The sequence below is a fragment of the Mixophyes fleayi genome, chromosome 12 (genome assembly GCF_038048845.1).
Source record: "Mixophyes fleayi isolate aMixFle1 chromosome 12, aMixFle1.hap1, whole genome shotgun sequence".
NCBI classification, from domain to species: domain Eukaryota; kingdom Metazoa; phylum Chordata; class Amphibia; order Anura; family Limnodynastidae; genus Mixophyes; species Mixophyes fleayi.
The window spans coordinates 35,012,052-35,156,230 of record NC_134413.1 but is presented as its reverse complement, the minus strand read 5'-3'; the positions used below and the strand labels follow the sequence as shown (position 1 = coordinate 35,156,230).

The window sequence follows — 144,179 nt, the reverse complement described above, 5'->3', positions numbered from 1 at the left end:
CTTGATTCCTGTTGTCACGGATGATGAGGAGCCTATGCAACTTGGAGCGTATCGTCTCTCCTCTGAGGAAAGAGACGGGAGGCGATCACAAGGCCTATGTCTTTATTGTGGCACTAAGGGCTACTTCTCCCCTTCCTGCCCAAATAAGCTGGGAAAAGAGCATGCCTAGGGAACGAGGGGAAGGTTCACCTAGGTCTGCAAATCCTCAAAAAATGCTATGTTAATTCCTGCACAACTCACGTCTAGTGCCGGTTCGGTGAACCTGTCGGCCTTCATTGACAGTGGAGCTGCAGGCAACTTCCTTGACTTCGAGTTTGCCCGCTCTGCTGGAATTCCGGGGGTTAAACAAATCTGCCATCACGGTATGTGGCTTAGATGGCACTCCATTGCCAGGCGGCAAGATTACCTGGGAGACCCCGCTACTACAATTGAACATTGGAGCTCTCCACTCGGAATCCATAGTCTTCCTCCTTATCGAATGTCCGTCAGTTCCTTTGATTCTGGGCCATCCCTGGCTATCCCGCCATAACCCTGTTATGGATTGGGTAAAAGGAGAAATTGTCCAGTGGAGCTCTCCTTGTACACATTCTTGCTTGACACTACCTTTGCGTGTGATTCAGCCTATTCCGGAGCAGCTTCCTTCACAGTATCACGAGTTCTGGGATGTTTTCTCCAAAAAGGCTGCTGACACTCTACCACCGCACCGGGATTTCGACTGTGCCATCGAGCTCATTCCGGGTTCTAAATTACCCAAGGGACGCTTGTACTCTCTCTCCGGGCCAGAGACTAAATCCATGCAGGAATACATTAACGAAAACCTGGAGAAAGGCTTCATCAGGCCATCTAAGTCCCCAGTAGGAGCAGGGTGCTTCTTTGTATCCAAGAAGGACGGTGGACTCAGACCCTGTATCGACTACCGAGGGCTGAATCTCATTACGGTTAAGAACACCTATCCCCTTCCTCTCATCTCCGTACTTTTTGACCAACTAAGAGGGGCAACTATCTTCACAAAAATTGATCTTCGTGGTGCCTATAACCTCATACGTATTAGAGCAGGTGATGAGTGGAAGACGGCTATCAACGCACTCTCAGGCTACTACGTATATCTGGTCATGCCGTTTGGCCTTAGTAATGCCCCTGCAGTATTCCAGGATTTGATTAATGAGGTGTTACGTGAGTTTCTCAGAAGGTTTCTCCATGGACCCAACCAAGGTCCAAGCAATCCTGGATTGGGTACAACCGAATAACCTCAAGGCGGTCCAGAGATTCCTGGGATTCACCAATTATTACAGGAGATTTATTGGCGGCTTTGCTGATATCATGGCTCCTATCGTCACCTTGACCCGCAAGGGAAGTGATCCAGCTGTTTGGTCACCACAGGCAATAACTGCATTTTATACCCTGAAGAAAGCCTTTGTGTCTGCTCAGGTCCTTTCCTTAGACACCCGGATCCTAAGCTACCATTTATTCTTGAAGTAGATGCCTCTGACGTCAGTGCTGGGGCCATCTTGTCACAAAAAGATCCACATACCCACCGCTTACTTCCATGTGCCTATTTTTCCCTTCAGTTCTCTTCAGCGGAAACCAAATATGACGTGGGAAACCGAGAACTGTTGGCAATTAAATGGGCCTTTGAGGAATGGCGACATTGGTTGGAAGGCGCTGCACACCAGATCTCCTTTATCACGGATCATAAGAATCTGCAGTATATACAGTCAGCCAAACGACTGAACCCCCGACAGGCTCGTTGGTCACTGTTCTTCACTCGGTTTAACTTTATAATCACCTACCGTCCTGGTTCTAAGAATGTCCAAGCAGACACCCTGTCCAGAAGTTTCCTGGCACATCATGCTCCGGTTACTAGCCCAGAGCCTATTGTTCCCATGTCCGTGATCCATGCTGGGTTGACCCAAGACCTAAGCTGTACCCTACAAAGGTTTCAGAAATTGGCTCCTGATAATACTCCAGTAGGATGCTTGTTTGTCCCAGTTCATCTAAGGAAGGCAGTCCTTGCGGAAGAACACGAAGAACACAATAATCAGACTGCTGGGCATCCTGGAGTCTTAAAAACCTTAGAAATTCTTTCCCGTACTGTATGGTGGCCATCTGTGTCTGCTGACGTCAAGAATCACGTCCTGTCTTGTGAGGTTTGTGCTAGAAACAAAATTCCCAGGACTCGTCCGGTAGGTCAGTTGGTTCCTTTGGCCATTCCTGCAAAACCATGGACGCACTTGTCCATGGACTTTATAGTGGATCTGCCATTCTCTACAGGACACAATACCATTTGGGTCGTGGTAGACCGGTTTAGTAAAATGTCTCATTTCATTCCGTTAACCAGACTCCCTACTGCTCAAGATTTGGCCGTCTTATTTATTCAACACATTTTCCGGCTCCATGGACTTCCTACTGACATCGTCTCTGATCGGGGGTCTCAGTTCATAGCTTTATTCTGTAAATCCTTCTGTACCCTTCTCGGAATCAAGGTCAGTTTTTCATCCGCATATCACCCTAAATCAAATGGGCAAATTGAGAAAGTTAACCAGTCCTTGGAGAAGTTTTTACATTGCTACACATCAGAGTTCCATGACAACTGGTCCTCCTTGTTACCCTGGGCGGAATTTGCCTATAATAATTCCTGTCACTCATCTACCAAAGCCTCTCAGTTTTTTTGCAATTATGGTTTTCACCCCAGGTCTAACTCTTTATACTCACTCAAGTCCGTTGGTATCCAGGAGATCCGCTCCACTGCCAGGGATCTCAGAGTTATCTGGAAGAAGGTCCAGTCATCATTAAGACAATCCTCATTTGTGGCAAAAAAAAATTCGGACCGCCATCGTACCATCTGCTCCCTCAAGGTGGGCCAGAAAGTTTGGTTGTCTACAAAAAATATCAGACTTAGACAGCCTTGCAAGAAGTTTGGCCCTAAGTTCACCGGGCCGTTTTCTATCGTCAAGCAGGTTAATTCTGAGGCAACGGGCGGACGCCCTGCAGTGTAGCGCCGCGTCCCGGCAACAGGGGACAGCCGGGCGCGTGCGTAGAGGGACCTAATAGCCTGCTGCAGTGGCGGATCCGGACCAGGGGCTTGCTGCCGACAGCTGCACACTGTGCAGGTCCGTTCAGCAGTGCAAGTGTGCTGTCCCGCTGCTCTGATTGTGTTTTAAACACAATCAGAGCGGCGGGACAGCACACTTTCACTGCTGAACGGACCTGCACATACTGTGCAGCCGCCGGCAGTCTTAGAACACAGAAAGGGGGCGGGGCCTAAATCTCGCCCCCCCTAAAATCGCCCCCGGGGTAGGACAAATGTCTGGGTCCGCCCCTGGCCTGCTGGCTATTAGGCTGTAATTATTTTATTAGTCAGCTCCTGGGAGTAAGTTGCAGAGCTAGGCTCTGATTGGCTCACCTGTACATTTAAGGCAGTGAGGTCTGCAGCCTCACTGCCGGTTATAGCTTCTGCTCTCCAGTCTGCTGACCTGCTTGTTCCCGTTCCTGTCTACTGAACTTCTGCTGATCTCCCGTGTATGACCCTTGGCTTGGAATTGGACTTCGCTTGTGTATCCTGTGACCCTGACCTCTGGCCTGTTTACCGTTTCTGCTATCTGCTTTTGACCCCTGACCCCGGCTTGTTAACTGGAATTGCTACCTGCTGCCGGCCCTTGACTGGGTTCTCCCCAGCCGGTACACACTTCACGACCCTCTGTCAGTCTGCAGCCCAGTCTGTCCCCACCACCAGGGGCTCCAGTGAACACCTGATTGGCAGATTAGATTCCGGGTTGTGTTGTGCCGGCTGGAGGGGTTCCTAACAGTATCAGGGAGCTTTTTCCATTCATTTCCATTGGATTTCCAGCATGTAGAAACTTCATTGAAATGAATGGCTGTAGAAAAAAATGGGAGATGCTCTGCTAATAAATAAATATATTTTTTTTATAAAAAGAGCGTAAAGTGGAAAAAAGTCATAGTATAGCTCTCTTAGAAATAGTAACTATGACTGCTAATATTGGTTTACGTCCTCATTTTTTAAAACATAAAACAATTAGGGACACTAGGCTTGTGTATTTGTAATAACATATTTATTACTTTGATTTGCAATATACTTATATGCATATTATTTGCTTCTTCCTGAACGTACATATGATCTTTTATTTAAATCTACAGGTATACAAATCCAGTATATTTTCACTCAGGAACAGCTCTGTGGCAAGAGAAAGGATTGCCTTCAAGTTTTCATTGTCCACACCAAAGATGCACTTACCTAGCTACAATGGTACAGTATTGCACTCTGTCTTAGGTTGCACATTTCTTAAACACGTAAAGATGCAAGTATGCAGAAACATTTTTCTGTGTATATTTCTATTACATCAGTATGTGCAACTTTAAATGAAGGCCATTATCTTTACTCCCCCCCCCCCCCTAAATCCCAGTGGTATGTTCCTTTTAACTGTGCTACAAAGCACTGTGAGATAATACCAGGTAAGACTGAATGCTATACAAGGTTGTTGTAGAAACAGACATGTTATTTTTGTAACATTCATTAAATAAAACTACTCTGTTGTAAAGGAAACAAGCAAACACACAATTGTAATTATATAAGTGAGTTCATTATTGATAGAGTAATGTGTTCTAAAGCAAAGGTTAAAAATCTAGGCTTTTTACGCTGACTGACCAAAGATAATGGGAGTTAATTCAGCAACAGTTGTGGTATAATCTCCAACTGTAAAAAGTGTTTTACAGAGGAAGATAAAGACCATAAGCACTTATTGACTGCTTACTTTCAAATTGGTAGTGTCATACAGAGTCATATATGCTTGAATTGACAGGTGGGGCTTGTGTGCATACTCAGCTCCAAGTGATGTTACTTCCAACCTTCATTACCTACAGTATTGTGGATCCCTGTTTGCAGTTATCTCCATTGTAAATAAGGTAATTTTTCACGACAACAGCAATGCATCATCCTCAAACAGCACATCATCTATGCGTTAAGTGGGTATGCCCTTTATATGGATCATTTACCATTCATCTGCAGGAGATAACAGTTTACTTTGCTTTTCCGCTCGCTTTCTCTGTAAATGGTGCATCAATAATAGACAGGGTGTGGGTGGAAATTGTGAACGTCCCTCCCAATGTTACAGTACAAGACAGATAGTGCTGCAAGCCAGGGGGCATCTAAAAAGAGGAGGGCTCTTGGAAGATTAGAGATAATCCAACACTGCAGGATGAAGGGAATAACTATGAAGATGAGGGACAAGTCATACTACAAAGCCAAGGGGACATCTATAGAGGTGAGGGTGCAAATGGTAGCTTAGTTCTGAGGTAATGAGTGATGCTACTCGGCGCAAGGGCAGATAAAGTGTAGAGTATTATACTAGATGTGGGCACTAAAAACACATAACATACTATGCAAATCTGCCTCTTTTTGTCTGTCACAGCAACGTGTCCATTGCATGCCTGCATCTAAATGAATGCACAATGCCATAACTTGCATCCAATCAGTTAAGCACTTTTGTTGAGAGTTACGGCGCTCCATTTACTTCTCTATTTAATTCCAGATCTGACATTACTCATCCAATTATACAGTTTTTTGGGATTATTTGGGTGCACATTGTCTGTAAATTTACAGCTTGACGTTGTTCAGTTAATGACCTGGTCTGATTTCTGCCTATGCTGATATACAACTTTGTGGCAAATGGATTTATTTCTTGTTTTAGTTCTATATTCTTCACTGTGCTTAACCCAGCAGTTCTAATTGGATTCTGATTTTGTGTTGCTAAATACCCTGGATTTACTTTTGCCAATTTTATTTAACTCCATTACTTGGCTACCATTGGAAATTTTAAATTTTTGTACTCAACTCCTGGGGGCACTCGTGTACCTGAGAGCCCCTCTCAAGTGTATTCTTATAGTTGAAAGATTCCTTACTCAATACTTAACTTTGATGCAATACAATTAGTCTTATTATAGGGAGCATGTTTCCTATGCAAAATGACCCATAGGTGAAGGTAAATGTGTAGACTGGGCCCCTGGTTCTCTTCCGATCTAAACAATAGTTGGACAGTACAGTGTGTACTCCTACCAAGCAAAACAGGTGTACTATTATAGTTGTGAGATTGTTCATTCAGTACATTACTTTTTGTGAGCCTATACAAGAACCCTTTTTATTGGTCATGATTAATTGGCCACTGAGTAGCTCTATGAGCAAGCAGTATGGTAGTTCCAAATCTTTGAATGAATGCAACTAAGTAACTGACAACGAAGTGCATCTCTGTAAGGATGGAAACATGGGTTATAAGGACCGAATAGTCGGAGGTAAATATTTTTACAGTTAAGTAGCATAGACAACTATGTGGCACAGATGTCATTTTGGAGAATTGTGATTGTTTAGGCAATTGTGAGACAATGAACACAGAGGGTTGTTGCTCTGCTAGCATATGAAACAGATTAAAGGGAGGGGTAGATGTATTTTGAATAAAATTGAGAATACATGTTATTAATTACATCTATTTATTGTTTCATACAACAGGAAACTAGCCTTAGACTCTATATTTTAATTGTTTTATTATCTTAGAACATTTAAGTTCAGTTTGTATCCCTGCAACCTTCTCAATAAGTCTTACTCAAATAATATTAATAGACACTGAAACTGAAATCATTACCTTTTGTATTTTTTAAGTTGTAAAAAAATTTCTAATTTGCATTGTTAATTACGTTGCTTGCATATATACATGTATAATCTGCATGTGTGTATGATTTGTTTTTAAATCTGATGTCAATCTCCCATTGCTGGCAATCAAGATAGCTATTTCTAATTCACCATCTTTAATTCTTTTTTCACGATAACAGTTATGACCTGTTTTTGCTGCAGATTAAAAATAAGGCAAGTAACAGGGAACAACCTTGACATGTTTCACCTCAGTAAATCTATCTGGGAATTAGATTATGTGTTTATTTTACTAAGCTATGTGCAAAAAATAGCTCAATAATGATCACTGATGCATAAGTGGTATTCATTTAAAGGATAGCTTAAATTCAGTAAAATATGAAATTACTGATACTATTGACAGATATTTGATTTAAGATATATTGTTTTGAATTACCATATTTAAACCGGCTATAGGTCACACCTGTGCAAGCAATATAACACCCAACAAGACTAGTAGCTAAAATACCATTTTGTTTTATTAAATCAGGGCCATGAGTTTGTATTTTTATTTTTAGACTGGCAGTTGTCATGTATCATCAGAAGGAAGAAAATGTTTTATTTTTTTCGCTCCTCATACTCTTATATTTACTGATATGCCAGAGAACTAACATTGGTCCATAATCATTATATTCACTCAGTTTTATATGTTAATGAAATCAACACCAAGAAATTCTGGGAATTAATTGCTGTGTTGTATTCCTGTTTGTGATTTACAAAGCAGACTGTAGATAACTGAACATATTTATTATAAATTACAAGCGAAGCTTGGTGCATTTCATCCACTTTTTTCATGCAAAAGATGCAAACTGCAAAAAATACTGATTGGAATAGACTTTGAGCCTCATTTGGAGTTATGAATCCACCTATTACCTTAGCAAAACCTTGTTGCTCTGCAGGGGGGGGGGCACATGTAAAATGGGCATATAGATTTGGGAAGGGGGCGCTCCTTAGCTCAACTCTAAATCACAGTATTAAAATAAAGCTGCTCAGTATTTTTGCGCTACACAAGCAGTAATTTCCCTGCGTGGAAAATAGAATTGAATTTGCTCCCTTTACATGACAACAGGGGTTGTCCAGCTGGAAATGTGCAGCCTTTAGCTGCATTTGCTTCTAATGTTAGATGAGGCCATTTGTTTTTATCCGTTCTGCAAAAAATAAAATTGAATGATTCATTATAGCATATTAATAACATTAATATACCTGTTTTTTTTATTTCAGAATCTGCATGGCTGGTCATTGACGTCTACATCTTTAGGATCCCTGAAAAGCAGGAATATGGAACCAAACTCCACCTCTTTGAACCACTCTAATGGGACAAACCCCCTTAAAGGTCACAGCTTGTGGGAGGTTATCACTATTGCCACAGTTAGTGCAGTAGTTAGTCTGATAACAATAGTGGGGAATATCCTAGTTATGGTTTCTTTTAAGGTAAACAGTCAGCTGAAGACTGTAAACAACTATTACCTTTTGAGCCTGGCCTGCGCTGACCTCATCATTGGCATATTCTCAATGAATCTCTACACCTCCTACATTCTGATTGGACACTGGTCCCTGGGCAGCTTGGCATGTGACCTTTGGCTAGCTTTGGACTATGTGGCTAGTAATGCCTCAGTGATGAACCTGCTGGTTATTAGTTTTGACAGGTACTTTTCTATAACAAGACCATTAACCTACAGGGCAAAGCGCACGCCAAAGAGGGCTGGGATCATGATTGGACTGGCTTGGTTCATCTCCTTTATTTTGTGGGCTCCAGCCATCCTTTGCTGGCAGTATTTTGTGGGGGAACGCACAGTGCCCGCAGAGGAATGTCAGATACAGTTTCTTTATGAACCAATAATCACCTTTGGAACGGCCATTGCTGCCTTTTACATCCCTGTATCTGTGATGACCATTTTATACTGCCGTATCTATAAGGAGACAGAAAAGCGCACCAAAGATCTGGCTGAATTACAGGGTTCTGACTCTGTGGCCGATTTTGAAATGATGAGGCCACAGGGGGCTCTGCTGAAATCCTGCTTCAGCTGCAAGCAGCAGACACTGACCAAAAGAGAGCGATGCCAGGCCTCTTGGTCATCGTCCAGTCGCAGTACCTCTGCCACTGTCAAGATATCCCACAGCCCCAACATTTGTAACGAGTGGGTTAAAGAGGACCAGCTGACCACCTGCAGTAGCTACCCGTCCTCAGATGATGAAGACAAGCAAGCTAAAGAAGCAGTCTTCCAGGGTGCCTACAAAAACCAAACAGCAGCTCAAAAAGAAGAAGAAACCAAGCACATTCTCACAAAAGAGCAGCCGGTGCTAAATGATTATGATAGCGAAAGATTGTTTTTAACCCCAGGAAAAGGTTACACACAAAAGAGTCAAAAGTGTGTCTCTTACAAATTTAGGATCGTTGTGAATGATGATGGCTCTCAGGAGGTCAATAACGGGTGCAGAAAAGTAAAAATCACTCCCTGCTCATCTATGTCCAAAGGACACTCTTTGCGAAGCATGGACCCCAACTTCACTAATCATATCACCAAACGCAAGAGGATGGTTCTTATTAAGGAGCGCAAAGCAGCACAGACGCTAAGTGCTATTCTCCTAGCTTTTATCATCACGTGGACTCCTTATAACATCATGGTTCTGGTTTCCACCTTCTGCTCCGAATGCATCCCATCCACGCTCTGGCACCTGGGCTATTGGTTGTGTTATGTCAACAGCACCGTGAATCCCATCTGCTATGCTTTGTGCAACAAAACGTTTCGTAAGACATTCAAAATGTTGCTGCTATGTCGCTGGAAAAAAAAAAGTGTGGAGGAGAAACTGTACTGGTATGGACAGCATCCGCCAAGCCACAACAAGCTGCCCTGAAAGTGGTACAAACAATGAAGATAATATGACAAGAGGTAGGGGTCTATGGTGCAGTCAAGATCGTGGTGGACATGGGGTTTATAATACAGCTCATTTTCTAACGCTTAGTGGAGCTACACATTTTCCCCTGTATAAATACTGTTTGGACTGTTGACCATATAGCTGTTTTTGGCCAATGCTGTGGGTACGTTCGTGGTGAACAGTGAAAATTATACACCCGAACCCAAAAAATCACTGTACAGCAAAAGAATCAATCTCTTCGCTGCAAGCCAAAAGGTCTTTTATGCCGTTGTGATAAGAGCCTGGCTTTGAGAGCAGCTGCATGCTGGCAGCTTTAAGAAAACACAAAGATATGGAACATGTGCACCAGAAACAGAACTGAGCTTTTCTAGCGCAAAGCTCCAGCCTTTTATAGAGTTAAGAAGCCTATCAATTGTTATCATGTTACTGTGCAAACAGTGGGAATGGGAATCAGTCATTGTGAGTGCTACACATGATATGCTGCTTTTGTAAGATGATTCCTTAATATTTGATGTTGTGTAGTCTACGGCAGTGCTAGATAAGTAACTGAGAATTCGTCTCTTAAAAAATAATTTAAGATGAGTGGCAAAGTATCAAATGTTCTAAAATGTTCTTAAATTGTACTAGCAAAACAAAAAAAAAATTATAAGAAACATGAACTGAAAATATTACTGTTTTCTCGTATGGTGAGAAGTGACAAAATTGTACGGTCCAGTAATGCCCATGTAAATTTGTTTTACTGTTCTCTGTTTATGTTTACATGTATGCCACTCTTCCTTTCCTTCTAGTTTTTTGGGGTCACAATGAGGTAAAGGATAAATGTGACTGACCTAGGAAGTAAATATGAATGAAGAAATTGATATAGTAGACAAAAAAATATTAAATATTGATATGCCCGTTATTGGAAATTAGCAAAAGGTTCACTAATGCTTTCAGATGTTTTGTATGAGAAATGTCAAACATTAACAATGTCTTACAATTAGTGGTGCCACACACGTTAATGATTTATAGCTTTGTGCAGTAGGGTGGCTACAATGCACTGTGTTAAAGTTCAGTTTTGTGGTCCTCAAGCTGTCGGTGAAGAGTAGACTTGGATCCAAAAGTGTCAACAGCAGCTGGTGAGCTACATACTGCTGTGTTCTGCCATCACTGCTGTATCAACTTCTACTGCGTGGGGACATTAACCCTGATTAACAAAATGCAATCAGATGGACCATCACCAAAAGTCATCTCATACATCTTATTACTATATCACTTGGCACTTAATTTTCATTTATATAGTGTTTCCGCTTTGTTGCATTTATGTATATCAGTACATTTATAGTTTTAACACACATGTAATCAATAGGTGAACGGAACAAACACACAATGTTGTCATTAATTCATCTGTCACTTTCCCACTTAGCGGTGTAAGTCTTATGACAAAGAAATTAATGATCAAAGGGTTCAGCTTGGTCATGGCAGTTCCGTAAATATTTTCTCTGCTTTAACCGTTAGTCATCACCAGGCCTGGCTTACCTAAAGAGCAACAAAGGCCAAGGACCTGAAACTGGAAGAGAACACAGAGACAAGTTAAAGAATTGGAAATTGCTCTAATTATGAAGGTCTTTTATACTGCGTTCCACACCACTGATATACATATATATTTGCTGGTGCTGAGGATGTTCTGCAGTGAATTATGAGCTGTGGTTTGCAATATAATTATCTTTTAGACTCTGATATAATTCAACCAATGTAATGGATGCAATACAAAGGTAAGGAGCACTTGAGAGTCATTAAGACTGACGGCTTTAAATTAAATGTTTGGAGCTCAAAAACATGCTAAGACTTGTTTCTACTCTGCTCAGCTGTCATCATATCGAACTCACTCTAATATCAATATCACACGATCTCAGATGAACTTTGGTTTTCATTCAAGAAGGTTTTTTATAAATACATAATAATAAATGTGTTTTATGTTTACACTTTGGTGTGTGGATTCTGTTTGTCAATACATACCATTCTCACAGCAGTTCTTGTGCCAGTGTCTTCATTTCTGGTCGTGTTCCAAATGTCCACAGCATCAATATGTGAACCCACAGACGGTCTACTATGCTGACTGCTTCACACTCATCTGTATGTTGTTCCATATAACCATTTCTAGCAAACCAACTAGAGCACCTCTTATTGTAACTTTACTCTGTGCATAGCTGGCTTAAAGAATTGCCCCCTCCGTTCAGATATTCCTACTTAGCACTTCCCATAAAGCAATGTGCTAACTGTACCCATGTTGAATCAGGAGGGTAAATCATAGCACTTCACCCATTGGCAGGTAACAAGTTTATTTTCAATCTATCTTTCATGCTACTGTTTAGAAGATAGTAAAAAAAAACACAATCCTATGGTGCACTATAGGTCTAAATCATATAATACAGGTTTAAAATTGAAAGTAAGAAAGTAAACCACCTTTTACATGGACAAAGCCTGCTTAGGAACCGAATAGTAATTAAATCAAAGGTTGGATAAAAAACGCACCTGTATAGGGGCTCTGTGAATCTCAATAAAAAAAGAACAGAAAACAGAGCTGTAGTTGACCCACTTCAATAATACCAACACAGTAAAATCTGAATAAAATTATTTTATTAATATAAACACATAATAAAAAAATTGTATAAAAAAGTAATATTAAATAGTGATAAGCAGTATGCTGTAGTTTTCATATAATCCAACAGATAATGATGCCACACATGAACTGACCAAACTCTAATAATAATGATTGTTTCTCTGCTAAAATCTTTTACTAGCACTTTTATAAAGACCATATAACAATGGGCAACAGTCAATGAAACCTTTATGCCTATACATGGAGATTTAAGTCCAGCACCATCTCCTCAGATCTTCTGTGAATAGATGTTAATCTTACAAAATGATAAATAATAAATTTGCAGTGTCTGGACATATAACTCTATAGCCAGAGACCAGATAGATATTATTTGTGTCCCAGCGTAGAAAAAAAGTCTGTGATTAAATGTTCAGCAGCTATAATCAGCAATATATATATGCAGCTCTTACCCAATGTTGTTATCATATGCAAAATGGAACTCACTCATGGGACTGATGTAAAGACCTTCCTTGTGCAGATGAATAGTAAGTTAGGGCTGTCCTCCAGGGGTCCAGTCTGACTGCATTCGGCGGCGGTATAGAATCCCAGAAGCTTGACAGCAACTGTTCTTTAATAAGCACGTTCTATGGTCTGTTCCAGAGAACTCCAGTATTGCAGGGGAAGATTATCCTGCTTGGATAAAGGGCTTTCAGCGTCCTTTTGTGATGGTAATTGATAAATTCTGGATCTCTGGATCTTAACTTTGAGTAAGTCAGAGCAAGAGTGACTGATTTTCCGACACGTTTACTTACCAATAAGGTAACTGCTTAAGAGGAATATATTCAGTCTTAGTTCAGCAAACAATATGGTCACAGAGGTGTGGTCACTGTTTAGAGGAGAGTGCACAGAGAATTCCAACTGTAGTCACTTTAGTAAGTAAAATGGTAAATATAAAAGACCATCATTTTTTAAATTCTAGTAATAATAACTTGTAACATACACTGGCACCAATTCAAATTATAGTCCATGATTACCTGTCTGTAGATGGGTTTCCGGGCATTTAAACCATTTATCCTGTTCTAAAGCCGGTACCGACACCCTTCATTGTTTCTTTAATATAAAGGTACAATGCAATTTCCAGACTTTATTTTACATTTCATGTATGTTCTACACAGTATGTCACGTAATAAATGAGACTTGGGCAACCTGTGGGCTCCAGCTGTTGGGGTGAGCTCTGGCTGACAGTGAATTATTAGACTTGTAGTTCCACAACAGCAGATGAGGCACAGATTGCTGCCACAAACACTATCCCCCCAGCAGTAAGGTTCACCCTTCATTGATGTTATCTCACAAATGATGTATCGTATCACCGATTTTTTGCCCAGGTATCCTGCCACACCATTGTGTGCTCATAGCGCTTCTACCCAAGAGCCACACTCACTTACCTGTCACATTCTCCTCCTGAACCTTGTCTCTCTCTGTATCTCAAGGGGGAAGTGCAATCATTTGATCATATATAAAATAACAAACTGAACAAGGGGAACAGGTAGAATAAAGAGACAGCACCTCTTGCTAAGATGTATAATGGTTGGCTTTAAAATGTTACACGAGACATATTGCTGTTGTCAACTGCAGAATACGAGCATATCAGTTATGTTAGCCACACTGTCTTTATAACTTGTTTGTTTTATGTAACACATATAGACAAATGGAGCCACAAAATGGTTCACTCAAGCTATTATAGGGAGGCTTTGTGAAGCTACTCTAAGAGAATGAACCTTACATTTCATAGAAAAATCCAAGCTATTTGACTGTACCTGATCCTCCCCAAACCTACTCAATCAGATATCAAACAAATGTATTAATATATATATATATATATATATATATATATATATATATATATATATATATATATATATATATATATATATATATATATATACACATTCATATACATATACACACATACAGGGGCGGACTGGCCATCTGGCACTTCTGGCATTTGCCAGAAGGGCCGATGGTCAGTTGGGCCGGTCCGTTCCCCTGCGCAGCGATCATGTGAGCATTTGTATACTCACATGATCACGTCCAGGGCAGTCAGAGTCGTACAGCCTGTCACTGACAGGCTTCCTGGTGGCTGGCTCCTCCCCAGGAACCAGCCACCAGAGGAAATGTGTCGCGCGCAGCGCTACATGTCCTGGCCGGGTCCTGCAGCTGTCAGAGGAGCGGACAGCAGAAAAAGGCAGACGACAGCGGAAACGAGTAGAGACATGCAGGTGAGTACAATAAAGGGGGGGAGGAGGATTGTACATAGAAAATGGGGAGAAGTGAAAGGATGCCACGGTGGGGGAAATAAGAGACAAGACAGTATGCCACTGGGGGGGGGGGATAATAAGAAACAGTATGTCACTGGGGGGGGAGGGAATAAGAGACATGACAGTATGTCACTCGGGGAGGGGGGGGGGAATAATAAGAAACAGTATGTCACTGGGGGGGGAAATGAGACACAAGACAGTATGCCACTTTGGGGGGGGGGGTAATAAGAAACAGTATGCCACTGGGGGGGGGGAATAAGAGACATGACAGTATGCCACTGGGGGGGGGGATAAGAGACATGACAGTATGCCACTCGGGGAAGGGGGGAATAATAAGAAACAGTATGCCACTGGGGGGGGAAATAAGAGACAAATATCATTTGGGCGTACTATTGTACGAACTGGGGCACTATTGTGGCATAATATGTTTTGGGGGCTATTAATTGAAAGTGGGGCTGTTTGGGAAAAAAATAACGTCTATTTTTAAATGTGAATAGGAATTATTTAATGACAGTGATGGTTGTGGGAAATAGGTATATTTCTTAAACGTAAATGCGATTTAATTTATTGTTGGGGTTGTTTGGAGGGAGGTATATAGGTTTATTGAACGTGAATGCTAGTATTTTAATGTTTAGTCTGGAGGGAGGCCTAATTATAAAACATGGGTTGCATTGATTAAACACCGGGGGGTAAATGTGTCATACCCCGGTTTTCTCAACTCGCGGGAGATCGGCATCTTCGCAGCTTAAATTTAAAGCGGCGCTGTCTTGTAAAGGGAAACCTCCCTTTACAAGGCAGCGCCGCTTTAAATTTAAGCTGCGAAGACTACGATCTCCCGCGAGTTGAGAAAACCGGGGTATGATACATTTACCCCCAGGGCTGCTTGGAGGTTTCTAAATTACATGTACCCATTTTTTTTTTCAAAATAGGGCCTCCAGCATTCGAGGATCCAGACAAGCAGCTACTAAAGACACCAGCAGCCACAGGTGGTGAAAGTGACAAGAACACTGGTGGGGAATTCCCAAATTTTGGTGACTGTCTCGTTTAGTGAGATTTGGTCCGACTACAAGGACAGTTGGGAGGTAAGTCCCACTTCACACTGTACTGCTTGTGAAGGCAAAGCTGCGTGCAACTAACAGTATTGCACACAGTATTGCCTGTGTATTTGTCTAACATTTTGTCTAATATGATAACCATGTTACATAATAGGGACCCCCTGTCTTAAATACCCCGTGCCCACCGAGCGTTAATCCAGCTCTGGTTAGGAGGAATGAGCGGATAGCTGCTCCCAGTCCCTGGACAGGACACAGCCTGCAGAGCAAGCCGAGGAGCTCTAAGTCTCACAAGATGTGGTAATCTCGTGAGACTAAGAGCTTCCCTGCTCACTCTATGCTGATGGATGTCAGCAGCACCAGAAGCATAGATAAGTACAGTGGGCTGGGGGTGTCATAATGTGTCTGGGGAGATGGCGTGATGTGGATGGGAGGGTGTGATAAATGTAATGTTTTATTATAATGTATGTATCAATGCCCCATGTTGGCCACACCCACACCACAATGTGGCCACGCCCTTTTCGGCGCCGCCGCTGTGCGGCGGCACACAATTTCTTTCCTACTGGGCCTCAGGTGGGCCTGTGTAATTTAAATGCCAGGGCTGATTCTTAGTCCCAGTCCGGCCCTGCACACATATATACACACAAGTTAACCCATGCATGATACTCATGCATTCTAGTCATATCAAGCTACTTAAGGTGTTAAAAAGGTTCTTGTCATGCATTTGGGCCATAGCCCAGGCCTCCTCAGGGGAAGAGCGTTACTTCCCGACGTAAGCGCCCTTTTTTAACGTGGTTTTGTCCACATGTCACCACCTCATCATTCTTCCCCATCACCTCATCCTTCATCTTCATCGCCACATCCTTCATCAAGCTACTTAAGGTGTTAAAAAACTCCCCACTGTCACCCCCGGCAACCACCAACCACTCCCAACTGTCACTTCTCCTTCAAGAAATATATAGGTCAGTGTATAACTTTGCCCAGCAGGTGGCGCTGCAGCTCGGTTTTTTTTTTTTACACACACGCCACTAGGCATTTATATAGTAGATATAAGCACACCTCCTATCCAATAGGCCATAAAACAAAATGTGACTGACCCTTCACAAATGGGACAGTTGAGAGGTACTGTATGATTAAGACTGCTTCAAATTAGTTGAACTTATTTGGGATGATTAGGTTTATCTGTATACCCATGTTTACAAGCCCTGATGGCATACCGTGTATCTACTTCCATTTTCTCAATACAAATTTGTAGGGTGAAGATATATATATATCTAATATATAAATGTCTAGTGGCGTGTGTTAGTCTGTCTGTGTGTGTGTGTGTGTGTGTGGAAAAAATAAAACCAAGCTGCAGCGCCACCTGCTGGGCGGAGTTATACACTGACCTACTAAATTCTTAGTGTGTGTGGAAAAAAAAAATCAGAAAGGGCTGAAATTTGGTATACTAAGATGTTTTTAATTTGTTAATTTAATTTGTTAATTGTTAAAAGTGTTTATAAAGATTTAAAAAATATATATATATATATATTTCTTGAAGGAGAAGTGACAGTTGGGAGTGGTTGGTGGTTGCCGGGGGTGACAGTGGGGAGTGGTTGGTGGTTGAGGCCTGGGCTATGGCCCAAATGCATGACAAGAACCTTTTTAACACCTTAAGTAGCTTGATTTGACTAGAATGCATGAGTATCATGCACGGGTTAACTTGTGTATATATATATATATATATATATATATATATATATACACACACATATACACTATATATATATATAGCTGAAATTAAAGATGATGACTTTCTCCTGTCAATCACAAAAGTTCCTGACAATGTAAGCATTAGGCACAATGTTCATGTAAGTACAGAAGCAAGAAATGGTAAAAGACGTAGTGTATACTGACAAGCTCCCCCATTGCTTCCACTCTATGGGTGGTGTTAGATGGGCACTTTGTATGCTATCGCTTTTCCAACTAGAAAAACACTATTGTTCACACACAGTGCTCACATTTCTGGATTACTCTCCTCCTGTCACATGGTAATGATTGTTCTCAGGAAATGTTGCAGGCACCATCTTCAGAGCTTAGTCATTCCCATAAGACAGGTGAGGAGTACAGCCCATTCACATCAATGATTCAGCAGGAATGATTTGAGCTGCAAAGAGTGCTCAATGTTCAAATCGCACATCTGACACCGCCCTATGAGGGGTGTCACAGTAAGACTTTTCACGCAGCAGAAAATCAGCTGAGGACCGCTGTTTCAATGCTAACATATATTTCTGTGAAGCACTTTTTTGCCTGAGCTGCTTTTTAGCTGCCACTAAGCACTGCTTGCAGCTTTAACAGCTGTCAGAGCAGGAAACCTACACACATATTTAGTATTTATTATATTTAGTATACTTACAATTGGGAGAAATAGCTGATTACTTTTGTAGGCTTGCACTAATTATGTGACAGTAACCATGGTCAAAACTCTAGAATTTTTTTGTTTTGTTTTAATCCAGCCTTATGAACAAAAATCCAATTTCAAAAAGTCAGTTCACTCAATTTGCACAATCAATGGTTCTACAGATGTATTTTAGGTTATGAGTGGTAATAACACTGTATTTATTTATCGTTTATATATATTGTGCCAATCATATTACACAGCGCTATACAGAGAATAATGAAATGATTTGCGTTCGTCCCTGCTCCATTGGAGCTTAGAATCACACAAACACAGGGAGAACATACAAACTCCACACAGATAGGGTGCTGCTTGGAATCAAACTAATGACCTCATCGCTGTGAAGCAACAATGTGTGTGTAGAATTTCCTGATAAAAATAAAATTATAATATTAACATCACAGTAGCCCAGAGTTAAGCAACCTGTAGCACTACAGCTTTGGGGTCTTGTACTTGTGTCTTGTACAGCATGGACTAACAGGGATTGCTGGGACTAGTTCCAGCACAACAGCTTCTATTCAAAGTATTTGTATTTAAAAGTTTTTCTTGTTTTAAATATTGAAAACCATATACTTTCTTCATCAATAAAAAGGCAAAACATGTAATATATGAGATCTCAATGGCTCACGTAGACCAACAAATCAGCAATCCCATCAGAACTTCTCCTCCTTTCCCCACCTCACTTTCCCTCCTATTCCTCACTTCCTACCCACTCCTATTCCTGCTTTTCTCACTTCCTACCCACTCCTATTCCTGCTTTCCTCACTTCCCAACCACTTTTATACCTGCTTTCCTCACCTCCCACCCACTCCTATGTCTACTTTCTTCGCCTCCCACCCACTCCTATGCTTGTTGCCTCACCTCACATTCTCTCCTAAACCTACTTTCCTCACCTCCCACCCACTCCTATGCCTGTTTCCTCACCTCCCACCCACTCCTATGCCTGTTTCCTCACCTCCCACCCACTCCTATGCATGTTTCTTCACCTCCCACCCACTCCTATGCATGTTTCTTCACCTCCCACCCACTCCTATGCATGTTTCTTCACCTCCCACCCACTCCTATGCCTGTTTCCTCACCTCCCACCCACTGCTATGCCTGTTTCCTCACCTCCCACCCACTCCTATGCCTGTTTCCTCACCTCCCACCCACTCCTATGCCTGTTTCCTTACCTCCCACTCACTCCTATGCCTGCTTTCCTCACCTCCCACCCACTCCTATGCCTGTTTCCTCACCTCGCACCCACTCCTATGCCTGTTTCCTCACCTTGCACTCACTCCTATGCCTACTTTCCTCACCTCCCATCCACTCCTATGCCTGTTTCCTCACCTCCCACCCACTCCTATGCCTGCTTTTCTCACCTCCCACCCACTCCTATGCCTGTTTCCTCACCTCCCACCCACTCCTATGCCTGTTTCCTCACCTCCCACCCACTCCTATGCCTGTTTCCTCACCTCGCACCCACTCCTATGCTTGTTTCCTCACCTCCCACCCACTCCTATGCCTACTTTCCTCCCCTTCCACCCACTTCTATGCCTGTTTCCTCACCTCCCACCCACTCCTATGCATGTTTCTTCACCTCCCACCCACTCCTATGCATGTTTCTTCACCTCCCACCCACTCCTATGCCTGTTTCCTCACCTCCCACCCACTGCTATGCCTGTTTCCTCACCTCCCACCCACTCCTATGCCTGTTTCCTCACCTCCCACCCACTCCTATGCCTGTTTCCTTACCTCCCACTCACTCCTATGCCTGCTTTCCTCACCTCCCACCCACTCCTATGCCTGTTTCCTCACCTCGCACCCACTCCTATGCCTGTTTCCTCACCTTGCACTCACTCCTATGCCTACTTTCCTCACCTCCCATCCACTCCTATGCCTGTTTCCTCACCTCCCACCCACTCCTATGCCTGCTTTTCTCACCTCCCACCCACTCCTATGCCTGTTTCCTCACCTCCCACCCACTCCTATGCCTGTTTCCTCACCTCCCACCCACTCCTATGCCTGTTTCCTCACCTCGCACCCACTCCTATGCTTGTTTCCTCACCTCCCACCCACTCCTATGCCTACTTTCCTCCCCTTCCACCCACTTCTATGCCTGTTTCCTCACCTCCCACCCACTCCTATGCCGGCTTTCCTAAACTCAGATCCTCTTTTATGCACTTTTCTCTCACCCCACTATTTTGTGATACCCTCTTCCCTCACACCACACCTATCCCTTGTCATTTTCCTTCACCCACCTCTCCCATACCCTCCTCTCTCACCCCTCTGAAATGAATTCTGGCATCCTCTCCTCCTCTCCAATGTCCTTTCATTTACCACACTCCCCTCCAGTGCCCCTTTTCCATCACTAAAGTCTTTTCACTGCAATTGCTTTCACAAAAAGGCATGGAAAATTAATAGGTCAATGATGCATTTTTCATGTGTAGAACAAAGCTCATTTAAATTAAACCAAACTAAATGTGACTAAACCCAGGCATCTCCAACATGAAAATACAACAGATGTTCACACTCCAGTATAACTCTCAAAAACATACAAACACATAATAAAGCTCGATACCTGAGGCATAAATGTTATAATGATAATTAGATGAATACTTCCATGAAAGAGGCTGTGTAATCTCAGTTTCTGCTGACTTGTCATAATGATGCCTTAAATACTGAGAGGAAAGCATATTGTGCAGTAGTGGAGATGCTCTGCTAAGTGTATATTTGTGTATTTCATTTTACCATACAAAAGAAGTAAAATATATAAACAACTGCTTAAAGATGACAAAATAAATACATTAGATACATCAGTAAAAATGTAACCATACATTAAATCAACAAGGAAACAAAAATTGTATATTTGTCAATGTGTGATATTAAAGTAGGTAATGAAGGTAATAAAAACTCATCTGCAAGTATGTTGCTGCTATCAGTGCAGTTTATTGTCTCATATTGTGACAATATGTAATACAGGTCACACAAACCGTTAGATATATAGGAAAAAATTGAAAAGAAAAGGGCAAGCTGTAAAGAGCACACCAGTGTACAAATAGTAAAAATATTAATCTTTATAAAAAGCTGGCAAACCTATGTAACAGTAAAATGGTAATATGGAAAAACTGGAGTTATAAAGACCTGGTGGTGCTAGGATAAGTGACAAGGAACCTGCTGGGTATTATAGTTTTTAAATGGGGTGGATGGGAAGGTAAGGAACTGTCACTATTTGCTCCATTATACAGGAATGGAGCCCAGACTATAAATACTGTGCCAGACTTTTGTCAGGATACACCATGCCCCACGAATGGATGACACTTCAGAATTGCTACGGCCTGTATTGGTGAGAGAAGGTTGGCTTCGGAGTGCTGTTTTAGGTCCCATATTATTTATAACACTCATGATCACATTGTTATGATTAGACAATCACAACAAAACATTTCTCTTATCATGTTTTCTTTGCTCTTGGTCTATACAGCACCAGTGGCAGAACCACACATACTGTAGGCGGAGGGGCTGCTACGGGGACGAGAGTTTTAGCAATGCCGAGATACACCCCAAGGCCCCCACTCCTACCTTGAGGCCCCCACTTTGCTCTCCAACGAGAGCAAAGCTTCACTGCGCATGTGCAGATGTTTTTGAGAGCAGAGTGAGGGCCTGGGGAGCTAGACCAGCATTGCTGGATCCTTATCAAAATGTTCCTATAGGGCCCAGCAATGCACTCTGCCTATGGGGCACAGCGTTGCACAGCCCCCCTATAAAACAAAGAGACATCCACTTTGGGAGAGATCTTCATGGCAGCTACCTCTCAGCAAAGAATCAGGCTGACAATATAAAAATAATACAAATTAGTGTACACATTAATCTCAGTCATATGTATGAATAGATGCCTCTTACACTGAGCTTTCAAATCTCTGTATACAAATGCAATTTATCTTTGCAACAGGATGCTGTAAAATGTTGTGCGAAGCTGCCCTCATTCTAGACTGGCATTATGGTACTTTGCTACCTTAGCACACATCCCTAACATGTGAGTAAGAATAATGAAGAAGCAAGGACTAGTAGCGACACCATATTAGTGCCCATGGGTTTGGAATGGGATGTTCAACAAGCACAAAGAGTAGTATGTAGTGTGTGTATAATTTATCAGTATATAAATCCTACTGTATTACTGAGGACATGCTGCCCTCTGCTGGTCTATTTAGTAAACTATAAATGGTGGATGAGTGCATGCTAAACACTAAACATGGCAATTAAGTGCAAAACATAAATGGTGTAGTACAGAGGACCTTATTTACGAAACACACTGGGCATGTAGTGCAAAATGCCTTGTTTTGGTCTGATGTCAGCCAGCACATTGCAATATATATATATATATATATATATATATATATATATATATATATATTGCAATTTAGTGGAAATTGCTGTGTTCTCCTCCGACAGTGAAGAACACCCCTAAAAAGTTGCTTGCTCCACAATTTTTAACCTCTCCCCTCAGTCTGTGCAAATTTCTGCTCCTCAAGAAACATTGCCCACTTGCTCCACAAACCAATGAGTATTCTCAGAAATGAAGGTGCATTGTGGGACCATATCCGGTTTTTGCACTGTGCAGTTTGCTCTGACACAAGCACAGCATGCTGCATTAAGTGTAATGTCCCTCCCCATGCACATGACCTAGGTATTCTGAATTTACATTTATATGCACACCTTTACCATTCAAGGAAAATGAGCTGCAAATCTGTGACCCTTTGTGTCTGCCTTTATATTTCTAGCCTCTTTACCTAAGACATAAAGTGTATTAGTCGATTGTCAGTGTTTAGTGTGGACTGATACACCTCTGACACTACAATATCCTGCACATGCTCAGTTTACTACAGGGTGGACTACACACACAAGGGTCATATACAGGGCCTGAGTAAGGGTTCAGGCTGCCCTAGGTTAATAGTCTCTTAGTGCCCTCTTCCTTTCATGCCAGGCTAATATGTGGTAGGTAATAATGAACTTGTTCGTAATGTAAAATCTCCCCCCTCCTCTCCAAGGTTTATGTTTCTGTGTTTTCAAAACTCAGCTCCACTTGGCTTTTTATAAGGGTCACAGCAATCTTTGTCACTCATTTAATTTTCATTAAAATCTGAACTGTAATTAATGTCACTAAACATCCATCACTCATTATGGCGCTTGACGCTGAAAAAGCATTTGACCGAATTTCTTGGCCCTTCATGTCTAGGATCTTGAGGTCAATGGGCTTCTCTGGTAAATTTCTAGACGGTCTACTAGCTCTATACCAATCACCCAGGGCAACGTTGGTGGCCAATGGGGTCTTATCCTCCCCCTTTTCTATCTCCAATGGGACTAGGAAAGGTTGCCCCCTCTCACCTTTAATCTTTGCCCTTCTAATTGAACCCCTAGCTGCAAAGATTCGATCTAATAAGGCTATTCATGGAATTAAAACAGGGAAATCTGAACACAAAATATCATTGTATGCTGACGATGTTCTCCTGACTCTCTCGGACCCTGCAGTCTCTCTACCCCCCCTCCTTGCAGATATCAACACTTACAGGATACAAAATAAATCCCCAAAAAACAGAAATTCTTGATTTCTTTCTAACAGATAAAACTAGATCTTCCCTCTCTCAGCAATTTCCCTTCAAATGGCATCAAAAAAAGATTAAATATTTAGGCATTCACGTCACTAAGCAATATAACCAACTTTTTCAAGCTAATTACCCAAAATTACTCTCCCAGATTAAATCTGATCTTGAAGCTTGGAACCAACATTTTATTTCATGGATAGGGCGTATCAATTCAATCAAAATGAACATCTTGCCTAGATTACTATATCTTTATCAAGCCTTACCAATACGCATTCCCCCATATATTTTCAAATTTTTACAACACTACACATCGCAATTTATATGGGGCAAAAAACGCCAGAGTCCGCCTTCTTGTCCTGCAGAGGTCGGCGTGGGGAGGTGGCTTAGTGGTACCCAATTTTAGGCAGTATTATTTAGCAGCGCAACTTGCCCAATGTGTGTTATGGAACTCTCCCAGTTCCTCCAGGGTCTGGGTCTCGATCGAAGCAGAAAGCTTGGGTATCTCTTCCGCATCCTTTCTCCTGTGGCTCCCCTGCACCAGTCGTCCACGATTCATTTCTCATCACCCAATTGTAGCCCACTCGTTATCTCTTTGGGATCGAGCTAATGTGAAATTTAACCTTGCTCCTACTCCCAGTCTGATCATTCCACTCTTTGATAACCCCAAATTTCCACCAGGGTGTATAACTTCATCTTTTGAACACTGGAAATGAAAAGACATACGCTACCTCAACGATATCACCAAAGACACCTCATTTCCCTCATTTGATGAGTTAAAAACAAAACTTAATACTCCAAACACATATTTTTTCCAATACCTGCAATTAAGAAATTTTCACTCTACCAATAAATTAACTCTAGGTCGTAGACCGTTGACCTTTTTCAAAGCGCTTTTGCTCCAGCGATCTTCTACCAAAGGTTTCATTTCTTTACTATACTGGGAACTCAAAGTCCCTGATTCGGACGACCGAGATTCTCATGAGAGGGCTTGGGAGAGAGACCTGGGGGCAATACTAGACGATGAAGACTGGGAGGAAATTAGAACTAACACAGCCTCCAGTTCAGTGTTAAATTGTTAGAAAATGCTTATAAACTACTTTATCGTTGGTATTTGGTTCCAACCAAACTACAAAAAATCTTCCCAGATTCATCTAGCACATGTTGGAGAGGTTGTGGAGCAGAAGGGTCCTTTCTCCATATCTGGTGGCAGTGTGCCAAACTTGCCCCCTTTTGGATGGAACTTAGGGACTTTGCCTCACAGCTACTGCAGCTTGACATCCCGTTTTCTCCCAGGTTTTTCCTTCTCCCTCTCGGGATCCCATCGGCCACCAAGCATCAAATGAAAATGTTTCGCCATGTAGTCTCTGCTGCCCTATGCCAGATTGCTACGGACTGGAAGCAGCCCAATGCTCCAACTCTACAGACGATTATCGGCAAGATTTGGTATGTTTATCAAATGGAATACATGACATGCATAATCCGTAATACCTCTAAATCATTCATTAAGGTTTAAGCGCCGTGGACCTCATACTTCCAAATCCAAACCCCTTTTGTCATATGATTCTACAGCATCACTCCATCTGGATCCTTTCTTCCCTTCCCTATTCCATCCCTCCCATCTCTTCATTTTCTTTTTCTTTTTCCATATTCTACTACACTCTTTCCTCTCTCTTATTCTTAGGCGGCCGCCACGCCGCCCCCCCTCCTTACTCTCCTCAGTCTTACTTCTCTTTCTAAAATTATTGCTTCCCTTAAAAAATTGGGTCAACATCCTTACTAATACTCTTCTCTAATAAGACGCTGTATGTTTTATTGCATATGTATTCTTCAGATGTTTGTAATACAGTGCTGTACAGAATGTTACTTTTGGTTGACCCTTGCAAAAATAAAATTTGCAAATACTACAGAATACAACTTTGATAGAATTTGCAGAGGAATTTAATAGAGATGAGCGGGCTCGGATTCCGCTAATCCGAGCCCACCCGAACAGTGCGGATCCGAACGGGATCCGAGCACTGTTCGGATATTTCCGGCGGGCAAAAAAATGAAAACGAGGCTCTGTCGTCCAAGTCTCGCGTCGAATCTCGCGAGGGGTGGGAGGGCCCAGAACAATTCCATCTTGTACCTCTTTTTTTGGCATTATGTGCTCAAGCTACCTCGGTGCAACCTTTTGGCCTAAAAACAATATTGTGAGGTGTTCAGAATAGACTGGAAATTAGTGGAAATGATTTTTATTGAATGTTATTGAGGTTAATAATAGCGTAGGAGTGAAAAAAAAAAACCACAAAACTGGTTTTTAGCACTTTTTATGGTTTTTTCAAAATAAATCCGAATCCAAAACCTTAAATCCGAACCAAAACCTTTCGTCAGGTGTTTTGCAAAACAAATCCGAACCCAAAACATCAAGCAAATACGAATCCAAAACACAAAACACGAGACACCAAAAGTGGCCGGTGCACATCCCTAGAATTTAACACAAATCAAATTTTGCAGTGGAACAAGACTATTTGAGTTGTGAATTTCCAGCGATAGATTGGAGTTACGCTTTTGCATCGCCATTTTACACTATAGTTGCATTTGGCAGAATTTATTGTCTATGTATACAGAGGGAACATTGACTGTCAAGTTATTCTGATTTATGGTTGGTTTGAGAACTGGTCTGAGAACACTTAAACCCAAATTTCACCAGTGAAACCTGTAGATTTTTACAGCCAATTGTGGAATGATTCATAAAGAAAATAAGAGCGTTAAAAATATATAAAATGACGTCTAGGCATATAATGAATATAAAATAAAAATATAAACTATATCTATTAATGAATAGTTCCTAATGCAAAGTATGAAATCAATACTAAACACATATAACATTTATAATATATCTGTGTATTTCATAAGCACATAAAATAACAATGCTGATGTAATAAACTTAAAGGAAAAGAAATTGCCAGTGGTGACCAGTAAAGATCTTGGGCCAGATTCATTAAGGAAAGTAAGGCAAACAAAATGAGTAAAGTTTCTCCTGGACAAACCATGTTAGAATCCAAGGGGTGCAAATGAATTTATTATTTTGCACAAAAGAAAAATTCTTGCTGTGTTTCATGTAGCACACAAATACTTGATTAGCATTATTTTTACACTGAATTTAAAGTTGATCTAGGACATAACCTACCCCAACTATAAATTGTCTTCACATTTTAAATTTACCTTCACCTTGAATGCAACATGGTTTGCCAAGGTGCAAAGTTACTTCTTTTTTTGCTTTCCTTTCCTTACTGAATCAGACCCCTTATATCAATTCATATGTGAAGAGCAACATTAATAAAGGTTCATTAGGGGGACATAAAGGTAGAGTCAGGAGGAACTATACCCGTTTGATGTCAAAAGTGTCAGAGAAAAATTCGGAACTTCAGTATTGAAATGGGTATTATCAAATTCTCCACCAGAATACATGTCCCACAATAAAGCTTGCCTTCAATTAAATGCAGATGGACATAATACTGCAGATATATCTATTTAAACTCAGAAACTCTAAAAAATTATTTGCTCTTCATCATCTGAATGGTTAAATAAACAAATCTCATGTGTAAGATTACTGTGGAAAGTCTGCTCTATATTCCAATTACTATATTTTTCAATCAATAAAAGCCACACGTCAAAGTATATTGGCGGATACATACATTGTAATTAGTGAAGTCCGCTCTGCATTCACTTTGTTGGATGTGACAATCAATGAAAGCCGCACATCACAGTAAGTTAGCAGTTAGATTGTAGTGAATATTACAATACTTTAATTAGCTGTGCTTTCCATTAATAGTGTATGGAAAGGATCCACTTACATGGTTGCCTCGGCAATCTTCTGTGTGCAGCCTTCAGCTTTTCCACAATGCAATGAGGTTTCTTCAGATATGTCAGATCATTAGGAGATTTAACTATCTAAAGACAAATTAGCAATTGTTTCAAATGAAACCATTCCATTTGTTAATTAGTAAACCAGGTGGTCAAAGTGGGGGTGTAATATGGCGGTATGCCATGCCGCTACTCAGGGCCGCCATCAGAAAACGTGGGGCCCAGTACAAATGCAGCAGGCAGGGCCCCCCGATGACCCCCCCCCCCCAATGAACCAGGGCCATCTTTCTGACTGCACACGATGAGCAGGTGCCCGGGGGCCCATGGCAATGAAAAAGAAATCACTGAACTTAACCAGTTAAGTTCAGGTAAGTTAAGGGGGCTCCTAATAAATAAATATATATATATATATATATATATATATATATATATATACACACACACACCAAATATTGGCATTGTCCCTACTAGAATCACAACATTTCACAGACTCTCCTGCTCTCTCCTACCTGTTCTTCTCACTTTCCCCACCTGTAGCTGCAGGTTTCTTTAGTTGCTGCTTGTCTGTATCCTGGAATGTTGGGGGCCCTATTTTGAAGAAAAAAATGGGTACATTTAGAAAATTACAGCCAGCGCCGACGTTAAATCAATAGCACCCACGATTAATAATTAGGCCTTCCTCCAACCCCAACATTAAAATAACAGTATTCACATTTAATAAATAAACCTATTTCCCTCCCTACAAACAGCCCCAGCAATAAATTAATAGTATTTACATTTCAGAAATATACCTATCACTGACATTAAATAATTCATAGTCACATTTAATAAAGAGACCTCATTCTTCCCCACATTCAGTAGCCCCCAAACCACCCCATCTTAAAGTAATAGTTTGCACTAAAAAATTGCCCAACCATTACCTCACAAACAAACTTGCACCCATTAATTAGCCACCACCTATCTCATACTACATTGCCACAAGCTCCCTGTACCATCACACACACATTACTGTGCCCCTTTATCAGCATGTTGTGCCCCCTTATAATCACACTGCATCCTCCATGCTGCTTTTCCCCCTTCACCTGGCCCCCCATTATCACACTGTGCCATCCTGCCCCCTCTCTCCATCACTGTGCCTTCCTGCCCCCCCTCTCTATCACTCGGTGACTGTCCCCTTTTACCTCATACTGTGCCTCTCTCTCCCCCTTTTCCCCATACTATGCCTCTCTCCCCCCTTTTTCCTCATACTGTGCCTCTCTCCCCCCTTTTTCCTCATACTGTGCCTCTCTCCCCCCTTTTTCTTCATACTGTCTGTGCCTCTCCCCCCTTTATCCTCAAACTGTCTGTGCCTTTCCCATTTTTCTTCATACTGTCTGTGCCTCTCCCCCCCTTTTTCCTCATACTGTCTGTGCCTCTCCTCCCTACTTTTTCCTCATGGTGTGATTTTCTCTCTTTATTTACTTACCTTTGTATTAGCTTTTTTCCTCTCTTCTCTTTTCTTCTGTCTTCTTGCTTCTTTCTTGTTCCTCCCTGCACAGTTCCTCACTAAGTGTCAGGCGTGACTTGATGACATCACGCCTGACATTCAGTGTATATAGTGCAGAGAGGAAGAAGGAGGGACGCCGGCGCTGCGACCACGTGAGTATCTGTGGGGTTTTTTCCCCCCGCTACCCTGCTCCCCCACCAATGAATTACCGAGACCCGAGCACCAGCGCCCGCCCCCCCCGCGCAAAAAAAAAAAAAAAAAAAGAAAAGAAAAAAGTTGAAAAAATAAAAAAAAGCTACAAAGAAATGTGATCAGTGAGGGCCCGGGCCGGGCAGGGGGCCCTGCTGTCGGGCCCCCTGGTGAGCCCGGGCCCGGTACAAGAGTACCCCCTGTACACCCCTGAGGGCGGCCCTGCTGCTACTTCTCCTACTGCTAAAAAATCACATTACACTCACTTACATTTTCCATACTGCCATGTCTAAATTTCAACCGCTGATTAAAACTATATGTAATAACTATTTATTTCTATACGGGAGCCATAGTACATACATACATACAGATAGACGAACAGCCAAATGTCATAACATTTTACAGTGAATCTTAGAATTAGCAATAAAAAGACAGTCACATCAATGTCCATTAATTAAACAGTAAATATACAAGACCATTTTCCTAGTGATACTACAGAGTGTGACTGGCACTTAAGAAAAAGGGAAAAGATGCCCACAAGAAATTATATATAGCTAATTATATATATATATATATATATATATATATATATATATATATATATACATATACATATACATACATATACATGCACACACACATACACACCGATCAGCCACATTAATACCACTGACAATTGAAGTGAATAACTGATTATTTTGTTTCAATGGAACCTAAGGGGTGGGATATATTAGGCAAGTGAACAGTTAGTTGGAAGCAGGAAAAATGGGCAAGCGTAAGGATCTGAGCGACTTTGACCACAACCAAATTGTGATGGCTAAACAACTGGGTCAGAGCATCTCCAAAACGTCAGGTCTTGTGGGTGTTCCTGGTATGCAGGCTCATTGTTGCACTGCGGAGCGAAGGCTAGCCCATTTGGGCCAATCCCACAGATAAGTTACTGTAGCACAAATTGCTGAAAAAGTTAATGCTGGTTATGATAGAAAGGTGTCCAAACACACAGTGCATTGCAGTTTGCTGCATATGGGGCTGCATACCCTCAGACCGGTCAGAGTGCCCAGGTTGACCCCTGTCCACCGCCAAAAAAGCAATAATGGACACGTAAGTGCCAGAACTGGTCCATGGAGCAATAGAAGAAGGTGACCTGGTCTGATAAATTAAGTATTCTTTACATCATATGCAAAGCCAGGTGCGTGTGCGTTGTTTATCTGGGGAAGAGATGGCACCAGGATGCACTATGGAAAGAAGGCAAGCCAGAGAAGTCAGTGTGATGCTCTAGGCAATGTTCTGCTGGGAAAACTTGGGTCTTGGCATTCATGTGGATGTTACTTTGATACGTACCACCTACCTAAACATTATTGCAGACCAAGTACACCCCTTCATGGCAATGGTATTCTCTGATGGCAGTGGCCTCTTTCATCTGGACCTCCAAATTCTCCAGATCTCAATCCGATGGAGCATTTGTGGGATGTGCTGGAAAAGCAAGTCCAAGCCATGAGGGCCCCACCTCACAACTTACAGGACTTAATGGATCTGCTGCTAACGTCCGAGGGGGACCTACACAATATGAGGCAGGTTGTTTTAATGTTGTGACTGATCAGTATATATATACATATATATATACACAAGTTAACCCGTGCATGATACTCATGCATTCTAGTCAAATCAAGCTACTTAAGGTGTTAAAAAGGTTCTTGTCATGCATTTGGGCCTAGCCCAGGCCTCCTCAGGGGAAGAGCGTTACTTACCGATACAAGCGCCCTTTTTTAACATGGTTTTGTCCACATGTCACCACCTCATAATTTTTCTCCATCACCTCATCCTTCATCTTCATCGCCACATCCTTCATCAAGCTACTTAAGGTGTTAAAAACTCCCCACTGTCACCCCCGGCAACCACCAACCACTCCCAACTGTCACTTCTCCTTCAAGAAATATATAGGTCAGTGTATAACTCTGCCCAGCAGGTGGCGCTGCAGCTTGGTTTTTTTTTTTCCCACACACCAATAGGCATTTATATAGTAGATAGAGCAAGGCTGGAGACAGGGTTACACATTTGTACAGTGCACCTAGCTTAAAGATACACAGGTGTAGGACATATGTGTGATTAAATAATAGTATAGAGTGTGATTTAACTTTCATATTTTGAAGTATTATAGAGGTATATTTCTCCACAGCTAACAGCAGCTGACAGGGTGTATCTGCAGTGAGACTAATCAGACAAAGAGAACTCCTCTATAAAGACCAGGTGGGAGTGTTAACAGCCCATCAAGGGAGGGATGTAAAGTATTTAAGCCTGAGTTGTTCATTACGCAGTGCGACTGATACTGATCAAGTTGGTCGTTGACTAGGGATTTGTTTTCTGTTAAACTTAGTGTCAGAGTCATAAGAAAATGGTGTGGAATATTGTATTGTGAATTACTTTGCCATTCTGGCAATAAAAGTTCAAAGTAAAAGCAAGAAATTTTGTGTGTGTCATCAGAAGAGTAATCGTGTCAGAAGTGGGAAGTTTAGGAAGACAAGTTTCCACCTAACATGGAGAAAGTTTTGAGACCCCTCATGAATGTGGCCACTACACAGCAAAAGCAGCAGACTCAGGTGCTATGTTTTGCAGAGGAAATATATAAATATATTATATATATGAGAAAAGGAAAGGAAGAAAATATAACCTGAAAACAGAATTGAAACGGTTGTTGGTGATGTACATTCTAACTGCCTGTTGTAGATGGTGCTCTAAACACTCTCCATGGGTATCAATTGTATACGACCACCCAAACAAAACATAAATCAAATCATGGAATTGTATACATACAAAAAAGAACTGTAACCATGAATTCAGTTTCTGGTTTCATATTACATCATCTAATATGTTTAGGTAACCATTTGTTCCAGAAATTATTTTAAAGTTATTTACATTCTGGTCTGTCTCTTCCATCATATTGGTGGCAGCCTCCCAGTTGTAATTTTTGCAACTGGAAAATATATGAGATTATTGGTAGACTAGCGGAAATTGACAATTATGCCAGTTTTAAAAGAGGAATGAAGAGCTGGATATATATAATTATATATAAATGGAGCCTGTTGGCATGCAGTCAGTCATTGGTGCTTACATCATGCTCTATTCATTAGCCACACCTTTTATGTAAAACATTCTGCAACTTTGTCAGTTGTGGCGTAGAAGGATAGTGCCACTACCTCGCGCAATTCATATCCACCTCAGATACACTTTCATCAGTTGATTTCTTTCATTTCTGCTGTTTATTCGTTTTTGCTGATTAAATAAATGTTTTTAAAATATGTGTTTGTGCAGGTAAAATCCATATATATTATTTCAAAGTTTCATTGCTAAATATGGGATTTATGCTCCTATGTAGACCTAAGACTGGTAAGGAATTAATTGAAAAAAAATCATATGTCCACTCTCGGGACATCAAAAATAAGGATATAATGATAGAAAGATATAATATAAAATGCCTGTGTACATTGACAATAAAGTTTCTCATTGAAAAACATTAGGCAGCATTTTTTTTTTACAGAACATGTAATCCCTACGATAAATAGCTACAAGTGGTGTCTGCCTATCTCTGCTTATATCACATGTCAGTCAGAGGGAGTCCTTTTTTTTTAAACAAAATGATTACAATTGTCAAAGAGTGTGTTTTGTTGTTTGATTTAGAAATTAAAAAATTAAGAGGCAAGAAAAAAACCTGTTTACCTTCGCCCATAGGGTACCTGTACATATCTCCCTACATTATTCATTATCCTTTTAAAACTTGAGACATATTCCTCTGACTTCCCAGCCATGACCTGAGGGCCCAGTTATTCTTGCCAATCAGTCTGACCACACCGCCAATCTGCCCACCCATGCATAATCTGGCCAGGCCACACCTCTTTTTGCTTGTGCTAAACCAATAGTGGAACATTTGGAGGGCAATCTGCTAGAGAGAGAGAGAGACAGAAAATTAGGGCTGTCCACAAAAACTGTGAAAGTTGGGGGTAAGGCACTGACTGCTGCATTGCTACAATAAACAACACAAGTATTTTATGGTACAATAAGCTCTTGCCAGCTATTGGCTGGCTTCTGTATTCACAACACCGGCAGAGCCACAGGTTAGCAAGTTCTGTTTTACATATAGTTATATGTTAAGATCAATCTGACTGAACTGACCCTTTTGCTAACAAATAGGTGTTATTAACCATACTTGCCAACTCTCCCGGAATGTCCGGGAGACTCCCGGATTCCAGGTGGGTATCCCGGACTCCCGGGAGAGTATGGCAGCCTCCCGCATCTGCCCATTTCCTAGTGAAGTGAGCAGAATTAGATCTAAAATACCACGATTCTCAGGGAATCACGGCATTTGCCCCCGCTGCAAAATTACGTGTTTGCATCATTACGTCATGTGGGCGGGGCCAAAATTATGTAATTTTCTGAGCCCCGCCCCCCTGCACGCCCACCTCCCCCTGTCAGCTCCCAGACGCCACATATAAGAAGTTGGCAAGTATGTTGTTAGCCATAACTAAAATAAAAATACAGTGCTTGGCAGCACTTGACCTTGCTTGTGTGAATACAAATGTATCTACTGTACTACAAAAGAATTATATATAAATTCCACGTAGTAATACAAGTGTACACTTATGTGAGAGCAACAAGAGTTCTTATTATACCAAAGGGGTCCCCTGCTATGTTACCAATTTGGGGGAGGAAGGACTTTACAGAGAAGCAATAAGGAGACTGGAGTTCCTAAAATGTCTATGTAAGTAGTGGGCATAGATGAGAGTGTGCCTTTTAACAATGTTTTAGGGGAATAGCTTATTGTAGATCACCTGGTTGGATCATGACAAAGAATGGACTGCCTACTGACAGAATACGCTGCAGCCCATCGGAGTATGATACTAGGCATCTGTACAACGAAACATAACAAAACAAAGGTGCCCCATTTGTTGCAAACATGAAAGTTAAGTCATTCATTTGATTATGTTTATTGCAATATACAACAGACACATCATGGGACAACAACTCAATGTACATATTAGAAGATGGAGGATACCAAAGACTATGAATCAAAAGGATAAATATTTGATATCATGGATAAAAAAAAAGTTTTCTTTACACGCATGCACTAAACGAGCAGTCAGTTCCGCCATCGTTCTGACCTGTCCCGATACTTCATAGCTCTTTCTCCTATTGAATCACAGTGCTGGTGAGCATTAGATAGTATACAGGAACCCTCTCTATCTGAAAGATAAACTGAGCAATACTCATTTTGTGCCAGCACTGTAATGTCGCTCTTCATATAAAAATAAAAGTCCAGTGTTAGAAAAGTTTCACAGCTCATCCTGTTTTTAAAAATGAATTGGCCAAGACATTACACAGCAAAATATATATATAATAAAAGGGTTTCAGATTATGCAGAGTTGCTATTGCTGGTGCAGAACAAAATGACAGATGCAACATGTAACAGATAAGTGCACTAGGACATCAGCTCGGAATTAGTTCCAATCCAATCTCAAAACTTTACTGGAAAATACAAGATCTGGAAAGAGGAAGCTTTGTATGTTCTGATCATTTATGGAAAACATGAGAGGATTTTATGATGAGATTGGAAAAAAAATCTATACTCTTATTCTGATAAACAGGCAAAAAATGCATTTAAATAGTAAAATAAAGCACAAACACCAAATAAATTAACCATATAAAGGTCATATGCATTTAAACCTCACGTAATAATAACTGTATAAATTCTGTCTTTGGTGCTGGTGCCCTAAATAAAAAGTCAGAAAGTTTATTTTCCTGCAATGTGTAATCAGCCACACAAGGCATGTGGACAGCATACATTTACACAAATGGACTAAAACTGAATTGACAAAAAATAAAGTAAAATTTCAGATATCACTTTTGCAATATTAGTTTCATGCCTTCAAAATCAAACAAGTGCCCAATGGACATGCAAGTCTAGTTATGCATTCACTAAAAGAACAATATATGAGAGATTATATGTAATGTTGGCAGAGAGACATTTTAGGTGCATGTAATCCATTCTAAAGTAGAGATAGGCAACTTGTGGCTATGGGTCTGATTCATTAAGGCAATAAATTTCAGACTTAAGTCTCCTGGGCAAACCATGTTAAAATACAAGGGGTGAAAATCATCTTTCTATTTTGCACATAAGTTAAATAATGTCTATTTTTTAATGTAGCACACAAATATCAACTTTAAATTTCAGTGTACAAATAAACTATCAAGTATTTGTGTGCTACATAAAAAAACCAGCCAGTATTCAATAGAAAACTAATTTGCACCCCTTGGCATTTTAACATGGTTTTGTCCAGGAGACTTAAGTAAGAAATTTCTTGCCTAAGTTTCTTAATGAATCAGGCCCAATATGTCTATTTTACACACTGCCCACCAATACAGGTAATTAGTGGTTCTTAAACAAGTCCTCAGGGATACTCTAGAAGTAGGTTTTAAATTGTACCTATGCCTATTCATTTATATTTTCCAATGAAATAATCCATCAAAAACTACCTATATTCCATGATTGCTGTGTGCTAACATAAGCTTTTACCTTCATTGTGGCCATATCTCACATTCAATACAGGATGCCTTTTGAAAATGGAGCAAATTCTGCTTAAAAGTGTCATGTGTCCACTCTTCACCTCCAGCTTAATGTTAGTGATGAGACAGACAGCAGGTAATTTTGCTGTGTTAAAAGAAACATGAACTCAGTAATTAAGGATTTGGGAGAAGAATTGAACAGGTAGTTACAATAGCTGTTTTCTGTTTTTAAAGTGTACCTGTTGCAGAAAGTGAAAGCAGTCATTTTGTAGGCCTGAAGGTATATCCAGCCTATCAATTCACCAAGAACTACAATGCTGAGGTATGAGGCACAACTTACTTCAGTGATGTCACAAATTCCTAGTCTAGTACACTTACAGACTAAATTCTCATGAATATTAACTCAGCCCTCAAAATATCTGCCTCCGCTGTAAGTGATGATAGGTACACCTTAAGACTTCAATTTATATGGGTATGATCGGTCCACTTAAAGTACTTGTTAATTATAAAAATTACTGTATTTAATTAGCTAAATTGTGGACATTAGGGATTAGCTTGAGATATATATGCTATTTGCACTGATATATTTAAAACTGACCGTAGGAGCAAAGCAGTAAACAAACACAGTGACAGCACCATAGAAGGACATTGATCTTCTGTAATCTCTCACAGAATGTCACAGTTGCACAGAGAACACACAAGAGGAAATCTCCACTGCATGCACGCTGTCCATGTTAATAAGGAACACTTTGATTGTGCATCTCCTTCCTGTTGTGTACACTATTTGGCATATGTAACAAGACTGGAGCTCAGATCCATAGGATCTTTTTGGGATGGGGAATTAGGCTGTGCTAGGAATCTACTTTAGGAAAAATACAAACTTTATTGTTCCTGCTTATTTTGCGCTCAGGTTTACATTTGGGCTGCTTGGTCTGGATAAGCTCCTCAGGTGTATTCCCAAGAGGAGGTAAAAGGCGTTTCTTGCTGTTACGTTTATCAGACAACCACTGTGGGGGCAATTCAAAGGGCCCAAATCCAAATTGCATGGAGTACTTGTCATTGAGCATTTCGGCTTCACCAGGCATCACAGGGGCCACTTGTGCAGCAGATTCAGCACTCTGAGAAATTAACTTTTGAACCAAAGTGTTTTCTACGTCTAGGCTTGTACTGGGCATGGTTTCCTTCAGTTTGTAGCTTCGGGAAGCTTCTGACTTAATCTCGTTCTCCTCCTCATCCTCAACAGACTTGAAAATCTGTTGTTGTCCAATGTGGAACATCTCCAGAAGCTGGCTTCCTGAGCGAACACTGGGCTCCAAATTCACCTCTGCCACTGATCCCAGGTTGACCACGTTCCTCCGGCTATACCGGCGGTGGAGTTGCACTATGGTGCCCACCACACACTTGCGCACAGACTTGTTGACAGTCAAGAAAAGTAAGGGATTAGTGACGAGGGAAACCTTAGGCAACCAAATGGCCGTGAGCATTAGGAAGTCTGAGATATGAGACACATTAAGCACAGTGCGATAAACAACCATTGTTACATAGGGAACACTGCAGAGAATAAATATCAGGACCATGGACAGCAGCATGGCATGCAGCTCAGCCTCCTTTTGGGAAACATATGGGATAGATATAGAGTTCTGTGGTGTCCTCAAAGCTGCTATGATCACTTTTTTTTTCTGGCTGGCACTCAGTGCTCTGCGGATGAGTAACATGAATAGGAAAACCATAGCAACCGGCACGAAAACTGTGGTGATATTGTACACCAAGACATACACCAAGTGACCCATGGAGTAACCCCAAGACTGGGAGCAAGTGGACATGGCGTAAATGTCAGTCACATTAGTCACAGCGAAAACAGGAACACTGGCAACAACTGCGTGAGTCCAGATGTAGATCAGTAAGTCTCTGGCTTTTGAATCTGATATCTTCCTCTCAAGAGGGTACAAAACAGAATAATACCTGCAATGACAAAACGCAGGCTTTTGTTAAAAAAATAGGAGATAATGTTGCATGTTAAATAAATATTACTGGAATAATGATCACATATATGCAGTTTTCCTATACTTTGTAAGTATATAATGTCCTGTGCAAATGTGTACTGTTCTGTTACTGAAAGTAGCACGTTTTTATAAATAGGGCTATGCTGGTATATAATCAAAGGGGCATTACTGGTAAAACAGAGAAAGTCCAAGATACACAAATGTTCAGCAAGGTCTCTGTTCTGAAGCAGTATATGTATGAGGATTTCATCAGTGACAGACATTGCAAATTGTGTTGCAATGGAGCACATCGTTAGCCAATGGTCTATGTATAAGTGGCGCTATGGAAATTTAGAAGTGGTGATAAGAAAAATGTAATGGGAATGTAAATGAATGGACCAATGAAAAGTAGAAGAAGTGGCGGTATGTCATACCACCGTATACACACCCACTGTCACCACTTTCACGGTGTTTGCTTAGTCCATCAATATCTCCATTTACACTAATTAAAACTCAACATTATAGTGTATGTTAGTTCATCAGAATGGAATGCAGACCTGTCATTTAGGACAAAACACACCTCGATCCGACAATCACTAGTAGATGTGTAACATGTATGTAATATGTCCTGGATATGTTTATGCAGCTTGTCAGACTAAAGAGCAAAAATGTAGTGTTCTTTTTCCTGTGTGCTGAAACCTATGTTATACAGTCTGTGATATCTTATGTGACAGCCTGTCACATCATTTCCGCCAAGGACCCACATTAGAAGTTATCTGGATCATTAAACATCTCACAACTTCAGTTGGTTGTTTTCTACAAACTTATGGTGATTCCACTTGGACCCTAAGCACCATATTTATACAACAAAAACTTCCATGGATAAAAATAAGTGACTCAAAAAATAGGGAGTCACAGATTTCCCCCATCACCAGTTTTTCCCTCTCAAGTGAGTGTTTTAGAAAAGTGATATAAAATGAGATCATTATGTGAAAAAATTTGTTCCCTTTAGACAGGGCCGGATTATGAACGGGGCATCTGTGGTGGTCGCATCGGGCCTCCACAAATTTTCCCCACTGCTGACCGCTGCCCCATTTGGTGGGGAGGGCAATGTATTAAAAGAGTCGATCCCCATGAAAAAGTCACCCAAAAAATCTAAAAACCTCTGCCCTTGGTCAGAGGCTTGTTACATTTGGATCTGACTTCTATATGAAGACTAAAAATCTATTCTCAATTTGAAAATTACATGTGAAATCTGTGGTGATGAATATGTTTAAGAAAGCCGTGCCAGTGCTGCCCCCAATTCCCTGTTAGAAGATAAAATGTGATGGAACATTTCTACTGCATGTATGTAGTACTTGGAGGGAATGCAAACTTGCAAACTTACACTGTTTAAGTGTGAAGAGCAGAGCGAGTGGCTGACTGCGTTGCTGCAGTCAGATCATCAGTCAACACCCACATCAGCAAACACCCACTGTGATCAGCTGGTAGGTCTCGGGGGGGGGGGGTTTCTCTGATATGACAATGGTGGATGATGTGGACAGAAGGGAGCAAAGTCCTCATGCTAATGGTGGGGAACAACTGTTGTAAAGTGCTAGGTATGCTGATCCCCACCCCCTTTATAACCATCTGGCTAGAGTGGCCTCCCGTAGCTTCCCCAAGCAGCCAAATCAATAAGAAGCAGTTCAAGCTACTGCTCTGAGGACAAACACACAAGAGTTGTCAGCCAGTGGGCAGAGGCTGAGAAGACCCAAGAGAGCGAGCAATGTGACAGCAGGAGACAAGGGCGCTGAAGAGGAGAGAAATCACAGGGTGGACAGTGGTGGAGAATGAGAGAAACAGCACAGTAGAGCAAACAGTAGAGCAAACACAAGTGGCTGAAAGAGCAAATAGAACACTGGAACATGGAAGTGAGAGACAACAGGATAGAAAATAATTTATAATGGGAAATGAGAAAAGTTAATAGAAATAAGGCAGTACAGAATAATAAAAAGGGGAAAGAAATTACTAGCAAGACAGAGAAACTCCATAACAAGAGAATAGTACTGGGAGAGATAGAAATTTGTCAGCAAGTGCTAGAATATCTACTATTTTATTCAAATGATTAGATAATTAGTGATAACCTGTCAGTAAATTATAAATTGTCTGTCATTTCAGTCAGAAAGTTAGATGGTTCGTGAGAGCCTGTCAGTAATGATAAATTATCTGTCACATTAGTCAGAATCTAGTATAGAGAAGAAAGAGTTTATCTGTAGGTAGTGCACACAGGGTCTTACGAGGTTTCTATTTCCTTAGATTGCCAGTCATCTTGTAATTTATAAACAATTTATTTCATTATCATTAAAAATTGGATGTATTCATAAGAAAACAGTGAAATATAAGTGCTAGTGTGAAAGTGAGTATATAAATTGTGAGAATAACAAAAGCTGATTGCACTGAAAAAGTGATTTTATAGTCACATCAGTTCTTATTTTATAGTGAGACTTTTTTCTTTTTTAAATAATCTGATGATGCCCTCACTCAGTCTCATTCTGAGTGGGGCTCCGGTTTGATGAAAGGGGGCTGTGTGGCATTATGTTAAAGAGGGCAGGCCCGTCATTATTGTACTTCCTGGTGGCTGACTCCCCTCCCAGGGCCAATGAGCCGTCTTTGTTTCTAGCCCCGACCCCTCCCCTCTGTCTCTCATCTTCCACCTCTTTACTCCTATCACAGTCATCCCCTCTCCTCCTACTTCCCCTCCTGCGGCCTTTCTGCTTCACCCCTCCACTCTACATGTGGCTACATCCATCTGTTTTGGTAGATAGGTAAATGGAGTGATTATTATGTGGGTGTGTATTTTATTACAATATGTATGGTGGGTATTATTTTTAAGGGCGGAGTGTTCATTTTTAATATTAAAGGAATGATTATGAAGGTAGAGTATTACTGTTAAGTGGGGTTTGGTGGAGCTAATACTAGTAAAACCTTCTGGACATTTAATGCAATATAAAAAATATCTCTATCCCTCTCAGTATCTGTGCTCATCAAAGGACCAGGTTATCTCTCTTTGGTAAAGGGCATGTGGGAAGGTCTGTGGGGCATGTGGGGAGATGTGATGGCATGTGCATAGGTCGTGGGGCACGTAGGAAGGTAGGAAGGTCTGTGGTCATATGGGGGATCTGCGGGGCATGTAAAGGACATTTTGGGAGGTCCACATTAAACATCTGCATCCACCGGACCAAGGTGGGTGGGGTGATTAAGGAGAAGGGAAGGGGGGCGCCCTGCCTGGTTCATGGTTATAATGAGCCCCACAATTTCTGATGCCAGCCATTCACATCATTGTCTATGATGATTAGTAAAGTTTCACTATATGTTAACAATACAATTTCTTCAGTTTTCTGACAATGCAAATATGAGAGATGTTAGATAACTGCTACAACAGGCATTAGAGGACCATAGTCATCAGCTGTCCCCAGCTTCCAAGGACAGTTACAGATTTTAAAGAGATGTCCCTCAAAGTATTTGTTAATGTTCCTGTTTTTACTTATAATTTATCAATTAACGGTTATTTTAATGAAAAATCATTATGTTCAACGGTCATGGCGGGTCAGGATCTGTAGAGTTTATTATCTGCCTAGAAAGCTCCCTTTGTTATGTACATAGATCCTGGAAACTATGGAAGACAGAATATAAATAAATGTAAGGGCTGTTTAAATACAAGAGCACTGTGCTAGCCACCAGGTGGTGCTGTAGTGACAAATGTATTCAGATCCTGGCTCATAGTCACAGAAAATATTTAGGAAAGGGCTTGTTTAATCACCAGAATCCTTAATAAACCTTATTCCCACTATGATGCAATTAAATACAAGACATGCAGATTTAGAGTTAGGGTTAATTGTCCTTTGTGTGTCTTCGCTATTAAAAGGGAGGTGAATGAATATGGTGTGCTGTATGTATCTGTACATTTGTTTGAACACACACTATGCTTGTTTTAAATAGTTTTTTTTGTTTTTTTCGTCTGCTTAATTAATGAGGATGATAGTAAATGCTAGCTAGTGTTGTGCAATGTTTAGATAGAATTTTTTTTAACAAAAAGTTGGCCATATTGGCTTTATTGCCAGAGATATAATTAAATAGATTATAATTAGGCATGTTACTGAATTATTGCCGACATCAATCTGTGTGTGTTCCTCCATTTTCCCAGTGCATTAACGCTGGTAGAGACCCAATTGCTTGGCCCGTGTGCCAAATATTTGGATCTCTTCCAATTTGGCAATGTAATAAAGTGGACATAATACAGTCTCTTTGTGCTGGGCTGAGCGGCAGGACCAACGTTTTTGACTAGCTTAAAGATCATTTACAAACATGCAAAAATTTTACCAAAACTGCATATGTTGTGTTTTTAATGCCATACACCTACTTTTGCACAAATTATATGGGAAGTACATGGATCTGCATGTCAAGATTGTGGTGTCTGCAGGGGTTGCAAAACCTTGCATCTTCTGATGTGAGGAGCTGGCTGGATTTGGACAATCAATGATAAAAGCAGGTTAATAGCACTGAGGGTCCCAAAAATTAACTTTTGTTTGGTCATACAAAATCTAAATTAAACTCAAGGGGTGGAGAGGGCGCTCCTAGGGGGCTGGTCCTTGGTTAGCTGGGGGATGTAGAGCTCCCTCTTCGTCAGAGAATTATTTCTTCTTACACGTGCCAGGATTTATCAGCAATCAGGAGTTGTCCTATATGGATGGCTTTTGTGCCACCAGGAACATTTGATGCAGGTAAGTATTTATATACATCCAAATATATCCATGTAATAATATTTAAACACACATTCTGACTGTTACAATGTCCCCTTTATCTCATGATTAGTTTATGGCATAAATGTAATAAAGAAAAAACGAGAAATTAATGAAAGGTGTCGTACTAAAGTGAAAGTATAGCAAGACTGTGAAGTGACTCTTTTACACTTCCCACCATATGCATTCATGTACGCCCGCAATCCTGCAAAAGCAGTAACATCCCTATTTTATGCATTAACAAATAGGTTAATTTATTAGTAACCTAGCGTCTCTCCTATGCTGGCCACACGAGCTGCAATACTGCAGGTGCTATCAGGCAGTTGGTCAATAGGCCAAATATGTGGCAAAACTGGACAATGTCATGGTCCCAAAAATGAGCTTTCGTTTGGTGATACAAAATCTAAATTAAATTCAAGGGGTGGAGAGGGCGTTCCTAGGGGGCCATGCCTTGGTTGACTCCAGGGCCAAGAGTAACACAACATGGGTAACTAGCTTAAAATGGAATGATTGAAAATGTTGTAGTTAATATGTATAGTGTGACGTGATAACGTTTTCTCACTACAGTGAGATGCACTTCAACTTCTCTAAAAAAAAAAATAACAGCAGTTTATAGTGGCATCACAAGGCAGGATATAGTATCATAGCACAGCACATACTGCAAATTACAGTTTCAATTTCAAACTTTATTGTATTTTATAACTTAAATATGTAATCACTCAATATGCAATCGTAATACATGAAGTAAATAATAGCAAAGAAGTGTCAATTTGAATACAATGCAAGATTTCTATATTGTGGTACAGCTTATAACATGGTAACCTGTGGAACACAGCACACTACATTTTCATAAAATATGTATGAGACAGCAATAACAAATTGATGATACAGAAGATTTGGCAAATTCTGGGCATCTATATTTACCTATCCAAAGCAATGGCTGCAAAGCTGAGAATGGTCACAGAGCAGAAGACTTTGTGCAAGAATTTGATGGTCTTACAGAAGAGTAGAGTGTAAATCCACCAACAACAGTGTGGGCTGGCACTGAGCACAATGTCAAAAGGCACACACACCAAACTGGCACAGATGCCAGAGCAAGCGAGGTTCTTCATTAATCTGTTGGTCACAGATTTGAGGACAGTTGTTCTGCAGGTTGACCAAAGGACAATGATGTTCCCTGAAACCAGAAAATAAGTGACATAAATAAAAAAGGACTACATGAAAAAGAGAGGCCTACATAGAATTATTTCACATTTGAAGAATGAACAGGTTTTAATGTTTTCTTGGAATATCTGCTGTTGATCCATACTTCTTAATCGGCTAACCTCCCAAGGCTACCCTGCATGATTACCATCCCTCTACAGTTTCACACACAACTTACATGTGTTCTCTTTCTATGCTCAAACAAACCTCTGACCACCAGACCAGCATTGCTGTGTGACTGGACCACTAAGCCTCACAAAGCACTTTTTACCCTTAATCTGGATGGACCAATATGTAATATATGGCACAAAGCATTATGTATCAAACTTCTATTGTCCTATATAGTGTAAGCTTGTGAGCAAGGCCCTCTTACCTCTCTGTCTGTTAATACCCAGTCTCGTTTTATAGCTATGTTTGTTCCCAACTGTAAAGTGCTGCGGAATATGATGGCACTATGTAAAGCAATGTTAATAATGTCTTTTGGAGATACAGTTTCTCTGTTGTACCCAAATCACCTTGTTCCTTTTCATTCCAAATTATGTACCTCTTCTGGATCTGAAGTATAGGCCTATAAGGATAAATACCTATATTGACTTATAAATTTGGTGTCAAACACACATTATTTTAATACCACTCACCCTGTATATTATTCAGTGTTTTAGTACTTGTGGTGTTGTAACACTGTATGGTATCTTGTATGTTATGATAATTTGCATCAAAAAGTGGAAGGGCCAGAAGAGAATTTTTCATCACTGTTTCCTACGTGGCTTCTCTCCTGGCAGTGGATATAGGGAGTGAGAGACAGATCCTGGCCCATTTGTGCCTCATTCTGTAGTGACACTAACACAAGGAGAGTGGTAATTGGATGAGCAGCAGTCAACCAGTGCTGCTATTGAGGTGTTATAGGCTCAGAACTATGTCTGCCGAACAAGGCAACAGCCTGGGGCTCTTCTTTGTGTGGGGTAACAAAGTGACAGATATCTGACCCACTGTACTCCACAGCAGAGGCTCCACTCACCCTCCTAGATACATGCAGGGTGGATAGGAAATTCTGCTTGTCATTTTGATAATGCTATATCAGGTGCTTAGTAGAACACACATGATCACATAATATGTGCACCTGAACACTGACACAACCAGATTTCCTGTCTTTTGGGAAAAGTGGAAACAATACAGGAAATCAGGGAAAAAAAAACAGGAAAAACTATGTAAGTGGAAACATTGGTCACAACACGAATCACGTGACAACATAACCTCCCATACCCAGTCAGCTGTCTGCCTGGGATGTAATAACTGACAAGGGAGCAAGTTAAAATGGAAAATTGGACCATTATTATTCTTTCCAATAATAACACATCCTATTGCTAATAATTGACCGATCGGTGCACCCAAGCATACATACCTGTATTTCTCACCCACCACAATACTTATCGCTATCTCCAAACAGGCTTTTCAGATATAAGCAATGGTTGAAGTGGTCTAGAGTATGGTGGTATGCTATATTACCCCTTCTACTACTGGTCCGGCTGCAAAAATTAATTCGATTTATATTTTTTACACAGTCACTTCTCAATTTACATATCGCCACTTCTAAATTATCACTTCAACCCCTGTATATAAGCACACCTTACATCTTTCCAGAGGCTGGACAATCCCGGTTAGAAAAATCTATCCTACAGATCATTTGGGAGACATGCTCTTAACAAAGCTGCACATACCAGTTAAATGGAGTAGTTAAAGCATTTTCTTGTAATTCAAATGTCAGTCAAACTGCATATTAAACTTAAGCACATTTGACAGGAGGTTGTTAATTTGCAGTTTTACTGTTTTGCTTGCATTCAGGACAGGACATGGGGTGCCAATTTCAGAAGTTTTTGTGTGGTACTAGTGTGCAAACGATAATACAATGCACAGACTTGACACCTGCATTTATGATACCTTACAGTGATCAGTAGAGACATTTTCTAGACAAACTAACTGCATTAAAATTTGCATTGTTAAACATTCAACCAGTTACTGGTGTACAGATACATATAGTGTGTTAATTTCATGCATATCTGTGTTGCTTTCCAAGATCTTTGTCCTGTAAGTCCTTTGCCTATGTTTTGCCCACTTGGTATAATTAAATGTTCACAGTAATAATTTTTAAGCTACACTTGAAAATGTAAGAGCCCTCCTGTAATTGAGATAAAGAGACATTCACCTCTTACATTAACATCTGTTGTACTGAACAGTGTTTGTTTATAAAGATTCTTTCAATGTTGGTTGTATTGTTTGCACAAGGTATTCACACCGGCCTTCAGAAAGCCGTTCAAAGCCAGTGATTTGGGAAAGTTTGCATAGGTGTGTTTATAGATGCTTACAATACATGACCCTAGAAAGGGAAGCTGTCTGCCACTCTGTTCCCCCAAATCCACATCACAATGGCACCTATAATAAGTTGCACAACAACATGCAGTGGAGAGAATAAGGCCACAGCTTTTATTTGCTTTCCATCATAATGTTAAGGGGAGAGCCGTATCAGGCAACCAAGTGTCCCAAAAGGACCACAAAACTGTACCTGGCAATCAAGCACCAAGGGTCACGTATGCAGTGCCCATCCAATCAGTCACCTGACCTTCTGTTCTGGTGACCTTTAAACCAGGGAGTAATAACCCAATCCCTAGGATGTGAATATTTCAGAACTGCTGCCCAGCAGGTCCTGGATATCCCCCAAATATGACCACACAGTCCCATCTTTCTTGAAGGACAAACAATAAGCAATAACAATAAGCAACCTAAACTTAACTGCAATACGGTTCCATACCATTACAGTTCACATACCATTGTATAATCCAACCCCATGGGTGGGTTGCGTGGGGTTTACCTCGCCATGTACCAGGGAAAGAGGGAGAGGTGAGTGCGCCTTCTGATTTTATATGTCCTCGTTGTATCAGACATGATGCCGCTCCCCCCCTTCTTCCTCTTCTCCATCTCATTAAGCCACCTATACTGGCCTTGCAAAAGTCCCCAAGTATTCTGCCTGCTCAACCTATAGGGTACTCGTGACAGGAGACTGGCTGACTCCTTTGCGTGCTCTCATATATTCACTCTCACATCTCTATATGTTTTGCACTAGTGCTCCTAGATACATGGCCCTGGGAGCCGTAAGGTGCACACCTATGCTCACTTATCTCTAATCGTATTATATCTATTTGGTTACCATTACCATTTTAGAACTGCTCCCAAAATACCAAATAACCCAAAAGTAGACATCATCTAGAGCACTAGTTTTTGTTCCATCCTCATAATTGCACTAAACCATATCAATAAGTAGGTGACTTTAGTTTACTAGATTGTATCCACTATTCCAAGCCTGTACTGCATTCCTCATCCCCACCCCCAACACCTTTCTTTCCTTGATCCCTGGATTGTTTATTTATTTTTCTTACACACAAGCATAAACTTATTTACAGTGTGTATTATTATACCCCATTATGTGTATTTTACTTGAAAGGCATTTACTATACCAACTTTAACTGCCTTAAGTACATACCTAGGAATATAATGGACAGCAGTATCTGTCAAAATTTAATACGCAAAATCCCCCGAAACGCTGTATAAGCTGTCAGAGGTATCAAGGGAGTCCAGGTCCAGTTGGGGCTCCAGAGAGATTCCTGGTCCAGTCCAGATAAACAGAAATAATTCGGGTTCAGCTAAGTCCAGGGAAAGTCCACAATTGTTTCAGCTGTTTGTAGAGTCTCATGTTCCCTTTCCATTGACCCAGGTTGCTAAAGATGCTTTTAATACTAGTGCACTACCATCTATAAAGGAGATTCACTGGAGAACCATCTATCCTTTTGATCATTGTTTAAAATAGCAATCCAATGAAAAAAATCAGGTGTATTTTTTAAAAACATAAATCACTGAGGCAGGCTGAACATTTTTCTTGTTTTGTTTTTCTTCAGGCACCCACAGTAACATGACAAATGATGTAGTCAGTACAGAGGCTTTCCAATGCGCTTCTGAGCTCTACATGCATCATGACATCTCTCTTTTACCCCCTCTGCCATCACATGACATGCTGAGAGCTGTGAGCATGTGTCTGTCCATCAGTCATTTTTGTTTGCCAACCAGAGCGCTTTAAAAAGGAAATAAAGATCTTAGAAGGATAGCTAAGACAAATGACAGATGTATATTTTAAAAATATGTAATTCTTCAATATGGGACTGCTGTTTTAAAGAGCCCTCCAGGTTTCCAGTAACTGCACTATATATGGGCCTTCGTTCCAGAGTACTATGGCATATTTGAGCAAGAGCCTTTAACTGCCTCACATTGTTGGGACTAACCCCTCCCTTCATTTTCAAGCTATATATATATATATATATATATATATATATATATATATATATATATATATATATATATACTTATTGTCACGATACGCCCCTGGCTGCAGTTCAGCACCTCCTCCCTAGAGACTGCGGTGCCCTCATCTGTTTCTGCCTGCAAGGAGTTAAGTTCTCATCATTGAATCTGGATCATGATCAGCTGTGTCTGGCCTTTATAAAACTGCCTTTCTCTGAAAAATGGGTCAGTTGATCAATTGTCACTGCTGCTGGTCTTCCTGTGATCTGGTCCTGACTTGCTCCCTGGTATTTGACTCCTGCTTGTTCGTATGTTTCGCACCTCCTCTGTTGTGACCCAGACCTCGGCTTCCTTGCTCCTGCTTACGCCCTTTGACTTCTGAAAGTATTCTGCATCTTCAAAGTGCATCTCTTTCTGCAAATACCCTGCATTACCAAGTGATCATCTATCTGCAACTATCCTGCTCCAGTAGCTAAACCTGGTAATCTAGTTGATAAGGATATTCCATTTTGTAATATAATATATCAGATTGTGACATACTTGAATCAGATAAGTGACTATGCACATAGCTCTCCTCTCCCACTGTAATTAGAAAAACAGGTATTGGCCTTTGAGGCAGGCTACATGCTGTGAGCACTACCTGTGGCAGGTTAACTCCATTCAGAAAAAAGGTTTTCATATTATGTAACATGAGGCAGAAAAGGTCCTTTTTCTTCACTGCTTTCACCCTGGTAAGACACACGGCCCAACTGCTGGAAACTGTAAGTTGAACGCAATGGAGGTTTGTGTATATGTGAAGTGGCCTGGAAGACAATTTATAGTAGAAGCTGGCTAGTATGACAAATGGATTATAATGGAGTTTGAATGGATTGAATAGAAGGTGGATAATTCTGGATATATATAGTTTTGTGTTGGGTTGCAGATGGTTAGTATGTGAAAATGGATTATAGTGTATTTGAATGGAAGTAGAATGGAAAAAATGTAACTGCACGTCTTGTAATAGTGTTGCAATGCTGTGAGTTATTAAGACAATGTGAGATTTGATAATGGAGATTGTGAAGGAATGTGTAATATGTGACTGTGTAATATGTTACATAGTTATGTGTTACATTGATAGGAATGTGTATGGTAAAGTTTGTAATTCTTGCTTGTTAGTTTCTGTTTATGTTGTTTTAATGGAAATTGAAGATTTATATGTGACTGACTATAGTTAGGCAGTGTGGCTGGATGTAGAGGGAAGATGGCTGAAAGTGTGCTGCTCCTGTAGTGCTGTACAGTTGTGTGACAGTGATATTCATTGATTTATGAGACACAGTGAATAGGATTATGGTGTTTGAATGGAATATAGAAAAAGTTTATATCCTTTGTGTTTGGTCTAAAATGTAAGTCATGGAGTTCCTAAGATATTTACAATGGATTGTGGGATGATTGAAGTTAGATTTTAATGGGAAACTTTAAAATAATTCAGTTTATTGCTGTAGAAATTTAGGAAGTTAATTTGGCAGCACGGCGATATACAATGTGTTTAGAGCAGGCTGAATTTCAGACAATAGGGAACATGAAAGTTGATCTAATCCATCCATGCCTGCAAGATGACTGCCATTATAAAGTAATGTTATCATCGTAATTAGACAAAATAGCTCTTGTCTGAGGTAAATAATGCCTTTGTTGTGATGCTAGAAGTTTCCATGTGAATGGAATGTGGATAGTGCGCAATGGCTGAATAAATGGTAGAAGTTTATATGCCAGATAGTTAGAAGTTTATAGTGTGAGATGTTGTGAAATTGATGAAAGAGTGAAATATGTTTTGAATGCTTAAAATGGAGTCTCTTCACCCCCCTCCCCACACACACAGAATAGGTGACGCTAACTCTCACACACCCTTACACCACATAATAGCTGATCCATACACACACAGACTTATTATATTTATAAAACTGGCAATAAATGTAATGTATTGTGTGAACATCTATGCTAAACTACCCATGATAATAGAGCATACAAAACCTGTTGAGTTTGTATAATATACTCTATATACTGTTTTATAATAGATGCATTTTACAATTAGAATATTAATTAAGAATGCAAAACATTTTAAATGAAGCTACATGTGCACTAGTGTGCAGTCTTTCTTGAAGCTATAAGCAAACATTTATTATATAATTTGGTCATGTGGATTTGAGGGAAAATAAGAACTACCTTTGCAAGTAGTTGATTGACGGTAAAACTCATAAATAATGTTATTAAATGGGTTTCAACACATTTGCCAGACTACCATGCATGGGCTAGAGAAATGGAATCAAGATGGAGAGGAAGAAACCCTGAAGACAGAACACGTCTTTGCTGGAGGTACAGCATTTGAGAAAGAGGTGAGATTACACCAACTGTGAAATTTATGATCCCTCTCCTCACACTGGACAATTGGAGGCAATTCATTGAGTTAGCCATCTATACAAGGGCTACATTTGTAAACTTGTGTAAAATATATTCATCACCTATATCCTAGCAGAAAATAAGTGGATACTAAACAACTAACCTTGGGTGATTTCAAAACATACTTGATAAAGGGTAAAGACTGGTGACCAATGTTTCTCAGCAAAGGGGCTGGACTACGAACCAATGTCTTCATAAAACAACACCTACCAAATATTATCAAAAACATTCATTTATATAGCGCCAGCAGGTTCCGTAATGCTTTACGATTGGGAACAAACAGTAATAAAACAATACTGGGTAATACATACAGAGAGGTAAGAGGACCCTGCTCGCAAGCTTACAACCTGATTCAGAAACATTTAGAATGGGCACACAAAAAAAAGGCAAATCCAACTCTCCTTCTTCTATAAAGACTCTTCTTACTCAGTGAGGACTCCAATGGCTCCTTCCCCAATTGTCACCCAACTAGATTAACTAAAACCACCTCTGTTGAAACAACTTACACTTCAAAGGGTTCCCATAAGCCATCAACAAATTAAATTTACTCAATTACCTTTGCTTGACTATATCTAAAGCCCTAGCGTTACAAAACAAAATTGGCATGCTCAAATAGACTCAATACCTAGGTTAGGAATGTGGGGAAAAAATTATAAATTATTGCCAAGTTTTTGGACTAAAGAGTCAAAGAGAAAATCCTTAAAGCCTACAGAAAGCAACTGCATATTTATTTATTTATTATCATTTATTTGTTAGGTGCCACAAGATTTCCGCAGCACCGTATACAGAGCAAACAGTAGACTATACAGGGCGAGACAGTACAGAACAATAAACAAAAATACCAATGCTTCAGAAATTCCAGGCAGGTTAATGCAGTAGAGGCGGAGTAGAAGAACAGGTGTGGAGACAAGAGGGAAGAAGGCCCTGCTCATACGAGCTTACATCCTAAGGGTGGGTAAAACGAAAAATCCTCACATTCCAAGGTATTTCAATTACAGTCCCAAAAAAGGAGAGAATTCCTCATAGTCTGACAATATCTATTTGAACATTTTGCTCTGCTTTACCCAGCCACGCTGAGAGTAACAGACAATTAGTGAACATACATCTTTATTGCTAAAAATATTTTCTTTTATCAAAACAAGCCCTCTGAAGGCCACCAGCCACAGACCCAGTAAATTCATATAAGAAAAGAAAATAGGAGAATCTAATGGTCAAAAAGAAGTTTAATTCTCTATCTACCATGGGGTTTCTACACTGACTCCTATTTCACCACCCACAACTACACATTTAAAATGTCTGCTTCATAATTGAACAATTATTTGTGGTATTCTTGGTGCGCACCAAAATGTTTATCTTTTGGTAAAGTTAGAAAACCGTAATTGAATCTACTAATGTATCTGTCATAATTTAGTACAGACTTGGCATGGTGGAGACCAAACAAGGAACATCTCAGTTAAGTTGCCCTACTTGGGTGTGGGTTTCCAAATCTCTCAACCTAACATCTCACATTTCACACTAACTTCTTGAAATGTAGGGGGACTCAAAAGCCCAACGACATGAAAAAAGTCACATTAAAATAAAATACAATCACACATACTCATCCAGGAAACCCGCTGAAAGCTGGGGATGATACCATCCTGCAGGTAGCTGGATAAATGAATGCATTTCAGCACTATTTTACTCTAAATAATGTAGAGTGGCAATTATACAATATATAATTATTGGTCCAGCATGTTTTTAATATGCAGACATCCAACAGTCATGTAGACTAATTTCAGCACAGCTTTGCATAATTCATGTATGTCCAGATTTGCATGGTAGAACTGGTACCTTTACATTATCATACAATTTCCTTTGTTCTTAACATACATAGTATATGAAAGCACACTTCAAGAAGAATCATCACGGCAACCCCCTCCTTAGTTAAAGCTCAATTTCTAATTTGGTACCAATTTGCTATGGTCATCTGGGTGAACACATGCTTGCTTATGAAGAGCCCCCTGCCAAAATGGACAATTTAGGACCACAAACCTTTCAGTAAACATGTAAAGACTGTAACCAACATTTAACACTGATGACATCAATCATGCGATTCATATTTTTGAACTTCTCATCTGAAGATTCTGCAATGTATTACACTGGGCAATCAAAGCCAAATATTAAAATAAATATAAACATAATTAAACTCACTTGACACGTCATGAGCATAAGTCTTATTGTTATATGTGTATACTTTTCATAATAAGCCCCTGCTCTCAGAGATAGTGCTGTTATTTGCTTTGTTGTACAAAGTTGCACTGGCAAAATCTCTGAGATGTCCCCACCTTTGACATGACCCATTGTGTGGTAGTTAATTATTTGAACTCAAGATGGTTAAATGACTATTTCACAGGTGGAGGAACTTCTAACAACTTGTATTATTACTGGGCGATCGCTCTCAGCTGCTCCTCCAACAGAGGACTACAAAGCCAGTTGACGTTCAAAGCAGAGAAACCAACCATAGGGCTATCAGCCAATAAAAGTAGAGGTTCCTAACATTTCCTGCACTTGATGGGTGCCAAAAAAAATTCAGTAGCCGCAACAGATCAAATAAGTAACACACTCTGAACTGTGCACTTCAGGTGCAAATGCAGGATTTCTAGAAAGTGTTGCAAATGCTTGATTTTTAAACAAAGAAAAAAATCAGCATTATATTGAACATCATAAGGAACTCATAGTATCGGTATTGCTAATACACAGTTAAAAATGGACACAAGGAACCTCCAATATACTTTTTGTAGTCCCGAACGGCAAAAGATTTTATGTAAACAACTCTCTCTACTCACGGACCCTGTATCTTGTTTGTAGCCGTGGCCACCTTAATCAGTCTGCCTGTTCTGGGGCCTGGATATAACTGTGGATGTACAAGCTAGGTTTCTGACTTCACTGCCATGCTGCAGTTAGTTCCTTCTACTGTATTTTTCTGCTGACGCATTTCATCCGTCTCTTACGGACTTTTTAAAATAAACAGCTAATTCTGAAAGATCATATACAAGGGGAATGGGCCAATGAAAGGAAGTTTATATTAAACCATTCATCTATTCAAAACATTATATCTTCAAACAATTAGTTTTCTATTGTGTGATAGCTAACAAATAGCACCAATTTATATAAAAGAATACATAACAATAAATTACTAGAAAAAATGTATTCTATAAAAAGGATTCTTTACAAATGTATATATAGTTTGTAGGTATATATGTGTTAACCTAAATTTTAAGCATACATGTGTACCCAAATAACAGAATAATTAATGGTATTAAGATACACACTGATTATATAAAATAACAGGAATGAAAGAACCATATGTTATAATGAAATTGTACACAACATAAAAAAACTAGCTACAGATGTAATAGAAATATACTGTATATCTCCATTAACTTCTCTATAATCTCTCTATGTTCTGGAAATATTATCTTTAAATTCTAAAATTAATATACCTAGGAAAATCATTTAACAAAATAAAGGTGGGAGGGGGGAGGAAATGGGTGGTTAGTCTTGGATACAAAAACCATTAATAATAAAAATAAGAATTTATGATCTAGGACTACAAATACCAATCACCAAATTCTAGTGTCTTGTTCAGATATAGTGCTAATCTCCACTGTTTTTACTTTACATTTCGGAATCATTGATTTTATATGTTGTATATGTATTTTGCTTATTCTGTTTTGCATACTGGCCACCAGGATTGGCTCTTCACTATAACCTGTGGATATGAGTATGATCTTATTGAAAAAGCTAGTAAATAATAACAAAGATATAGGGGTAAATTTATCAAGCTGCTAGTTATTTATTTAGTACATTCTACAAAATGACAGCTAGAATCTGATTGGTTGCTATAGGCAATATCTACACTTCTTCAAACCCACAACTTGATGAATTTACCCCGTACCCTTCATTTGCAAAAAGTTGAAGAGATTGTCACAGTCAAAGCAGGTTAAATGTATGCTTATACATATACTTAACTTTCAATTAAAAAGCAGTGCACAGTTCTTGCCTGGCAAGCAGATGTATTTCCTATAATCAGCTGATCACACACACACACACAGACAGATACAGTCACTGGATGATAGGACTGATCACCTGACATGATCAATATCACATGTGGTCCAATCGGAGGTTCATTAAATGAAGCAATCGGTTTGGGACCCACCCTGCAACAAAATAGTGTTTTATAAAAATGGTCTCTATTACTACTAGGTGGAAAGGAAAAAGGCGTGGATAAGGAGGGGAGAGGGGATACACTAAAGCTGAACAAAGTGAAATAAGCTAATGCAGCTGTGAAAGCAGGAGAGATAAATTAAGTTTGTGAACTTGACTATGAACATTTAATAATAATCCTTAGTGGAACAAAAAATCATAAGGGAGGAATTCAATTTGCCGTGTTAATGTAAAAAGTGACGTGGCCTGCGCACTATTACCGTAATTACAGTAATAATGCGCTTAAATACCGTTATTACGGTAGATTAAACTCCAGCATTTTGCTCGCAGCTCCCTGTGCTGCGCGCAAAAAGCTCAGGGAGCTGCAAGCAAAACGGTTTAATAGGTTTAACGCTGCACTTTGAATTCCCCCCTAAGGGCCCAAACTGGTAATTTCTTACATAATAAGCCATTAGAACAAAAACCCTTGTCACTTTTTTTTTGTTTTTTACAAAGCAAATGTCTTTGTAACATAGAGCAACAAATCAGGTATTTACTTAATTTTTCTGCTAATATATGTTATTTGGATTTCAAGTCGTTAACAGGGGTATGGGTACAGAAGAGAAATAGGGGCTGGTAGGGTAAATGTACAATTCCTGAAATGGCATACAAATTTGACATCAAGAACCAAAGTGCTAAATTGCAGAATGAACAACATCAATGAGAACAGCAAAACACATAACAAATGCCAAAGACAGCATTAGTGTGATGGTTCAGTGCTTATATCATATATTTCATTGGTTGCTATGAGTTACAAATCTGGAGTATATGGTCTAGGCTTACACTTGAACGTTTGAACTAGCACATAGCCAGTGTAAAACCTTATTAACTGCTTCATATTCTAGCACAGCCAATATAATTCTTTACAATGTTTTATAAAATCCATAACCTATAACTAGCCCTCCTACTTATACGCACTCCTTGTACCCTTGATTAGCAGCACTCTCTACAAACCCACGATTGCCAGTGCTGAAGTGGCTATTACAGAGAATGGAAAAAATCCCATCATTGTAACACACAGACTGTACCTGAGCTAATGACTTCATTACATGATGTTCTGTTTCTGATCACAGCTGTTAATTCAATGATACTTTAACTGGCAATTGCAGGAATAAATGCAGAACATACAGCCGTGCTATCCGGATATGTGGCACAATCTACCTGACAGTATCATGAGTCTTTTTCTCTATGCATAATCTGGACTATTTCCTTGCCTTACCACTTACTCAATATCATACACATAATTGAAGTCTTAAGTACACATTGCATTCCAGAAATACGTGTTTTGCAAATGTTAACAACTGTAATGGCTAAGCTACATGGAGGGCTTTTAGTCAATCAACTGTGATTGATTGATTGCCAAAAATAGAACGCTCTACATATTAAGGTAAGCTAAACAGGCCATTTTTAATCATTGAGCTGTACGACTCATTGTGTTCGACTGTGCAGCTCTGCAATTAATCTCATTACGAAAATAAATAACTTGCTACAGCGATTAATTGCTTCATAATGCACAATGAATCTCCAATTGAACATTTATGGAATATTTTAGAACTGAAATCCCAAATGGGGCTTCAATTTTATTTATTTTTTAAAATAAGTTTTTATTGAGGTTTAACAACAAATACAGGTTATATAAATGTACTTTCAGCAGTATTCGTTTTGGATGGCGGGTGATAAAGAGATTATAACATCATAACAACATAACTCTAAGCCAAAAAAGAATTGAATGTATCAATGAGAATATACATTCCCATCCATAGAGGGTATTGTTAACCTGGCACATAGAGCACAAAGACAGACAGGGGGGAGAGGACACAGAGGAAAGAAAAGGGAAGAATGGGGGATGACATGATGCAAGTCTTCAAAGTAAAAGGTCTACAGCGTATATAGCGTAGGTATATGACAAAGCCTAATCCAACAATCAGAAGCGTTTGATACAACCTTGTACCTAAAGATAGATGGTTCAGGTGGATGAACCCAAGGCCGCAAACTCTGGTGAATCTATACATTTTAACCAAGGTCCCTATATAGTATAATATGTTACAAAAGAGTCTTTATCTGACAAATATAATTCGTCCATGGACCTGTAATATTCTAATCTCCTAATCCAGTCCCGGATATTTGGTGGCGTGGTTGTTTTCCATCTCACAGGTATGACTGCCTTGGCGGCTGATATCACAAATTTTAATAGAGATTTTTTAAAGCAGGAAATAGGCATATCTACTTTATTGAGGAGCCAGTACTCCGGGGTGGCGGGAATAGCTTGTCCAAGCAACTTCCGTGTGATGTCTATAACCTGCGACCAAAAGGGTCGTAATATGGGACAGTCCCACCAGATATGTAATAAGGAACCTGATCCCAAACCACACCTCCAGCATACACTAGACAGTCCGCGAAACATTTTTGCAAGATGTACCGGGCATCTGTACCACCTGGTGAGAACCTTAAAGTGGGTCTCTAATATTGAGACGTTGGGTGAGCAAGCATGGATTGCTTGGAAAATTTTCGACCAATCAGTCTCTCTTAATTCTATTCCTAGATCCCTTTCCCACTCCAAGAGAAGTTTCAGGGGAGATCTAAAGCGGAACTCGATTAAGAGTTTGTAAATAGTCGATAAGGAGTGTGGGGTGTGATGCGGTCTGCTACAGAGGGATTCAAAGACTGTCAAATTTCTACTAATATCCTGTTTTGAGAGACTAGAAGCGAGAAAATGTTTAAGCTGAAGATATCGCCAGAACTCTATATTCGGTAGTTTCCACTTAGATTGAATCTCTACGAATGAGAGGACCCCAGTAGCTCCCACCAACTGGCTGACACGATGGATCCCTGTCCGTGACCACAGGTTAAACGCTAATGAAGTAGTTCCTGGGGGGAACTTAGGATTGTTAAACAATGGCGTTAGTGGAGATATTAAAGATGAAATATGAGTAATAGTTCTTAACTTAGACCATTTAATAAGAGTTGGTCATAGGGTAGGGTGCGAGACCCTGGGTAACTTGGTTAACCAAATTACTGTCTTACTAGAAGAGTCGAGATATGATGATTCGATCGCTACCCATTGTTTCCCTCCCTCTTGAACTGACATCTCCATTATTCTAGTTAAGATAGCAGCATCATAGTACAAGGGTATATGGGGAAGCTGGAGACCCCCCAAGTGTCTTCGTCTAAATAAAGTTTCGTGCTTGAATCTTGGGCGCCTCCCACTCCACACAAAGTCCCGCACCAGACGCTGGATGCCCTGAAACCAGGAGTCGGGAATTAAGATAGGTAACGTCTGTATAAGGTAGAGAAGTCGGGGTAGGACATTCATTTTTATAATGTTAACCCTGCCTATCCATGCGAAATTCTTGCTCTGCCACTCTCTCAAATCAGCCCGGAGATTCCCAAGAAGTGGTTTAAAGTTGAGGTCGTATAGGCGTGAGAGATCGTTAGAAAGTACCACACCTAAATATTTCAATTGGGTGGGATGCCAAATAAAAGGAAATGCACATTTTAAACCCTCCACCACGGGGGCCGGGGTATTAATGTTCAGAGCTACTGACGTGCCATAATTAATTTTGAAGTTAGATAGAAAGCTAAACCTTCGGAATTCCTTAACTAAGTTAGGTAGGGAAACAACCGGGTTGGTAATAACGGCCAAAAGGTCGTCCGCGAATAAAGCGAGTTTATGTTCTCTCTCACCCACCTGGACACCGGATATATTCGGATTGGCCCTGATTGCCCTTGCCAACGCCTCCATGCACAGCACAAATATGAGTGGAGACAGCGGACACCCCTGCCTAGTGCCATTATTGATCATCACCGGATCCGACAGATCGCCGTTAATTTTAATTCTAGCCCTGGGTTGTCGATAAAGTGCTAAGATTCTATGCAGTCCCAATGGGCCTAATCCAAGATGCTCCAGGAGCCCTCTCATAAACGGCCAACTCACACGGTCAAAAGCCTTTTCAGCGTCTGTAGACTAGAGCATTGAAGCCGTTGTTGAGCATGAGGCTGAGTAAATCAAATCTATCACCTTGGTGGTGTTGTCCCGAGCCTCGCGATCCGGGACAAAGCCCACCTGATCTGAGTGGATCAGATCTGGGAGGGGCTTCAATTTTCATTTGCCAGCCCCTGCACTAGCTCAGAAGAAAAGAGCAGAGGCCTTGGGAGTACATTGCAGTTCTTCTCCCCAAATTTTGCTATGGGACTGGCAATAACGTGTTACTGGTAGTCACCCAATTGTTTGACGAGCACGACACTGATGTTGTTCATTTGTCATAGCATTTTTGGTCATGTGAAAGAAATGTGCTGCATCCACCCTGCACAAGTACAGGTTGTCACGATCTGCCTCTGGCTGCACAGCAGCATCTTCCATTGAGAAACTGCTTGCTTCCTGCAGCTCCTGTCTGCTAAGAACTATTCTTGAACTTTGCCTTTGTGTGTGTCTGGCCTGTAGTACCCGTCTACCAGAGGTGCTGCTGTCTCACCATTACACACACCACCTCACTAGCAGGAGTTACCTCATTCCCCAATCAGCATCCACACCTGTTCGCTGCCTTTATAAGTCTGCCTATCCCAGTAATCTGTGGCAGTTCATTGTTGTCTTGCCTGTTGTTGCTGACTCTTCTGAGTATCCTGTGTCTGACTTCCTGGTATTGACAATAGCGCGTTCCTCAGCTTTGCTGTTTATCTCCTGACCCAAACTCTGGCTCCATTCTTGACTACGTGTCAGTTCATTCCCTGGTACCTTTGTGGCTCTTCTGGCTTTGACCCCTTGGCTTGTTTGACCCTCCTCTATTCTGTCACCCAGGTATCAATCCAGCTTCTCGTACCTCCTGGCAAGACCTGAACTCTGCTTCTCATGGTTTATCCTGTACCTCGTGCCTCCTGACTAAGCCAGGAGGCTTCTATGCTTCTCCAGCCTCTGAGTTAGGTCTGCTATCCAGCTTATCTGTACTGCCTCTACAAGCTGTGTTCCCATTTGTGACTCTCTGAGTTATTCAGCCATATTACCAGTGTGTCCTGCTCTGCTATCCCAGTGGCTATCTGTTCGCAGTTCATTGCACCTTCTGATCCAGTCTCCTGCTGCAGGTACCTGGACCCTGTTGTTTTCCTGCCACAGTACAATGCACCCTATGATCCAGTTTCCTACTGTCGCTACCTGTACTCTGCTGTCTAACTGCTGAAGATTATCTACCCACCTGATCCAGTCTCATCCTTGCTGCTACCCGAACCTCTGTGTACACCTCCCGCAGATCTTCCTTTCTGCACTCTCCATTGGACCTCGCTGAGTACCTACCTGGAGAGCCAAGACCTGCAGGGCAGAAGTTACTAAGCCCAAACTCCCTTGTTGGGGTCACTGGTGAAAACCTTCTGTCACGTTAGACTCTAGCTATAGAAGGTGGGCTATCACTGAACCCACTGAGCAAGCCACTACCTGTTCTTAGCTAAATCTTATCCATTTTAGATCACCTCATTTACATTTTCTTTCATATAATCATTAAAATTACTAGTCTTTGAAATCTAACCCTCAATTCCTATCATCAAAACTACACTTTCCATTCTTTCAGTTTTTCCGTGTATTAATACCACTGATTTCACTCCTATCTATATACGGTATATTTAATTTGAAACCTTAATTACTGCCATCATAACTCCTAAGCATATTTACTTATATTTCCCTATTTCATCCCATTTCCTCCCTATCTTTCCCTTTTTTTTCTCTCTCTCTTCCTTCTTCAACTGGTCCTTATACTTTTGCCCCTTATCCATTTGCCTGTCTCTCTTAATCTAACCATACACCCATTACTACTTCGAAGCACCACAGTCCTACACCATTTAACTGTCTTCCAGAAATAAACTATTTGTTAATAAATTGTACCACACTATATATTTATTACATTTCCTTACCCGTTACCCGTGGACCCCTTGTATATGTGCCACACCCCTACGGATATTCAGATCCAGAACATTCACACAGTGCCCTATGGCTGCAATCCTGCAAAGTATAACTTTTTTCTAGATTTACTAAGCAGAGTACTTCATGTGTGTAGCACATACAAACCTAAAAAGCTTATCACATTGATTGCTTTCAAACCGACCATATGCCCCTTGTTCTTCTGCTTACGATAGCAACTGCTTATGTTCGCCAGCTACCACTGTATTACTTTTCTGCTTGCTCTATCAAAGACGGGAATCATGGGCACAGGTAATAACATGATTTTTCTTTACACAGGAAATCCTGGTTCAGTGTCGTTTACTTACTGCAGTTGGGAGCAGACCCACATGGCTCTTGTAGTGCATGCAGGTGGTATCAATTTGTGTTTTGTGAGGCTTACAGGGTGGATTGATGTGACCAAGTTTAACATGGATTATTTCTCAGCAATATTTTCCAGATTTAATTTTAGTCAGGTCAGACAGGGTGGTTTGGAAAGGATCAGAGATATAACAGCAATAGAGAGGATGAGAAAGTTACTGCATACTCTGGTATTCCATGTAATTTCAGGCTGATGCTTGTCAACGACATTCACCTTAGCTAGATAGAAAAATATTGAGGCCCATCTGTTCTCAGGAATGGACTCTGCTTTTCCTAGGTGGAGAGGAGTGGAGATCAGTGTAGGGGTACACACACTTCTGATGGCTTGTATCCATGAATTACATTATGGGAAATTATTGTTTGACAAAGATACTTTTGTCCTTGAAAAATTATTATAATAAAGCTGTGGCTGATCCCTCTGTGTTAGTGTGTTCTTGGGTAAAGGTGGGGATGTTTGGTTGCTGCAGGGGGAAGGGCATCCTGTACATTCATCCTCCCTGGAGGCCAGGGAATGGAAATAGGTATTTCTTGCAGGGAAAATATTAATTTTATTTTTAATTTTGTATGTAAGTACTTTCTAAGGGCAGTTCCCATACTAAAATGCCCCCTCCCTTACCACGGCTAGCAGCACAGTCTTCCTTGCTGAGCAAGAATCGACATGCTGTGGTAAGAAAGGATCAAGTACTATTTAATGAATAGGGAAGGCAGGTGTAGTGATGTCAGGATGTCACTACATTCTCCTTCCCTTTGCCCATTTCAGAACTTGGTAGAGAGAAGCAATCAACTTTACCAAGGTTTGAGCAGAGCCCAGCCTATTCAAATAGTTTTGAGGCTGTCTGATGTTATGATCACATTAGACAATCACGTTTGACTAACTGTTTGTTTGCGACTTGGCCAGTCTACTGGAACCGAATCGATTTCGACTTCTGGTATTCAGTTCAGAATTCAATTCCAGGTGTCTGGTCAAGCTGCAAATAGACCAGCCCCAAATCACGAATGAACCGCAAGAAAGTTTGAAGCTGTCAAGCTGGCCTTATTTTATTTGAATTTGCTCAAAGATTTCAAATATCTCTATTGACAAGAAAGAAAAGGGATACATCTGACTGCAATTCATATCTACCTATGCTTAGCCTCCAAGATGCTTGTGAATTTTCTCTAGGGAGTTAGTTTGGATATAGTGGGAGTAATCGTTACGCTGACGGTCTGTTCACAAACTCACAGAACTAGTTGGCGGAGGTCTTCACCTTTAGCAGCCGCCTTTCCCATAGAGCTTTATACGCTCACCGGTACTCAGATGCCCCCAGGACTTAACTCCAGATGTAGTGTAAGTTTGTAATACAAAACTGTAGTGACAGGCCAGGAGGCAGCGTAGATGGCAGCGGATGGTCAGACGAAAGCAGCGGTTGGTCACTAGCAAGCAGAAAAATCAGGTAACACGCCAAAGGTCAGTGTCACAGGCAATACAGCGGGATCCAGGGTACAGGCAAACAAATCAGGGTCACAGGCAAGGTCCAAGGTACAGGCAGGGGTCATACACAGAAGTTCAATCCAGAAGGTATACACCAAACAGCACAGGAGCAGATAAGCAGACAGGGAACTGGACGCTATAACCGGCAGTGAGGCTAAGCCCTCCCTGCCTTAAATACTTAGGTGGGCCAATCAGAAAAGAGGAGGACAGGGCTGATAATCAGCCTCAGGAGGCTGCTAATTAATTTACTAGCTAGAACTGGCATAGATAATACCAAAAACCAGGAACATGTATAAATATATAAATTAACCAATTTAAATCATAGGAGAGCTCCCCTGGTGTTGGAGGATGTCCCTACACCCTCCTACTCTATGCCACAAAGATAATCTATAGGAAAAATAACAGTGCATTGTAACCAATGCATGCGCCCGGCTGCTAGATCACACCAGGATCCGGCGTACCGCCGTGGCTCGTGACAGTAAAGTAATAAGTTGGGTATGTTAAAGTGTTGGTAGAGGAAAGATCTCCATGTTATGGCTAGCGCCCCAAACATAAACTCCTAGAACAGGCAGTAGAGGTCTTCACCTGTAGCAGCTGCCTTTCCCGTAGACCTAATTATGCTCACAGGTACTCGGATGCCCCCAGGTCTTAACCCTAACTAGCAGGAGTTTATGTTCGGCGACAGTAGTGTGGGTGGTAGGAGGAATACCTGGAAACAAAACTGAACCTAGGATGGTGCAAGATACAGGCTGAGGTCAGGTAATCAGGCAGAGGTCAGGGCAACAAGCAAACAAGTGGAGTCCAGTATTCTAGCAGAGGTCAGGGCAAAAAAAAGTCAGTCAATTTGTGCAAAGTTCAAAAGAACAACCGGAGCTGGTCAGCACCTTGGAGAACTGAATCTATAACTGGCAGGGAGGTTAAGTCCTCCCTGCCTCAAATAGTACCACTGCCCAAACAGAAGCAAGGCTAATCCCTGCACTAATTTTCCCCTAATAGGGGGCACTGCGGCAGCAGTGGAGGGGGGAGAGTCCCAGTTGCCCTGGCAACAGCCGGACCGCCAGGGACAGAAATGACGTCCTAGCTGCCAGTGCAATAGCCGGAACGCAGGAGAGCGGGTGAGCCGACGCAAGCAGTGCGGCGGCCTGTGACACCCTGTATGGTGTTTCAATGTACCACCACGCCAAACACAATATTCCCCAGGAGTGCCCTGAGATACAAAAGGAGACATACATTTGATTCTGCAAATACACAGCCCCTCCCCCCCTTAAATCTGAATGGCAGCAGAAGAACAGAAAGGGTTGCATGGTTCTATAGGTCCATATGTGTCAATGGCAATTAGTAGAGCTAACAAATCTGGGAAGAAGGTTAGCAGGCCATGAGTACAAGGCACAATAACTGTCTAAGTGCCATTGGGACACGAATACAAGCTTTACTGGCCTATTTATGAAAAAGTGGCAATAATGGAGTTTTTATTTTAATTGCCACAATTTGAAAAAATACTGATCGAAGAGGTGAGGGTAACTTATACTTCGCCAGGCCAGTCTCTGTCAATATCCGCATGTCTGAGCTGGCTAGCCACTTTTGGGCATTCAGTTATACTAATTAAATAATAATAGGGCGATACGAAAATAAAGCCTTATTCCAGCGATTGACTAACAGTGCACCCCCCTCACCTCAAGGCTCCATAGTACGGCCCCTGCTCAGGGGGCAGCAGTATGAACCATTTGTTACATCAGAGGTAGGTAACCTGTGGCACTCTAGCTGTTGTGGTAATACTGGAATTTTTAATACCACAATTCTTACCAAAAACAAGAACTCTATTGGCATTTTCCAAACAATGTAGGTACATAAAAGGAAAGGTTTTACCATACATTTGTCTCAAGGACAGCATGAATCAATGTTGTAAATTATGACTTCACTTCTTCCTCTGAGTGTTTCCTGTGATCATACATTAATACTGCACCCTTTCTAAATATAATCTTCCAGTTCTGTCTATTTACTGAGTATTCCAGCAGCTAAATATAAATTTTCACTCGCTGGCCTCACTCCTCTCCCCTGAGTCTGTCACTATCCAGGGCTCGGTTGCCCTGGTAACCATGTCTTTTCACACATCCCCCTGCCTTTGTGTATAATTTGGATGTGTTTTTTCTTTAGTGTATCTTGCTACAATTACGCTCCAGAAATCTCATTCAGCAGCATATTCAAGCCATGACCTCTCAGAACTATACCATATCCACCATGTCCTGCTGCTTGTGCAATGTAAAACATGGCCTCCTACACAATACTGTTTTTTTCACACCGTGGCTGTCTGTGCATTGTGTCAAAAAATGCCTCATGGAAATGTGCTGGTCTCACATTCACAACTCTGTGTCATCCCTATATTCATTAATGGTATTGTTTATCCCCAACATCAAACACCATCAGCAGTTAATATTTATCTGTAATTTGATGCACTGAGAGATAATAAAAAATAACATAATAAATATAATAAATACATGGTAGAAAGTTAATAAGCATTATTGCATGAGTGGGAGCTAGGAAAATTACTTGATCTGTTGAGGTAAAAAAAAAAGTATCACCCATAAACAATAGAACAAAGAACGACAATAGAACAATAGAACCCAGTGGCCAAATTATCTTAATAAATCATTAACCAAAAATGGGAAACATTTTTGTTTCACTTGCCGGTTTATGGTTTTTATGGGTTCAGGTCACCGACCCGCTATAAATACATGCTTGCGGACATGTCTTCCCCTAACCAGACTTTCAACCCTACAATCACTTCTGAATGAAGGCGCTAGACTAATTCTCCACATAAAATATTCTTCTACTGCTGCTCCACTCTGTCAGTCCCTATATTGGTTGCCTGTATTTTGCTGAATGCAATATAAAATACTTCTATTGACATGCAAGGCCATAGACAATCATGCACCAATAACCATTTTTTCACTTGTTTCAGAATATTTCCCAACTCAACTCCTCCGTTCTCAACAAGTTCTGAGTCTCACACTCATCTCTTGCTCCCACTCCTGGTTACAGGACTTTCTTTGTTCTGCACTCACTCTGTGGCATGCCCTTTATCACACAACAAGTCTTTGCTCTAGCCTCCAAATGTTTCCTGAAAACTCATCTTTTCAGGCAAGTTTATCAAATTCCTGACTACTCTTATAACCTCCCTAAGCTACTCTACCTAATTACTACCCCTCTACACAGTTCACAAAAAACATTAAAATATGCTGTCTTTCTATAATCAAACAACCCTATGACCCAAAACCAATGCATGACTTTAGACATGGACATCTGCCCCTCCATTCCATACTCAAAAAATAATCACAATCCAATAATTGACCAAGCAATGGAGAGAATATGGCTACTGCCTTTTATTTACATTCTTTCACCTTAAAGGGAGAGAGAGGTGTACAGATCTGTGCTGTGCCCAATAACCAAGGGTCACATCCACAGTGTCCATTTCAACTGGCCACCCGCTCTGTCCTGGTAACTGGCAACACCTGGCTACAATAAGCCCAAAAACAAAATGTGCCCTGAACCCCTCCAGGAATTCCACTCTGGTCAGCTCCAGGGGTTCCCTACCAAATATAACGATACCGTCCAACCTTTTCCATCAATTAACCCCACTCCACTTAACCACAACGCAGGCTGTGACAAACATCAAATGCAACAGTATCTCTGTCTTAATGTATTCTGTTTACCTTTTTTATTTAGATTTAATTTTTCTTCTCTTTTTTCTTTCATTCTTTTTTTTTTATAATCATTTTTTAAACAACTCCAAATATTCTTAATTTTTTTAAAATAAAAAAAACATTATAACATCATCAATATATAAATGAACAGTTTAACATAACAAAACAGTGAAAAAGAAAACTTCCTACCTCTACCCCCTTCTTAACCTAAACAGGGTGGTCTGGTAAGGTTACTTCTGTGTGTACTACTAGAAAGAGGGATAGTGGAGCTTCCAATTTACCTAAGAAATACTATTCCTTTTCTGCTCTGAATTAACTCTTTATGTTAGACATATATGTCACTATATACTATTCACATGCATACATTAATAGACATCCCAGGCGTGGAATTTACAATCATATACACAGTACATATAATCCAGCCACCTACACACAGATTTTGTTATACATTTCTATAGTACAAACAGATAACCATATACACTTAGACACAAATAACACAACAGAGGGACAATAATCAGGAAAGTATATCAATACCAATCATGCATAGAATATAAAACAATCTAGCATAGATGGTACAATATATTATCAGGTTTCCATCACTCTGACTCGTTTGCCTGCTGTACAAATGTGTAGAAGTATTTTTCCTCGTGTGTATGTGTGTGTGTTAGATTCCACTACAAAACATGCGTTAGCAGTATTAAATCTGCATTTCTATATGTCACAGCAATATCCTAGTATGACAATCTAGCACATATTCCTTATATATAAGATGGACTCATTAAGCTTCATCCCATATATAGCTTGCGCTCAGTACAATATCACTACTACCCCAGTATATATAACAATGCTGACTGCCACATATACATATAACATTCCTGATCCCAATATGCTCCTCATACTGCCATATATCCCATGTCTCATATATGCATTACAAACTTTGCAGTTCTTCATATATGTATATCACAAATTCCTCAGTACTCCATATATGCACATCACAGACTCCATAAGGTGGATAGGCGCTGATCAGGGCCGGTGCAGATTTCTTGTTGCCCTCCCCCTTCCCAATATCCACATGGAATAAAAAATTGGGACAATAAGCCAGCAACAGCTCCACCCATCTTCCCACACTTTAACCCAATACCATCTCCACTCCTCGTCCCACACACTACACAAATACAATCCCCACCACCTCTACCCACACATTACACCAATACCACACCCACCCTCGCCCAACACATTACACCAATACTATTTCTCCTCACACATTACACCAATACCACCCCACCACCTCTCCCCATATTACACCAATACCACCCCACCACCTCTCACCACACCAATACCAGCCCCACCTCCTCTCCCCACACATTACACCAATACCACGCCCACCTCTTTTCCCCACACATTACACCAATACCACCCCACCACCTCTCCCCACACATTACACCAATACCACCTCTCCCCACACATTACACCAATACCACCTCTCCCCACACATTACACCAATACCACCTGACCACCTTTCACCACACATTACACCAATACCATCTCTCCCCACAATACAATCATACCACCCCAATGCCTCTCCCCACACATTACACCAATACCATCTCCCCCCACACATTACACCAATACCATCTCCCCCCACACATTACACCAATACCATCTCTCCCCACACATTACACCAATACCATCTCTCCCCACACATTACACCAATACCATCTCTCCCCACACATTACAATCATACCACCCGACGCCTCTCCCCACACATTACCCCAATACCATCTCTCCCCACACATTACACCAATACCACCTGACCACCTCTCCCCATATTACACCAATACCACCTCTCCCCACACATTACACCAATACCACCCCACCACCTCTCTCCACACATTACACCAATACCATCTCTCCCCACACATTACACCAATACCATCTCTCTCCACACATTACACCAATACCATCTCTCCCCACACATTACAATCATACCACCCGACGCCTCTCCCCACACATTACACCAATACCATCTCTCCCCACACATTACACCAATACCATCTCTCTCCACACATTACACCAATACCATCTCTCCCCACACATTACAATCATACCACCCGACGCCTCTCCCCACACATTACACCAATACCATCTCTCCCCACACATTACACCAATACCATCTCTCTCCACACATTACACCAATACCATCTCTCCCCACACATTACAATCATACCACCCGACACCTCTCCCCACACATTACCCCAATACCATCTCTCTCCACACATTACAATAATACCACCCCTACCTCTCTCCCCACACATTACAATAACACCACCCTTACCCCTCATATTACTCTAATACCACCGCCACACTCTCACATCACATTACATGCACTTACTGGCAAATTTTAATCTTGGGTGGGGGGGGGGAGGGCAAGGACACAACAGCAGTACATCAGAAGTAACCCCCAAATCCATAAAAATAGCTCCTCATCATAATTAACTCTTTCATAATAATCCTTAACCCTCTCATCAATCAATCACCTCATACTGTCATTAACCTCAAAATCATTAAATCTCTCATCATCATAATAATCTCTTTATCAATATTAACCTCCCTGTCATTTATTAACCCCCAATGGTACAAATTAACCCCTTTATGAGTTTGAATTCCAACATCATCCACCCTCATAATTAATTACCCCCTTATAGTTATTAAATCCTTTAGCCTCTACATATTAACCCCTTCAACATCATTAACCAACTTCCTCATCCCATAATTAAGTAACCCTAAGATAATTTAAAAATCTGTTTTATAGGCATTAACCTCCTTAATTACCTCCCTTGGCCTCATCAAAAGTACCTCATTAAGATCATCAACTGCTTCAAAATCAATTTCCTACCAAGTATATTAGGTCCTCTCTCCACCCCACTTACTTGTTGCTGCTCTGTCATCCCTGTAATAGTCACATGTCATTTCCCCTCTGTGTGCTTCCTATCCCACAGCGACCCCTGCAGGCAGGAGGTTAGACAGCTGCCAGGCAGTGTGAGCAGCCAGCTGGGGAGAGGTAGGGTCTGTGTTCTCCATTTCCATGCACTCCTTGACCCAGAAGTGACATGCGCTCTGTGCGGAGCGATTGGCATATTAGTGTCGCTATAACCACTGTCGGAATGGTGGTCATCGTAATGATGTATCTCACCCATTGAAATGTATGCCTAAAATTCCTGAAAAACAATCACTTGCAGGTAACAATACTTTAAAGAATAAACAAACAACAAATTGTTTAGCACATTCACTGCTCTGTCTGACCTGCCACTGGTTCCTTGATGGGTCCCCTGCTCCCGCACTCAATCGGAAAGCACATATTCAACACTTTCAGCAATCACCCTTAGTTGTTTTGAGTAAAAAGAAGCCTATATTTTTTTTCTGGATGAGTAGAGAAGCGATTTTACCTAAATTATCCTCTCCTATATCATTCAGGTGCCTAAAACATTTTTGTACAAAAGCAGACCAGATGACCCAAACACCTACAGTTCATGCAAAGTCCTGGAGTATGATCAACCATTTTCTCTGGGAAAAGTTTAGTAGCTTAAAACATCATGGTTTCCTCAGGGTTGTAAACAGGAGCTCCTCCAATGTGGCCAGAAAAAGGCAGTGGATCCCCAGAGCCGATAAAGAGATTGTAGCAAAGATAAGGACACCTCTGATCTCCCAGTCTTGATGACTCCCTAGACTCTTCATGCATGAGAGGGTATGGATGGTGGATCCCTGATACATTTGGAGAAACTCCTGACTTCAAGGAGATTCTATTATTCAAGAACAATTCCACTGCCCATACAGAACTATACAGCTGAAGGATTTTACAACAGCCATGTTGTACAGATACCATCTTCCAGTGTCGGACTGGGGCATGAAGGGCCCACCGAGGGACTGCAACATTAGGGGCTCACCAGAGGGGGTGTGGTCAGCCATCATAGAGGCGGGACTTGACACTAGAGGGGGAGTGGTCAGTCCACGAAAGACAGCTAGCACCTTAATGTAGTATATAAAGCATACAGTGTGTGTTTAAAGAATACAGTCTTGACCTGCCCCTTAGATTGGGCAAAACAGTCACCAAAAAGCAGGATTGTCCCACTAGACCAGGCTTGGCTAACCTGTGGTACTCCAGGTGTTGTGAAACTACAAGCCCCAGCATGCTTTGCCAATATATAGCAGCTTATTGCTGTAAGGGTACGCTGGGACTTGTAGTTTCACAACACCTGGAGTACCACAAGTTAGCCAAGCCTGCACTAGACTCAGAACATTTGACAGACTGTCCTACCTGTTGTTGTCACTTTTACCACCTGTGGCTGCTGGTTTCTTTAGTTGCGGCTTGTCTGGATCCAGGAATGTTGAGGGCCCTATTTGGAAAAAATAATGGGTACATTTAGAAACGCCAAGCATCCCTGCCATTAAATCAACAGCACCCACATTTAATTATAGACCCAAAACACCTCAGCATTAAAAGTCCCATCACCCCCTCCCTATAGTGTTCTCTGTGCAGCCCCCCCCCCTCACTATAGTTTAGTATAGTCAGCCCCCCTATAGTTTAGTATAGATAGGCAGCCCCCCTATACCACATAGTAGTGCCCCCAAAACAATGTTATGCCACACAGTAGTGCCCCAAAGTTATGCCACATATGCCCCCAATGTTATGCCACACAGTAGTGCCCCAGAGTTATGCCACACAGCAGTGCCCCAAATGTGATGCCACATAGTGCCCCCATTGTTATGCCACACATGCCCCCAAAGTTATGCCACACAGTAGTGCCCCAATGTTATGCCACATATGCCCCCAATGTTATGCCACACAGTAGTGCCCAAAATGTGATGCCACATAGTGCCCCCATTGTTATGCCACACAGTATTGCCCCAATGTTATGCCACATAGTGCCCCAATGTTATGCCACATATGCCCCCAATGTTATGCCACATAGCAGTGCCCCAAATGTGATGCCACATAGTGCCCCCATTGTTATGCCACACAGTATTGCCCCATTGTTATGCCACATATGCCCCCAATGTTATGCCACATATGCCCCCAATATTATGCCACACAGTAGTGCCCCAGAGTTATGCCACACAGCAGTGCCCCAAATGTGATGCCACATAGTGCCCCCATTGTTATGCCACACAGTAGTGCCCCAAAGTTATGCCACATATGCCCCCAAAGTTATGCCACACAGTAATGCCCCAAAGTTATGCCACATAGTGGCCTCAATGTTATGCCACCCAGTAGTGCCCCAAATGTTATGCCACGCAAGTGACCACAATACACACACACACACAATATAGTATAAATAAATGGTTAAAAAATATACTGAACTTACCTGTATGTTGATATTGCTGCAGGGCAGGCTCTGCTCCTTCTCCCTTCTTCATACGGTGGGAAGATCAGCTGACAGGGGGAGGGGGTGGGTCACATGATCGCAGCTGCGATCACAATTGAGCAGCAGGGACGCCGGGTCCTTGTGAGGGGCCTTCAGGTAAGCTCCGCCCATGGGTAAAAGAGGGTGTGCCCGTACGGTAGCCAGGCCTACCGATGATTTAATCGGTAGTCCGCTGGGCCAGTCCGACACTGCTATCTTCATTCTTTATTAAGACTTTAATCTTTGCTTTATTTAATTTCTGTATCATGAAATGGATGGTATTAGTTGTAAGTGTAAAAATACACAAGGTTGTTACAATTAAGTGTGGATGAATAGAAGGGTGAAAGAATTAGCAAGTAAATAGAATAACTTACTTAGCACATTGACCAATGTACACACGTAACAAAGAAAAGGCAAATCTTGCATTATGCCCTAGATACCCTCCTATACTGCAGTCTCAGACTTCCTCTGATTCTGTCCGCACCTCACTTCAGCTGCCCCGTCTGCTTCCCATTTGCCTAGTTTTACTGCTTAACAACCCCTCTCCTAATACTTAGCAGATTAGTTTCTGCTCAGAGCTGCTTCCCAATCTGCTTGCCCTACAGAAACTTTATTCCAATGTACCAATTAATCCCTTGGATTCCATAGCCAGAATTCCTGTTTTAATTTAAAAAAAAAATCAGTCTGCATTTCTTGCTGCAGAGAAAGTACCTCTAATGTCATCCAATTTCAGCATCTGTCTCCTGTTACCATATAAGATTTGAGCAGTTGCGTGGATTTGCTATTTTACTAACCAGCTGTCTGCGCAGGGTCAATTTCTTGCACTACTTCTGGACCCAAACATGGGAACAGACTGGTGTTTTCCCATTATACATGAATTGTATTTACTACAATGGCCATTGAATGACTTAGACACGTATTAGGTGTGAAGGACAAGATTATCCTAATTATGTTGGTTCATCAATTTATAACAATCAAGGATGCAGTTACAGGGCCCGAGGTCAGGGAGTGCACGACAATGCCAGGTCACCCCCACTTCCATCCCCCAATGCTTCCATCGGACACCCTAGCTGATGTCCCCAATCTGCTCTCAATAGAACAGAGTGGAGGCCCTTCTGATACTATGCTAGTATATCGCATGTGCATTGGGCGCATTCACTAGACCGCACATGCTTAGAAGAGGGCTCCACTCTGCTATATTAAAAGCAGAGGGGAAGCCTCAGAGGGTAGGAACTGCACCTATGTAAATTTTGCAATGAGGCCCGACAAAGCACTGTTCTGCCCCAGAATATTTATATACAAATGCATGTGTTTCAACCAAAGAGAGATGTTGGTACCTCCTATCCTCGGGCTTTCTCACTGCCACTAGACATCATATTAAAATAGCTCGTCACATCATTTCAGCGGCCACCTGCCTAATTGCAGCGGATTGGAAAAATACTGCCCCCCCTCCTCTCACCACTGTCGTTGCCAGAGCCTGGCAAGTCCATCGCATGGAATTTATGACTAGTCAGGGGCGGTTCTAGAATATTATTTTACAGGGGCCGATTTAGGGGGATGATTTAGTACCCGCCCCCTTTCTGACATCTAAGGCAGCCGGCGGCTGCACAATCTGTGCAGGTTTGTTCGGCAGAGACAGGCAGGAAGAGCATGCTGCCCAGCCACTTTGTGTTTAAAACACAATCAGAGCAGCCGGGCAGGACACTCTGTCTGCATGTCACTGCCGAACGGACCTGCACACAGTGTGCAGCCGCAGGCAGCAAGGCCTTGCTGGATCCGCCAGTGTGACTAGTATCATCAATAACTCCTTCAAAAACGTTCAATAAAATATGGGACCCATGGATATCCTACTTTCAAAATCATTCACATAATTCGCCTACCGTTTCTGCCCTCCCTCTCCTTTCCCTATGGCCGCTTTAGCCACACGCCTCTCCCTCTTCCCTCTTCTCTTTCTGTTATCCCTCTTTTCTTCCTCTCTTATCTTGCCTTGTTCTTACTCTTTCATTCAAGTTTTATTTCTTCACTCCAATCTCTATACACATACAAAAATAAAAAACCATCGGTCAATCTTGAGCAAAACCTTAACTTCCTCAGAACTTAACAATTTGCTCTGTTTGTGTTAGCATTACTCTCTAACTCTGTTCTCATGTTTTACTGATATTTATCATATGTTGCATTGCTTATTTGTTATGACTGTCAATAAACAAAAGTTAAACAAAAATGATGTTGGTGTGTCACAAAAACAAACAGGCTTTAATTTAATTTAAGAAAAATTGGTTCGCAGAATATTCTGCAAATTGTGATCCTTCTCATGCCCAATATATTGACTTTTCCAAACAAGTACAGTTAAGTTATGGATGACCCCATTTACCGTTATTTAAATTCTAAACCAGCACTTCCAAAGGTTTGCCAGCTTCAAAATGAAAATCAGTATTCATAAGAATGCAATGGACTAGAAATTAGTGACATTATTGAGGCAGAAACACTGGGTCTGATATAGAATTGTACATACACCTGTTTGTATAGTGTAAATTTGCACTGCGCATGCCCACAAAGAGATTGCACACATATGTTCGCCTGCAGAGTTGCGACCATGTGACACTTACGCCTCCTTAAAACCAACAAAGAACACTGAGTGAAGGGGCAGTCTAACATTTGATGATGTTTGCCAGCATTAGCTAGCCGCTTTTGATTGGCCAATTGCAAATTCTCCTCTGAACCGGATAGATACTTTCTTCATTGATTGTGCATATAGTTTGGGAATTTGTGATTGCATTTCATTTATTTTTTGCCATTTCCATTATTAGTGTTTTTACCTAAATAATTGTAACAGATGTTTCTTGTACTTATGACCTAGTTTTGTGTATGCGTATGAATGCATTCCTCACGTAAGCCTGGAGCATATGATACAGGTACAGAGCTGGATGCACCTTGCAATGCATGCGACTCAGTATATGGGCATAGCTATGTTATTTTGTGAGTGTAAATTATGCCGAACATGCGTCCATCTCCGCATCAGGTCCACTGTGTATAAGCGATGTCATTACATCCTAGTGAACTGGTAGTCTGCACGCTCATGGATATTGGTTCAGCACAAAATATGGCTACATACATGTAGCAATAGGTCTACTGTAGGAAAGTTTTGTCTGTAATTTTTAGACTGACAAAATATATTCCAAATTCCATTAATTTGAATTGTATTTTGATGAATGCATTGTAAAATTATTTAGGCACTCTACAATGTATTGCTAAATGTAATAAGTTGTATTAAATGTATTTGTAATAACTGATCTCTTCTGTTTATTCTTAAATGCCATAATTCCCTTTTTACTCCACAAATGTATTTGTCTATCAATTGCAGGTGTAAAATCCAATAATAATAATATACAATATAAACAAATATGCAACAAATATATATATATATGTAGAATTAATGTACATACATTAAAACAGTTGGGTCAGTGTAATAAAGAGGCATGACACACTGGCAGGTGATAGACCACAAGATGGTGATAGACCAAAAGGCGGTCAAATCAAGGCTAAGGGGACAAGGTGAATTTTGTTGGTGTGAATCAATGTTTGTTTTTGTAGTATAGCATTGGATAACTTAAAGGGAACTTGCAGTGACTTTGTTGCAGCCCTAGATCTATAATGGCTTGAATGCAATTTTGCATTGAAAACACAGGAGCTTGTCATTTTATAAGAATTTGAGATGGTTGTAAAAATATGGCTGCAGCAGACTTGCATCAAAATCACCGTATATGTATGTGTAACATGTTGCCACAGATTGTAAAGTATTCGGTAATTTAGTAGTATACAGTATAGACAGTGAAAGAGCAGGTGAAGTATAGAATGAGGATATATGTTAGGAAATGAGGAAGATAGACAATAACGAAGGGATGTGTAGGTGTGCAGTAATCCAGGAAAATACAGTAGCTGGATAAATAATTGTGAGGGATGTATAGACCTACTCACTATCAAGCAAAAAATATGATGTTTATCACATACAGCTGTAATTAATGGATCTGAGATCTTAAACTTACCCAAAAGAGACCCAATGAAAATAATAACTTGAACGCTGGTGGTAAAATGTCTGTAGCTTAGCCCATCGCTGCTGCTGCGATTGCTCCACAGGACTTGTGAATGAGACACGTTCCTGATTTCTAAGGCTCCAGCTTGCAAGAAGCCGACCTCACTCCTATTTCTGAAGATCAAGCTGCTATTATAACCCATTGCGATTCTTCTTCCACCTACTGCATCTGCTGTACTGACTCTCTAGCTGCTGGTCCAGGAATCAAGGCTCTGAAGCCCACAGCGCTGAACGCTCCCTGGCTTTGTGCGGCCATCTCAGAAGAATGACCTGATATGCCCGGATAGCATGCATCGTTCCTTCAGCCTTTCTGGCTGGTTACATGGCAAGGAGAACACAAGCATCTTTCTCTGCTTTTCACCCCCAGCAAGCATCTCCAAGACACGATCATGTCAGACGCCGGTGGAAAAGGAGGGAGGGAGAAACAGCTGACCCTGAATCTCATTGCTCCTCTTGCCTCTGTGAATCTCAAACACGCTCTCTCCACCTCTAGCAGGAAATCCTGGGGTTGAAACGTCTCCTTCACCTACAAGCATAGCAGTAGTCGCATGAGCAGGCACACAGGGCAGGCACACTACATCTAAATCCAATTCAGTGGGATACAGTGATCGGTTCCAGACTTTTGATTTGCCATAGTTGATTTGACTATGACTAATTGTAAATAAAGTCTAGTGCTCCAGTTTTTTCCCACACTCAAAAACATACCGGTAAGTTAGTTGGCTGCTGACTAAAATGGACCCTTGTGTATGTATGTGTGTTAGGTTTGGTACACACTACAGGTTTTTCACCCAATTATCTGGCCAATCGCAGGATAAACGACCATTCGACCTAATATTGAATTAGTGTGTAAGCTCCCACGATTAGTGATCATCTTTCCAAAGCACGATGTTGTTCCAATTCTGCAGTGTATGCTCCCACTTTTGGCAGTGTAGGCAGATCTCCATTGACTTTACAGAGTCACGATCTTCTCAGCCGATGGTTATGACAGATGAAGAGCACAGATCTGAAGGTAAAGCTTGTAAAACATGTTTAGTGTGTACAGATGAATCTGCATGCTGATCAGGACTTTCAGTCGCTGGTAAAATCGTTAGATATTCAGACGCGGGCTGGGAGAGGCGTGGCCGGGGGGCACACAGGCGGCGTCTCATGTGATGCGGCCGCCTGTGTGCTGACGCCTCCGCATCTGATGTCATCAGATGCGGCCGCGGGGGAAACAATTGTATTTTGCAGCCGGGGGGCGGCCGGTCGGCCTACCCCCCGGCCCTAATAGCGGCCTGACCGAGCGGCCTGGGGGGCCCACGCCCCCCTGCCCCCCGGGCCAGCCCACCACTGATGATATTGCATTGGTAAAAAATTTCTGTAGTGGGTACCTAGCCTTAGGAAACTTAAAACTGTAGCCTCCATTGGGGCATGGACTGATGTGAATGACAGATATTCTTTGTACATTGCTGCATGATATGGTGGCTCTATATAAACAATAACAACAGAATTGTACAGTAAATGTGGTGGGCAAGATAAGCATTTAACAGCCTAGCTCACACACAGGAAAAGCCTAGCTCTTATACATTGTACTGCAATATTTAATAACAAAGACAGTAGAGTTGAGGCAGATGTAGTCAGCCAAGCACCCTAGATCTTATAACATTTAAAGGGACAACCCATATGTGCATAGTAGCTTCCCTGAATTCTTTCTTTCTTTTTATGAATTGACACAGATTCACTTCATTAACCCAGCGTGATAAGCAGATCTCAGGTTTTAAATGTGTATTCAGTCTAGAATTACGATGAATAGTTCATATTACATTATATCAAACATCCATTGGGGGAATATTATTAACCACCTTAAATTCTGCTGTGCCAAAACTGCCAGTTCCGTTCAATTATAGTTCAAGTTTTATTATGCATATTTCTGGATCACCCTACTAGTTAAGGTACCAGCACCTGAAGTAGATGAGAGCTTCCTATAAAATAGAATACTTGGCTGCCCCCAGGATCTCAAGTAGTAACCTTAACTGAGGTAGGTGGGCACCACAGCGAACTTGGTAGTGAGATGCAGAGCAGAGATCTCTATGGCAACAGGAATGCAAGATGCAACTAGACCAAGTAGAGCAGATAGAGATGCAATACGGTGTAGTACCTATGTCAACCACTATAACAGTTTGGCAGTATAGAGTAGAACCGTCACACCTAATACAAATGATTAAAGCAGTGATTCCCAAACTTTTTCAGTTCGGGGCATATTCGTTTGACGGAGGGATCGCCGTAAATCCCGCGCTCAAAAAATATTACCGTTAATACGGTAATTTACTCGCTGGATTTCAGCTCGCAGCTCAGGGAGCTGCAAGCTGAAATCCAGCGAGATATTACCGTATTAACGGTAATATTTTTTGAGCGCGGGATTTACGGCGATCCCGCCGTCAATTGAATATGCCCCTTAGAGTCTCCATAACTTTTTCAAGGCACCCCATCAAAAGAATTACTGAGCAGTCCCGTTTTTTAAGAATTTGAGTCAAAATAATGTAATAAGTATTTAGGTCAGGCCAGAAATAATACTAAGTAAGTTGTTTTCAAAAATAAAATACATAAATCCAAGGGAAAAGAATATTTATATATATATTTTTCTATTACATTTCTGTCAAAGAATAATTTACAGCTAATATCAAGAGGAATAAGATCAAACAAAATAAAACAACATGTACAAAAATCATCACAATGTGCCCCTTCATCCACACACACTGTCTGCCCCTCTTCATCCACATCATCAACATTTATTTATATAGCTCCAGCAAATTCCGTAGCACTTTACAATTGGGAACAAACATTAATAAAACAATACTGGGTAATACATACAGACGGAGAGGTAAGAGAACCCTGCTCGCAAGCTTACAATCTATGGGACAATGGGAGTTTGAAACACAAGGGCATGTGCTACATAATACTGCACACTGGACCAGCTAGAATGCAAAAGTAAAAGTATTGAGTGGGCTGTGTGTGTAGAAATGTTAGTCTGAGGGTTGTTGTCATGTGTTAGCTGTGTAGAGGGTGGTAATAGGGTAACCTAGGGATATTAAGATCCTTACTCTGCCCCCTCCTTCATTCTTTTGCCCCTCCATTGCGGTTTCCTTTCACCTTCGACTCCGTTTTTTTACTTACCATACTTGGCCTTCTTTATTCTATTCTTCTGTCTTCTCTTCTATCTTCTTACCAATACAGCGGTGCCCGGGACCCAGCATCCTCGTCTCTCCTGCCGCTTCTCACTGAATATATTGGGCGTGATGATGTCACGGCCGACATTCAGTGAGGGAGGAGGATGCTGGGTCCCAGGTTCCGCCGGATTGGTAAGTTATTTTTTTTGTTTTGTTTTTTTGTCTCCTGGCTGCGGCACCCCTGCGACAGCGCCGCTGCACCCCTGGGAGCCACGGCGCACACTTTGGGAACCGCTGGATTAAAGGGTACAAGTAATAACAGTTCTGGCCTGTGTGGAGATGGCTACTTCCTTAACCCGCCCCCCCCTCCCTGATATTTAACAAATAGAACTTACCTTGAAGTCTTCTGCTCCTCTTCTCTCTGGCACTTCTGTCTTCTGGACAGGCGACTAACAGCACATCCCATGCTGTTAGCTGCCCTATTAGTGCAGCAAGTGTGGTCATGTGATCATCTCACATGACCGCACTAAGCTTAGCACTGCAGCTGCACTGACATCAGTGTGATTGAGCATCGGATTTGATATTAGCTGCCTGCATCAGTGTGATTGGATACACTGACAGTCGGATCGTCCCCTTGAGAGCAGGGGCAGCTCGATAATGGAGTAGGCAGCACCGGACACTTTAGATAGTACATTTTTTTTTTTTTAAAAAAAAGCTTGCTAATTGTGCCAGCGCTGCACCCCCTAGGGACCCAGCTCCCCAGGCTGCAGCCTGATCAGCCTAATGGTTGATCAGGCCCTGTCCACACCAAACTCATCAAACCATGTCTTTGTAGTCCATGCTTTGTGCACTGGGGCACAGTCATGTTGGAATAGAAAAGGGCCTTTCCCAAACTGTTGCCACAAAGTTGGAAGCATAGCATTGTCAAAAATTACTTGGTATTAAGGGCATTAAGATTGCCCTTCACTGGAGATAAGGGGCCTAGCACAAACCCTGAAAAACAGCCCCATACCATTATCCCTCCTCCACTAAACTTCACATTTGGCATAATGCAGTCAGGCTGGTAACGCTCTCCCCGCATCCACCAAACCTGCGCCTCTGACTGCCAGAGAACCGTGATTCATCACTCCACAGAACACGTTTCCACTGCTCCACAGTCCAGTGTCGGTGTACTTTACACCACTCTTTTCGATGCTTGTTGATCTTGGTGATGAGAGGCTTACATGCAGCTGCTCGGCCATGGAAACCCATTCCATTAAACTTCCTTTGCTTTTTGTGCTTACATTAATGCTAGCGAAAGTTCTGAACTCTTCAGCTATGGAATCAGCAGAGCTTGAAGTCATTGAGCTCTTCAGAACGACCCATTTTGTATTACAAATGTTTGCAAATGGAGATTGCATGGCTAGGTGCTTGATTTTATACACCTCTGGCAACGGGTCTGATTGAAACACCTCAATTTAATAATTAACAGGAGTGGCCAAATACTTTTGTCCATATAGTGTATATCCATTGACAGTTTCACGAGGGGAGTTTGGCGAACGGGCATTCACCTTTCCCTAGCAGGGGTATGCTGCAGGTCCGTGATATGGCTGCTATGTGCAGGTCTTGGACATGGCAGAGACAGGCAGACAGAGAATCCTGCCCAGCCATTGTGATTGTGCTTTAAACACAATCAGAGCAGCCGGGCAGCATCCTCTGCCTGCCTTCCAAAAAAGGGGACTAAATCGCCACCCTCAAAACAAAATGCTAGATCCGCCCCTGTATATATCAGGCGTGAGTATCACTGGAAAGAAAGATGGAGCGAATCACGAGCACCACAATCCAGAGACTGGCAAGTGTGATTAAGACCAAAGAACCAGGAATAATGGAGGGAGACTGGCAGAAGAAGTTTGAGTGAAGGGGATAAAGCAAAATGGTAGCAAGGCAGTGCTATAATAGTAAACAAAAATGCATTAAATAAAGGACAAAGATAAGGATCAACACAGGACATTGGAGAAGCTAATATAAAATGGAGGGTAAAGAGAGGTTTTGGATAGCAGAACCAAAACAGAGAGAGCTAAATGAGGCACTGCTTAAAGAAACAGTATTTGAATAAAAAGGAGATATAAAGGAAAACAAAGAGATTAGAGTAAGAGAGTGAGTTAATAAAACACGTAAGAAAGTTACGAGACAGGGGTAGGACAGCTGGAGAAAAAAACCTTACAGAAACAGGAAACATATGCCTAAATGGATAAAAACGAAAGACTGACTGAGAGAATCAGGATAAAAGTTATTTAAGTGAAGATATCAGAATTAATCAGAGAATATAACTGGAGGGGCATCGGTTAAAGAGGGCACCCAGCAGAGTTAAGGAACACCAGAGTGATCAGAGAGGACATCATCACTGACTGAGGCAGCATCTAGAACAGGGGTAGGCAACCTGCGGCTCTCCAGGTGTTGTAAAACTACAAATCCCAGCATGCCTTGCCACCTATCTGCTGTTATCTACTGGAAAAGCATGCTGGGACTTGGAGTTTCACAACACCTGGAGAGCCGCAGGTTGCCCACCCCTGATCTAGAAGAAAGGGAACCAAGAGTGCCAAAGGACAACGCTATACGTACCATACCATCTGGACCAGGAGTCTTTAAGACAGCCTCTGCATATCACCGATAGCAGGCGCTAACTGATAAGTGATATCACACTCTGACTTACACACAAACTTCACCCCAGTTGCAAGCCACAACAACCAAGTCCTTGCCAGATGAATAATCACCAACAAAGATATAATTATATTGACAGTATTAAATTACAGTAACTGAAGAAAGATAGTAACAAAGTTCCTAACTAATTAAACTAACTAAAGTTAAAAAAATATTTTGCTGATTCACAGAGATCTCATAAGCAGACCTGTGTTTTGGACTACAGAGGATGCAAATCATGTCATCATGGCCCCACTCCCCAGTGTGCAATGAAGATAGAGAAAATCGCATAATTACTGAGCAGGAGTGGGGTAGTGGTGCTGCATATCATGTCATCATGCCCCGCCCCCCACAAACAAACCCCCACGCTAGTGAATAGGTTTAAAAGGTAATAATAATTAAAAAAAAGAGAGTGGCTTAAAAAGGTAGAACAGAGTCAACGTAGACACCACTTACTGTCACAATTTGGGCAGCATAGGATAACCATGTACCCATAGCAATGCAAGTGTATTAGACTTTGGCTGGGTACACACTACAAAAACTTTCAACCAATATAAGCACGTATATTCATTAATTGCTTTCATAGCAGAGTTTTTGTTCATATATGTATGAAATCTAAACTAAATTTGTTTTAGATTTTATTGTAGATATTGTTAAATGTATGTATTAGCTCTGCATTTACATATGTATTAAAGCAGTGATTCCCAACCAGTTACTCCCTAGGGATACTTGAATTGTCCCCTGGGTGTTGTCAAAAAATTAGTAATGGCTGCACTGTTGTTCTTATTGTCAAGTGGTGGATCTACTTGTGATGTGTCTTCTGTCAGGTGACTATTAAGTCTGGCCAGGGAGCCAGGAGGAAGAAAGGAGTTAGAATTATCAGAATGCCCTGTCCCATCTGGAGAGTTACAGGTTGCCACAGACTTTCTGTAGCTAGCAAGTTACTTGTAGTTCTACAGTATTTGGAGTTATGAAACTTTACTGTAGTAACATTGGAGTCTATTCTTCCTTGCAGCGATTTCAGTGGGCTAGATAGGTTTTTGTTTAGCTTGAATATGTGCTCACATTTGCATTTTGTTCAGGTACTGTTGCACACAGGCCCAAACTCAGTTCTTAAAAAGTCCCTGGCTGGAGGGATGCAGATCACTGTCTCCTGCTGAGGTGCATGCTTTCACTAACCATAAAAAGGCACACTTTTCTACAAGAATAGAACTGTGTTTCCTAACTAGTTAATAACAAAAATAAACAAAGAAAATTGACAATGGATTGTTGGGGGAACAAGGGAAGCAAAAGTCTTGGGGGTAAATGTATGATGCTCCAGTTTCTTCAACTCCCGCGAGTTCGGCAAGATGACAGCTAAAATTTAAAGCAGCGCTGCCTTGTAAAGGCAAGTTTCCCTTTACAAGGCAGCGCCGCTTTAAATTTTAGCTGTCATCTCACCGAACTCGCAGGAGTTGAAGAAACCGGAGTATCATACATTTACCCCTTGGCCTTGAAACACACACACACACAATGCAGCAGCATCAACTTCTAAATCTGATCAGCCATGTGCTGAATCGCCTCCCCCTCCGAAACATCTTTATGACCAACAAAAACATAATCTCTCAAATTAGAAGAAAAAAAAATATGACAATGATTACATCAAAATAGTTTTTTTCACATATTGGGCATCAAGAGCAACCAAATCCACAGCGTGTTTGTAGTGAAGCACAAGAGGAAACATTTTGGGGTTCCCAGGAAAAAAAAAAATCTGTAGGTGGTTCCTAGTGTAAAAAAGTTTGGAAACCAGTGTAGTAGAGGGGTAGTAATCGGATACAAAATTTTGGGGAGGTTAAGGAGGATGTTTTGGTAAGTTGCATACAGCAATGGGGTTTCAGGGGATGCTTGTAGACATGCATTTAGGAGGGGCTTCCAGTTCCTCAGAAACCCCCACCCCTTATGTGCTGGAATCATCACCTCCTAATGCTGGCTTCATCATGGGCCACGCGCTGCTAATTGCCATAGAAAAGGCAGCACACAGCAACATAGTTTGAAGAGCACAGACCCCATCCTTACCACTTCACGTCTGAGCAGCGCATTCCTTTTAATGTAGTGAACCATTTCCTGGTCACTGCATCCAGCACTGGCAAGAGCACCAGTATGGAGCATGCTGACTGTTGTAACAGTGAGTAGCAGGTGTCTTCATCTGGCTGAGAAACCGCAGAGCAGAATAGGACAAAATACACTGCCCTGAGATCATATTCTTCATTCTCTACATTCAGTGGGGGTAGATTTATTTTAAATGTGAATGTGTGTGTGTACTTGCATTCATATGCTTGTGGGGACATTGACCTGTTTACACACCAACACTGTGGGGGTCTGAGTCGTAGTGGGGACAAAAATTGAGGTTCCCACAAAGGTTTCCAAGACTAATCAATGCAGGGGACCTTGCTGATATGCTCAGCATAAAAATGTGGCATGTGCCTGCAAGTCACATTTGTCGGACCAAAAGTATGCGTGTGTCCAACGTGGAGGGGTGAAAGTGTGTGTGTGCACCACACCACTAGAGGCCAGTATACCGTCCAAATGTATAGCAGGAGCAGGAGCAGGAAGAGGTAATGACTGCATCCGGCCGGCGCTTTAAACACCAAGCGGGTAAAGACATAGTCGAATCCGTCTGCTGCAGAAGATAAGGCGGGGACAGTAAAGCATGACAGAGCCCACTGGTAGCTTCGACTATAGCCCAGAGAGCAGTGGAGACGAATATGACACTGACATTTTGGAGGAGAGCGGTTCAGACACCAGCGCTGATACCCCGTTGTCCAGCAGCGCAGCGGAGTGCAGCGGAGTGCAGGTACCCAGAGATGAGTTCTATGTACGACTATTCTTGACCTTCTGGCAGCTGTGTTTTAAACAGAGGGTCAGAGAGACGACGTGGTGTCTGTCCAAACGCTATCCAGAAACAATGATGGCTTCAGGGCATATAACAAAAAGCAGTACTGCCTGTACTGTGAGAAGCCCCTCTTAAAAACTGCCCTGCACATGGAGCATGCTTACCACAATGAGACCAAAGTAGCCTGGGCCCTGAAATTTCCCAAGCACTCAAAAGAAAGGAGCAAGCAAATGGCACATCTTTGCAATAGGGGCAACTTTGCACACAACGCTGAGGCAATTAGGGCAGGCCATGGCGTTCTGTCCACTGCAAACTTCCAGACAAAGAGATGGATGCTCTGTAGCCTGCCAGGGCTTGTTTGCAAGGAAATACCTGTGGAAACACATGAAGAGATATAAGCTAAACCGAAGGGGCAACAAGCTCACATCTGGCAAGAACAGTCCAGTCACTGTGCGCCTTTGCTCAGCCTGTTCCACCTGATATCAGTGGTGGCTTTTGGAAGCTCTTGAGTGACATGACCCAGGATGAAGTCTTACTCGCAGTCAAAAATGGCCGATGCATCATGTAGATGGGGCAGCATCTCTTCAACCAGGTTGGATCAGACGTTAGCAAGCACAAGTACATCTGTCAGAAGCTTAGAGAAATGGGCAGGCTACTGCTACAGGCCAGAAGAGTTACCCCTTTGGAGAGGATGGAAGACTTTACCGCCCAATTATTATTATTATTATCGTTTATTTGTTAGGCGCCACAAGGTATCCGCAGCGCCGTACATGGTACAAACAGTAGACTATACAGGGTAAAACAATACAGAACAATAAACACAAAGTACCAGAACTTCAGAAACTCCAGGCAGGCAAATACTGTAAAGACAGAGCGAAAGAACAGGTGTGGAGACAGGAGGGGAGAGGGGCCCTGCTCATACGAGCTTACATCCTAAGGGAGGGTAGACAAAATCAGGCACAAGAGGGAGCCAGTGAAGCAAAGGGGAGAGTAAAAGGAGCCAGGGGAGAAACAGAAGGGTGAGAGGTTAAGTGGATGGTTGGTAGGCCTTAAGGAACAGGTGAGTTTTAGTAGACACTGTGAAGCTGGTGATGAGGAGATATAAGTAATGTAAGTATGCGGCTATGTACAATGTACTTTAGAAAGGGTTGTACAGTGTACATAACCGCATACTTACACTACCCCCTTAAGAGTAGCGTTAACAGCGTCGCCTAGCTCACTGATGTCATCAAGTCCTGCCGGCGTCTTCCTTCATCGTGCTTGGCTGAAGTCGCTTCACAGTACAGTCGTCATAGATCCTTGTCGGGAATCAGCCGTCCAGACTGAAGATATCGGGATAAATGTTGTCGGTGTAGTCAGCATTGATATGCCGACTACCACCGGCCGGGTGCCCAGAAAGCGAGACTGTGTTGCATGCCTCATGGCTGAACCATCCATACTAAAAGATCGGAACTGGTCGGGGGTGAATTTCTACATAAGGAACCGCATAAGAGCTTTAAAGAGGGCTCAAACTTGTTGAAATGATGCGCAGTGGTTGAACAGGGCTGTAGCCTCCATGGCTAGGCGTCGGTGGAACGGGCATGCGGAGATCCTCAGACGGCCAGAATACGTTCATGAAACTTTTCCCACTATTGTTATTGTTTATTAATTTATGTATGTAGGAATGTGGATGTCGTCAGACAGTGAAAATACATTACACTTTCCCCAGCTTGCAGTCCATGTCAGTACTTTATGCAAAGTCAAAGTGTAAATCTCATGTGGTAACTCTGGTGACAAACCGCTCCTACACATACCCCTATGATTGTTCTGTCGACAGGGCATTAGGAAAGGGGTGTCCCTATACATCATGTTCCAGTCATGGGCCCTCACAATGCAACAAAAACAAGAGTGTGTGTGTGTGTGGCCCTCACAATGCAACAAAAACGAGTGTGTGTGTGTGTGTGTGGCCCTCACAATGCAACAAAAACAAGAGTGTGTGTGTGATTCTCCTCTTTGTGTGTTCCTGGCCCTTTCTTTCTTCCCTGTTGTTTGTCCCATATCTCTTATCTGTCTCATTGTGTCCTCTCATCTTATCTGTGACAAGTGCACACTTCCACTTGCCCAGAACAATGTGTCTGCACTCCAATCACCCCCTCCTGATAGCAGCAAATGCACAGGTGCAGATTACATTTATTTACAGAATAAAAATATATTTATAAACCTCCATTCATATAAAAAAATATATATTTATTTAAAGAATAAAGCTGTGGTAAAAGTACTGCCTCAATACTTGTTAAATTGGCTTCTCCATGCACGAAATCTCCCTCTAAAAATCCTGCGTATGCCCCTGAATTGAAGGGTTGAGGACTAAGGAGAAGTCTTGTTGCACATTATATAGAGCTCGAAAAACGTTCTGTAACTGGGAATGTTTTATATTGTGGAGTTTGTATGTTCTCCCTGTTTGCGTAGGTTTACTCCCAAAGACATACTGCTAGGTTAATGTTAGTGTGGGAATTGAATGATAAACATTCCCTGTAAAGCACAGCTTAATGTACTGGCACTATATAAAAAAAAATAAGTTATTGAATAATAATTATTCCTTATGTAACACTGAAACGCAGTGTAGGCTTTATGTGATTGTTATTTTCTAGCCTTGTAGTGCACTATTTTGTGACGGACGTCTATCTGGATTTTAACAATGAGATTGGATAGATATGTGAATAAATGTCTATGCTACTTGACATTTACTATATGAACTTTTTGCTTCAATATGCATTTTCTTCAAAAAATGTATAATCTAAATGAAAAATTAATAGATTTGTTTCTATAAGATTTTTCTGGAAAAAATGTATGAAAGTATTACTTAGGGGGAAACGTCTAGGATGAAATCTATGAACAAATAAATGATGATGATGTATGCCAGCGATTTCTAGCTAAACCACATGAACAGGAAATTATGCTATTCACAGATAAGCCACTAGGTGCCGCTTTTGGTCTTGTTCCTGATAATTGTTTAACTATTTTTGTTGGGCAATAGTTTGAGACAAAAGAAAGATACATGGAAGCAGAATTATATTTATGTGAGTAATTTTATTTACTTCACTTGACCATCTCTTAAACAGATAACAACCATTATAATTATTTTGATATGTGCCCAGTACAAATGAGGGGAAGTAGGTGGTTCTCATATTCCCTGGCTATACCCTTCCGTAAGGGTACCCAGTAAGCACTTGGATGTGTACTCAGGAATGTATAAGAATCCTTGCCCAATTACAAAGGAGGGAGGCTGTGGATTACTTAATTTACAAGGCATCATTAATGTCGCAACTAAAGGTGGATCATTAATAATAATTAGAATAGTTGCAGATGAAACAAAAAGGGGTTAAAGTCACCATGACTCTATAGAATTTGATTTATTTACAAATAGAGTTTACAATGTAAGTCCCATTATGGTGACTAATTAACTAAGCAAAGCCACATTCTGGTGACTAGTTTACAATGCACAGCTCCATTCTGCTGAGCAGTGTACAATGCAGATCTCCATGTGTATTGCTTATCATCAAGCAACCAGCCCTGCCTTTTCCTGAATGAACTTCAGCAGCTAATGTGAGTTTACTAAAGTGAACTTCAGGGGCTGCCTAGTTAATGGATGAAAAACAAAGACATTACTTTCCTTCACTCAATCTCCCAAGTGTTGTGGACTGGAGAATTGGAGAAGGTTAGTCCAAACTAAGACACTACCATGTTTTTATCTGTAACTTTTAGTTTTATTTGGTTTTGAACACTTTTTCCAAAAATGTAATATGAACAAATGGGGCAGTGGACAAAAAACACACAGAGTGAAGAAGATATAGAAGTGGAGTCATCATAATTACAAAAAGTAGAAATGTAATAAGACATACCAACATATAAAGGAAGCGCATGAAAACAATGTACTAAGTGTTCCGTCTGTATGTATCATAGGCAATAAAGATTCTCTGATGCGATCGCTGTGGTTGCAAAGCACAAGAGTTTTATTTGCAAAATAGATTAAAGGCAAAGTATCACATTCATAAGCTTGCCCAGTTGGCAACACCACAAGCTTCTGTCAGATCGCTCTGGTTTCCAAAGCCAGAGTTGAACATTTTATACACTGTACAGTCATAAAAAGCAGTGACATCACAAAGATACACAACTACAGTATTAAGGTCCACATTCAACACCCCATTGGTTAATTCCTCTGGTCATTGTTCCTTGAGGTTGGTGTCATATTTCCATGTGTGTCCAGGTGTCCTTTCATCAGGCTCCCGCCTCTAGACGTGTATAAACTGGTTCTTTTACAACATCTCTGGAGATGCTATTTGGTGTATAAAATTAGAATTATTTAACTAGTGTTCGCAATGTGCCAACGCCAGGGTCGGACTGGCCCGCCGGGGAATCCCCCGTTAGGCCCCAACGCCTGAAGGTTCCCCTCTTCGTTGGTGGGGGGAGTGGGTATTTTTTGCCGGCGCCCCTCCTCCATCCTCACTGAATGTTTTCACCATGGATCCATCTAAGTCCAAGCCAAGTGACTTAAATGCCCTCCAGAGGGTCCTTGGCTTCAATTATTATTGCAGGTTTATATGCTTTTTTTCCAGACAATTCTGCCCCAAACTCTGCCGAGAATAAAAGAGTCCATTGGTTCACACCCAAGAACACCCTAAACTGATAAGCCCCTACTACTATGGGTGAAGTCCTGAGGGCAACCAATTATTGGTGAACACATATTGTTCTATAAGAAAAAGGGCTGTTAAAGGTAAAGCCCAACAAAGATCTTTTCAGCCAATGGGTATTCATAACAATCAGCTGATCCCAGCAAGTGAATAGGATAGTTTTCATAAAAACTGTCTCAAGCAAAGGCTAGATTAGTTTTGCAGGACCAATAACCAGTTATATCCATCTGCGATAAGATGGCACCCCAAAATATCTGTGAATACTGGTATAGATCAGCAGTTCCCATTGGAACACTTTGTCTGACTTGCAAGCTTCAAATTATTCTCTTTTCTCTCTTCTAATTTGTTCTCATGGGCTGCCAGCTGGGATGTTTGAAATCAAGGCTTCTATAAAACAAGATTACTTACTACTCCAAAGTGTGCATTCTGTGACCAGGACTGCTATTTCTTTTTTAAAGGATGCATTGCTTTTTTTCATTATTGAAGCCTGAGGTGTGGTGCTTCCAATCTCCCAGTGTAAGGTGAAAAAAAAAAAGAAAAGAACAGTGCATGGGGGCTGGTACTTAGGGCCCTTTCCAAAAGGTAAAGAACTCCTTTCCCCAAAGCCATAAGACTCCTTGGGAGTACTAGGATCTTTAGGACCCCCTTTGCTGGAGCTACGGAGCCCCTTAGGGGCAAGGTTCTTCAGGCAAACCTCTGCCGCAAGGCTCGAATGAGATGGTGGTCGGAAGCTACCAGGGAAAGTATGTTAAAATGCAGTGCAAGCACTTGTGGCACTATAAGTCCCAGCAAGCAAATAGACAACAGTGCATACTGACACTTGCAGTACCACAAGCGTGCACTGCAAGTGTAGTAATAACAAAATAGTTTTTCCTTCCTTAAATACATGAATACTGTTGCCTTGATCAAAATAAATAACAGTGCCCACTTGATCGAACAATATAAATAATAGTGCCCCTTTGAATGAAATAACCAATAGTGCATCCATGATGGTAATAAAAAAAAAAAAAAAAAAAAAAGTGCCACATAATTATTTTCCCTGTGATTTTTATTCCAATGTTTTTCCTAATAAATACTTACATAAAATAATATTTTATTGATCTGATGTAATCCATGAGAATTAATAATGCTGATGCACAGAATGGACCACGCATGAGGGGCACTCAATGTGAAATGAGTTAATTTCTGGAGAGTCTGCCTACTTAGTAGTCTTATCTACAAGTGATAATATGCACTGTCATCCCTGTGCATGCTGGCACCTGTAGTGCCACAAGGGCTTGTATTAAATATTTTAAAAGACTCCCTAGCCAGAAGTACCTGAGTGGGGGGGGGGGGGGGGGGGAATATTAATTAATCAGCATACATTTTGAGCCATCATACTTGTGTCAACCATGGTTTGTTTTTTTTACCAATGTAACATAATTTTACCTTTGGGAAATGGTGTTTGTAAATGATCTGATAAAGCGGGTTATTTTTTTTTTAATTAAACAGTGCCTCCATCCAAATCTTGACACGTGGTTCTTCTTCTGGAGAAAGTCCATTACTACAAACCAGGGGGGGTAAATGTATGAACATGCTGCATTGTAAAGGGAAGTTTCCCTTTACAATGCAGCGCCGCTTGAAATTTAATCGCCAAACACGCTGGTGTTGAAGAACCCGCATGTTCATACATTTACCCCCAGGGGTTTGGGAAACCCCCTGCACACAACTTACCGCGACCACACAGAGACAGATTTACCACACAGTTTTGGTACAGAAATCACCCGGTCTGTTTATTGACAAATAGGGCACTTCTTAATTATTTTTTTTTAATAAATGAAAATAATCTTTGCAATTCTTTATATTAGACTTTTGTGATAATTTATTCATTTGCTGCATCCTTTTCTACCTGTTTTTGCTGGCCCCTGCTCCATAAGGCTGGAAATAGCCTCAATATGGACTAGGCCTATTCCCTGGTCTAGAAAGATAGGGGCTCTTTTTGATCCCTCACTTCCCCCAGTCCTAGGTGAATGGCAAGCAATTCACTGGTGATCATCCTCATTCCCTCTCCCCACAACATTTTGGGAAAGTATATCAATTTCCCCAAAGTTGGGCAAGCCTGTAATTTGGGTTCCAGTCCCTTTCCTTGCTCCAATCTCTGAATTATCTTTGGGTCAACAACCCAGCTTTAGCTCAGACATATTACCCTAGTTTTAGTATGTGTCCTGTAGTTCTAATGCTTTCCTCTGATCTACTTGGAAGCCTCAACCTCCTCTATACCGTCTCTGCTCCACACTATACCTGTTTAGAGCCTTTAATCTTTCCTTGTATGTTTTGTGATAGACTATGCACCAATGTTTCGTATAGCATTCTGGCCATAATTTCAATTCACCGAGAGCATGCCCTAAAAAAAATGTTTACCTCTCACAAACGTGTTTGTGACCACAAATTTGAATGGCCGGATGAGGGGTGAAGTTTAACAAATTATATGCTAATTAATCGGCGTGACAATTTGGTCTAAAGTTTAAACACTAATGAGAATATTAAAAAAACAAAACTACTAATTGAATTGGATGAAATTAGGTTTGTGCACATTTATTCCAGGAGTGGCTGAAAATTCCAATATTCATTGGTTGAATGATGTTGTAGGAACTCACAATAGATTATGTATTTCTGGTGGAACTGCATTGTCTTGGTTACAGCATTATACCCACACTTCACCCTCTCTGCTAGCACTTCCAATTTTTTCCTGCCATTGGACCATACTTATGTCACAGATGCACTTCATTAATGACAGGTTGTGTGGTGTGTCATCTTAAGCTTTATGCAGTTTCTCCGTTTTAGTCCGTGTCTGTGAGCAGAGTGGAACACGTGCCTTTCATCCACCGCATAGTTCCCTATGCCCCTTACATGTATTGCCTGTAATATATTTATTAAAATATGATTTCTAAAAATGATATACAACATACATATTTGCATTCCAAATTTTTATCCAATCGTTCTTTTATTGCCACAGATAACATTTGTTTTTTTTTTTGCTTTTTTTTTTTACACTTACGGCAAAAGAAAATGTGTTTAGTCATCACTGTGCCCACGTCTAGGAAGGAAACCACAGCAGAATGTGTTTCTTGCAGATCTAAACCCAGGTCTAGCACAATACTAAACACCACCAAACCCCCCCCCCCCCAAAAAAAATGTTTTGCTCAGATCTGCAGCTCTGTATTTTGGAAGAATAAAATAAAGTCCTGGGAAAATCAAGACATCTGAGCCCTCTACACATGTTTACCTGTGAGAAACATACAAGAGCCTACACAGTAGTGTAGTCATGACAAAGGGCGGCATTCACCAGGTAGAAGAGACACAAATATGACCAATTATGTCTTTAGTGTTCTCGGGCCTCTTGTGTTCAGGTGAGTTTGATAGATTTGCAGCTGGACCCAGAATTAAATATGCTTCACTTTAAAGAACCAAACAGTGGCAGTAGCTGGTTTATTGCCTAGTGAATTGATAGGTTTCATCCACCAATAATCATGAGGATAATCAATTCACTAGACACTTACAAGCGACAGTGATGTTATTAAGTTCCTGTGAGTAAGCAACATTTACACTTTAAAGTTACCTTTAAAATATGTATTATTTTTTTTACCAATGCTACAATTATATACTCTCTATACATTAATTAATGGGGTCTTATGTTTTCTATGCCATGGACCAGCTTAGGCTTGGGGTCTACCTATCGATCCTTGGTAAAAGTAAAGGCCATACTTACCCCTCTAATTGTAAAGCACTAAGGAGTAAGCTGGTGCCATATAAACACATAATAATAAATAATAATACCTACACTGAAACAAGTTTTAGTGTTTCAGCCAAAAATTCTGCTGTCTTCCCAGCTTTGGTTTCTAGTTAAAGCTGTTGTTACAGGCTAGCCCAGGCTTAAAGCTGCACCACTACATACTGTAAATTGTTACTAATGTCCTCTCCCCCTAGCCAGAGGCCCATGGGCCACTCCACATATCTGATCTCCTCCCCCGCCCCAAGACAAAAAAAAAAAACCTTCAAACAGCTGAATGTTGCAGCTTCTGCTGCAGACAAGCACATTTGAAACATTTTCAGTAGGTGGTTAATTGTAAGCAGTAGGGGCAGTGCATGCTCTTTATCTGCATTACCATCACAAATTGTGTGTGAAGGGGTGAAAAGAACTTGCTGTGATAAAGACAAATATTACACATATGAATCAGACTACATGGTTGTATTTGCATTTTGAATAAAGTTAAAAAAAAAAAAGTTTTAAAAAAACATCCCAAAACAAACAAAAAACAGATACACATCAACCACTAGGTAAATAAAATAAAAAAGTGAGTTTCTATAATGTAGGATGTTATTGAGTTGTTTTCTTAAGACAGGAAGCCACTTCTCATAATAATAATAGTCTGAACTGAATTTACAGTAGTCAACATAAAAGACAAATCAGCTTAAAAATTAATCTCTGCTCATTAAATTGATAGTTATTGTCAAGAGTGCCAACCAGGTTCAGATTTTTTTTTTTTTAAAGGAATTGTACACACACTAGCTGTAGAAAGCACTTGCCTGCTAATAGCAAATAAAACAAATTAGAATGGAAATAACAGGTGTACAGTAAACATGTACTCCATACACTGTAAGCACTTGTGACACAGCATCAGGGCAAGTGCTTCTGGTGGAGGGAAGACTCGTGCCTCCCGTTCCCCCAAATCTCACTAGACGGGCTGTGACAAAAAAAACCCCCACAAAAACACTTTATAAAACAATCCATTAGAGTCAACGGTGGCCCTTGTACAGTGTACCAATGGTATTTCCGCCGCTACCGATACCCTAGGGCAGATGGGCATCCCTATTGCTTTGGGTCCCCTGGCAGTTACACCATCAGACCCTGTCTCTTGACTCTGCTGCAGACTATGTATTTATTGTCACTAATTAACTTAGTGTTGTCTAGGCTTAGTTCATCCACAAATCACAATGTGGGCGAGATATTGATGCTTTGCAAGTATCTTGTACCAACAAAGTAGACTTCTATAAACAGTGATTTCAAAGCAAAAACAGATAAAAACATTAAGTTTTCATTTTAGTTTTGAAGCATTTAAAAAGAGAAATCACCTACATTTACAAATATGTAATTGTGTCTATAAATATACGTTACGTGTATGCAGGAGATCGCTGGTAGTCCTTACAGGCAAACCCGTTCATTCTTTTGATTTCAAAAGACTTCTCATGCAAGTCCAAAGAGCAAAAGCAGACATAAAATTTATCCCACTGTATGTGAACACATAGACAAATCTCCCATTTGCAAATAAATTGGCACATTTAGCAGCTGAAGAAACCAATCACGTGATTTTTTTTTTCTTTACAATCCAAGTTGAAATTTTCATGATAGTTTTAAAAATAAAAATAAAAAAATAAGTTGTATAAAAAGGATGAGACAAATTTTGTATCAAGTTTAACAATGAAATGTTACAAAATTGAACTTTAAAAAGAAACTTTTTTTTTTTATTATTTAGAAATGCAGTTATATACATAGAACAATTAAAATTAAATTACTTTGTACAAATATTAAAATATTATCTTCAGCCCCACAGCAATGTCCAGGGTGACAGTCAAAGCAGAGGGAATAAAGCTGTGATTTATTTATAATGTATCATTCTCGCACCAGAGGGGTTAACAAGCCCTGAACACCTGCATGCAGTGCCCCATACCATACCACATTCGGTGACCACAATACTGCTTGGAACACCTGGAAGACAATACAGATTACCATTGTGGTGGTTATCTATTGCCATCTCGCATGCAATGTCCAGGGCAGTAACCATATTCAAACGCTCTAGCTAGTGGGTATAAATTAAAATCACCTGATATACGTTAGAGGGCAGTATTTACCACCCCTATAGAAAAACCCCAAAAACTATAGAAAAAAGGTTAAGACCCCACAATTTAAAGCAAAGCCTTGGTTATAGTTGCAGAGGAGTCTGTAGAAAGGTATTTACAAGTAGGTGAATGACCGCACATCACACAGCCTCACACATATAATGCTACTGAAAATATTGCACATCTGATTGTGGGAAAGAGGTCTAGAGACAGGTGACCAAACAACTGCATAAAAGGAAAGTCAATGTGGCACAATGAAAATCAACACTTATCCTAGACATCTCATCGACAAACAGTAGAGGCAGCCTATAAAATCACCAGGTACCAGTGACATCACTAAGGCATGAGGTATATTGCCAATAGTTCTTAGCGAATGGATTCACATGAATACTGGTTCAACTTACAAACTGGCTGACTCCACTGTGTGTAGATGACATGTTCATGTTAATTAGAGCATCTTGTTGGGGAAATGATATATTTTGTCATAAACAATAAAACATGTCACTGTTACACAACTGGATACTGGTCTGCACTGCAACAGTGTTGTTTCTGAATTGTAAACTTTTAATTTTACATTGGTGACACAAAAGAAAAGAAAAGAAAAAAAAAAAAGGCCCCAAAAGCATACAAACTGACGCAAAAACATGTACACACTTGCATATATATACACACACACACACACTCACAAGTATACACTCCTACACAAGCAGACTAGTGTAGGAGGTGTGCATGTGACATTCGTCTGATGTAGTAAATGGTATAATACACACTCACACTAGCAAGAATCCAACCTCCCTTCTTCGTTCCTGTTTTATGCAACTCCCTTTCCTCTCAATTCCTGCATCTCACGGAAAATTTCTTGTTCGCTCAATGAACATGACAAAGATAGTATTTAGGGCTAGGCTTCCTGTATGTTCGTAACCCAGTTTTTGCCCCCACACACACACATACCCATTTTCTGCTCTATTGCTTCCCACCCAACATAATCCTCATTTCCACCTGTCCTGTATAACACATTGGGCTAGATTTACTAAGCTGCGGGTTTGAAAAAGTGGGGATGTTGCCTATAGCAACCAATCAGATTCTAGCTGTCATTTTGTAGAAAGTACTTAATAAATGACAGCTAGAATCTGATTGGTTGCTATAGGCAACATCCCCACTTTTTCAAACCCGCAGCTTAGTAAATCTAGCCGATTGTCTCCTTAGTCAACGACGGCATACAACATGGCTACAACGTAGAAGCAGGATTGCCAGTTACAATCCTCAAAAAGGTATGTTACAATTAAAGAACATCTGCCTGCACAGTTTCCAGGGGGTAAATGCATTAAGCTGCAAGTTTCCAGCGGGTTTAAAAAGTGGAGATGTTTCCTATAGCAACCAATCAGATTCAACTATCATTTTATAGCTTGTACTAAATAAATGATAACTAGATCTACATCTCCACTTTTTAAACCAGCCAGAAACTCGCAGCAAGATACATTTACCTCCAGGTCTTCAAAATTGAAATTGTACATGTGTGACATATATCCATCACATAAATCTTGATGGACAGCACTTTGCCAGTGATAACACTCCATAGACAGTAATAGTGAATGACTGTAAATATAGATTTGATGCTACAGAGTATTGAAGAAAAAAAATAGTCAAAACTATGAAAAGGTTTCTAATTTAACACTGCAGTGTTCAAATGTACTTAATTGCATCTAGTTATATAAAGTAAGGATGCACAGAATACAGGATTGGTCAGAATGCTGGGCAACTATACCGAAGTCAGTTCCTTTTGATTCAAGGTAGATAGTTAGCACTTCCTGGATCTAGCATTAAAGACATGATTTTTTTTTATTTAGTCCACACCCACATAATCTAAATAAAAAGCCGGGTTCTAATTTGGCTTCAATAGTTGGTAGAATTACTTGTAAAAATTAATTTAAAAAAAATAATAATAATAATAATCAGTATCCGGATGAATCCTAGAACGTGTATTTGGTGCATCCCTAAATAAAAAAGTGTCACAGTTTCAAAGATACTTCCCCTTTAAATTTATATCAAAACATTTCATAGCAAGACCTACTAAGAGAAACTGTAAATTTTAAGAACAGCCCAAACTACTTGCCCAGGCTACCCAAGAGCGGTGGAGGAACTCACTGGGGTGGATGTGTCACACCACACAAATCCAAAACATAGTTACTATGCTACACACAGCCTCATCTCAAACTTTCAGCCCAATGATGATTCATGTTTTTCTAAATGACACCAAACATAATGAACTGCAGAAAGAGCCGTCAGCCTGATCATTAAGGTGTCGGCAGAATCCTCCTCTTGTGTGCTGTAAAGCCAGGGAATATTGCACTGGATTCCATCATTGTCGCCAACTGGATCAGATAACTTAGTCTGGGGCCAGCCTGGGATGAAAGTCCTCTCTTGGGGACCATATATATTTCTGCACATAGCAGTGTATGCCTTATGGAAGCCAAGGGTCGTCTGTGCAAATGCTAAATTCACTGGGAAGGCCAGGAGGCATCAATATATTTAGTAAGGGTAAGTGCCAGGCAAATGAAGATCCATCCCCCATCACAGGGGGTATTCTTATATATAGCCTATAATATAACACATACATATTAAATATAGTTGTACACCTCTGCAAGTAAGGCTCAGACCATCTGTGCAGATAGGGAACAGAGCGCCTGTGCTCAATGGGCTGTTGGGTTGAGGTTAGGTGGGGGATGGGCACAATTTGTCAGCTCCAGAGCTCCTGTTAATACAGGAAGTGCAGATCAGGAAGATTGTGGAGATTCTGCAGGGTTGAGTGAGGAGTTACAAAAGTTCAAGCTTCTTTCAGCAGTGGGATATCTGGGGAGAAAATGTATAAAGAAAAAATTCAGACAAGAAATGCAGCAAGCAAGTTGCACTGACGTGTGCAGAAGAGAAGGACTAGATAAAGTAAGGAATGCTCCACAATGATCACAGCGAGACAGAAAGAAGAGACACGCATACATCGCATAGACATTAGATGAAGCAGAGAATCAATCCCCAGCAGAGTGTACAGTATTATAAACACAGCCTGGCAGCACACACAATACACATTACAAAGAAAGCACCAATAATGCAAAGTAGCTGTCTGGAAAAATAAACCAGTGCCACTCAGAGGACACAAACACATGCCAACTGCTAATAAACAGCACACAAAGCCATACACAATGTTTTAGGACAACTGCCACACAGAGAAAAGGCATCACAATATAATGATCATTCATATGGGCTTATTCAATAGTATACGCAATGTGTACAAAATGCTATTTGCATCATGTTATTAAACAAGTCTTCTAGTGAAGAGAAAACAACATCTATTTGTTGGTATTAAACTATAACTGTGGATGTATGGGATGGTATCTACTCACCATCTGTGTACTCCTCGGATGACAGTGACAGAAGGCTCTGCACATCACTGCTTTCAGAATCCACTCCTTCCCTTCCCATCGTCCTGCTCTCTGCTCCAGACACCCACTGGGAGGAAGCCTGATGGACCAGCACAGTCTCTGAGCGCTGTGAGCTGCCAGCTGTGTATTGTGTAGTATGTGCCATAGTTTGGACAGTGATATGAGTAGTCCCCATAGATTGTCCTGGGATGTCTGAGCCGGACACCTCCTGCTGTAGGTCCTGCTCCTCTCCTGGCCCTTCAGACAACACAATCTGCACACGAGAACTGGCAGATGGAATACAGTTTCCTGCACTGCCATAAACTGCTTCCTCATAGGAAGGAAGGGCGACCTGCACTCCATCAACCATGATAGAAACCTGCTCCCCGGGCACACACGTTTCACGCCTGTAAGAGACAACATACCTCAGGAACTTCACTCACAGACAGATCATGTGGTCAGGAAATGATCATGAATAGTTTTGCTTTACTAATAAATGAAGCACCACTTAATAAGTATTTATAACATGCATTACCATTTCGTTAAACTAAAAAGTACTATAAACAGTGGAGGCAGCCATCTTGTGTGTCTTTAGGGACATCACTGAGCAGTGAGTGTCACATGTCTCAGTGATGTCACTAGTCCTAGTGAATCCTCAAGGTCCATTTCATGACTATTATAGACCTCTGCACCCCCTGCATTGCAGCATGGTTTGTCCAGGTGCAGATATGAACTCTTCACTTGGATTTGCTCCCAACTCCAAATGTGGCCCTATGTGCATATGGCTTGCATGGAAAGATAAGGCAGTCTAGTTTTAGATTTCTGAGTCAGTCGGTGACACATTTGTAAACTTTAGCATTTCCGTTATCATAAAATGGACTTTGCTATAAGTGCAATGAACACTATACTGCCCATTTTCATTGAGCTCACTTTGATTTTTATCATTTCTAAATTCTTGCTTTTGCAGACAGTTACCAATCTAAAACCACACTTCTCATCTTTGGATTTTTTTCTGTTTGAACATTAAACTTCCTTTTTGTGCCTATGTTATTGCCAAGTGTTATGCACTTCTGCACACTTCCCTTACAGCTGTCTACATAAACCAGCAAAAGTTGGAGATGAAAAATTGTAGTATTCATAGAGATCTAAAAGCAGCAGTGAAGTATTAAATGGGTTGGTCACTTTTGGGCAACCCCTTCTTAAATAAACCTTGCATGTATCTATATTAAATAAGTAACCCACCAATTACACAGCGCTAAGACACATAATCCGAATTGAGCGTGAAAGAGACCCCTAACAGTGCATGTTTCCCATATCTGCGTGCTGGTGCACAGGTGTATTCATTATTGATCGACACATTGTAACAGGTCCACAGGTGGTCCTAATTATTTCACTTATCACGTAAGGCGTTCTAAGCTTGGGAAACACTGTATACACCTCGGGGGGGAATTCAATTCCCCCCGAAGAACCGCCGGGCTAAAACTATTACTGGCTTTCTGTTTTACCCTGACTTTCTGCTCGTAGCTCCCTGAGCTGCGAGCAAAAAGTCGGCGTTAGAACTACCGTAAAAACAGTAATTACACGTAATAACGGTAATAGTTTTAGCACGGCTTTACTTCGGGGGGAATTGAATTCACCCCACAACTGTTTATCTCCAAATTAGCAATTTAAGTTTTTCTGGTTTTGCAAAAACCATTAATCAACCTGGAACAAAAACCAGCTTTTACACCCCAAATTCTGCTGAAGCTTGCCTAGAATGAAAAGCAACCTGTTGTAACAGAGAAATGCTTTTTAATATGTACAATTATGAGTAAGTGGGAAGAATTCACAAAGTAAAAAAAGCCAATGAAACATACCTGCTGTGGTGAAAGGACTTGATTTTGGGCTGTAGTAGCACAAAGAGGACGATAAGCAGCAGTATTAAGGCCACAGAGCTAGCAGTTGAGGCAACGATGGATAGTGTTGGCACACCAATGCTAGTATTTTTGCTGGTTTCTGAAAACAAAAAATTAAAGAATTAGAACTGCACTCTAAAACACTGCATTGGATGGGGTAATGTTTGCACTAGGGCGCCAAATACTGGCAGTCGTCAGGTCTATATGCATAGGTTTAATCAGCACTCACCTTGGCTAAGTCTGCAGCTAATGCCCATAGGTGGGTTCCAAGCTCTATTCTTGCAGGTTAGGAATTTGTAGTCCCCCTTCAACATGTATCCCTCTGCACAGAAGTACTCTATGACACTGCCAGAGGTGAAAGGCTTTTCACAATGTGGAGGGTGACACATGAATCCACCATTCTCTGGTTCCGGGGGAGGAGGACACACTAAGTGATAGAGAAAAAACATTAATAATACATTGAAACGCAGAAGATTGGATATTATTACAAATGCAAATGTCTACTACACTATACATTCAGCAATATTAATTCACCTTGTTTGACTTGGAGTTTTTGGGAGTCAAAAATTATATAGAATTTCATTAGAAAAAAAGAAAAGCTATGGATTTCCTGCCATGGGTGCTTAGAGATCCATCATTGAAAGTTCAAACAATTTTCCACAGCAAGTATAACTTGTACCCCTGGCCATGCCCCTCTTTCCTGTTGATGTGTCATTTTTTGTGGTATGGTGTATTTGTCTACATGAATAAACTCTACACTTGTCCTTAAACATGTAGTAACACATTTTGCCATTTCTAGCTGTGCATAATAAATTGTATTTGATCATAATCTGCATCAGAAAGCATGTTGAGATACATGCACTGAACTGTTGAGAGGTCTGGTATACGTCAGCGATGAGAAAACTATCACTCCAGTCCAGCTTGAACAACAATTATGGGAGGGAACCCTGAGCAACAGCTGGAGGTACGACAGATATCCTTCCTTAATATAAACAATATACTATCACAAAAGTAGGAACACTGGTATAGGGTGAAATGATGAAAAGTATATACTTATTACAGCTGTGACTGTGAAATCACAGGATACAAGATCATCTCCTAGAGCAGGCCTGTCCAACCTGCGGCCCTCCAGATGTTGTGAAACTACAAGTTCCAGTATGCTTTGCCAGTAGACAACCAGTTGATAGCTGGAAGGGCATGCTGGGACTTGTAGTTTCACAACATCTGGAGGGCCACAGGTTGGACAGGCCTGTCCTAGAGGCTGCATAGATGAGGAATTGTATGGTAAAAAAAAAAAGCTTTGAGCAAGTCAAGGCAGGAAGACTTCCACAAATCTCTCTCGTCTCAAAGCAGATGGTCTGTTCCCTCAGGACTCCATATTTAGAGTAACTGTCCACGTGGCTTGAACAGCTGAAAACATACAGTGATCTCTACTAGAGGCTGCACAGAGTCACAGCTTCTGAGGAGGACATTTATGTGGTTCCAGCAGCTGAGGCAGAACATCAATAACGGCAGGAAACCACACACACACACACACACACACACACACACACACACACACACACACACACACACACACAAACCAGCCGAGGGGGCAGGGAGCGACAGGCTAACAAGCTAGAAGAACAGTCATATCTAACAGACATGAAGAAAGAGGAGGGGGAACATGAGTCATACAAATCACAAAAATGTACTTTCATTGCCACACAAAATATCCCAAACAAAAGTGTCTGTGTGTGGGAGACCCAGCCAAATTCTTGTGGTGAAAGTGATCTTATTGCAAAGGGCTCATCATCGAATGATGTACAGTGGAACCTTCATTATTCGCCATGTACAATTTTATGGGCTAGAAATGAATAATGACAATTCCTGTTTTTGTTAAAATGTTGACACATAAATTTCCCCAAGATTTCATTATTTAGCTTTAATATTCCCAATATTAAAGCTAAACATTGACTCCACATTGAAGAGATTCAGTGCCTGTACTGAATAACTGAATGTATTAAGACATATATTGCATCAGTGTTCTGTAAAGAGCAGAATTTCATAACAATGACTATACATTTCCCTGACTAATTTCATTAGGTAGAAATTGCTTCCTCTATCTGGCTGTACTACACATTCTGCTAGGTGACTATGTAGGTGAAATGATGGGCAGGCCTAGCCAACCAGTGGCTCTCCAAGTGTTGTGAAACTGCAAGTCCCAGCATGCCATGCCAGGTTTCAGGCAGCTATCTACTGGTAACGCATGCAGGGGCTTGTAGTTTCACAATACCTGGAGAGCCACAGGTTGACCAGGCCTGTGCTAGGAGAATCAGAGGGCTGCCAAACAGACTTAAGAAGGCAATAGAAGGGAAGGTGAATATCTATCTGCCCCCGAGAGGGTAAGAGAGAGACTATATGCCAGTGCCTAGCCCAGCAGTAATCCTGTTTACATTATCAATGCTGGACAAGTGAGCTAATGTCCACACACACTTTTAGTAGCATAGTAGAATTCCTTTAGTTGCAGTGAGTGGGTACACTTTTATGCAGTGTTAGAACCTACATTACTTTTCACTCATTAACCTGTGTCTTACACTTATGCTGCATTCCAAAGTACATGTTATATTTTCCTGTGTTTAGGCTCCTGAGACTACATTACTCTATACTTTGTTCACACTATGTGAGAGTCGACTGGAATGGCAAAAGCAGGAACTGGGTCACATGCAACCAAGTCCTCTGTTCAGCCCCAATTGTAAATGCCAGGAAGGGCAAACCTCTAAGAGGGGTATTAAATATATACACTGTAACTTACAAGTTTATATCCTATTACTATCCTGAATACCACTATGATGCCCGCTGCTATGCTATAGCCTGTTTGAAGCCAGGAATAATCCTGCAACAAGATTATTATACACTCTATTTCAATTAGTGTGTGTATCTTAAAAGGGACTAGATTTTGAAAATTTTACCCCCCTCTCATAAACACAAGTCAATTGCTCAAGAGTTAAAGTTTCCAACAACTTGCTAATCTTTATGCACTCTTAATTTTGTCTTATTGGTTTTGACACTTTATAGGTTTTTGTTTGTATTACTGGCTCTGGGCTGATCCGGACCATCCTGGATTTTTGCCCCATTAAATTATTATAATATTGAATATGGATACGTTGTATACAATGCCCCTCACCATTTCATTATTGTCTTTCCAAACTGGTCACCAACAGATATACTTATTGTTAGGTTATTACTCTTTAAAAGTAGCTGATATATATTTAGAAAATGGGTACATGCCTGCGTCATACTACAGCACACGGAGCTTCACATGTGACCATCAAAGAATATGCAGCTACAGTGTGTCATTTGCTGGACAGTTACCAAGTAGTCGTTTCCCACTCTGCAACAGATTTGTGTGGGAGGTGAACAGTTTTACTCCTATATTCACAAACCTAAAAACAGCAGTTTCTCTACATCAGAGATATTTATTTCCGGCACCTCTATAAGGAGCTGTGCGGCCCTAAAATATTTGCAACATTCTTTATTATGCAACATTAAGGTTCTGCATGGAATATTTTTGACTTACTCTGTACATGGCCTTAAGACACACAGGTTTCTGTTTTGTTTGTTTTTTTAACGTACACATTTTTTTCGTTTTATTATAAAAAGACATCTAAGAACAGTTTTCTTTAAAATCAATATATTATAGGGCACACTGTTTCCCCCCCCCCCCTACTTCTCCATGTCAGGTCTTCAAAATCAAGAGTAATGTTTCATTTACAAAAGTGTGAAGCAGTGATTGCCAAATCTAAAAATAGGTGTTTTATTTTGTGTATTTATTTCTTTAACATTACAAAAGTAAAATAAAAACACACGGGGATGGTGGTGGTGGGGGCTGGATATCCCTGGGATCCAGCAAAGGAAGAGATACAGAAAGGGGCCCTGAGAAGAGAGGGTCCCCAGGGTAGAATAAATTTAGTGCCAATGACTTCCACCACAATCGGCAGATCAGCTTAAGCTGGGTACACGTTACAGGTTTTCCAGTCGATTATCGGGCCAATCACACGATAAACGAACGTTGGATCAGATTTCGCATTAGTTTGTGCGCTCTAATGATGAACTATTATCATTCTAAAGCACAATGTAGGGTTTAATTTAATTTTTGAACCAGATTAAAAATCTTGTTCAACGATGAAACAATGTCGTTCCAATCCTGCAGTGTGCGTGCACTCAGCACCGGCAGCGTCCACCGATTTCTATGGAGTGTGCAGAGTCCTGGATCTTTTCAGCCGATGGCTATGACAGATGAAGAGAACACATCTGAAGGAATATATTGTAAAACAACTAAATACCCAGCCTGAATACAGCTGAACTAGAGTGGAAAAACAGCAGATGAAGGTCCTGAGCTTATCTGCTATTTGAATAGGCTCTCTCAAAATCTTTTTTTCCCCCAGAAACCAAAGTGTGGGCTATATATTTTACACATATTATATATCAAGTTTTACAGACAAGATAATAAATACTATGGGCCCAATTCCTTAAGGAAAAAAAAAAAAGTGTAATAGTACCTTGGCAAACCATGGTGCATCGGAGGGGAAGGTAAATTTAAAATGTGGGGACAGATTTTTAGTTGGGGTAGGGAATGTCATAGATCAACTTTAAATTTCAGTGTAAAAATAAAGCTATCGAGTATTTGTGTGCTACATGAAAAAGCAGTCAGAATTTTCCTTAAGTGTAAAAAGGAAAACTAATTTGCACCCCTTGCATTGTAACATGGTTTGTCCATGAGCAAATTCACTTCTTTTTCTGCTTTACTTTCCTTAATGAAGCAGGACCTATAGCTCAAGGCTGCACCACTATACTGGGGCCCATAGGTGCAAAGACGTCAAGGCCATGAGCTGTCTGGGATACTGATAGAAGCGGTGTTGCAGTAACCTTATTCCATTATGAACAATACATACACACTATGTGCTATCTTGCAATGTACTACTTATGTGTGAGGTCACATCATAAATAAAGATCCATTTGACATTGGTACACAGATAGGTCTTATTAGGCCCCACATATTAGAGGTTGTTTTTCCCCTCATTCTTGTTTTGATAATTATTTAAGGTCAGCAGCGGTGATGTATTCTTGGAGTCACATGTGGCTAGGTAAGATCATGAGACAGGAAGACAATAACTGACAGAAACCACACTTAGAGAAGTAGAAAGGTGTTGGTGGAACAATAGGCTAGAACAGAATAGGCAAGGTGATTGAAACATTGCTTCTAGTTATTTTTAGAGTCTTCAGTACAAAAAGGAAAAAAACAAAACATTACAAGCATGAAGATAAAACTGCTATAGAAGAGGGATTTTTACCTATATGTCATGCCAACAATTTGTTTAAAAAAATCAGAAACAATTAGTTATTTAAATTAAGTGTTCTTCCAAATGCCATTGGCATTCAATGCTAATGAAAGCTGGAAACAGACTTTTTCTTGCTAAAACACCAGTAAATCATGTTGGCCTTTCAAATGCAAATTAATACAAAGCAGAGTGCTCTTTTATAGGAGTGGTTTCCTGGAATTGGAATGCAACTGAACAAAATGATCCACACATACATAATCTTCACCAATAGTTATGTGAAGCAGCATTTCTGAAAACTTAGTTCCCAAGCAACTAGTGACATCACAGAAGTACAAAATGGCTGCCTCAACGATGTGCAGGCAAAAGGTACACTTCGACCAATCACAGCTACTTCAAACAAAGCAGTAGTCACTTTAGACATTTTACATATATTGAATATAGATCGAAAAGAGGGAAGGGAAAATTATGGGACTAAAAAAAAAAAAATGGGACAATATGGAGATAAGCTGATGGAGATGTAAATTTAAGAACAAGAACACAATAGTAATTTACAACAAAAGCTGTCTTTTTACACAATATACTAGCTAAATACTTATTTAATATTTAAAAAAAAATGTGGTTTGATATGCGGAAGATAGATCAACTTTGACACTTTCAGGTTTGACAGCCATGTTTGGTGAAGAACAGAATTAATACTAATGTTTAGCTCCACTAAAGCTCTCGGCTATTATTTGGTCACAAATGTGGAAAAGACAGCGACCAAGACTTGATGCATAACCAGACACTGGTGCATTCTCTAAGCTCAACTAAATCTGAGACATCTTACTGTACATTGAATGCTCTCTTGCTTTGACTATCTTGACGATGATTTTCAGACTCACTTGTTTTACAGGGAATGGTCTGTGACATGCGACTTTCAGGGCAAGAAAAGGAGAAGGCAGAGACAGCATAGCAAGAAATAGACAGGATGTTACATTACAATTAAAATAAATAAAATGTGTATCCAATGTTGCTTATGTCTATTTACAAACACATTCTGCACCAACATCTCAGTCCAAACAGATTGTGCTACTTTATTTGGAAATCTAAATTGCATTCTTAATCTGTCCAAATGTTTCTGTCTGGAGAATAATGCGGATGTGTATATATCTGCAGTAACTGGAAAACACTGTAGCATTATTTTAAACTACAGCAACTGGATTTAGCCTGAGGATCTTCACACTACGCTCTTTATCAGAAGAATGGTTGTAAAATATATCCATCTTAACACTACTGACAACAGAGGTGGAGCTAGTGAGCTGTGGACCCTGGTGCAGGGAAATGGAAAGAAGGGAACTAGATCCCCGTGCAGCACGCCCCATTATCTCCATGGATTCCGGCGCACGGCATCTGCTGCACCAATGGTAGTTTTGCCACTGACTGAGTAGTAGTATTGCCTGTGTATATTAAACTACAGTGCTTACCACACCAGGTATACTCTTCACAAAGAAATGCAAGAACATGTATTACCTCCACACTATGTCACCCTCACTATAAACACTAGTTTTTGCCTGTGTTGTATGTTGGCGCTGTAGTCATCACAAGGGAAGGATTTATTTTTAATGCTTCCTCACTGTCAATCACACTGCCAGTGGGAGGGTTGTGTTTTGGATATAAAAAAGTATTTCTGTGCTGCAAAAATGCATAAAGAAGTCTTAGAACTGACGTCTTACTGTATCATGATGACTGTGGCAGGGACTTTCCCACTGAGGAAACCACATCACATTGCTGACTGTTACTGTAAGCTTCCCAAACTGTTTGCTTTCTCAGTGATCCCTTGAGGATATGTAACTGGCAGAGCCCCCAGCCCCCCCTATCACTTCACACAAGAAAAGCATATCAGCAGTGTGAAAGTACATGGGTGTAATTGTTACAGAACAAAGGACTGAAACTCAACAATGAGAAACTAAAATGCTTACTTCACTGTAAAGTAATAAACTAAGGCATTTTAGATGCACTTTATTTATGTCCATGTGTTTAACTTTGTTTTGACAGTTGTCTCCACTTCTGTTCCCATCTAGCAATACTAAACAGAAAAAAAGATTTGTGTGGGTTCCTGAAAACAGACCAGCAGTTACTGAGTTTCCGCAGTGTGCATGAGGGTGTGTACAAACCAATGACTTTGGAAGGGAATGTGGGTTGTAAAACTAGAGGAACTTCATAAAGTTTTTAAAGGCACACAGTCAGTATATAAGTAAAGTGTCTGATTAGGTTATATTTATATTTATTTGTGGACTCTAACACCTGGTCTGTATGTTTCTCCCCCACTTGTTACCATAGTTGGACATATATACATATACCAGTCAGCCTCAACATTAAAACCACTGACAAGTGAAGTGAATCACAGGAATTATCTCATTACAATGATACCTGTCAAGGGGTGGAATATATTAGGTAGCAAGAGATGTCAGTTCTTATAGTTGATGTGTTGGAAGCAGGAGGAGAAATGGGCAAGTGCAAGGATCTGAGAGACTTTGATAAGGGCCAAATTGTAACGGCTAGAAGACTGAGTCAGACCATCTCCAAAACGGCAGGTCTTGTGGGGGTGTTTCCATTTCAGGCTTTCTGGGATCTCTATCCAATTAAACATCTCTGGGATGTGCTGGATAAACAGGTCCAAGCCATGGAGGCCCCACCTATCAACTTACAGAACTTAAAGGATCTGCTGCTAATGTCGTTTGGTTGTTTTCCCATAAGGCAGGCCCAGAGGAAGGCCTGCAGTGTTAGACGCACAAATCTTACTGTCTTGCTATGCTATAATCCACAAAATAAAAGTGCAGCCAATCCCAGATCAGCTGTACAAGAGATGGACAACATGTGGTAAGACACAGCTCTGCCTCACACAAAGAAAGAATGAGTGCTGTAAAACAGCGCATGGCTTTCACTGTCAATTAACTATAATAGACCCTGCTTCTGATCCCATTACAATGCTAATTAAATTGCCCCCAAATACAGAAGCTACTTGTGTCCCCTGAGACAGATGGCTGGGTCATTGCAATGCCTTGGGTCACAATAAGCATCAATCACATCCTTACACAACTGCTAAGGAGTCTACAATGTGGCCCTTGTGTAGTTCACATCCAGACAAGAACTTTGTAACACTAGTTCTATGACGCCAGTCACCACAGCATCTATGGACATGAAATACACTCTCTGTCAAATGAAGATGGAAAATGACCATACAGGAAATCATACAAGTATGACCCTACCACTGGCAATTAAAAGCTCTAGAAATTAAACTGAAAAATGGATAGTGATTCAGCTGACAAAATGAATACCTCCACTGTAAGTGATAGGTCTACTTTCATAAAGTGAGAGAATAGAATACATGGGTACCATTAATATTCTAGTAATATTATTTAGATAATGGTGCAATTATCAAAAATATAAAATGGTCTTGACCACATTCCAATTTCCGCTAATATAGCAATGTGAGAATCTGGGGTCATACAGTAGACTGAAAGCCACTGGACCATAACTTATATCTCACAGTTACTATCATTTCAGACCTCAATTAACCAAAATGTAACAGCACTACCATCAGCCCACTATACTAGGCCATCCAACCTAAACTGAACAGTAAAGAACCCCTTACTTATTAAGCCTCTACATGTTAGAGTTTACAGCAAATGTCATATACTACACAAGATACAGTGATTGAGTCACATAAATCATGCATGTTACATTTGTGTCCATGCACACACAGGGACACACGTACGTTTTTGAGGTCATATTTAAATAAGAAACATTGAAGTCCCAAACGTCAAAAGGAATGATTGAAAAGGGACAAGCTAAATAGTTTGTCTCTTGTTAAATAGTTCACTTGTTTTTGTTTTCAATTTTTAATAATATGTAGGTTTGGCTTTAAAATAATCACCAATGAAATAAACATGTACCTAAATATGTAAATACAAAATGATAATAAAGTGATATATGATACAGCACATTGGTTAGCATAGCACCGTTGCCTCACAGGGTCATGAGTTCGATTCCCTACCAGGGCCCTATCCGTGTAGAATTTGTATGTTCTGCCTGGGTTTGCATGGGTTTCCTCCCACAGTCCAAAAACATACTGGTAGGTTGACTGCTGACTAAAATATGGAATTTAGACTGTAATCTTAGTAATCTGGTGGCGCTATACAACCAATAGTAACAATATTAAAGATTGACACTGAAGATTTAGTTGTTATGATGGTAGGTCACTGCTCTAGGCAAAAATGGAAAGAGAGAAAAAAAACAAAAAAAAAACACTCCCAAGACATACTTGAGCAAAATAGAGGGATAACTGGTTTAACCTGTCACGTACATATCAATAACACACCTTCCATGCACTCTAACCTCAAAAATCTTCCTTGCTTAATTGTACCTAGTATGTCTAGCACATATGGTAGATGTAGTTTTTCACAGCAGATCTGTACAAGCTATAAGTAAACTTATGAATTGTATAGGTCTCCCTATGCCAATTCTCTGACTTTTTGTTTTGACCTGGTGACAACTATACCTGATCCTGCTCATTGCTGCCAGGCCACCAACCAAGATGTGGTGTTGTGAGAGAATTTATACACAAGAATAACGGAGATGTTCATATGTGGGGGTATTTTACTACTAAACTCCCCTCTAGCAAGATGATCAGGAGATCCACCTGACAACAGGCAGCAGATTGTCCTGCTGCCGATGCCAAGAGAAATGTGAAATGCCACTCTTCTTCTGGTACTTTGTGGCTTCTTATTTGTCCAGAGCACCGATTGGTCCGAGCTATATACAGATTACAATCAATCTAAAATTCAAAATTCTCCTGCCACGAAAATTAGCTGTTAAGACAATGTGAATAACTGCTGGCCAACAGGGGTCAGAGGCAATGGACAACTGCCCTGACATTGGGGAAGGGGGGGAGCGGCAAGGGTGATTTACTAGTAACATACTTCTTTGGGTCATCTCCATTTTTACAGGATTGGGAGGAGATGAAGGAATTGATAGGACAAAAACTATGGCTGTTACTCTTTCAATTAGAGAAATACAAGAATGAAAATAGGGTCTGTGTGCTTTTTAAAGCAAATGAAAGGCTATGGAGAGAGGAAGTTACACAATACCATAATATGCACTGGAAAAAACATTAAGTTACACTCCACCACTTTGTACTGCAAACAATCTTTTCGTTAAAGGAGTGTCAGTAGAATATACATAAACATGCACATTCTATTCTGCGGTAAAACTCTGAAGTGAGGAGGGCGTGAAGTACTTGGGAAAATTTTTTTTTTTATATATTTTTCTTACTAAAACAGTTTAGAGGACAAACTAAGTCACGACCTCACACTGCCCTAGGCTACTTACTTCAATCTCTGTAGGTTCCTACAATCTCAGCACCTAAAATGAGACCATCGGCTGATCGGGATAGTGCTGCCAAGAACATTGGCACCAGGATTTGTAACCAGAACAAAAAAAAAAAACAAAAAAAAACCAACAACTTACAATGAAGTGTCCTAAGGGGTCACATTTACAACTTCCCAATAACACAGAAGTAGTATTTCTGAACAAAGCCCAGTGTCACAATTTAGGATGTACTCTTACAACCAAGCCAACCAGCAGCAGGTAAGACTTCATTACTTAATTCCAGTCCCATATACCTTATTTAATTTATATTACTTTACACAAAGTCAGGTCAGACAGCACTAACACAATTTTGTATCAGGACACTGACAAATCCAGACATTAGTCTTAATTGCTTAACAACTGGATTTGCATACTGTTTGGCCATTTATATAGGGTTTGAAACTGGACAATTTCAGTTGTTTTGCAGTTGGGCTGAAGATTACATGATGCCATATCAACTGATAGCCAATGAACACACAGAGAGCAAGGTCATCACTTTTTCAAAATTGCTCTGTCCTCCTCAGACTCACTAGGATTCCTAGTTGTCTTGAGCAGCCAAAGGGAATGAGGTTTAGTTAATTTCCTGACAGAGTGTGTGGTCTGCACTATACCAAGGAATTCAATGATCGAGCACAAAGCGGACAAATAATGGTAAAAATACAAACCTAAAACTACGTCTCCAGTAAAGAGCGTGTGTTTTAGATTTCTATTTTTCAGGGGCCGATGGAAAAACTGGTAAAGTTTGGATGGAAACACACTCGTCATATGTAATTGCTGCACTGATGTGGGCAACACTGGAGTCCAGCAAGGATATCCTTACCTGAGCTAAAGGTATATGGCAGAAAGCATAGCAGCAGCACTAATAATCCGCTTCTCCTGGAGCACCAGACGTCACACCACAGGCTTCTCCCTGCTGATATTCTATGGCACATCTTCCTGGTCCTGGATTAATGGAAGTTGAGGAACAGGTATGCAGCTGGTCTGGAGAAGAGAAATTACACATCACGACAAAGACAAAGAAAGTGGGTTGCTTAATATATAACTAGCAAAAAGGTGCTGCCGATGGTTATGTAGTACCATTACAAATTAGTGCAATACTTCCCTTTGCACCAGATTTATGGATTAGCAATGAAGAACAAAAGAAAAAATAAATAACGTAAACCCTGCAGTATGGAAAGTAATAAAAGATATAGTTTCATAATTTTCAAAGTAAATACAGAGGTGTAGCTGAAAACTCCTGGTGCAAAATACAACCTGGGCTGCCTTCATGTCTAACTTGAACATTCACTATACATGTACATTGTCTGCAGAGCTACCTGCTGTAAAGGGGCTCCAAAATGATCAAGTCTCCAATAACTGCTACATAGGAAGGGCTGGTGCTTTCAAGGTTATGAGAAAACAGAAAGAATTTAGTACTGAGCCCATACAGATGAACCCCAAAATTAGCCTTCAGCCATCTGATGGCTGTTCAGCTGCAGAGCATGCTGGGAGTTGTATTTCCACAGCTGCAAAACACTTTTCAAACCTCTGACACAACCTGCATTGTAGCATGCTAATTGTGTTGTATCATGTGTATAGATGGACACCTAAAAATTTTGCAATTTCCCCTTCCCCATCGAGACAATAATTAAGATGTTGTATTTAACCTCTTTATCTAATGCTCCCCACATAACAGCAGTATTATCAGTGTGGTATTTTGTTTTGTGTGGTTCCATATTGTTTCACATGCCAGAGATTGATTTAATCATGACTGATGGCTGCTGCTGGAGTGTGTGTGCAGTCATACCCGATGTTTGGACAGGTTGGAAAAAGATCATGGTATTGAACCAGAGCATGGCAAGCATACGTTACCATATGTTGTTGTCCTCTGTTATCAGTCACTTAGGATCCAAAAGCCTAGCACTCATTAAGCCAAATCACAAATATTGTAGGACTTAAATAAATTGCTAGAAACTTTATATAAATACATAGAAATGTTTCCTATATAAAAACGCTTCCATTTCAGGCTTTGAAGATAGGCTTACCAAAAATATTTGTATCCTCACTATAAACAAACCTTTGTTAAAACTACCTCTGGTCAAACAAAGGCCCTACATTAGTGTCCATACATTCAGTGAACCCTAGTATTCTGAGGATTTGCAGGGCACTGAAAGCATCCTCAGCAAGACGCAGAGAGGATGCCCATGTGTACAAGGCAGAACATCTGTGAAAGATACAATGAAGGTCAAAACATTATCTGTGCACTCAGGAGGCACCATTATGATATCAAAATCCTTGCCTGAAGGAAATAGTTCTTCTTTGTAATTCTGAATAGAAGACACTTAATATTTTCGGTGACTATCTCCTGCCTTAAATATGATCTTCCTGCGAACATGTAACTGTTTTTCTAAGACTATGGCATTGCTGTCACACTATGGTGGTGAAGAAACGGATTTGCATATCCTTCTACAAAGAAAGTTTTTCTATCCCTTGACAGAGATTACTATGTCAGAATTTAGGCAACTGCTTTTCCTTTTAAGGAGATTGTATGTCATTTTAAAAAATAGGACAGGAAAGGGGGGGGGGGGGAGGGGGAGTCAATATCAAGCTTGAAATATCTGGACATGATATTCAGACAGAACTACTGAATGTTTCTCAAGAAGGAGGGATGAGTCACTGTAAAAAGAAGCATTTAGCTGATCAAATTGTCATATCAAGTGCCAAAAACGATTATAAATGGCATCAATTCAAGTCTGTATGACTTAGCAACAGTGAGCACTTCCTTTACATTTACAGTAAAAGATTAGTTAATGACTGCTTTATACCTGATATACCAAGTAAATGCCTTTGGAATAAATTTTTTCTTTGAATGATGCTTTTTGGTGAAAAACACAATCGCAACTTTTCAGATTTACCCATATAGACCGTCAATGCGTACTACCATAGGCTTCAAAGACCTCTCTAATATAAAGTATTGTGTGTCAGCTCAGCCTTTATGACTAGCCATTGGAGAACAAACATGGGGTGGGGGGCAAAATGTTTAAAATAAGAAAACAAACAAATCCTAATTGTTATATTTAAGCTGAAGTAGAATAATCTGAAAAGGATTACGGATGCTCTACGTCCCTCTATAATGGTTGTAAGAGCACCCCATGTAAGTGAAACTATCTGTTTTAGATTAACATAGTAACCAGCGCCCAAAAGTTTTGGGTGGAGTTTTACTTCAACTTTAATAAAGGCATTAGATGAAAGGGCCTCATTAATGAGAGTAAAGCATTCCTACTGGCTTTCAAAACAATTTTACTTAAAGGGCGTGTCCTCTTTTCATTAGATATGTTGAAATTAGAGATAAAAAAAAATTGTACCACTTCTTAAATTACTGTCCAACACCCAGAGAGCCCTATTAGCTCATTCCTATGGTGACTGTTTTGATGTGGGCTGTCATTGGATAGTCTATGGCTGCCACATCATACATCACATGACCAGTGTCAGCCTTCCTCCACCACCTTCTAGGGACTATCTGGGGAGCATGCACAAATGTGGGCGCTATGATTGATGCCACTGTCGAAGTCAGCAAATTGGATAAAGTAATTTCAATTAAAGTCGAGCAAACTTGGTTGTCTTTGTCTGAAAAGATGCGTACGCTACGACGTACAAGGGCACGCTATGGCGTGAAAGGGCGTACGCATCCACTACACGTGGCAGCAACAGTAATTGGTCTTTTACCATACATTCGCACAAACACGCATACTAATAAAATAGTACACATTATTGGTAGTTGCAACACATAGTCAGTTATGTCGAAATATAGTAGCATTTATATGTTATATTAGAGTTACATGCATATTAGTGAAATACACGGAACAGGTTGAAGGAATCATATCATGAGTGGTATCATAATAAACCTCTTTACATATCCTACTGTTTGGTTCACTCTGCGAGGGAATCGCAGAGTGCATACACAAGTTATGAATGATAGGGAATTATGAACTACTTAAGACTAAGGAATCTTGGCGGGAAGAGCCGAGCATACCCCCTGGAGAGGTGACCCCCCTCCTTTGGATTCCTTAGGATGAACTAGCCAATGATTGACAACCCCTTGGACCTTCCTGAGACCTGGACCAATAGATGCAAGCTATACCATCTTCATTGTGTTACTGTATTTTTGTGTGTATATAAGCAGCAGCTTCACATCTAGTGTTCAGACATCTTGTCCCCAGAGTTCAGGATTGAATGACTGCACACTGGATCCAGAGCGCCTGCGATAAGTAACGGCTGTATTTATTATCACTTCGCTTGAGCATATTATTCTACTATTTGCGAATAAATCTTTGTGCGTTGGAAACACAAATCGAGGTTCGACAATCGTTATTGGTTAGCGACAATACGCACATAACACTACCTACAAAGAACGGCGACATCAACTGCTGGAGTTACCCACCTCCTAAGACATGGACTGCATACTGGTTTAAGGAGGTGAAGTTTACTTTATAAACAAACAAGAAAAAAAAAAACTCCATTACAATACAATTTATAAGTCTACAATAGTTACTTGGCACTCTCTGGGGAATATTGTTATTTTTAAATTGTAACAACAACAACTCCTTTAAGGACATTGAGTACTTTTTATACAGCAATAATCACTACTGTACAAGAACATTTGCTTTTTACTTTTTGTGACTATTTCCACATTGAACACTTCCACTTAAAGAAAATGACAACCAGTTTAACAGCAACAAGGCTTACTCACATCAAAACATAGGACTAGGCGATGTTTAGTCATTCCTAACTGCATGAATGCTGATTTAGTCTGTGTGATCAAGTGTGATATATGGTAAATGTACATTGTCAGCATGGACTGAAATATTCTACCTTTAGACACGTTACATGTAGGGGTGTGCACCGGGCACTTTTAGTGTTTTGGGTTCTAATTAGCTTGAGGTTTTGGGTTCTGATTTGTTTTGCCAAAACACCTGACGAAAGGTTTTGGTTCTGATTTAGGGTTCAGATTTATTTTTTAAAAAAAAGCATAAAAAGCGCTAAAATCCATTTTTTAGGTTTTTTTACACTCCTACGCTATTATTAACCTCAATAACATTCAATAAAAATCATTTCCACTAATTTCCAGTCTATTCTGAACACCTCACAATATTCTTTTTAGTCCAAAACGTTGCACCGAGGTAGCTTTCTGGACTGCGTAGTGGAGTGGGCCCGGTACCCAATTTGGTACCGGGGCCACAATATATCACCCTCAACTGGTCTGAATTCCACTGCACAGCTACCTGCTCCTACATCCTCTGCAGCATATACAGGGTGTAGTTCGAGCGCGTCAATACTTCATGTTTTTGACGATGACAGGTCATTTTCATTAATTTTGGATTTGACCCAAACACTGAATGTAGTTGATCCGCATCTATCTGGACTGCGTAGTGGAGTAGCCCTGGTACCCAATTTGGTACCGGGCCACAAAATATCACCCTTAACAGTTCTGAATTCCACTGCACAGATAAAAACAAAGAACATAATATTAAAAATGGCAGTTCCCTTAATAGAACAATGCCATAAGAATAATGATAGCATGTTACTGTTATCCCTGGATGCTGAAAAGGCGTTCGATAGGTTACACTGGTCTTATATGACTCAGGTTCTTCACACCTTCAGATTCGATGGCAACATCTTAAAGGCCATACTATCCCTATACTCGAACCCTTCAGCGCGAGTATATAGTGATGGATTTCTTTCTCTAAATTTTTCAATTACTAACGGGACCAGGCAGGGCTGCCCCTTGTCCCCCATAATGTATCTGATGGCCATAGAACCGTTGGCGGCATGGATAAGACTGGACCAAAGATGCTCAGGCTTAGAGGTGAAAGGGACATCCCATAAAGTGTGTATTCGCCGACGACGTGCTCCTATTCGTGACTAACCCGGAGACCTCGCTGCCAGCGATCCAGGACCTGCTGTTACAGTTTGGGAAAGCCTCCCTTTATAAATTGAATACCTCAAAGACAGAAGTGCTCCCTATAAATGTCCCGGTAGACGTATTACAGGCTTTATAAGATAAATTTAATTACTCTTGGAAAACAACTGGGCTTAATTATCTTGGGATTCAGATAACCCCTCACTTAGATTTAATTATAGAACATAATTTCTCTATATTACATCAACAACTATTGAAGCTTATAGGCTCATGGATGTGCTTCGAGGTCTCCTGGTTGGGCAGGATCTCAGCGTTCAAAATGATGCTTCTCCCTAAATTAATGTACTTATTTCGCATGCTCCCATTTTGTCTTCCTCCGAGGTTGCTAGCCAAATTGGCTTCCCTGTGTTGAAAACATATGTCTGGAAGTCCAAACCCCTCCGTATTGCCATGCAACGAATGACTAGAGGGAAACGGCAAGGGGGACTGGCCCTCCCTCACTTGACAAAATATCATGAGGCTTGTATTTTATCCCAGATTCGAGACTGGTATCTCCCAGGAGGAGTGAAACCTTGGGTAGATCTGGAGGTAGCGTGTACTCCAGAATTCCCCTTGACAGATCTTTTATGGATACCTGTCCAGTGGAGACCTTGCCGGCTCTTATCAGAGATACTTTGACTGCGTGGGATCGATTATGCCAGAGTACCGAGGAGCTGCTGCGCCCCACGACGGGTGTGTCTCTACGGGTGATAGCCAAACAAATACCGGACTTTAATCTTTCTGGATGGATTGGTAGGGGTATTCGGACTCTAGGACACTTGCTGGACTCGGGTGGGCTCTTCTCCTACTCACACCTAAGTGCCCTATATTCGTTGCCCAAGGGTGACTTTTACAAATACCTCCAAATCAGGCATCTATTAACTTCCTTACCATTCAGTATTCAGGCAATAGGCCCTCCTTTAGCCAGGTATTACTCCCCATTAACTAAAGGTAGTAGTAGAGCCAGTATTACCCTCTGGTATAAAACCTTATTGAGCCTCGATATCGCTCCTAAGTCTAAACCTAAGACCCAATGGGAATCAGACCTTCAGTTAGATTTGTCAGAGGAAGACTGGGAACATATTTTCGCCAACTCCATTAAAATGTCCAAGTGCCTTAATCACACCGAGATGTTGGTAAAATTACTGAATAGAATGTATGTTACCCCAGACAAACTTCATAAAATCTGGCCTTCCATATCCCCACTATGTTGGCGTAATTGCTCTGAGCGTGGTGATATTTTCCATATATTTTGGTCATGCCCTGTAATAAGACCTATATGGAATAAGGCCTTTCAATTGATAAGCTCAGTCCTTCGTCACTCGGTCCTCCCCACACCAGAGTTAGCGTTATTGCAATATTATCCCCCCTCTCTTCCCACTTGGGATCGATACGTGACAGGCCAGATACTGATAGCAACCAAAGCAGCTATAGCTCAGGCTTGGAAGCAGCCTCTCCCCCCTACTCTGGCCAAGGTAATCTACAAAATTAATTTCAATTTTGAAATGGAAACCCTGGGTGTCCCATATTCCACGTCAACATCGTCACCGCTGATTAAGTGGAGAGCCTGGCATAATTATGTGACAGATGGGGAGGGAAATCCATCACGTTCGCTCCCCTCGCCCTCTAACGACAATGACGCCGGTGAATGAGCTTTTGTTTGATGGTGTGTAAAGTATTAGTCAAGCCAAATGTATACAACGTATAGTCAAATACACTTGATTTTGATGCTGTATTTTCTTCAAGTATATTGTTTATGTGTTCCATCCCCTTTATGTACCCTTTTCCCCCTTTTTTTTCTTCTGTAGCCCCTTTTGAAAAACCAATAAAAATTTTATTCGTTAAAAAAAAAAAAAAAAGCCAGTTCCCCTTTTTTGGAACTACAGAAACAATGAATGTAGTAATAGAACTGGCAGTTCCTATTTTTTGGAACTACACAAACAATGACCGTAGTAATAGAACTGGCAGTTCCTATTTTTTGGGAACTACAGAAATAATGAACAGTATATAAATAAATAGTAAATAGCAGTACCTATTATTTTTTGGTACAGCAGCAACAGTGAACGTAGTTTGACTTTGAAATAGCAGTACCTAGTATTTTTTTATACTTTTTTACAATTATTTTTTTATAACTTTTGAATAATTTATAAATGACAATGCCCTTAGCAGGACAGAGCACAGGACAAAAGCACCACTGCACTCAGCAGGACAGAGCACAGGACAAAAGCACCACTGCACTCAGCAGGACAGAGCACAGGACAAAAGCACCACTGCACTCAGCAGGACAGAGCACAGGACAAAAGCACCACTGCACTCAGCAGGACAGAGCACAGGACAAAAGCAACACTGCACTCAGCAGGACAGAGCACAGGACAAAAGCACCACTGCACTCAGCAGGACAGAGCACAGGACAAAAGCACCACTGCACTCAGCAGGACAGAGCACAGGACAAAAGCACCACTGCACTCAGCAGGACAGAGCACAGGACAAAAGCAACACTGCACTCAGCAGGACAGAGCACAGGACAAAAGCAACACTGCACTCAGCTGGACAGAGCACAGGACAAAAGCACCACTGCACTCAGCTGGACAGAGCACAGGACAAAAGCACCACTGCACTCAGCTGGACAGAGCACAGGACAAAAGCACCACTGCACTCAGCAGGACAGAGCACAGGACAAAAGCACCACTGCACTCAGCAGGACAGAGCACAGGACAAAAGCACCACTGCACTCAGCAGGACAGAGCACAGGACAAAAGCACCACTGCACTCAGCAGGACAGAGCACAGGACCAAGTAACCACTGGATATTAAGCAGGACAGAGCGACAGGACACAGGACACAGGACGGAGCACCACTAAACCTATAACCTCCCTCTTCAATGATCTGAGCCCGAATGAAGATGCCAGGCGCGAGCGGGGAATTTATGCAATCCGAGTCTCGCGAGATCCGACGCGAGACTCGGACGTCAGAGCCTCAGTTTCATTTTTTTGGGCGCCGGAAATACCCGAACAGTGCTCGGATCCCGTCGGATCCGCACTGTTCGGGTGGGCTCGGATTAGAGAAATCCGAGCCCGCTCATCCTTAGTTACATGTATGGGAGAAACACAGAGCACAAAGGTAGTGTTTGGAAACACTTGCAGCTGGCGGAGAAGCATGGTTAGTGTCATGTTTAAAGCTCCCACAATTTTAGGAATAAAAAAAAATAAAAAAAAAAAAACACCCATAAAACCCACACCATAGTTACTTTCAAGACCCACATAAGGTAACAGTTCTAAGAGCCCATTCCAACTTGCACAGCTAATTGAGGTTTCAGTAGCAGTTTCAATTATGATGGGGGGAGATGAGGGGGGAAGGGGAGAGTATTGTAAGAAGGAAAAGAGGGGACTATCCTGGAAAAACAGGGACAAATGCTAGTCCTACTCATGTTTCATGCATTCAGCCTGGACACAGTTACTGGTTACCTTTACACCTTGATGTATACAAGGGTATCGTCCTAGTCTTTTTTTTTTAATATTTTTTTTTCTTTTATAACAGCACTATTACTACTACTAGAGAGCTCCACTTCACTTAGAGGACGACATAATCCTTTATAGTCCGTTGAGTGACAATTCTAAAAATAGCACCAAGACAATTTTTTTTACCATACCAACAGTAAAGTTTGGAGGTGGGAACATCATGGTGTGGGGCTGTTTTTCTGCACATGGTACTGGCATACTGCATATGGTTGAAGGAAAGATGAATGGAAAAATGTACAGAGACATTCTTGATAAAAATCTGCTGCCATCTACCAATATATTGAAGATGAAACGAGGGTGGACACTTCAGCAAGACAATAATTCAAAAACACACAGCCAAGGAAAGTCTCAATTGGTTTCAGAGAAAGAAAGTAAACCTGCTAAAATGGCCCACCCAATCACCTGACTTGAATACAATTGAAAATCTAAGGAAAGAACGAAAAGATCAGATTTGAAGACTGGGGTAAAAACACCTGAGCAATGCATGCAACTAGTTTATCCATACAGGAGGCATCTTGAAACTGTACAAAGTATTAAATAAACTTCAGGAAGCGTGTTCAATACTTTTCCCTGTGTTATTTCACATTATTACACAAAATTTAATTTATGGACATCCACGGTTTGATTTCTTTGCATGTGTGGATTGCAAGGGCTGTTGCTGACATTTAGTATAAATTTCATTACAATAGCCACATTAAATATATATTCACTGAGAAAAATGTTGTGTTCAATACTTATTTCCCCCGTTGTATATACTTCCATTATCTGTCCCATATGTAACCCAAGACCGTCTCTCTCTCTCCACACAAACAAGGAAACTATGTGCTTTCTTGATTACTGAACTATTGATCTTTGCCTGAGGCTCAATTGTCTTCTACTCTAAAGGGATCTAAACCTTTCTCTTTAGGAACTAAAATTATGATTCGGTTTTGGGAATCATTATTTGGCTGTTTACAGGTGTCTTCAAATTAAATGTATTTTTACACACCATAAAAAAAAATGTAAAAAAAAATTGTGCATTTTGCTTTTTTTAAACATAAATCACTGTGGCAGTCTATAGGATAAATGTTGGTATTTACCATTTCCCCTTGTTTTTTTTTCCTACAGGCTACTATTAATGATTCTGGACTATAATGGCAACAGCAGTCACAAGATGCAGGGAGACTTTGGACTGCCCCTCTGAGCTGTCTGCACTGTGACATCCTCTTTCTCCCCACTCTGGCATCACATGACATGCTTAGAGCCTGTGTCTGTGTAGCAGACTGACTGTGTCTGGCAGACATTTTTGTTTGCCCTCCACAGATTCTGAAAAGGAGATAATGATTTGTAGAAGAACGGCCAGAAAAAAAAAAATGACAGATGCATACTTAAAAATGTTCTTAATTTGTTCTATGAAGAAAAGAAATCCTCTCTGTGGGGTTACTGCTTTAATGTACACAAGGAATATTAATTTGGAGACTTGTAAAAAACAAGAATAAAAAATAATAAAATCAGATTAATAATTGGTAGCACACAATAAATTTGCAAGGACAGGTACACACCCTAACAACCATGGTTACATCTGCTCTAGGTAAACGCTGTGGTGCACATACAAGTGGAATGGTTGTGAAATTTTATGAAACTGCATGTACAGATGAAACTAATACAGCTATATAAAATGTAACACTGCACATACACGTGCAAACTTTAAAACAATCAGGACTGCATTAACAGAGGAGCTACTGAATTTGTATAGGCCTCTCACAAAATTAATAAAAGGGAGCCAATAAGTGGAGAAGTGATGGAGTCTCTCATCACCACTTACATTCAGCCAAGACCAGCTAGCTGCAGCAAAGTTCTATGAGAGAGATATCCATTACCAAGCTAAAAGTCTGTGGATCCACAATGATCCTAGTGCCTGTTTGTCCAGCAGCACATCCATTTCAGAAGTGCCCCCAGAAATGTGTTTCCAGCAAATGTGCCCCCTCCCCCCTGAAGGTCCCATTAAAAGTACAGGGACTTCAGAGGTGGCTGAGGATTCATGTCCCTTTGCAGAGTGAAAAGTAAACAAAAAATGGTGCCCCAGTGTAAACTTTTGCACCCTTGCAGATACTGCAATCTTGGACTGGAAGCATGCGTTTCCTTGTACAACTGGATGCAATAATGCAAAAATATTACATGCATCCAAATGGCAGTATACAGTGTGTCATCATGTGTACAGACAAAACAACTGTATAAACATAGTACTGCAGGTGAATGTGCTGCCTGCAGAAAGATGATAGGATAACAGTTGCTCAACATAAAACCCTACCTAATCACCGGAGCACAACAGGGGACAATAAGTGTCAGCCCGTGCCTCATGATACAGGAGAGAATTTGCAACAAAGCGCATATTGCTTTTGACTTGAATAAATTGTGGGATAGATCGTCATCTGCAACTAAGCCATTGATGGAAGCTGAAACCCTGCTTCTGAAAAAGCCCCCTTCCATGGCAGAAATCTGATTCTCCATACCAGGAAAGGATCACGGTAGCCGTTTTAGACCAGCATGTCAACTGTTTATGTAATAGATTATCAAAATTCTTCTCTGAAGAGCTTTCAAAGGCAATTGTCAATCTAAGAGAAGATACTGCCAATTTGTGCACACACTAGCAGGTTAGAGGAGTGGGCGTATGAAAGGATAAGATACCTGCAAACTCTGAAACATGAGATCAAACAGATGAAACTCCAACAGAAAAATGTGGAGAACTGCACATCGAAAACATTTTTGCTTCACGTGGATTACACAATCTTCTGGAGCTCTAGAGGTCCCCCTGGCAGACTGGAGAATTCATAGGGCACAAATGGCTTTGAGCTTGTGCTTCCCTAATGTAAATACCCTGAAAGGTAACATTGTGATTGCATTTCTATGATAACAATGCAGGTAGTAGTATCATACAACAAAGTATTGAATACCAACAATTGAAATTGTATTGCGATTTGTATGACCTTGGCTAAAAAGTAGGGTAATGCACCCAGTTACAGCAATATCAAGAGAACATTGCATAGCCTACAAGTGTGGCTTCCCCTTTAAAATGATGGTCATCAAGGATGGGAATTGGTGTTCTGTGACAGAACCATAAAATTATATTGCACTTTTAAGACATCAAGACAAAATCAAAGAGGCAACAGGTGGGGCACATTCAGTATGCCAAGTGGCAACTACAGACTGGGTTTTAGTTCACGCAAAATCCAGACGCTCATGGTGATCACAAGATCTGTCTGAAATTTATTCAGCTTCTCCACCTCAATGAAGTCAGGAGACTGGTTTTCTCTGCTATATGCTTGCCTCACTGGAGACACTGTTTATCTAAACACTTTTCCTGTACAATGAAATGAGTAGACAAATAATAGTCTGATTGGCTCAATGGTCAACCAGTGGGGTAACAGATACTCTCACTAATCCTCCATATGGAGATATGTGCAGATTTGGTTTTAATGCAGGAGACTAAATTGGATAAACAAGGCCCTCCAAAACTTACAAATAAATATTGCCTGATCTGGATAATAGGTAAGAAAACAGTGTCAATTCTGATTAGTGCAGCCTGCCGCCTTGGGAGTTTAAAAAAACATTTTTGACCCAAAATGGTTGTTATATAATATTACAAGATAATGTATGGGATAATTCTATAACCACTTGCATTATACATGCATCCAGTGCAGGTCAGCATCTGATTTTAAAGAGTTTGCTAGCTAAACTACATGAAACATAAGCAGGTTACATATTATTGAAGGCGACCCATTGTCTTTTTACTCTTCTTAACCAGGTTTTGTTTCACTGGGATGTATCAAATGTCTAAAGCTGGGTACACACTACATAGTTTTCATCCAATAATCGGCTAAATCAGCCGCCATACGACCACTAGTTCAAAAGTTGGGTCAGTGTGTGCAGTGACACGATGGTCGAAAGTCTGCCCAAATGGATGATTGTCGCCTCATTTGGTTGGTCGTACCGTTTAATATTTCCGTTCCAATCTCATTTCCATTGTGTAGTGTGTATAAACTTCCGACCAATCCACAACAGCGAGTGCGAAATTACAGTCATTGCTCACGACAACATGGCTGTAAAAAGTCGCTAAAGGGACGTCCGCAACAAGGCTAGTGTGTATGCAGTCCATGGACCGAGCGATCTGAACATCGATCGCATGTAAAATCGCTCAGCATAAAAAGTTGGTTGAAATTTCTGTAGTGTGTACCCAGTTTAACCATCTTTCTCCAAACAAAAAATTTTGTCAATTAGTTGTACTCCTTATTTGATGTAGGGAGGGTTCAACATCTTACAACTAAACACTTTACCTCCACAAATCCCACTTCACTCATTCCAGATTATTTTTTGTTAATGTACCTACATAGGGAGCTATGACTATCTTAGATATACACCGAATCTTATGATCCGATGATAGCCCTATTGAGTTACCACTTTTCCTTGCCAATCAGATTGTTAGAAAGGCCAACAGTATCAGAGTTGACCTCATTGTGTCAATTCCGTGAAAATTCTATCAACTCCGTAGAATCTCGCAAAGCATTTAGTGTATATAACATGAAGAGGACCCAAATAGACATTCCAGCCTGAAATTAGGACAACTGAAACTGAATCAAAGGGGGAGATTCAATTCAAGATGATATGCTGCCTAACAGTGCAATGTCCGGCTGCGTACATTGCCTTCTATTATGGTAAGGAATCTCTGCTCATTTTTTAAACACATCTATGGGGTGCGAAGAAAAAAAAAAAAAAAGCGTTGATTTCTAGCCGGACACCACCTCAGAGTGTCTCCGGACTGTTCTTGGAAGCACATCGCATTGTATTGAATCTGCCCCCAAAGACTCCCCCTTCTAGGTGCCGTTCAGATTGGGAGACTGAAGAAATCCTTTCTTAGGATTTGGCTGTGTCCTATAGTAAAGATAACTAAGTACATCTAGGAGAATTTGCTGTGCACTCTGACTTATGCCTCCTCTCCATGTTTAACAAGATGGTTTGGGTTTATATACAGCCATATGTTTAGCGATTACTATACTACACTATATAATTGTGTTGAACCCCCTTATCATCAACCAACGTTAAATGTTTTCATGCAATAAATGACTTTTTACAAAGCAGCAGACTTTCTATTTTGTCCCACTCAGAATTGAAAATGCTTAATTCACCAATTGAGGAAGAGGAACTGATACATTTGCTAAAGATTACCCACAGGGATGTTGCTGGGCTCAGATGATCTTATATGTAAATAATACCTTCCCAGAAATAAGAGAAAAACAGATAGGACAAGGTTCTCATATTTGCAAATTAGACATTACCCCATGAAAATATTAAGGTCTATGTTTCAACAAGAAGATGCCATTGGAAGTTATGTGCAAATGGACCCTGTCAGAAGGGCCTTATTACTAAATTTGGCTGAAGAACCGTGTCCCAAACACAGATACATGCTAAAGTAGGAGGTTGAAAATGGATGCAAAGTACCAATTAAGCTCTGGTTTAAAATGTAGGATAGAATAGTCAATTCATCTATCTGCACCCTGTGAAAGGAAAACCCATGTGTTTATTTCGGGTACCTTACCTTAGAATTACTTAAAAATAGGTACTACACGTGTGCTGGAGATGTGGACGCTGTCCGGGCACTTTACATAAAGTATCATGTAAAAGACCATTAATATTTTTAAATTGGCAATTAGTAGTAGATCAGTCAGTGAATATAATGTAACTAATGGGTCTGTCAGATCCAGTTATATATCTTTTGGGTCTACCAATCCCAGGATTTCAAAGTTACCAAGAAAGCTAGCATTGCTTATACGAACAGCAACCCAGTCTATAGTAGCAACTAAATGGAAGCAAACTGCACACTCTCAGACAGACTAAGAAAAATGTATAGCCGCTATCAAATACATGGAGTAAAGGGATAGAGGGCTTCAGAAAGGTTTGGTCTTTTTTGGAATTATTATTTTACCCTTTTATTTATATGTTCAATTGACATGATCCAGACATAGGCCCGACTTAACATATATGCATCTGTACGTTATGTATACAATTATATATTATGATTCTGTCCAAATTGCTAAAACACTTTAGGAAATATTGTACACATTTTTGAACTTATGTGCAATAGTTCATTACCTACAACTATTCTTCTAAAATGGTGCACATTGCAACCACATGTATGTGCTACTCACATGCCAATTACCTGGTAACTTAAACAATGGAGTAATGCACTTCCACTTTAAAATGGCAGGCAGAGGATGGTGGCTGCACTCTCCTGAGAAGGTGCCAGAAATTGTTTCAAGTGGTTTCTGTCACCAATTTCTTCAAAGAGGAAGAAACACATATCTTTTAGTTTGAATGCTAAGGTATGTGTTGCTTCCTCTTGGAGGAGGAAAATATTCTTAACACCTCCATGTAGGTTTCTCCTGTCACCTAACACTATTGGAAAACAGGGAGACCCATTGAACAGTGCCCTTGCCCCCTCCCCAAGTTAAAAACAAGAATAATAAAAAAATAAAATATCCCTATTATATCTTCAAAACTAGTTACATATACTAAAAAAACACTTCCTTAAATAAAGTGTTTTCCCTAGTGGATTTTAAAAAAAAGTACTTATTCCGAAAGCCAGAGAAGATCGAATTTACTGAAGTAAAAGTTCTCATTTTATGTTATTCCAAACAAAAACAGACACACAAAAAGCCAGAAAAGTGGCTAGATGGTGAAGTGTTTAAATGAGTCATAAGGATACAGTTGAATTGTATATTTCCTGTGTCACATTTGTACATTTTATTATTATTATTTTTTTACAATATTGATATTCATGTATATATGTATTTACCCATACATAATGGGTGCAATTATATAATTGCAACAACAAAAAAAAGGGAGAAAAGCATGGAGTTTGTAAGGGGAAAGTGTGTAATTGTACAGTTTGGTAAAAGACCCTTTGTGTGTACAACACTGTGTGTATCATACAACACTGTGTGTCCAGATTATACAACTGCTTACACCACTCTGTGTACTGTATATAGCACTGTGTATACAGATAATGTATCTAAGTACAGACAATACAGTTCAGTACAGCCTATAACACCGTGTATACAAACAATAAAGCTGGAAGCAGTCTAGCACTTTGTACAGACAATACAGCTGTATCAGAGGCAGCGACGCTTCCTGTTTCAGTCACATATGTAAATATGTCCGTATGTAGCCCGGTTCCCCCCGTACACTGGTGACACACACAAGCCCCTCACTCACCGGCTGGTCCCGGGACTCCAAGCTGCTCACCCTGCGTATTAGACCTGCTTTCAGTGTCCACAGACAGCTCCCGGTGACAATCTATCCGTAGCTGCCTGGTCTTGCTCTGCTCCCGGAGGTGACGTCCCAGAGCTGAGGGGGGAGTCACTATGGCTGCTCCTCCTCCTGACGCCATTCGTACCAGAGAACTAATGTGTCATAACATGGCGTCCATGTTCTCTTCTGTTGCCAGTGTCCCTGTGGTAGCGGCTAAATCCCCTTCGGTTTAGGTACCCTGGCACGTCAATATGACGTCACAGGGTCATGTGATCGCAGCGGTAACATGGTACAAAGTGTTAGGCGGGCTGCTGAAAAGCTGTATTATCCGTGCAGGAGCGCCATCGTTTCTTTCGGATCTTGGCTGCTATCGTGTACAAAAAGGTAAGTAGAAGGGAAGCTAGTGTGTGTGAATGTGTGGTGGATGCAGGGCTGGCACAGGGGGCATGTGTGGTGGAAGCTGGGCTGGCACAGGGTCCATGTGTGGTGGAAGCGGGGCTGGCACAGGGGGCATGTGTGGTGGAAGCGGGGCTGGCACAGGGGGCATGTGTGGTGGAAGCGGGGCAGGTACAGGGGGCATGTGTGGTGGAAGCGGGGCAGGCACAGGGGGCATGTGTGGTGGAAGCAGGGCAGGCACAGGGGGCATGTGTGGTGGAAGCGGGGCAGGTACAGGGGGCATGTGTGGTGGAAGCGGGGCTGGCACAGGGGGCATGTGTGGTGGAAGCGGGGCTGGCACAGGGGGCATGTGTGGTGGAAGCGGGGCAGGCACAGGGGGCATGTGTGGTGGAAGCGGGGCAGGCACAGGGGGCATGTGTGGTGGAAGCGGGGCTGGCACAGGGGGCATGTGTGGTGGAAGCGGGGCTGGCACAGGGGGCATGTGTGGTGGAAGCGGGGCTGGCACAGGGGGCATGTGTGGTGGAAGCTGGGCTGGCACAGGGGGCATGTGTGGTGGAAGCGGGGCTGGCACAGGGGGCATGTGTGGTGGAAGCGGGGCTGGCACAGGGGGCATGTGTGGTGGAAGCGGGGCTGGCACAGGGGGCATGTGTGGTGGAAGCGGGGCTGGCACAGGGGGCATGTGTGGTGGAAGCGGGGCAGGCACAGGGGGCATGTGTGGTGGAAGCGGGGCAGGCACAGGGGGCATGTGTGGTGGAAGCGGGGCTGGCACAGGGGGCATGTGTGGTGGAAGCGGGGCAGGCACAGGGGGCATGTGTGGTGGAAGCGGGGCTGGCACAGGGGGCATGTGTGGTGGAAGCGGGGCTGGCACAGGGGGCATGTGTGGTGGAAGCGGGGCTGGCACAGGGGGCATGTGTGGTGGAAGCGGGGCTGGCACAGGGGGCATGTGTGGTGGAAGCGGGGCAGGCACAGGGGGCATGTGTGGTGGAAGCGGGGCTGGCACAGGGGGCATGTGTGGTGGAAGCGGGGCTGGCACAGGGGGCATGTGTGGTGGATGCGGGGCTGGCACAGGGGGCATGTGTGGTGGATGCGGGGCTGGCACAGGGGGCATGTGTGGTGGAAGCGGGGCTGGCACAGGGGGCATGTGTGGTGGAAGCGGGGCTGGCACAGGGGGCATGTGTGGTGGAAGCGGGGCTGGCACAGGGGGCATGTGTGGTGGATGCGGGGCTGGCACAGGGGGCATGTGTGGTGGAAGCGGGGCTGGCACAGGGGGCATGTGTGGTGGAAGCGGGGCTGGCACAGGGGGCATGTGTGGTGGATGCGGGGCTGGCACAGGGGGCATGTGTGGTGGATGCGGGGCTGGCACAGGGGGCAAGTGTGGTGGAAGCGGGGCTGGCACAGGGGGCAAGCCGGGTCAGTACACAGGGATAGGAGAGCCAGGGAAGTCAAACAGGCAGAGATCAACACACAGGAAGACACTGGAAACTGGAAGACACTGCAATCCACGAAGAATAGGAGCCAGGAACAGGTAAGTGTTGCTCTGACACTCAGCGAGTGTCAGAGTGAGGTTTTTATGCTGAAGGGGATTCAAAATTCCCGCCTCTGGGTTGGTCATGTGACCGCCTCCGGGTGTGGTCACGTGGTCCTGGATGCGGAGGTGCGGCTTCTGGAGGGAGCGGCGGGGATCAGGTAAGTCCGTTACAGGTGGCACAACCAGTTATTAAGTTTAGGTGGGCAATTCATTTTTCACATGGTTGATATAGGTGTTGGATAATTTTTTTCCTTCAACAAATGTAATGACCATTTAAAAACTATATTTTTTGTTTGCTCAGGTTGTCTTTGTCTTATATTCAATTTTGTATGAAAATCTGAAACAAGTAAGTGTGACAAATATGCAAAAACAGAAGAAATCAGGAAGGGGCAAACACTTTTTCACACCACTGTATATAGTACAGTTAAAGTATTTAGGACAATTGAAACAATAATTATGTGAAGACATAAGAACATAAAGTGTTGAGGAAACACTATAAAATCAATATACCGTATATACTCGAGTATAAGTCGACCCGAATATAAGCCGAGGCACCTAATTTTACTACATAAAACTGGGAAAACTTATTGACTCGAGTATAAGCCTAGGGTGGAAAAGAGCGCTAATTTAAAAACCTAAATAAAAATGATAGGTTCAATCTATGATATCATTTTTAGCTAGATGACAAGGAACATTCATAAATGATTATAAAATCAGAGAGAGGGAGAGAGAGAGTCAGAAAATATATAAGGATATTATGCCTCCTCTCAACAAGCATGCAAGTTCTTCTAAGCAACTGACTGAGGACTTCAAAACAACGGTAACTCAGAGTTACAAGGCAGAGAAAAGCTATACAAATATAGCAAAATGCTTCCAGTTAGGAACTTACCCTGTCAGAACCATCATTTAGAAGTAGAAGAGGTACTGGTGCTGTTTAAATCAAGGCAAAACCTGGAGACCCAGAAGATGTGATCGAACGGCTTGTAAATCCACCCCGCAGTGGAACGCATATGCGTTCCAACAACAGGAAGTTCGGCATTTGGAACGCAAGTTTGCTTTCCAAATGCCGAACTTCCTGTGTTGGAACGCATATGCAGAAGTTGAAGCCGAGGGACCGGACACCAGGTAAGTTCACCCGTGTATAAGCCGAGTGCCCTTTTTCAGCATACAAAAGTATGCTGAAAAACTCGGCTTATACACGAGTATATACGGTACTATGATAGAGGTATAATATGCTATGATAAAGGTATATTCACACATAAAATATGAAGCTGATTATAAGTTATGCATTTGTATATCATACATTTCAATAATACCCATCTAATCATATATTCCCAGATGAAAGGTTTAAATCATAATTACGCAATAAAGGCCATTTTTGTTTTCACAGCAAAGATAGGCAATTATTAGTATGTTCATTTGGTTTTATAGATCCTGGACACTATCTTGACAACAAATAAAAAAAATTGTGGTCTCTATATTCACATACTTGGTAGAGTCTTTAATTAATGTTATACTTTGGTTTATTGATTAAACTAAGTTTATATAAATGTGTATTTGTTTCTTTAAGAGATCTGCACCACAGCTATGTCCAGGCCCATTTCATTATAACGTCCACCCACATACTTAACTACATTTGGGAGGTCAAGGGGGTCTTGCAATGCAAATCGCGTCACTTTGAACCCACCAGGCCTGAGCAGAATGATGAAAGCAGTGCATCACTGTTCCATGGTAGTGGCAGCCAAAGTGACTCGTTTCGTGTTAAATGAGTTAATGAGGCCCCCTGTCCTGCCCACTTCAGTAGGAGAAAAGGAGAAGGCCTACTCTCCAGGGGGTCCTGGAAAACTTTCTGGATGTTCCAGGAGTGTAGGCAAGTATGCCCACCCAACCACATTGACTCAAATCCCCAATCTTTGCTGTATACCCTGTATATAAAAGAAAATCATTTATGCATGTGTGTATTTATGCACTCTGTTTAATCACAAAATTAGTCTGGTTTAGGCTACCTGTGTCAAAGCTTTCACAATCTTATTGATATTACAGCTACATATTGCTTGCAGCACATTGAAAGCTGACAAGCCATTTAGACTGTAGGAGAAAAGTTACAGTGATAACATCGTTGACTCCATAATGTAGGAACATTTATTCCAAACCTAAAAGTCTTTGTGGAAAATTTTGTATTTATAAAGTACATAACAACATGTCCTCCTTAACGTATAACGTGTTATATTCTCATTGGTCTAAATGATATTTATGAAAATACACCCCCTATCTACCTTTAATTAGTTTCACTTTTACTTCTTAATGTAATTTTAAAGACTCAGTAGCACCATCTGCTGCCAATAAATAGAATTGAGTGCTCAAAGAATGAATGCATTCCTATATTTTTATAATGTGGTTTTGCACTTCATGAGCTTGATTCAGAGTGAACTGTATGCCTGTTTCATAGCGTAGCTTGCATTTCTGTGCACTGCGCATGCCCAGAATGCGAACGTACACAAATGCTGCTATACATACCTATGACTTTTTTGGCACTTATGACTCCATGCGACCGAAGAGGCACGACAGGGTAGGAAAGGGGTGTTGTAACGTAGACCGAGTACAGTAAGTACAATAAGGGCGTGTTATCGCAATTGTGTATCCATTCAGACTAGGAAAAAGACGGAGATACAGCAGAAAAAGTAATTTTATTTGCAAGTGGTCAGAGGTAGGTTTAAGTAATGGATGATGATGGTGACAATCATCAGAACTAGCGAACTGCTTGTGAATATATGTTTGCAAATGATTTGTGGGTGTGTATGTAGTAATGTGGATGCATATGCTGCTCATTTAGATCCATGTGTGTCTCCAACTCTGAAAACAAGTGTAAATATGTATGTTTTGGACGCCTAGTGGTTAGCACTTCTGCCTCACAGCGCTGGGGTCATGAGTTTAATTCCCGACCATGGCCTTATCTGTGTGGAGTTTGTATGTTCTCCCTGTGTTTGCGTGGGTTTCCTCCGGGTGCTCCGGTTTCCTCCCACACTCCAAAAACACATACTGGTAGGTTAATTGGCTGCTATCAAAAATTGACCCTAGTGTCTGTCTATCTATCTGTGTGTGAGTGTGTGTCTATATTAGGGAATTTAGACTGTAAGCTCCAATGTGGCAGGGACTGATGTGAATGGGTTCTTTGTACAGCGCTGCGGAATTAGTGGCACTATATAAATAAATGATGATGATGATGAAGTTTTCATTCAACAGTTTACACTTTTTTTTTATATCCCACTCTGCATCAAGCCTCATATTTTCAGAGAACTCCTCATACATTTTATTATAAGGATTATTTTTAATTAATTTTTTGAAACACACAGCACACAAATTTCTATATTATATATAGAGAGAGATTTGATTGGTAGTTTGCATCTCATGATGGCAGGGAAAGATGCAACAGTGCGTGAGGTGCTCACATGCTGCTCTGACAGACTGATCAACTACTATTGTGCCAACATTTTTCGTAATAGTTCAACTTATTAAACAAAGTCAGATATGTTTCTATGAATGGAATATTGGAAGGATGTGTTAGTAGGCAACTAAACAAGTTTGAGCACAGAGGCATAAACCAGTCGCAAGTCATGCAAAAGGATTCATGTATTTTTATAGCACAGGACTGGCAGCTTTTTCCCTGCATTGCTTTAGAGATGACCCACTGTGTCTTAAGTCATCACATTTCACATTTAGGTTTTCCTAAGTGTTATTACAACCAAATTCCAGTACTCCTCCTTTAAACATGCGCTCATCTCACCAATTCTAAAGAAACCATCTCTTGATTCAGCCTCACTCTCCAACTGCTGCCCTATTTCTCTTCTCCCCTTTGCCTCCAAACTGCTTGAGCGATTAGTGTACAATTAAACACCTGTCTCACTTTCTCTCCCATCATTCCGCCCCCATCATTCCATTGAAACTGCTATCACAAAAATGACCAATGATCTACTTACTGCAAAATCTAATGATAAGTTCTCCATACTCATTCTCCTAGACCTCTTTGCTGCTTTTGATACTGTTGATCACCCTCTTCTCCTACACACCCTTCACTCCATTGGCCTTTGTGACACAGTCCTTTCCTGGTTCACTTTGTTCCCATCGAACCGCTCCTTTAGTGTTTCTACCTCTGGCACATCCTTCCCTCCACTCCCACAATCTGTTGGGGTCCCACAAGGCTCTGTTCTTGGCCCTTTACTTTTTTCATTGTACACCTCTTCTCTTGGGGCACTAATTCGCTCATTCGGCCTCCAATACCACCTCTACGCTGATGACACCCAAATCTATATCTCTTCCCCTAACCTCTCTCTGTCACGGTCGTCTGAATTTCTTGATCCGATTCGGGACCCTTGGGACTAGCTGGAGCAGGAGTGAAACAGAACTTAGCAGCCTGGATGAACTTCTTGCTCATGTTCGTGCTGATTGTAGAATATAGCAGGGGAATTAGCAGTCTGGAAATGTAGACAGGAACACTGCACTTGTAATGCAGTCAGGAACACTGCACTTGTAATGCAGTCAGGAACACTGCACTTGTAATGCAGTCAGGAACACTGCACTTGTAATGCAGTCAGGAACACTGCACTTGTAATGCAGTCAGGAACACTGCACTTGTAATGCAGTCAGGAACACTGCACTTGTAATGCAGTCAGGAACACTGCACTTGTAATGCAGTCAGGAACACTGCACTTGTAATGCAGTCAGGAACACTGCACTTGTAATGCAGTCAGGAACACTGCACTTAGGAGTGCAGACAGGATTACTGCACTTGTAATGCAGTCAGGAACACTGCACTTAGGAGTGCAGACAGGATTACTGCACTTAGGAGTGCAGACAGGATTACTGCACTTGTAATGCAGTCAGGAACACTGGAGCCAAGAACTATCCTCTGGAGAGAAGTGTGTTGTTCTGGCAATGAACAGATCACAGCAGCAGGTTTAAATAGGATGTCCCAAACAACTATTGGCGGATCAGTTCATGTGATCACAGCTTCTGAATCTGGTTGGTTTGGAATGATCACCTGACTGCATCCAAGATGGCCGCGCCCATGCAGCAGGACAGACAGTATGTGTTTGTTTATAAATGAAGGTGTGGAGAACGGGAATGCTGCAGATGACCAGAAGGGACCCAGGTAGCCGTGGTATGACAGCGGCGGATGAGGTAAGTGCAGCTAAGATCCCGATTTGTGACAGTACCCCCTCCCTTACGAGTGGCCACTGGACACTTAGATTGGGGCTTAGTTGGAAACTTGCGGTGAAATTTTTTGATGAGAGATGGAGCGTGAACATCAGAAGCTTTGATCCAGGCCCTCTCTTCTGGACCATAGCCTTTCCAGTCGACTAGATATTGTAAGGTTTTATGTCGAAACCGAGAGTCCAAGATCTCTTTAATTTCATATTCGTCACCATGTTCAGTCTGCACTTCAGGAGAAACCAGTTTGGGTGTATAAAACCGATTTAGCACCAGTGGTTTCAAGAGAGAGATATGGAAGGTGTTGGGTACCCTGAGGTAAGATGGTAGATGTAATTTGTAGGACACTGGATTGATGACTCGGGAGATGTTAAACGGTCCAATAAAGCGAGGAGCGAATTTCATAGATGGAACTCTGAGGCGTAGATTGCGAGTAGACAGCCAGACTCTGTCTCCGGGTTTCAAGCTTGGAATGGCTCGTCGCTTTTTGTCGGCCTGAATTTTGTAGCGTTGGGACGCTTTAAGTAGAGATTCCCGTACCTGGCGCCAGTGGCCCGAAAAATTCTTTAGGAAAACTTCAGAGGCAGGTACTGAGGCTGTAGGAAGTGGAGTAAACAAGGGTACCCTGGGGTGTAGGCCATAGACCGTATGAAATGGAGTGGAAGCAGAGGATTCGTGATAATGATTATTATGAGCAAATTCTGCCCAAGGAAGCAGATCTACCCAGTCGTCTTGAGAAGAGGATATGTACAAACGGAGAAATGTTTCTAGGTCTTGATTAACTCTTTCCGTTTGCCCGTTGGATTGGGGATGATAGGCCGAAGAGAAGTTTAGTTTGATCTGTAGTGCTTGGCACAAGGATCTCCAGAATTTCGCCACAAACTGAACTCCTCTATCTGAGACGATTTCTTCAGGACACCCATGCAAACGGAAGATCTCCTTTATAAATTGCTGAGCCAGGATAGGTGCTGATGGGAGTCCACGGAGAGGAACAAAATGCGCCATTTTAGAGAATCGGTCAACGATGACCCAGATGGTATTGAAATTATTAGAATTGGGCAAATCGGAAACAAAGTCCATAGAAATATGGGTCCAGGGTTTGGTGGGAATAGGCAGAGGCAAAAGTTGACCAGCTGAAGATTGTCTTGAACTTTTATGTTGGGCACAGCTGCCACATGCGGAAACAAATTGCTGAACATCCTGATGAAGTGTAGGCCACCAGTAGCTTCTCAATATGAAAGATTGAGTTTTGCGGATGCCAGCATGACCGGCAAATCTGGAACAATGTGCCCATTGGAGTAATTTTTTACGCAGATTCTCAGGAACAAAAGTTTTCCCCTGGGGAGGTGTATTGTCGGGTCTACTGACTGCGATGCTGAGTGGGCTGATAATAGGCCGTGGATCCACAATGATGGAATCTTCTTCTTTTACCATAGAACGTGACAGAGCATCGGCCTTGCGATTTTTGGAACCGGGACGGAAGGTGACATGGATATCAAATCGAGAAAAGAATAGTGCCCATCGGGCCTGACGTGGATTCATGCACTGTGCAGTTTTAAGGTAGAGCAGGTTCTTGTGATCCGTGTATATTGTGACAGGATAACGAGCTCCCTCAAGTAAATGTCTCCACTCTTCAAGCGCCAATTTGATGGCAAGCAGCTCTTTGTCCCCTATGGCATAATTTCGTTCAGCTGGTAAAAATTTTCGGGAGAAGAACCCGCAGGGATGCCATTGCTCATCAGCTGGTTTTTGGGAGAGAACTGCCCCTACTCCGACAGATGAGGCATCAACTTCCAAGTAGAATGGACAGGTTAAATCTGGTTGCCTCAGTATGGGAGCAGAAATAAATGCTTGTTTCAGAAGTTGAAAAGCAGATTGGGCTTCTTCAGACCACTTGGCAGGATTAGCTCCTTTTTTGGTGAGGGCGGTGAGTGGTGCTACTACAGTAGAGTAGCCACGAATAAATTTTCGATAGTAGTTAGCAAATCCCAGAAATCGCTGTACTGCCTTTAGTGTAGATGGTTGAGGCCAGTTAAGAATAGCTTGCACCTTCTCTGGGTCCATACGGAGACCGGTGCCCGAGATGATATACCCCAAGAATGGAATGGATTCAACTTCGAAGGTGCATTTTTCAAGCTTGCAATACAGTTTATTCCTTCTGAGACGGCTGAGGACCTCTTTAACATGTCTGCGATGGGACTGGATATCAGAGGAGAAAACGAGGATATCGTCCAAATATACCACAATAGTATGGTACAGTAAGTCCCGAAAGATTTCGTTTATGAAATTCTGAAAAACCGCTGGGGCATTGCTCAGACCGAATGGCATGACAAGATATTCGTAGTGCCCATCCCTGGTGTTAAAGGCGGTTTTCCATTCATCGCCACGCCTGATACGGATCAAATTGTAGGCCCCGCGGAGATCCAACTTCGTAAATATTTGCGCACCTTTGACTCTGTCAAATAACTCTGTGATGAGGGGCAGAGGATACCGGTTCTTGATGGTAATGTCGTTGAGACCTCGGTAATCGATGCAGGGACGTAATCCACCATCTTTTTTTTTTACAAAAAAGAACCCGGCTCCTGCCGGTGAAGAGGATGGGCGAATAAAGCCCCTTTCCAAGTTCTCTTTTACATATTCAGACATAGATTTTGTCTCAGGGATAGAAAGAGGGTAGACTCTGCCACGCGGTGGGGTTTTACCCGGAACAAGATCAATGGGACAGTCCCAATCCCGATGAGGTGGTAGAGTTTCAGCGGCCTGCTTACTGAAAACATCTGTGAACTCTTGGTAGGCAGAAGGAACTGGCAAAACTTCCTTATCAGAGGTGGAGCAATGTGGAAGAACACGTTGTAAACAGGACCCGAAACAAGTTGGAGCCCACGCCAGGATTTGTGGAGTCGACCAGTCAATATGGGGGTTATGCGTTTGAAGCCATGGAAACCCGAGAACCACAGGGCTAGTGGCTTCTGGGATGACCAAAAGGTAAGAGACTCGGAATGCAGAACTCCTATTTGGAGCGTCACTGGAGAAGTCTGATGCGTAATGGTACCCCCTGGAATACGGCTACCGTCAACCGCAGAGAGAAAGATGGTCACTGGAATTTTCTCTAGTGGAATGGCTAGTTCAGCAGCTAATCTGGCAGACATGAAATTCCCAGCTGCTCCAGAATCCAGCAGGGCTGAAATGTATTGGGAGCCTTGAGCGTGTTTCAGAGTGACTGGGATAATACAGTCCTTGCCTTGTGGGGAGCGAAGAGCCACTCCTAGGCTCACTTCCTTATCGTCAGCTAGGAGGTTGTGTTTACCCGGCTTACGAGGACAAAGATGTAACAGATGTCCGGAACTGGCACAGTATAAGCAAAGTTTCTCTCTAACTCGCCGTTCTCGCTCGGTGGGTAAAAGACGTGCTTTGCCTAATTGTATGGGGCCTTCAGGGAAAGGAGACGGTACACGGACCCGTTGAATAGGGTGGAACTTGGGGTGTTTCAGCTTCCTCTTTTCTAGAGCTCTTTCTCTGAACCGAAGATCAACCCGATTGCAGGTGGTAATCAATTGGTCTAGCGTTGTAGGTAAGTCCCGAGACGCTAATACATCCTTAATGTGGTCAGACAGGCCCTGCCAGAAAACCGCAACAAGGGCATCGTTATTCCAAGATAGTTCAGAGGAAAGTGTTTGAAATTGAACGGCATATTGGCCCACAGACTGCTGCCCTTGCCGAAGGCGCAGAATATCTAAAGCGGCCGACGTTGTTCTTCCAGGCTCGTCGAATATTCTGCGGAAGGTAGACAGGAAGCTATCAATGTCAAATAAAATTGGGTCAGATTTTTCCCAGAGCGGTGATGCCCATGCCAGAGCTTGCCCTGATAGTAGCGAAACAATATAAGCAGTTTTGGTACGTGCACTGGGGAAATTTCCGGGTTGTAATTCAAAGTGTATACTACACTGGTTGAGAAACCCGCGGCAATTCTTCGGATCGCCATTGTATTTAGCTGGCGTGGGAAGATGGAGTCTGGATGAAGTAAGTAGTGAAGCAGGTATTACTGGCTCAGGCGGAGTATGGGATGGTTGACTGCGGAATAACTGCAAGGTATCCATACGTGTAGAAACATCCTGCAGCAATCTCAAAATTTGCCCCTGGTTAGTTTCTTGTCTCTCAATGCGTTCAGCTAATATTTGGACAGAGTCCTCCCTCGGGGTATGTTCCCCTAGCGGATCCATTAGGCCAGAACAAACTGTCACGGTCGTCTGAATTTCTTGATCCGATTCGGGACCCTTGGGACTAGCTGGAGCAGGAGTGAAACAGAACTTAGCAGCCTGGATGAACTTCTTGCTCATGTTCGTGCTGATTGTAGAATATAGCAGGGGAATTAGCAGTCTGGAAATGTAGACAGGAACACTGCACTTGTAATGCAGTCAGGAACACTGCACTTGTAATGCAGTCAGGAACACTGCACTTGTAATGCAGTCAGGAACACTGCACTTGTAATGCAGTCAGGAACACTGCACTTGTAATGCAGTCAGGAACACTGCACTTAGGAGTGCAGACAGGATTACTGCACTTGTAATGCAGTCAGGAACACTGCACTTAGGAGTGCAGACAGGATTACTGCACTTAGGAGTGCAGACAGGATTACTGCACTTGTAATGCAGTCAGGAACACTGGAGCCAAGAACTATCCTCTGGAGAGAAGTGTGTTGTTCTGGCAATGAACAGATCACAGCAGCAGGTTTAAATAGGATGTCCCAAACAACTATTGGCGGATCAGTTCATGTGATCACAGCTTCTGAATCTGGTTGGTTTGGAATGATCACCTGACTGCATCCAAGATGGCCGCGCCCATGCAGCAGGACAGACAGTATGTGTTTGTTTACAAATGAAGGTGTGGAGAACGGGAATGCTGCAGATGACCAGAAGGGACCCAGGTAGCCGTGGTATGACAGCGGCGGATGAGGTAAGTGCAGCTAAGATCCCGATTTGTGACACTCTCCTTCTATACTATCTTGTGTAACCAACTGTCTTTCTGCTATCTCCACATGGATGTCCCAATGTTACCTAAAGCACTCAAATCTCCCTCACTGTCAATAACACCACAATTTCCCCAGTCTCCCTAGCCCGCTGTCTTGGTGTCACACTTGACTCCGCTATCTGCTTTATTCCTGACATCCAGACTTTCTCCCAGTCCTGTCGACTCCACCTTAAAAACATTGCCAGAATACGCCTTCTTACTCAACATGCTACCAAAACTCTTATCCATTCTCTCATCATCTCCCATCTTAACTATTACAACCTCCTGCTATCTGGCATTCCTGCCACCCATATATCCATACTTCAATCCATCCTAAATGCTGCCGCAAGACTGATCTTCCTCTCTCATCGCTGCACATCTGCTGCACCACTTTGAAATCCCTACACTGGCTCCCTGTGTCCTCCAGAATCAAATTCAAATTACTCACCCTTACCTACAAAGCTCTCAACATCAACACCCCTGCAAGTCGTCAAAGTCCCAATATCTTCGGAGTCTCCCTGACATTCTGGGAGAGTAGGAATATATGATCCAAGAGCCACAATGGACCTCCTTTTTCCAGGGATCAAAATGTTCCTGTGTAGTACTCCTTAAAGGGTTAAGTCCGGTGACATTCTGCAGCCTATGGATGCAGGGGGGAGGGACTCGGCTGAGTATATATATTCAATATATTCTTCCTTCACTGGGTGTTTTTCCTCTTTACTTAACCAATCCTGTGGTATCCGTGCTGCAGTCAAACTGAGTCTGTTTCCCCCTCTCCTTCCAGATGTTTTAGGCATGAAGGCAGGAGCAGATTCCCCGGCACACCCCGTCCTCCACACACGCACACTCTGTCCTTTCATGAGGAACAGCATCCTCCTCATACCTTTTAGTATAGTATTCTTTAACTTTTTAAAATGTATAGGATTGGTGGTTGATAAAACACTGAACATCTGATATGTATCATAATATGATTAATATTTTCTTTCTGCTTCAGTGTTCTTAAAAATGACTTTGGCGCTCTTTCTGGGCTCAGGTATTTGACCTAGCTAAGACCAAATTAGATCTTCCTCAGAATCCTGAGATTGCCCTTCTCCAGGTATATCTGCCTCATGTCCCGAGACAGGCCTGTTATGTGTTTAATCATATACTTATTGCCGCCAGAGCCGCCATAGCCCAGACATGGAGAGCACCGCTCCCCCCCTCTCTGTCAAAGGTAATTACCAAAGTGCAGTAAGTGTTTGAAATGGAAACACTAGATGTCCCTTATTCAATGAAACCATCTTCCCCATTGATGAAATGGTTTGAATGGAATGTCTTCGTGACCGACGGGGGTGGGGCTCCAGTAAATAATCCTTCTTCTCTTCCCCCTGCTATTGGTGGTTCTTTGTCAATAGTTGCGTCCTGATTGAGTGTTTATGTCAGGTTTTCCTAGACCTAGGCCAGGTCTGGTGAGTTAGTTTAAAGTTCCACAGTAAACTGAATACTATATATTGTATACTGTCTGTAACTTGCAAATGCTATATTGGTGTGTTCGAACTCCACCCCCCCCTTCCCCCCCCCCCTTTTTTTTTTCTTCTGTACCCCCCATTTAATTAAAAAATTTCAATAAAAACGATTGATGATAAAAAAAAAAATGACTTTGACCAAAACTGGAGTGACTTAAAATGTGTGTGTGTGTGTAGTTATATAGAAAATAAGCAGAATAAGTGGCGCTATATAAATAAATGGTAATAATAATAATAATAATAAAATCTGAAAACAAACAGAATATGTATAGCATTAAATAAAGAATACATTTGCAAATAAGAAAGAATGGAACATTTTTTTTACAGAAAGGGTAATAGATCCATACAATTACTTCCCTGCAAGTGCCCCTGCAGTTGTAGAATGTCAATAATGCATTAGACAAACATGGCCATTAAGAGTTAGACACACACACACACAAAGGGAAGATTTGATGGACCTAGGTTATTTTCTGCCATCAAATTATATGTTCTATGTTGCGTTACACACTTTGTCTAAACTGTGGTGTAAAATATTTACACTTTTTTATTCCATTTTCTCTTTAAGTAATTTATGTAGAATAAACCAAATTTGCTTAAAAAAAACAACAACAAAATATACCAATAAGTAATATCTATTTGTTTACCTTTTTTTAAGAAAGTGTTTTATTTTTAATATTAAAGTTTGGAGCCTTGCAGAATAGGTCATTAATTTGGCAAAATTGAGTCTGGTTGGCTGGACTGAGGAGGTGGTTTTCAGCACATTGGTAACAGGGCTTATATTATTCTTTTTTTTTATTTAAATGTTTGAAAATGGATTAACATAGTAAATAAGTGAGTACAATATTTAGTTTGATGGTCTTTTCACATATATTCTTATAACTGGATAAAAGCTATTTGCAATGATGTAAATGCAGAGAAGGTAATGTAACTTTGAAACAATTAGGGATTCTCTAAATAAATACATAAATAAAATTACCTTTGTGCCATAATGTTGAAATACCTGACTTTTATAAGACTTTTTCATAATTGGTTGTTTGGCTTGTGTTTATATTATTTTCTAGAATTGTTCAGTGAAATGTTCTACACAAAAAACACATGATTCCTTATCCTTAGGCAGCATATGACAGATGAGTTTGTCTAATCTTCAAACAGTGGAAGGTTTTAATTGGTCATACTCGCAGGAACTATATCCAAAATTATTTGAGTGCCTTAGGGGGTTCCTGTCTTTTTTATATACTCTTAATGTATAACAAGATGCCAACTTATAACATAAACAAGTCTGTAACATGGGAAACAATAAAAAATAAAAATTCAATAAAATACATTACCATCTTAACCACATACTAAAGTGTGAACTCTTTCTGTCATTCTTTACAGTTTTTATTACTTTATATGAAAGAGAGGGGAAATGGTAGTTCTGAACAAAGAAAGGGAAATATGGGAAGAGAACATTTAACAATATGGGGGGAGGTGGGGGTTGCTGTATGCAAAATATGAAATGCTAGTTTATCAGAGACCCTGATGAGATTCGGTAGACATAGAGGCGATTACCATTGATTTAACACAGTGCTTATCTGTAATATTTTGTGTATTTAATTTTGATTTTAGTCTAAAAAATGGATCACCACAGTCTCACCAGCACAGGAATGAATGTAGAAGGACCATGCACCTCATGTGCAAATCTTATTAGCATTTTGTCAGAATATAGAGGATTTCACCAGCCTCTGTCTAATCGTTATCCTTGATTTTTTTTTTATTATTACCATTTATTTATATAGCACCACTATTTCCGCAGCGATGTACAGAGAACTCGCTCACATCCGTCCCTGCCCCACTGGGGCTTACAGTCTAAATTCCCTAACACACACACACACAGACTAGGGTCAATTGGATAGCTGTTAATTAACCTACCAATATGTTTTTGGAGTGTGGGAGGAAACCCACGCAAACATGGGGAGAACATACAAACTCCACACAGCTAAGGCCATGGTTGGGGATCGAACTCATGACCCCAGTGATGTGAGGTGGAAGTGCTAACCACTAAGCCACCGTGCTGTAGTCACGGAATGCTGTGTCTCCCGGGATAATAACATAATCTTTTGGAGGCCCGAACAACTGGATCTTTGGGATTGTCTGCAAATATGAACGCATTAGATATGCAAATAATGTGGGTCGTGGAATGCTGTCTCTCCCAGATAGTGACTCCAGAAAGCGCAATGATGGTCATTGTTTAATGTTGGATTAGGTATAGTTGACAGAAGAATGATACAGATTTTAGTAAAATTTCTCAAACTTCATGAGAATTATTGCTGGATCATGGGTGCGGATACCCTTTGTATCTTTAATAGATAAGAAATTTTAGATATTAATTTTTGGGGCAATACTTTGTCTGCTTTGTCACCATTGTCAGAATATATTTGATTCAGCATCATAGATTCTTCTCTGTGCAAGCAGAAATTAGACAATGGAATTCCCTTCTTACCCTCAAACTTCATTTTGTTGCTTTTGGCTTATACATTTTTTCTGTATCGTCTCTGTGTATCATCCAGCAATAGTCAGCCATCATGCTGACGCCCCAACGACCCTGGTATCTTCTTTCTACATCTTTAACGTTTTGGTGGAATCATTCACCCTTTTCTTCACTGTAGTCTCCGAGATTATTCGGGAAATGCTCAATATGGGAATTCAAAAAATGTACCTTTAAACTCATATTGCAGCCAAGGTTTCTGTTAACTATTACGCATTTCCCTGACAATTTCTTTGCAGTTTGGATCATTGACATTGCCTAAAAAGTTTTAAATCACTTGTTTGAACGAAGTCCACGCCGAAAGTTCCACAATATTCATTACACGCCTGAAATGTTCATCTTTTATTAACTTTCTAATGACGGGGCCTGTAAAAATGCCTTACTTCAGTTTAGCATTGGATATGTTAGGGAATTTGGTGC

At 41.2% G+C, this 144,179-nt stretch overlaps 3 protein-coding genes and 1 long non-coding RNA gene across 4 annotated transcripts in view; 2 read left to right on the top strand and 2 right to left on the bottom strand.

The window, feature by feature from the left end:
* CHRM5 (cholinergic receptor muscarinic 5) overlaps positions 1 to 11,535 on the top strand; it is a 127,272-nt gene extending 115,737 nt beyond the window's left edge. The window contains exon 2 of the mRNA XM_075193567.1: positions 7,916 to 11,535. Within this exon, the coding sequence (XP_075049668.1) occupies positions 7,916 to 9,550 (1,635 nt within the window). The 3' untranslated portion in view covers positions 9,551 to 11,535. The remainder of the gene's footprint in view (positions 1 to 7,915) is intronic.
* Positions 11,536 to 34,022: 22,487 nt separating this feature from the next.
* GPR176 (G protein-coupled receptor 176) lies at positions 34,023 to 76,195 on the bottom strand. The gene is made up of 3 exons (XM_075192744.1): positions 75,518 to 76,195; positions 43,299 to 43,551; positions 34,023 to 37,576 (listed from the first exon to the last, which is right to left on the bottom strand). Exons 1-3 carry the CDS (start codon positions 75,705 to 75,707, stop codon positions 36,466 to 36,468), a joined length of 1,554 nt encoding a protein of 517 aa, XP_075048845.1. The 5' UTR covers positions 75,708 to 76,195; the 3' UTR covers positions 34,023 to 36,465.
* On the top strand, positions 48,002 to 106,408 carry LOC142108835 (uncharacterized). Its single transcript, XR_012680232.1, has 3 exons — positions 48,002 to 48,405; positions 50,195 to 50,293; positions 106,333 to 106,408. It is a non-coding gene; the product is annotated as an uncharacterized LOC142108835 (long non-coding RNA).
* Positions 94,406 to 127,741, bottom strand: SUSD6 (sushi domain containing 6). The gene is made up of 6 exons (XM_075192745.1): positions 127,553 to 127,741; positions 111,670 to 111,830; positions 100,349 to 100,546; positions 100,081 to 100,219; positions 98,207 to 98,631; positions 94,406 to 97,658 (listed from the first exon to the last, which is right to left on the bottom strand). The coding sequence occupies exons 2-6, from the start codon at positions 111,779 to 111,781 to the stop codon at positions 97,633 to 97,635; spliced, it is 900 nt and encodes a 299-aa protein (XP_075048846.1). The 5' UTR covers positions 111,782 to 111,830; positions 127,553 to 127,741; the 3' UTR covers positions 94,406 to 97,632.
* Between the last annotated feature and the right edge of the window lie 16,438 nt (positions 127,742 to 144,179).

Excerpts from the sequence above, each read along its gene's own strand:
- GPR176 (XM_075192744.1), bottom strand. The coding sequence starts at position 75,707 with ATGGGTTATAATAGCAGCTTGATCTTCAGAAATAGGAGTGAGGTCGGC. Across the intron at positions 43,552-75,517 it reads TTTCATTGGGTCTCTTTTGG|GGAACATCATTGTCCTTTGG; the intron begins GTAAGTTTAAGA and ends TTCTGGTTTCAG. Across the intron at positions 37,577-43,298 it reads GCAGCCATTGCTTTGGATAG|GTATTATTCTGTTTTGTACC; the intron begins GTAAATATAGAT and ends TTGTCATTGCAG.
- SUSD6 (XM_075192745.1), bottom strand. The coding sequence starts at position 111,781 with ATGTGCCATAGAATATCAGCAGGGAGAAGCCTGTGGTGTGACGTCTGG. Across the intron at positions 100,220-100,348 it reads TAGCTGCAGACTTAGCCAAG|AAACCAGCAAAAATACTAGC; the intron begins GTGAGTGCTGAT and ends TTTTGTTTTCAG. Across the intron at positions 98,632-100,080 it reads AAGTCCTTTCACCACAGCAG|GCGTGAAACGTGTGTGCCCG; the intron begins GTATGTTTCATT and ends TGTCTCTTACAG.